Raw genomic sequence first — 119,751 nt, forward strand, 5'->3', positions numbered from 1 at the left:
ATTTAAAGGGCTCTTGAATAGTGTCGTTATTAATTAGCAGCCAAGTCAACTATATGTGCAAGAGTGCAATATGTATACAGAGTTTGCAGTATGTGTGCATAATGTGCAAGAGTGCAGAATATAATCATAGAGGAAGTTTATCAGTTGTTCACTGGTTATGCTGGTGGATATTTCACTGCAGCTGACGATTAATTGAACGTCCATTCAGAGACTGGCTTGGTTAATGAGAGAGACTGCCTAAGGGGAGAAGCTCTTGGCGTGTCTTGTGGTCTTGGTTCTGATTGCCATGAGTCTTCTCCTGGAGGGTACGGCTTGAAAGATGTGGTGAGCAGGGTGAGATGGGTCCTCAAAGATTTTGTACGCCCGTTTCCTGGTTCTGGTGATGTACAGTGTCTGGAGGGTAGGCAGGTTACTGCCGATTATTCACTCTGCTGAGTGGATGATGTGTTGCAGTCTGGCCTTGTCTCGTTCAGTGGCTGATCCAAACCAGGCTGTGATGGAGGAGGTGAGGATGGACTCAATGATTGCAGCGTAAAACTGGGCCATCGTGGTTATAACATGTTATTTTGGATCAGGCACGGACAGTTGTGAGAGTTCAGTCCGCATTAGCTCCGATAGAATAGTATTAAATGCAAAGCTAAAGTCCACAAACAGAATCCTAACATATGCCTCAGGGCACTCCAAGGGTCGGAGCAAGAAATGGACTCCAGTGTTCACTGCGTTGTCCACAGGTCTGTTGGTTCTGTAGCCAGACTATAGAGCAGGGGTGTCAAACTCCAGTCCTGGGGGGCCAGAGCCCTGTGTAGCTTAGTTCTTTCCCTGTTCCACCACAAATGATTCAGCTCAAGAGCTGTGTGGTAATTAGCACAAGGAGTTGAATCAGGTGTGTTAAACGAGGGGAAACCCAAAAATGTGCAGGACTCCGGCCCTCCAGGACTGGAGTTTGACACCTGTGCTATAGAGGGTCAAGCGATGGGTCTGTGATGGTTTTAAGGTATGACAGCACAAGTCTCTCAAAAGCCTTCATTACCACTGATGTGAGAGCCACCAGTCTGTAGTCACTGAGGCAAGAGACTCTGGGTTTCTTTGGAAAAGGTGTTATTGTGGATGATTTAAGACACAAAGATCCAGTGACTGGTTGAAAATATCTGTGAAGACAGGTGATGGTTGATCTGCACAGTGCTTCAGAGTGGCTGGGGAGACAGAGTCTGAACCAGGAGCTTTGCTTGTATTCTGGCTACTGAAGATCTTGTTTACATCTCTGTCGTTGATTCTCCTGGGGAGGTGGCTGGACGTGGGGGGGGGGGGTGAGCTGGGTGTAGTGTGGGCGAGGTGTGAAGGTACCCAGGTGTGAAGAAGGCCATTGAAAAGGTGAGGAGGGCTGTATGATGCGCGAATGTGGCTTTTCAAACCCACAGTAGAATTTGAACAGGTATTTGTCACCACTCCTGTAGGCTACATCTTTTGTTTTAGGAAGCTGCCTGAGTTCAGTTGTAAACCATGGTTCGTCATTATTATAGCTGACAACAGACTTTTTGGGAATGCGAGAGTCCTCGCAGAAGCTTATGTGCCATGTTACAGTGTCCGTGTATTCATCCACTCTGTTAGTAGCAAAACATTCCAGTCTGTCGAGTCAAAGCATGATTTTAATTGCTCTACTGCTCCACATGTTCAGTGTTTCACTCTAGTAACGACAGGTTTAGCAGTTTTCAGATTTTGTCTGTATGCTGGAATTAGATGAATTGTTGCATGGTCAGAGTTTCCTAGTGCAGCACCAGTCATTTTCTGTCATTAAAATGTGACGTCTTTTCAGTCACCTATTTATTTCTTTTGGCTTTTTCTTATTATTATCTATGTGTTCATTGTAATTGATTAATAAGATTATTTATTTTCATTATTATTTCTTTTTCACTTATCTTTGAAATGTGATTTTGACATTTTAATTTGATTGTATCCTTGTCTTTGTAAAGCACTTTGAATTGCCTTGTGCCTGAATTGTGCTATATAAATAAACATGCCTAAAATCTTTGACGATGACAATGTGCCCAGCCGGCTGTGAACTGTTCGTGCGCTTCAAGAGATTTGTAGTTTTTAAACTCTTTAAAAGTGTACGCACTAATGACAGAAACTAGGTGGTTGACTGTGTCCCCATTAGAAAGCCAAGGTAGCACATCGGGATCCCTTGTCCATGTGTTTGCTGGCATTTCATAAGGGTCGACGAGGACACCATAGACAGTGGCATACTCTCACTGTTCTTTGCTTTCTCCATCTTTGCATTTCTTGCAGTGTGAAGATCTGCGAGCTGTTTAATTTTAGTGACCACTCCTTTTCAGGATTATGTCGTATATGTTTAACATTAGTTCAAAGTGTGGAAGGGAAATTTTAAGTAATGGTAGGCCAGGGTTGGGAGGCATTGTGGGATTGTTCTTGTGTCTCAGGTTTTGTTGTTTTGGGGATGGTGCCGTGTGTCCTTGCCTCACAGCCACCTGCACGGAACCAGCTTTGCAGGCCACAGACCTTGGAGAACTGGGCTGAAGGGAACATTGCCGGGGGGAGAAAGGGGACCTGCAGGAAGCCTTGAAATGTAGCTGCTATACTATGCTAGATGCAGTTTGTTGTATGGTAGCATTTGAACACACAAGCAAGTTATGTACCCATAAGGGTTGTATATGTTTACGCTAAAGTCTTTATTTAGGTAATATAGGGTTGGGGTTTCCCTTACTGATAGCGTTGTGAGCCATGCCAGCCATGGACACCGAAGGTGTCACGATACGGGGCGGGCGAGCCGTGGAAACAGGAGACGTGCAGCCAGAACGTCAGGTAACCGGGATTTATTTACACAGACGGACAGGCACGGACATCTACGGACAGTACAACAATGACTGATCTGGGGATGACTGACTCTGACAAGGACTAAATACACTAAACAAGCTGAGGGAAACGAGCAACAGGTGAGATCCATCAGGGAAGAACACGAGGTAATGAGGGGGGCGTGGCACACATCGGGATCATACGGAGCAGGGTGTGACAGAAGGGGGGGGTTGCACCTTTTTGCTGGGTTGGGAGTGGAATTTCCCTAATCTTTAGGGTTTTTGCCCTCCTTCCTAGGCTGGATAGACAGGCTTATGTGTGGGACTCATAGGAGGCCTAGGCCTAACGAAGATTGGAAGCTGAACATCCTTGAAGTAGACCAATAGAGGTGGCGTATTATGTTTGTTGTATGTTCGAAACCTGGTTTGCAGATGTTTGGTAACCAATCAGGACTTAGAAGTCCATATAGGGGAATTCGTCTGCTGATTTCTGGGTGCGGGGTGCATTGCGCATTGTACCCAAGTGTGGCTGGAACACTATAGGATAGGACTTTATTGATCCCACAGTGGGGAAATTTGTGTGTTACCACAGCTCTAGACAGATAAAAAGAGTACAAGAGTAAAAAAAAAATAAAAATACAGAATAAGAATACAAGAAAAAAATAAAATAAATAACAATATAAAATAAGATAAACACTGAATACAGCAGTAGTGCCTATGTACACCCATACACAGTATGTAATATATGGATAGTGGGTTGTGGGAAAAAGTGCAAGTAATATAAATAACAACTATTTCACTACTAAAACAGTTGCATTTACCTCTATAAGGTGCGTTATGTATGAGGTGGTAAGTAGTGGTGACCGTAGAGGTAAGTATCTGGGTGACTCATGACATCATGATGTGTTATAGAGTCTAACTGCTGTCGGGATGAATGATCTGCGAAAGCGCTCCTTCCTGCAGCGAGGGTGTATCAGTCTCTGACTGAAGGAGCTGCTCAGCACACTCACAGTCTCATGCAGAGGGTGATGTGGGTTGTTCATGATGGATGTCAGCTTAGCTAGCATCCTCCTCTCACCCACCACCTCTACAGTCTCCAGAGGGCATCCCAGCACAGAGCTAGACTTCCGCACCAATTTGTCAATCCTGCTTCTGTCCCTATGCTGGATTGCTGAATAAAGAAGAAAACTTTGCCCATTACATGCGAGGTCTGGAGTTTGATTCAAGTGTGACAGAGTGAGAGTGATTATAGAGGATTATATAGTCATAGTTGTTTTGGTTAATTCTGAGTACCACAAAAGTTGACAAGTCCTATTTTGGCAAGAGCTAATCATAAGAGCTAATCCTAATAATTTTCATCCTTGCCGTTTAAATCACTCATGAATAGATGTTTTTGTGAGAAATTGGTTTGTTTTAAGCATTTTAAATTTAAATAAATACTGCAATACTCATTGAAGAAATACATCTTTTCCAATATTGTGCAGCCTACTTACTACTACGAGATATCTAACAACATACAATACAACATTCAACAGGGGGAAGTAAAGTGATATGTGGCAGATCAAAGTGCCAATTCGATGTGGGCAGTGATTAGCATGTGGAGAATGCTGCAGCAGTATTACAAAATCAGCAACTCTTTTAAAAATAATAGTGATATAAAAATATTATTTATTAATAAGTGTCAGGGTCAGCCCCTGCTGTTGTCACTCTGTGTCCCTTCCCCGTTTGGCCAGCAGGCATTGCTGGTCATCCCGTCCTTCATGTTTGTCTTTGAGTTTCCCTTGTTACCTGTCTAGTCATGTGGCTCAATGTGTTGAGCATGTGGTTGTCTGTGTACCCTTCTGTCCTGTGTTTGAATCCCACCTCCTCTGTTGTATTTTGCTCCCTAGTGTTTCATTTGAGTTTCTTTAGTTCTTGTATCTGATTTTGTAGTTGGTTTTGGTTTTGTTCCTTGTGCCCCTGATTGTGTCTTTACCTGTTTAATTCCCTAGTGTTGGTTTGTTTCCTTGGTTAGTTCTTAGTTTCCCTGTTTTTAGTTCCTTTGAGTTATTAGTTTCACCTGTGCCCTGTTTCCTTGGTCTTTGTTAATTAGTCTCACCTGTCCCGTGTTAGTCTCGTTACCCCTTAGTATTTTAGTTCCTGCTTTTGTTCAGTTCTCCAGTGGTTCATTGTAGTTTCTGTCTATGAGTGTGTTATTGCTTGTCTTGGTTAGTTTGCTTAGATCTGTGTCCTGGTTTCCCCCCCCCCTTCCTAGTTTTTGTTTTGTAATATTAAGTCTTTAATTATCCCCTTTAGTTTTGACCCCTCGTGGTCCTTTTGGTTTCATTGTGTTTATAGTGTTTTCTGTTTTATTTGAATAAATCCCCATCTGTCTCTGAGCCACAAGTGGGTCGTCCACCCCTTTTTGTGCCTGCACTATGCCTCGTTCCCGCACCCGAGCTGCCCGGTACCGTGACAAACTTTCTTGCGCGTAACTTTCTTACACGTAACATGCAGAAACACGAGCCGCCCGGTACCATGACAGAACGAACCACCCTCAAGGACGATCCTCAGGCTCCGGGACACCTGCCCCTCCTGAAGGTCTGGATGACGTCCAGGCTCGTGTGGAGCAGCTCCGTTCCCTTCAGGCCGTCTGGAAATGGCTATTCCTGACCCCTACAGTCCTCCGGTCACCATGGTTGTGCCAGGCCCTGATGGAGGCTGGCAACCAACTTCTCCAGCTCTCTCCTGCATCTCCAGAGGAGGAGGTGTGTAGGCTGGACAGTTTTTTTTTTTGACACCTGGTGGACAAAAACAAGTCTCCTCTGCCGCTCTGCCCGAGCCCTGCCCAGGGGAAGCGTCCACCACCACCGCCGCTCTGCCCGGGCCCTGCCCAGGGGAAGCCGATGCCGCCGCCGCCTCCACCGCTCTGCCCGAGCCCTGCCCAGGGGAAGCGTCCGCCACCACCGCCGCTCTGCCCGAGCCCTACCCAGGGGAAGCCGCAGCCGCCTCTGCCGCTCTGCCCGAGCCCTGCCCAGGGAAAGCCGCAGCCGCCGCCTCCGCAGCTCTGCCCGAGCCCTGCCCAGGGGAAGCCGATGCCGCCGCCGCCTCCACCGCTCTGCCTGAGCCCTGCCCAGGGGAAGCTGCAGCCGCCTCCGCAGCTCTGCCCGAGCCCTGCCCAGCGGAAGCCGCAGCCGCCGCCTCCGCAGCTCTGCCCGAGCCCTGCCCAGGGGAAGCCGCAGCCGCCGCCTCCGCAGCTCTGCCCGAGCCCTGCCCAGGGGAAGCGTCCGCCGCTCTGCCCGAGCCCTACCCAGGGGAAGCTGCAGCCGCCTCCGCAGCTCTGCCCGAGCCCTGCCCAGGGGAAGCCGCAGCCGCCGCCTCCGCAGCTCTGCCCGAGCCCTGCCCAGGGGAAGCGTCCGCCACCACCGCCGCTCTGCCCGAGCCCTACCCAGGGGAAGCTGCAGCCGCCTCCGCAGCTCTGCCCGAGCCCTGCCCAGGGGAAGCCGCAGCCGCCGCCTCCGCAGCTCTGCCCGAGCCCTGCCCAGGGGAAGCCGCAGCCGCCGCCTCCGCAGCTCTGCCCGAGCCCTGCCCAGGGGAAGCCGCAGCCGCCGCCTCCGCAGCTCTGCCCGAGCCCTGCCCAGGGGAAGCCGCAGCCGCCGCCTCCGCAGCTCTGCCCGAGCCCTGCCCAGGGGAAGCCGCAGCCGCCGCCTCCGCAGCTCTGCCCGAGCCCTGCCCAGGGGAAGCCGCAGCCGCCGCCTCCGCAGCTCTGCCCGAGCCCTGCCCAGGGGAAGCCGCAGCCGCCGCCTCCGCAGCTCTGCCCGAGCCCTGCCCAGGGGAAGCCGCAGCCGCCGCCTCCGCAGCTCTGCCCGAGCCCTGCCCAGGGGAAGCCGCAGCCGCCGCCTCCGCAGCTCTGCCCGAGCCCTGCCCAGGGGAAGCCGCAGCCGCCGCCTCCGCAGCTCTGCCCGAGCCCTGCCCAGGGGAAGCCGCAGCCGCCGCCTCCGCAGCTCTGCCCGAGCCCTGCCCAGGGGAAGCCGCAGCCGCTTCCGCCGCACTGCCCGAGCCCTGCCCAGGGGAAGCCGCAGCCGCCACTGCTCTGCCCGCACCGCCCGCGCTCGGCCCACAGGGGGCCATGCCTTTTGACTTTGCCCCTGGTTCTCTGCCCAAGGCCGTCCTGGCCCCAATCCCCAAATGTCAAACTACTACCTCCACCCAAGCGAACCTTGCATGGCGCTGGTGGAGGTCCAGCAGAGGGCCAGGCCGGTTCTGTCTCCCGAAAGGGGAGACGGGGACACACCAGGCGGACCAACCGCCCAGACGCAGTCCCTTTCTCATCACCCTCCAGTTCCTGTCCTGTTCCTTCCTCATCGCTCCCCAGTTCCCATCCTACAGACCCCTCCTCGTCATTCCCCAGTCCTGTAGTCCCTTCCTCGTCACCCTCAATTCCCAGTTCCAGTCCTGCAGTCACCTCATCGCCCTCCAGTCCTGCACTCCCTTCGTTGTCCCCTTCCAGTTCCCATCCTGCAGTCTCTTCCTCATCGCTTCCTGGTTCCTGTCCTGCAGTCCCTTCCTCGTCGTTCCCCAGTCCTGCAGTCCCGTCGTCGTCCTCCAGTCAGTCACAGAGCCCACAACCTACCCATCCTTTCCCTTTTCTGTTTCCTGGCCAGCTGCCCCAACAAGTCCCATTTCTGCCCTTCCCTTTCAGTTCGTCTGCCCCATTTCAGTCCCAGTGTCATGTCCCTGGTCCTGTCCCTCGCCCTGCTCCTTTTGTACCTTTCCCTTCCGGTTCCCCTACACCATTTTGTTTTCTGCCTCGTGCCCCTGGTCCTGTTCCTCAGTGTCCGCGTCCGTTTGTTCCTGGTCCCCCAGTTCTGCCCCCTACTGTGCTCCCTCGTCTAGTCTTCTTGTCCCAGCTCCTGGTGTCTGCCCTATCTGTTTTTGTTCCCCTCTTGTCTGAGCTCTTGATTCTGTCTGTCCAGTTCCTTGGTTTCGTTAGTGGGTTCCCTGTCTTGTTCTATGTCCTTGTCCTGTCCTCCCGTTCTCTGTGGCCCTGGCAGTGCCCTTGTGCGCGTCCGGTGTCTGCGCGTTAGGTGGGGGGTACTGTCAGGGTCAGCCCCTGCTGTTGTCACTCTGTGTCCCTTCCCTGTTTGGCCAGCAGGCATTGCTGGTCATCCCGTCCTTCATGTTTGTCTTTGAGTTTCCCCTGTTACCTGTCTAGTCACGTAGCTCAATGTGTTGCACATGTGGTTGTCCGTGTACACTTCTGTCCTGTGTTTGAATCCCACCTCCTCTGTTGTATTTTGCTCCCTAGTGTTTCATTTGAGTTTCTTTAGTTCTTGTATCTGATTTTGTAGTTGGTTTTGGTTTTGTTCCTTGTGCCCCTGATTGTGTCTTTACATGTTTAATTCCAGTGTTAGTTTCTGTTTCCTTGGTCAGTTCTTACTTTACCTGTTTTCAGTTCCTTTTGAGTTTATAACTTTTTTACGCGTAACTTTTTTACGCGTAACTTTTTTACGCGTAACTTTTTTACGCGTAACTTTTTTACGCGTAACTTTTTTACGCGTAACTTTTTTACGCGTAACTTTTTTACGCGTAACTTTTTTACGCGTAACTTTTTTACGCGTAACTTTTTTACGCGTAACTTTTTTACGCGTAACTTTTTTACGCGTAACTTTTTTACGCGTAACTTTTTTACGCGTAACTTTTTTACGCGTAACTTTTTTACGCGTAACTTTTTTACGCGTAACTTTTTTACGCGTAACTTTTTTACGCGTAACTTTTTTACGCGTAACTTTTTTACGCGTAACTTTTTTACGCGTAACTTTTTTACGCGTAACTTTTTTACGCGTAACTTTTTTACGCGTAACTTTTTTACGCGTAACTTTTTTACGCGTAACTTTTTTACGCGTAACTTTTTTACGCGTAACTTTTTTACGCGTAACTTTTTTACGCGTAACTTTTTTACGCGTAACTTTTTTACGCGTAACTTTTTTACGCGTAACTTTTTTACGCGTAACTTTTTTACGCGTAACTTTTTTACGCGTAACTTTTTTACGCGTAACTTTTTTACGCGTAACTTTTTTACGCGTAACTTTTTTACGCGTAACTTTTTTACGCGTAACTTTTTTACGCGTAACTTTTTTACGCGTAACTTTTTTACGCGTAACTTTTTTACGCGTAACTTTTTTACGCGTAACTTTTTTACGCGTAACTTTTTTACGCGTAACTTTTTTACGCGTAACTTTTTTACGCGTAACTTTTTTACGCGTAACTTTTTTACGCGTAACTTTTTTACGCGTAACTTTTTTACGCGTAACTTTTTTACGCGTAACTTTTTTACGCGTAACTTTTTTACGCGTAACTTTTTTACGCGTAACTTTTTTACGCGTAACTTTTTTACGCGTAACTTTTTTACGCGTAACTTTTTTACGCGTAACTTTTTTACGCGTAACTTTTTTACGCGTAACTTTTTTACGCGTAACTTTTTTACGCGTAACTTTTTTACGCGTAACTTTTTTACGCGTAACTTTTTTACGCGTAACTTTTTTACGCGTAACTTTTTTACGCGTAACTTTTTTACGCGTAACTTTTTTACGCGTAACTTTTTTACGCGTAACTTTTTTACGCGTAACTTTTTTACGCGTAACTTTTTTACGCGTAACTTTTTTACGCGTAACTTTTTTACGCGTAACTTTTTTACGCGTAACTTTTTTACGCGTAACTTTTTTACGCGTAACTTTTTTACGCGTAACTTTTTTACGCGTAACTTTTTTACGCGTAACTTTTTTACGCGTAACTTTTTTACGCGTAACTTTTTTACGCGTAACTTTTTTACGCGTAACTTTTTTACGCGTAACTTTTTTACGCGTAACTTTTTTACGCGTAACTTTTTTACGCGTAACTTTTTTACGCGTAACTTTTTTACGCGTAACTTTTTTACGCGTAACTTTTTTACGCGTAACTTTTTTACGCGTAACTTTTTTACGCGTAACTTTTTTACGCGTAACTTTTTTACGCGTAACTTTTTTACGCGTAACTTTTTTACGCGTAACTTTTTTACGCGTAACTTTTTTACGCGTAACTTTTTTACGCGTAACTTTTTTACGCGTAACTTTTTTACGCGTAACTTTTTTACGCGTAACTTTTTTACGCGTAACTTTTTTACGCGTAACTTTTACAGGCCGGAGGCGGCTGCGGCTTCCCCTGGGCAGGGCTCGGGCAGAGCGGCAGAGGAGACTTGGACGGCGGACGACCCACTTGCGGCTCAGAGACAGATGGGGATTTATTCAAATAAAACAGAAAACACTATAAACACAATGAAACCAAAAGGACCACGAGGGGTCAAAACTAAAGGGGGTTATTAAAGTGTCTACTTTTAAATAAAGCAATTTAAATGAAAAATAAATATTTTCAGTTTATGTAATCCATGTGAAACCAAGGAGAGGCACAGAATTTCTGTCGCACTTCATTATCTGCTAATGACCCGAGGCAGGGCACGCCCACAGCCATTGACACGGAAAACAGTCCGGGCAGCATGCGTACAAGGCCACGCCCCCCGGTTTAAAAACACATACAGTCTAATGGTGCGTTCGTTTTTCTCTCGGATCTCGGAAATTCTGAGTTGAGTGACATTATGGTGCGTTCGACTATTTCTCTCCAAGTCGGAACTCGGATGAAAACATCACGAAACGTCAAGAAAAACGTCGCTTCCCGTCGGAAACACGCCTTTTTCATGACGTTGAAGTCGGACAAGATTTGCCCCAAGAGCCTGTCACTTACCAGCCAATCAAAAAAAAAGAAAGGGCCTACACAATAGCCAATCAGAAAATAGTACTATTGTATCTGGGTAAAATACAACACAACAACCAATGAAAAGGCATCCTGTGGAATGTCACTCTTGCCTGTGTTCAAAACTTGACAGCCCTGGGGTAAGTTATTAAGTCTTATATAACTCTTATTCTGATAATAATAAACTAATATTAGTAAATATTTTCCTCACTTCAGCTAGCTTTTGTCAGCTTATGTGAAACATTGGCTTTCAATGCCATTTACATAGGTTAGTGTAGCATGTAGATAACTCTGCTAACATGCTGCCTTATGTAGCAAACATGTTGTTTCCTGGTGGCTAAGATAATGCCTTATGGAGTTTACAGATGTTTGTAAATGTTCTAATGTATTTCACCTCGTTTTGGATAGCTTTAGATTATGGTTGCTAATATATATTTGGCTCCGTTTTGGTTAGCCTATAATACTGCTATCGGTAATGTTATTTAGCACAAACATTTCGGGTGTAAATGTTTGAGATGCTAACATTTTTTTATTTATTTGTTTTTAGGAATGTGTCTGCATCACCCTTGCCTTCACCAGCACCTCACATCGGGACATGCATGCTAAATAAACCACAAACCAAGAAATATGTTTCTGTCCTCAAAGTATTTTCTTGTAGCACTTTCCTCTGTCCCATACCTGACTGAAAGTGGTAATTATACAGCTCATTATGCAGGTCTTTGTCTTCTCTGGTGTGAACTACAGCATTATTCATGAGCATTCCCACCTCCTCGCATATGGCCTTTCCAAACAAAAAGTGTCTTAGAAAATTTAAATGGATGTATTGTTTTCTGTAAATTAGTGAGTGAGATGATTGTCACATCATTTTGAAGTAAAACCTCTACAAGATCCAGGTCACAAAAGTCTTGTACACAAATGTCATGAATGTGTTTTGTGGTCTAATTTCAGTGACTTATTTTTTTGTTGTTTTCAAGAATCACGCATAACTGTTATTTTCTCCAATATAACGACTTGTACGTACATGCTGCTCATATATTATTGTAGCCCAGTTTCTGCTGAATACAATATTATCAGACTTTAGACATTTATATGTTTATAAGTAACTGAAAAATACACAAATGTCAGGACATGTCAGAATCTCTTCAGGGCTCCAAAACGCCTTCAGACTCCTAAGGGTTAAGCCCACAGTCTCCAGCACACCTTCTGCATGTTTAAAATGTTAAGTAATAGATGGTGTGAGTTACCGCCTGCTTGAAAAATCTGTCTTTTTGGGCATAATTACTTGTTTCTGACTCACCACGGCTACGTCTCCATTCATTTCAACCATATATTCTATTTTCCCTATTATTCTGAACACGAGGAGTGTGCTGATTGGACTATGGATGCAAATCTCATTCCTATGATGTTTGTCCACCAGGAAAGACAAATATAGCTCAAGACGGTTAGTATGGTACTGTAACTAGTTTTTTCCATCCTTCCATACACTCATCCTACTCAAGATCGTAGGTGGACCAGTAGAGGGGATGGGGCAGGGGACGCCTTGGATGGGATTCCAGTCTATCACAGGGCACAGACACACACTGGGCACAATTTCAGAGAAAATGATTCGGCCAAACCACAGGTCATTGGCCCTTGGAGGGAATCGGGGGGGAGGGGGGGACATACAAAGACATGCAGCTGGGACAGGAGGTAAAGTTACAACATTCCTGTGCACAGATTTGCACTGTGCAAGAATTATGTGTGAGTGTGATGCTTTATCGCCCCCCCCCCCCCCCAGCTCAATAATCACCATGTAGGGTTTGCGGGAACCAGGAGACCGGAAATGCCTAAAGTATGCTGTTTTGGGGGTCAAGTGGGCTTGGTTTAGGTCAACACCACTGAAATGCAGGAATAGGAAGAATAAATGAAACATAGTGTAAACAGTCACATCATGTGACTAGCCGACACGTCATGTGACTGGGCTCGGCCTGTCATGGGGATCCTTATGTAATGAAGCCAGACCCTAGGCAGGAAGTGGCTGGAGCCTATGACATGGACATGGGCAGCAGCTTCAAAGAAGAGCAGGGAAGGGAAGGAAAGCAGTCCTTGGGGGGGTGGGGAGGGGGTGAGGTGTAGAACGAGAGCGGGCTGTGAAAGGCAGCCATGGGTGTTGGCTTAGAGGGCTCACGATATGCTCTTGAATCTCCGGCCACAATGGGAAGACTTTCAAAGAGTAAAAAAAAACACCCACCCACCACCCCACAAATGCCTCCCCCCCCAAGAGGCCGAATTGACCTCACCCTGGGAAGCAGTCAGAGCGTGAGAAGGCAGGTCCCTGTCCCTCACTGTGCCAACCTGGCCACTGATTGGCTGCTGTGGCTCGATATACAGTGGCTGGCGCCCAATCAGACGCACAGCTGCTACCCTAAGACCCGGCCGACATGCATCTGTACCAAGTGGTCCTTGGCAGCTCTGGTGGAACACCTAGGTAATACGGAGTGGGACACCTAATTACATGGTGATGTCATTTCCTGTCAGTGCTCCTATGCTGCTTTATATTTACAGAAAGACATTGTCTATCCATCCATCGTCCAACAGTTTATCCATTCCAAGGTCTCAAGGATGAATGGACAGTGTCATTTTAAAAAAGACTTTCATTATAAACTGTTTCTGTCCTTTTAAACACTCATCATACTTTAACTTGCTAATAAATGCAATTCATGGGGCCTGGGTCTCATCTGTGATGCATCAGTTTAATTGCTTTTTTTGTTCTGTTTTGGCCCAAAGCGCTCAGTGTAACATTACAGGGACGTCTGAATCACCATGTACTTTACTAATGATGTCACGGCTGTGGCAATAAATACAAATACCAGTGAAGAAGCAGCACGTTTAATTAGGACCCTGATTCTCCTGAGCCTGGGGGCGGGGGGTCCAGAGTCATGTGACACGCTGGTTCGTTCCCACATGTATCCGTCACACCGTTGGGGTCACAGAGAAGCGGCTCATGGATGGAGTTTTACGGACATGTCCTGGAGGTCCGGTGTGGGTTCGCATACTGGCCTGAAATGCTTCCAAAACCACAACTGTGAACATTCAGTTTTCTGTCCCAGGGGAAAAAAAAGGATTGTTCCCGGCTTTCGGCGTTTATGGACCCAGGTTCAAGGTTGGACAAGACGTTGAAACTTGGGTCTTTATGTTGCATTTTTTTGGAAATTTGATTATGATCTGGAATGTGTTTATTAAACAAATGTTTGCAATATCCAAAAAGAACAGTGAAATCACACATCACAAATCCTGCTATCTAATCCCCAGTTCGGACCTGATTACATCCCCCCTGAGTTTTATAACAAACGAAAGTAAACAAATTCTTGGTCTCCCAGTACAAACAACATTTGTTTGCCGTGTGCTCAGCAGAGCTACTTGTAACACGGCCGCAAAACGAGGAGACGCATGCGGGCATCTGAACGGGCAGCCGTGTGCGGAGGAGCCCGATCCTTCTCAGCGGTGTCGTGCCTGCCAGTTGGAAAAAAATGGCCATTTAGACAAAAAAATCAAATCTTAAAACATTTCTCACAGCAAAAAGGCTGCCCCTGTATCCTGAGGCATCCACATGCAAGCAAGAATTAATGCAAACTAAGTCTATCATGGACCACTGCTGTCCCTGAGTCATTAAATGATACAATCCTAACACCACACTGTTCATCCCACTTCACAGTTTCTTCCAGGAGTTTGATGACAACCCCCCTGTCCCAGAGTCCCTGGGGGGGCAGCCATCAGTCCCTCGAGTGCCGGTCACTGGACTCCGATTGCTGCGAACACAGCAGCCTCTGGAACCCAGAATATATCGGCAAGCATCACAGGGTACTAATCAGGTGGCGGGGGCCGGACATCATGAACCTAACTGGTTCAGTGTGCTGCTGCTCTGTCTGGATCCCCCCCCCCCCAACCCCCCCCAACACGAACGGCTTCCAAGAAACGGCCCCTTTCCCATGTCTTCCTGACTGAAATATAATTAACCCTGTTTTGTGGAGATGCAGGTCAGTGACCTGGCACATTCCCGGGGGGGTAGGGGGGGTGACGGATGCATGATGGCTAGATCATGATGACACAGACTTGAAAGAAGGAGCTCAGAAGCGTCCAATGAACCCGAATCTGAACCCCTCAGATCGGCATACCCCCCCCCTCCCACAACTCACAGCCGTTAAACCCATCATACTCCCAAAACGGCCAGTGGTCATCATCCTGGATTGCTTTGTCCCTCTAGGGTGGAAACCAGGATCAAACCAAGTTGGGGGGGGGGGGGGGTTGATGAGCACCTCAAAAAGACACACAGTCTTGCTCCACACAACACTAAAATACCCCCGTCAGGCCCCATCGACCGCCGGGACAGAGTTAGGGGTGAGTCAACTCGAGATGGAAAACCCCAAATCACCCCCCCCCACAGCCTCCAGGCAGCCAGTCAGAGACCTGCTCAGCCAGGAAATGAGTGGCATTCCCCTACTGCCATAACCAAGGGCCAGACCAGCACACCTGAGGATTAGTCATGATGGCGGGGGCCATATCTCCTGACCTTATCTCCTGGCCCCCAAATCCAATAAATGACTAGAGTGATTCTTCCCCAGTGGGCCCTTGAGCAAGGCCCTTAACCTGCAATTGCTTTGTCCTGGGTGTGACGTTAATCTACATCCAGCCCTGTAAGGAGCTCCTCCAACTTACAGGGAAAAACTTGGGGGTTGGTGGCAGGACTGGCACTCACACTGGTCCATTTGGACTAGTGTGGTGCTGAGGTATCACCTGTCACATGGCTGCACTCAGGTTCTCATCCCTGAGCTGGTTTGTCGTGTGGTGGGTGCAACAACACACTATAATCAGTGCATACTCCTTACACACTGTAATCAGTGCATGCTCCTTACACACTGTAATCAGTGCATGCTCCTTACACACTGTAATCAGAGCATGCTCCTTACACACTGTAATCGGTGCATGCTCCTTACACACTGTAATCGGTGCATGCTCCTTACACACTGTAATCAGAGCATGCTCCTTACACACTGTAATCAGTGCATGCTCCTTACACACTGTAATCAGAGCATGCTCCTTACACACTGTAATCGGTGCATGCTCCTTACACACTGTAATCGGTGCATGCTCCTTACACACTGTAATCGGTGCATGCTCCTTGCACACTGTAATCAGTGCATGCTCCTTACACACTGTAATCAGTGCATGCTTCTTACACACTGTAATCAGTGCATGCTCCTTACACACTGTAATCAGTGCATGCTCCTCCCACTAAGGACACCCAAGGGTTCACTCTCAAAGGTATTACATGGTCACAGTCCAAGTGCACACTGTGCTCATCTCAGTGTGGTGGGGGCACGTGAGAAAACAAGAACTCTGCAGGCTGCAGACATGTGTAATTCTAGCCAGAGGCTGGGGACTGGCGGTAAACTTTACTGTACGTGTGCTTCTGAGCTCCCTGGTTAGGTGAAGAAATGCCCTCCACCCCTTAGGGAATTGGGAGGGGGTGGAAACAGCACAGCAAGGATAGAGGAAGGCTCCTTTGGAGATCAACATCACAGGGTTAATAACTTAATTGTCGTTCCACTCTGACTTTAATGCTAAGTGATTTACCACAGTCACATATAGATTTTTTTTCCCCAAGGGCGAAACTTTGGGCAACAGCTCTGCACAAAGGGGTGCACAGGGAAGGGAGGGACTCACCCTGTTCCAGACAGGCTCTCGGCCAGTATGACCCATTACACTGAAGTATGACCCATTACAGGCTAACGTGATGCCACCTGTCCATGTGCAGAACTGCCAGAGAGCAAAAAGCAGCTTTACGAATGAAAAAAAAAGTACAATACAAGGACAGACTGTGGCAGAGGACTGGACTTCAAAGTTGAGTCACATCGAGAAGGAAGGCCCAAGGAAAGCAGAATGTGCTGTCGCCCGACTGATCACGTGACACTTGGTCAGGTGACTGTTATCCCTCTCTGGGAAGTTCCTCCTCTTCTGCCAGAGGGTTTAGAGAGAAGAGGTTAAATACTTTGAAAGTACTTTTTGGCAAATGTAATAAAAATGGTAGCTTGGCTCCAAACACAGAACAGAGAGAACATGAATTTCACTTAAATAGAATGTAGACCAAACAGTATAAAATGTCATGAATAACTTTGAAAAGCCAACTGTTTCTACAAAAATTATATTCTGCGAGGCATGGCAGTGAATAGCAAAGGTACACAACTTTCAAAAAGCCTGTTTTGTTGTTAGAATGTGAATTTTATCTGGGGAAGCAGTTAATAAACACAGAGAGCGATGCAGCAGAAAGTCGAGACTGACTGTTATCCGAGAGACACCTTAGCCACCACGGCACGGTTTAACGTTTATGCATCTTTGCAGAAATGCAAGCTGGGATCTGGGACCGATCACGACACAAAAGGGTCCCCAGAGCCACTGCAGATCAAGGCCTCACTTTTTACGTCACCCACAATAACTACGCTTCAGGAAGATAAGCTTTCTGACCAGCTTCAGGTGTCTGCTGGCTTGCTGAGGACCCATCTGAACCATGCCATCTTCTAGACCCTGACCTGCCTGCATTTTCATTGACTCTCCCCCCCCCCCACCATTCTTCACTTACCACAGCAACAATATCACAATATTTCGCAAATATATTTTTAGGGAAGGTCACAGATTGTTTTGATTTCCTCTACTGTACTATTTCAGAACATTCCGGCCTTAAAATCAAGAATATAGCTCTTTTGACTCCGGAAATTATATTATAATGAAATTTAATAAATTCCTTCATTTGAAGGCTCCTAGCCAGATCATTTTGTTTGCTATGAATGGTTAGGGAGTCATTATTTACAAACAAAACATACTATATCTGAAGTGGCTTTTGTTAATAAATGATTTAATGTCTGCTTGCACTTAAAAGTATTTAACTCGTCTGGACTTGTGACCAGGGAGTTCCACAGCGTGACTGTGATGAGCAATAATATAATATGTTGGAAGCATTTTAGCCACAATTTTTGTTTGAATGGGGTTTTGAAATATATTTAAACATGTTACAGTAAATAACACTTTACTGATGCTTTCTCACAGACACCAAAGGGTCCTCCACCAAACAGACATTTTTGAGAGCTTCTTTTCGTAGGTTTAGTGAGGAAATAGTCAGGAATTACGTCTCTCACTCAGCCGTAGCAACAGTTTATCTGTGTATTTAATCTCGATCTGCTCTGTGTCACACGTCTCGTGTGATAAATTGCCACTTTAACAGCTTATCAGATATATCCATGTCAGTGTCTGAACACCGAGAGACACACCTGGACAACTTGAGCCACGTATGTGGCTGGTGAAATGGGTCGTGTTTCTTTTAGTAATGGAATAATCATATTACAGCGGCAGAGTGGTCCACAGCATCCGGCCTTTGTAACTATGCTAATAAAATGTCGACTGACGATTAAATTCTTCAAGATGAAAGTCAGTCAAAGTTCAAGTTCCATAATCTCAGTCTAAGTCTCCTAGGGACTGATTCCACTGAATCTGTGAGCAAATGAGAAACGCGGTGACATTTGTATCATCTGGCCTTAATTTGACATTTCCATCCCATATTCATCATGGGATGCACAGCAGGGCGCCCCCTGTAGGGGACATCAGCAAATGTCACATACTCTAAGGCCAATTTAGAGTTCCCTGGCTCACTTTATCTATAATCTGTGGACTGTTGGGAGAACTACAATGCCCAGACATACAAATTACTGTAATGCTAAGCCAACAATTCCACCACCCCTGACTCATCAGCACACCAGCAGGTAACAGGAGTATTGTGGGATGTTCCACTTAGTCTTCAGTCCAATATAAATATTTGATTTCCAATAAGTTTACTTCAGCTTATCGAAAGCCTGACAGAACCATTTAACCCAGATAAGAAGATTCCTCAGATGTTGTCCCACCACGTAGAGGGTTCAGTCCCCAGCCATAAACTGCGAAAGCCACTCAGGAGAAAAGAAAGAATGAATGCATTTCCCAGGGTTTTATTTTTATGTTGTCATCATTAATCCCTGAAATAACCACTCACAGATAAGTGTCTCGTGTTGTAAAGCCCATCACCATGGCGACTTGACCATACAGCCATCAATCAGTCAGACCCAACAGGAGTTAGTGATTTCAGACAGAGAGTGCTAAGGGGTTTCAATGTGTACAGAGACACCGACACACAAAAGGTGTGTCTTTCCAGAGAAAAAACACAGAAATCAAAACACAAACAGTCCCTCTGGACACACGGTCAGGTGCTGGAGCATAAGCAGCCCGAATGGCATAATGCCAAAGCCAACTAATCCTTACTGTAGCCCCACTAAAAAAAGAGGCCGTTCTGAACAGCTATAGTGTGGTGTCTTTCTCTGAAATCGGGTAAAACTGCACGTGTAAATCAGCAACATCTCCATTTCTGCACAAAAAAATTAATTTACATCAAAAGCAGGATGCTGGTTATAGTTTTACAAATCACAACCGAGGTAATACTTCACAGCTGTGGTGTATCAATCATTTTTCCGATCACAAAATACAAGCGGGCTGGGACTCTCGTGACCCACGGAGTAGCTGTCTGGTAGGAGTACTGGAGACAAGCTGTGGTCTGCTCAACTGACATCTGTGGGCTGGTGTTTAATGGAGAGGGTTTGGCTACTTTCACTGCGCTTGCTCTCTAGTTTCCATCCTTCTCCTCCTTCTTCTCCTGACCTCAGGTCACGGAGTTCTTTCAGTGGACAAATAAGGGCTCCAGCACAGGACCAAGATCCGGATTTTGCCCCCCCTCCCCATGATCTGTCCAGATTGTTCTGGTTTTCAACATACGAGCTGCAGCCAAACAACCCCCCCCACCCCCCCCCACCCCCCAGTGAGGCCAGCTAACGTCACCTTGACGGTGGAGGCTGCTCATCCAGGCTCGGCGACCTGCGTTTCGTCACGATCGCCACGTAAGGCGATCTGGACGGGAGCGTCGGCTGGGGGGGGGACAGGGGGTAATGACCGGAAAATCGAAAAGTGCCCAGGAAACATCTGTCATTCCCGAGAAGTAAAACCGTGGCCAAAACCTGACAGCCTGACATACGCACGCCGCTCCAAAGTGGGCAGACAGAGGGGCTTTAATGTCAGACTTCCTGCAGGATGTCCGCCCTTAACTCCAGGCAGAAGTGAGGACTATGATGTCATTAAATTCTGACGTCAACAATCTGGGTTCATTAAAGTGAGGTCACTGGCTTGGATAAGCTACATGTCTCCTCCAGGGGGCACTGTGACGCTAAAACAAGGCGGCGATGAGACACAATCCACATGAATGGAATGGGGAGACTCCCACATTCCCAGCACAAAGACGCCAGTCATGGATACAGATTATGTCCATACTAGAAAAATGGGATGAAAAATGGGCACCACCAGGCAAACTCAACTACCCAGCTGTTATTTATCACTCTGAAATGGGGAGGGGTTCACCATATCCACTATCGTCCTCCATGATGTTGATTTCGCCTACAGACACTGACCAGGCCGGAGCCTTTTGCAGCGAAAGATTTCCCTCATTAAAAGAAAAGTTGGATGACATATATAAAACACAGAAATAACTCAGGTCGAACCCAAAGCACATAAACATAAGCCATATGAGTAGAGGACTAGTTTCTCCGTGACCTGCAGTGCTGCTTTTGCGTTTTACACAGACCTCAGCCTATGAGTGGCAGTAACTATCACCTGACCTTATTGCAAATGACGGAGGACAGCTTACAAAGCATTTTGAACAAACATGGTCTGGACTCGCTGATGATAGTGCATGCTCTGACTTCACTCCTAATTTATTTCCTGCTTTTGTGTGACTCTGGTTTGAAATGTGTTCATTTCAATGCAAAAAAAAAAATCACATGAATTTGCACTGAGTGAGAAGCATGTGTCACACAGGAGTGTCACCCAGAGCCGGCGGCTCTCGTACGAGACGTAGGGGCATGACTGTGTGGGAGTGTAACCTGAGACACGTAGCTAAGGCCTACGCCAAAACGGACCAGAGAACCGAACGCGAAAAAGAGTCCGTTACCAAAAAACAAGGCTGAGTCATAGCTGGCGTTGCGCTGGGCCGGCCGCGTTTGCATGACTCGCAGTGAGCAGGCAGCGGTTCGCACCCGAGCTCCCGCCCTGGCCAACCATGGAGAAGCATAAGCGCTCCCCTGTAGACAGCTAGCCGTCCCAGAAGGCCCACAGCTGAACTCCAGCAGATGAGGGGGGGTCTTAGTAGCACTATTTACTCTCTCTGTCATTTGTTTACCATCCATCCTGTGGTGTGTAAACTACACGGGCACTTGAGAACATTTCACAGCAGACTCTGTCAGGCCCTGAACTGGGCCCAGGGCCACCCCTCGTTTAGGAAGCCCAATATGGAAGCAGCCGAGGCCACTTTCGGCCTTTGCTCGGCTCCTGGACGCCTCATGGAACACCTCCTGCAGGGTCACGGCCATGCAGCCATATAACTGAATCACTAGCGGAACGCTCGCCGAGTCTAGATTCAGCCAAGCTACAGGTATTAGTGTTTATTAATGCACTCAGATCAAATGGCTGCTAAATAACTTATTACAAATAATTTCACTCGACTCGTGATTTAAGAATAAACAACGTTATATAATGGAGAATATTTTAAGTCAGTTTGTGGAATTCACCTGCCGTGAAGAACAACCCAGAACACAGTGAAACGCGAACATGACACCAGCTTGCGCTGGCTGTTGAGCAGCGCCCTCTGGTGGTGAACTGAATGTAAACATATTAAAACACAGAACAATTTCAAATCTAAATTATTAACGTTAAAAATATATATGCATTTTTTGATTTTCAGTAGGACACAGAAGAAGAGTTAAGATGTAACAGGCCCTCTAAAGCTGTTTCACATTAACATTAGTGACACATGCATGATTATAGGAGGCTGACCAATCAGCACACAGCAAGAGCTCAGTGCTTAAGTGAAATCCAGGTCCCTTTACTTTAAATGGTGCTTTACAAACCCTGTCTGAGCTCATAGTGCCCCACCCCCCGACATGGATTAGGTGGTCATCCTAGTTTCCATGGACCTCTGACTGGGCACGTAACTTCATGACTTCATTTCTATGTGTGAAAAAGCTAAAAGTTTGTTGCTGTTGTGTGCGCATTGTTTTCTGTATCATTGTTTGCAATGTAAAGTGTCCTTGAGTGTGAGAAAGGTGCTATATAGGTAGAACTTATTATTATTATTATTTAAAACAAAATGCCAGGGTCTCTGGTCCCTTACCAGCTCTCTATAGAGGAGATGTGAGCTATAGCAGGCTACTTTCCCTAAACCATGGGTTACAGACTTGGTGTACATCTCTTTATTAATAACTGGGACCTATTCTGGGAATGACCTGACTTTTATATGTGGGATGGTCCCCATCCTGGTTGGGGACTATCATTTATGCAGATATTTTACCTGCTTGACTAAGAGCACCACCCAGACCTCAGCCTTGCCATATTAAACCAAGACTGTTCATTCTCCCACCTTTAGCTCATGTCTGGCTGTGACCCAGATGCTCCGTGACACGGCATCCCCTAAATCCAGCAGCTATGCAGAAACAGAGTTGAGCGAGCCTAGAAGGAATATAGGAAGTGTTATTAGACCAAGACTTAGACCGAAACGATCCACTGGGGGCTAATGTGTTAATACCAATTCCACTGATAAGATAAAATGAGCCACAACATAAAACCACCATAAAACGCTGAAAATTACTGAACGTTCCCTCTTTAGGAAATAATCTCCTGTCAATGAGCTGGTGCTGGACACTGGTGCAGACCTGTGTTTTTTAACTGAAACCCGACTCAGACCCACAGACACTATACCTCTTGTTGAAGCCTCACCTGATGGGTTTAGTTTCGTACAGAAACCACGTGACTCTGGGCGTGGAGGCAGCCTGGCGGGTATTTTTTACTCACTGTAAAAAACCGAACCCAAAATTATAGAAGATTTTACAACATTCTAAGCAATACTACTTCACAAGGTGTCTGACCTGCCCATTTATTAGTGCTGTAGTACTAATAGACCGGTCTCGAGACCAATTTTTTGTGGTCTCGACTCTATTTAGTCTCGGTCTTGTCTTGGTCTCGGACATAGGGGAAAACTGCACATCCTCACAGAACAGTATCATTATTTATTACGCGCCTCAATTCACATGCAACCAGTCAGATGCATCCATTTTAAAAACGTTACATTTTATACATTTTCTCAGCGGACACTGCCAGTGCGTCACAGTCCACACACATCATACACATCGCATCATAGCGACGTTGGCAAAGAAATGTCCGCAAAGTCCATAGCATAGTTATAATTCAAATAAATTAGGTATTTTACATTGATTAGAAAGCACGGTCTTGGAGGTGCAAGTCAATCTGGAGGCTCATTCTCTTCAATTCAAAGCAAAGGATCATTACATAGCTGTATTCATAACTTACCCGAGGCCTCTGTCCCTGGTATAAGAGACTTAATATGAACATCTTTCTGGTACATCCCATCTCTTTCCCTTGACAAGGTCTGATAAAATGGTTATAGGAGAGGATTGCTGAGAATATTATTTTCCATCAGGCCTTGTAACTATGACAAATCTGGGAAAATTTAAATGAGAGACATATGGACACATGGACAATATAATTGAAAAGATAACATGAATTTGATTTAACGAGTAATGACACTTTACAGCAATGCCTTTTTTCTCTACATTTGATCTGAGTAATGTGATGTCGATTCTAGCCCTAGTTTGTTTTTGGTCTTGGTCTTGGTCTCGACCAGTCTTGGTCTTGGTCTTGCCTTAGTGTGTCTTGGTCTTGGACTTGGTCTTGGTACCCTCAAGTCTCGGCAGTGTCTTGGTCTTGATACCCTCTGGTCTCGGCAATGTCTTGGTTTCGGTTTGACTACAACACTACCATTTACAGTATATTCTTACGGTATACCTGGAACATATACTTTGTTTCTGACTGAATTCGGGTAAATTCTTACTGACTTATTCATTAACTTAGACAATATCATAATACTTGGAGACTTCAATATACATTTGGACATAGAGACTGATGCTTTCAGCAAAAGTTTCCTATCCCTCCTGGACTATGATGAATGTTACCAACATGTAATGGGACCAACAGCATGTGCACAACCACAAACTAGACATGATTATCACTCGCAGAATTTATGTTCACCACGTATTTGTGTGTCCATTGAATAAGTCCTTCTCTGACCATTTTCTAATCACCTTTGTGATTCAGCCACCCTGTTCTTTCATTCTACCTTTCATTTCTTTGTCTTTTCTTTTCCCTGTTTTTGTATTATTCTGAGCTCTATTTTGATGAGCTAACGCAAAGCGTAAAGCACAAAGCGCAACTTACATTTATAGGCGGCGGATTACTATTACGATGGAGCTTCTGCCCTTTGCATTGCCCGGCAAGCCAGATCGCTTTTCGGCCGAGGAAACGAGGTGAAAAGGCATGAGCACGTCATTACTGGAGCAGCACCGTTCCACCTAAGCTTTTCGAGGTAAAGCAGGCGTGGGACGAGGTAACAGCGTGTGTCCCCATTGTCCGGCATCACCAGATCTTCTGCGCAGTGGCGAAAGAGGTATAATGATCTCAGTAGACGGGAAAGCCGCTGGGAAAAGGACACCTAATTATGCTTGTGAGTTTTTTTATTTTTATTTTGGGTGTGCAGTTCGCAAAATATAAATAAAAATGCAATCTTTGTTCAAACAGAACAACCTAGTTTCAAGGCGTTTTAATAAATAAAAGGCAATAGGGCTGATATTTTTCTACTCTTACAATTTAGATTCCTTACCAGGCTACAGACGATTCAGCTCTTCTGCCAGCTTATCCATCCTTGCCCGCGCTGCTGCTGCCGCAGCGCATGCAGTTCAGCATCACACTTTCCAAAGTCCTCTAATGTGTCCTTATTTATGTCCAACATACATCCATCATGCATGGCAATGTTACGCTATGCCACAAAGAATCCTGCCACCTTGTGAGGGCTGCATTTTCAGCAATCAAAATGTGCTCAACTTTGATAATAAACTCGAAAGGTTCTTTAATCATTTGTTCTTTATTTAATATTTAGCCGTAATGCTTTTCTTTTGGTGTTTCATTAAATTGTATGATTACGTGAAAGGATGTACTCTATAATAAAACAAATTTAGATTAAACAAAATAACAAAACACCTCAAGGGCATAACCTGCCCCGTAACAAACGTCTAAACTGCGCCGCTAAAATACCATTTAGCAATGCGCCACTGGCTTTAGAGGTGGTTTTTGCTGGTCGAAAGTGCAATGACATTGTGCTGCCTTAAGATAGCAACGCACCGACAATACACCCAGCCACTCCTATGAGCGGAAAGACGGTGGGAAACAATTTGCTGTTTTGACGTGCGTTGTGCTCTGTGCCAGTGGAAAATAGGGCTCTCTGTCTTAATTATGTTAAAATACATCACAAGACACCTTGGAGCAACTCTGTTGTAAACGGTGGTATATAAATTGAACTGAATGACTAACAAAGCAGTGACCATACAAGGAGTCACACAGACTGTCCACCAAGACATACATCCAGCCTGACCAAATGCATGAGTGTCGATGTCAGTGATCCACGTCAGGGGATGTCCACTTCAGGCAATTGAGCTCAACATTTTCCAAGAACCGGGAATGTTTCACCGGCCACAGACTTCGCTGCCAAGCTCGAGCGGTTTAACCTGTGGACAGATTTCACTCCTACGCTGCGGCGGTTTTTAACTAAACAGGAAGAGTCCGGTAAATCACAGGTTGACGGCATGACATGCTGCAAGGGCACAAGACCCAAAGCTAAAGAGGAACACGCCTTTGGGTTTAAAACTAACCCACCAAAATGTAACGGTTTCCTAACAGCCCCAGGCATATCGGACCAGCGCCAAGCCCAGCCATAAGAGCAGCAGATACAGCCTCACAGCAGAGACCCCGCCTCCAGGAAGCCGACCAGCACTGTGTTAGCCAGATACCACAGCACTCTCCCCCGTCATTTAAACCAAAGTGTAAAGTTTGTGTACTTGGACTTTGTGCCCCCAAATAAACATCAAAATGTTCTGGGTTGGTCCAGCTGTCATCAAGGTGATCACTGGCGTTTCCCCAGTTACGATTTTGTCAGACTTTGCAGGTGCCAAGGGCATTTCCAGTGCTAGGAAAGAGGAGGTTGCTGGGTCAAATGCCAGAAGAGCTCATCTTACATTATTTAGGCTTTTAAACGTAGCAAAACCCCCATCAATGGGGCAGACTTTGTCCACCGGAAAATGCCAGGCAGAGCCCAGGTACCATCTGGTGTAAAACCTTGAACTGGAAGTGTGAATTTTTTTAATCCACTTTAGCTCATCCAAATTTTGTCTTAAAACGAACTAGCATTTCTCGAAAATGTTAGAAAATTGCAATCTTCACCATCCTTTTGCCAGTTAAGAATTGCCCCCCCCACCCCAAGAAAAAAAGACCACGAAATTAATGGGCCGTGACACACAATAGCTAGGCATTTACATATTTTATTTCTTACAAATCTTTCACATTTACAAAACAAACTTTTTTTTAAAAAAAAACCTAGTCATCGGGCAACTACAAAGACAGATGTTTTTTTTTTTTTTAAAAAAAAAAAAAAAAAAAAAAAACATAACACATTAAAACACCATTAACAATCACATCAAGAAAGAGAGGGGAAAAGGCTGTACAACGTTATCAATGTCACAGAACAGACAAGACGCGTGCAGACACTCCTGCCACACGCTGGGAGAGGCTAATGACCAGCGCCCAAGGGGTTACACTCGAGCACCAGCAGTCACACTAAGTAGGGGACACAGTGACGTCCGTGAGGGGCATGTATAAATCTCTGGAGGGTGGGGGAAATTCGCCTTCTTAGGTACCTAAGGTGGGATTCCAAAGAGCAGGGGCAAATGGCATTTACCAACTTTGTCATTGTCCATTTGACTCTGAGTGGGGGGTGGGGCAGGGTGCCTTGCCCCTCCGGCCCACTCATCCTCATGCTGCTCCAGATAAGTCTACTGGGTCACCAGCCTAGTACTCCTGCAGGTTTCAGGGGAGACAAAATGAGAATTTAGGCATTGCTCAGCTGGGCTGTTTTCAGGTCACCGAGGCTGGAACTGGTGGCTTTATGCTTAAAATTGTCACTAACGCTTGGGGATAGTGCTTCACAAAGTGGGCCTAACATGTACTGCAACTGCCCTATCTAGCTGAAGCTCCTGAACCCGACCTGCTTTTGAAGGAGACTGACGATGGTTACGGGTCTGAAATGCTGCGTGTGACGTGCCAGCAACAGTCCGCCCGCCTGTGTGGTCCAGCTTCACAAACAGCCATCCATATGAAGGTCAGGACCACCTACTCATCCCCTTTAACAGGCGCCAATCCTCATCAAAAACTGACCTCTCAGATTAAACTGTGACGGGTCAAGACAAGGGAAGAGTTCCCTGAACCCTCAAAAAGGCTCCTTAGCACACCTCAGGGTCCCAGGAACTGGGGCTGCCTAGCTTGTTAGCTTTACGAATCTTGCTGTATTCTCGTAATTGGTCACGTGACCTTCATTATAACCAATAGAATTTGATTGCATAAATGCATATGAAGCTCAGCTAAAGCTGCCGTTTTGTGCAGAGTGTTAATGACTCTGCTATTCTGACAGGTAACAGGTTAATCAATCTGGATTCGTCATTACAGCAACAGCCTACAAGTGATAAGTAGGTACATTCTTCATTAACCCCCCCCCCCCCCCGAGGTTAAAATGTAAAACCAATATGTCAAATGTGTACAGTGGCATCAAGTCCCATTTGAACAGATTTTAAAAGATACTGGTGAATCCCATAGCCGCACGATAAACTTACAGGTCTTGGTTTTTTGTTCATCTTCAGGTCGATTCTACAACAGAATGGGAAACAGAAACGCTGTTTGTTAAGCTGCTCCGTGAGGGAGGAAAAAAAAACAAAACAAAAAAAAAAGACGGACGAAAGCAAGGCTTCCTGTCGGTTGCCATGGTGCCCACAAGCATTGGCACGGGCCACAGAACACACCGGCAAGTCTTTGGGTACTTAATGGAAGCCCCAGAGTGACAAGAAGATCTGCGTTTTTCCCCTACCCACATCTCCATAAACCATCGTGGCAAGAAGAGGAAGAGGAGGAGGAGAAGTGTGGGTAGAGGAAAAAAGCAGAGGCCCGCATCGTTGCTAATGGAAACCATGCCTCGGAAACGGACAACGGATCAGTAACTTGGAACGACCAGGGGTAAGCCTTTTGTCTTAAACGTTGTTCGTAATTCTGTAGAATTTTAACTTTAGGACAGTTAGTCTTCTACCGGGAATCAAATGTTCTCTCAAGGAGACAACAAGCAGTCACCTGGATCTGTATTAGTGAGGGCACAGTGAGGCTCAGAAAACCCACTATGGGCGGGGTCATGTGCTGTCAATCATTGACTGGTTCAAGGCCTTACTGGCTGCTTTGTTCACTCCCAATGAGTTCATCCAACCCGCAGCTGATGGCACTCCACAGTGCCATTCGGAAACTTGGCCACCACCCCCAATCTGTAGCCAACGCTTAAGAGAAAAGGCTGAGGGTCTGAGGCGCTGTACGCAGTCACGCGGGAGCGGCGAGCGGGGCATGGAACTATGCTAGGGAGGCGAAGGGCAGGGCAGATGGAGGCGATGGAGGAAGCCACATGACACAGCACGAGAATGGAATTCAAATTCAGAACTTACTCAAAGTCATAGTCAAAAATCGGGCTGATAGCAGAGTTAAGGGAAGGGGGGGAGGGGGAGTGGGGGGGGGGGGAAGAGATCAGCACAAATTAATACAACAGCCGCGGACGGCAACTGCAGCACTGTGACAAGGCTACGACACAAAGCACTACAAACGGCACACAGGACGGTCTCTGGATTCTCCTATGTGTGGATGTGTGTGTGTGTGTGTGTGTGTGTGTGTGTGTGTGTGTGTGTGTGTGTGTGTGTGTGTGTGTGCGCGCGCGCGCGCGCGCGCGCGTGAGGGATGTTAAGAGGTCAGCCACAGAAGGGCTCAATTAAGGAACACTATATAAAATTTGAAAACCACATTTAAATGGTGATGCAGAAATAAACTTCGCAAAACCGCTGAAAGGATTTCACAGGCGACACAGGCTGCTGTGAACATGGTGGAGATTTATTTTATTTCAGAAACTGGCTACAGACACCATGTCCTGAGAAGAACCTTCAGATCTCCCCCATCAGAACCAGGCACTTCTACACATTAAACAAGAAACGCTTGGGGTCTTATTTGGGAATGACACCAGTGAAATCATTATTTACTATTCTTTCTAATGTAATCACACCTGCCTTCTGAGAAATTCAGTGTCATTTACTTTCTGGCATTTTAAATGCAAATCCAGCCTTTTTTTTCTTCCAAATTGAAACAAAAATCAATTGTTCTCTGGCACATGGAGGGGGGGGGACTGGATGTTCGGGTTGGCAAAAATTAGAGAAGCTAGAGACCAGAGATAGGAGGTGGGAAGTACAAATGACTAGTCCACAGGTTTGTAGTACTTTGGCGGTAAGACACCCAAACAACTGCTGCCCCCTTATAAACTTACCCAAATCCACTATAAGGGAAAATAAAACAAGATCAACTGACGACAGAACAACAAAAAATTAATTCAACTACAGAACAAATTCTCAAACCCAAAAACTGGTTTGAAAGAACAGGAGAAAAAAACTGGAAGAATATAAACATCCAACATATCCAACCTGACCTATCAATCCTAGGTGGCAGGGTGGGGGCAGGATCAAGGCTGTGGAGAGGGGTACCTGTGCCGGTTCTTGTTTTTCCGTTTCTTGTGGCTGCCATGATGGCTCCCTGCAGAGGACGAGGCCGCCTTCTGCGGCTTGACACCCTGCATTGCTCCGTCCACATCCTCTGCATCCTCTTGGCTTGGCTCGTTCTCCTGGTTCTGAAAGTCTGGCGAGTTGTCACTCTCTGTCCCGCTCCCTGGCTCACCTGTGAAGGGGGGGGCGTGAAGTGGAGGTCAGTCGGCTGTCTGTGATCGAACCCCCCCCCCCAGACACACACACACGGGCAGCAGAACACTGACACTCACGCTTCTCTATAAGCTGATCCTGGATGCCCCCCAGAGCACTGACAGCCTGCAACATCAAAAAGAAGACAGGAGAGGTCTTTGGGAAACCTTAGGGACATACAAAATGGGCCACGCTTTAATTTGCGGTATGGCGACCAAATGAGCACAGCGGGCCCACCCACCGCCACAGAGGTGACGGAGGATTTGCTGAACAGCCGTTCGGCTTCCTTGAACTTGCGGTTCCTCCGATCATTCTTGCTGTTGGAGTTCCTAGGTGAGAGGAGACACAGCCAGCGTGAAACATGTTCGCTTTCAGCATGTTGCCCATACAAGTAAGCCTATTGACAGGAGCCTTACTTCTGGTTGGTGAGGTAGCGGTCCCATCCTCGGATGATGTTACCATACATCTGAGTGTCTTCCAGGTAACTTCCCTCAAAAGCATAGATCTGCCTCTCAAGGTTGGCGAGGGTCTCCTGTAATGAGCCAATAAACCGACGTGGTAGAGTAAGTGGCATGGAATCCCTCTCGGGCTGCTATTCAGTTTTCATACCGGTCAGATTCACACTGCGATTCTCTGCTGCACTGCCTTTGTACACGTAAAGCACTATACACCAACCTTTACTGCATAATATAAAGACGTCAGATATGTTTTAAATACGAGCTAAGAACTGACCATCAGGCACGGCATTTAGCTCGCTACCGCGAGAACAGCGCTAGGCCGCTGCGAGTCGTATTCGCACCGGTCTTTCCTAAAGACGGCATGCCGGGCGAGAGCTCCCTCGGGCCCCGTCGGCCGCGTCCCTGGCGCCTGCGCCGGAGACCTATTCACGAAGGCGCTCTACGCAGTTTTCTACTACACGGGAAATTGGCCCATAGACGCGAGGTTACGCTACTGACGCTTCCGCTGTGCTCGACGACACAGCCGCCGTTTCATCAGCGGAGGCCTCCAGCTCGCCCAAGCTAACATTCGCAAGCTACGGGCTATCGGCGGGTTTGCTACCGCAAGCTCCTGTTTCCTCTTCACCAGTTCCGTGAGCTCCCGACGCGTATCGGGAATCTGAGGTGGAGTAGCTTTGGTGTGCATCGCCATACTGGATGTAAAAAATGTAATAAAAAATTAACCGAGCAGACCGAGAACGCGCCTGCGAATGGAAAGTCCAGTGGCGTTCCAGCCGCTCACCACAAGGGGGTGATACATGACAAACGTCGGACGTCTATTGCGTCCCTTTGTTACGCAAGGAGGAAAGTAATTAAATATTCATTAGATCTTTCAACCAATAAGGACTGACGATATTCTGACTATTCTTTTAATATTTTGATATAATATTTATGCTCCGTTTGGCAAAATTAATATAACCAAACAGACAATGTCATTCATGAGACGCCTCCTGCTATGATATGTGATTTGAAAGGGGTGGATATTAGTAAACAGCCATCAAGAGCACAATTAAAATAAAATCGTAATTTATAACATTCTGAAGTTAATTATATTGGATGTTTGAGGTGGTGGATCGCACCTGTGAGGTGCCGGAGCGCAGACTGCTCTGAGCCAGAGGTCCAGTAGTTCAGCTGGACTTAGCCCTACCTGCATGTTACCTGAAGCTCCAGGATAATCTCGACGTTGTACTTAATTACCAATTTGGAAAAACAGATGAAATGATATCACAAATATTTCTGCATTATAAGTAGAATCAGTAAATGTGATGTTGCTTAAAATGCGTTATTGTTACTAAAGACAGATCCGTATGTATGACGTCATCGTGGTCTCTAATACTTTACAAATTAACCACTGGGTACGCCCAGTAAGAAATGACAGTACAATCACACACTATGGTCAATTTATTACAGAAGACCAGGGAGAATATTAATCATTATTGTTTTCTTCCCGTTATCTCGAGATCACGACTTCTTTTACTCGTGACCCCGAGATATTTTTCTTGTGACCCTGTCATAACAAAAGTTATCTCGACATCACGTCTTCTTTGTTTTTCTGATGTGGTGATATAGATGCCTGTCGTTCACTTGTGCGTGCCACAGCATGAGCACAGGAGAGTGAAGTCAAATAAACTTTCTATTTACTATTATTGATACTTAATTAATTCCCATGGGGCTCCGTAGGTGAGAGAGCTGGTGCCCATTGAGTTGGGGGTTAAAGGCCGTGATCAAAGACCTAATCTCAGGCACAGAAGCTTATCGGGGGGGGGGGGTTGCCGGTGAAAACCCATAGTCAGGAAAGGGAAAGAGAAATGTAGGCCTACTCATTTGTGTTGTGTTTCTTGGAAATATCAAAGTACATTACATATCCCAAGTAAATTTATATAAATTTAGAAGTAAAATTTTCAATAATCCGATTTCATTTTATTAAATATTTCAAAATTAAATATACAATGAAAACATTTTACTTGTGTCGTCATCTCTGCGCGTGCAAGGTCCACGATGAAGAGCTAGTGAGAGGAAAAATGAATGAGAAAATGAAGAAACGTTAACAAACGTCTTTTTTTTTACCAGGGCTGCTCTCTCCGGAAAACAGACTCAGGGCTGGCATTGATGGTGAGTTAGTATTGATTTTCGTTTGTGTTGTATGCTGTTTAAGGTTGAATTTTGCTCTTAGTCGGCTTTATTTAGCTTAACATGTCAGAAATATGGCAACTGCTGTCCGGTACGTGTAATCAAAAAGGTTGGGAATCCCTGGCTTAACCTACCGAACCACAGGCTGAACCCTATCTATGGCTTTGGAGAAAATCTGAGATTGGGAGGAGTGGGCACGATTTAATTTAAGCACCAAGGTCTGTTTATTGGGAGAGACAAATAAATTAAATAATCAGTCTTACTCAAAATGTATTGTTTCTGTCCATTACTTCTGTTAACTATCTAGTGGAGACGTAGTGAGTAGTAATCTTTAGACTACCTAGCAGTCTATGACTGTCCTCTCTATGGAACAAATGTTAGAATTCTTTAACAGCTCATTGTAACGCTTCCTTTAATTGGAAAATTCATTCAAAGCTTTAGTTGCCATATTTGTCCTCAAGTGACGAGCACTGATATGATAATTGTCCAGCGCTGACAGGAATGCTGCTGTTTCTGCTTGTGACGGCAGGGCGGGCAACTTTGGTCACCTGGCAGGAGTGAGATTTTCCGACTCTGGGCCTGAGTGCGACTTGGATGGACATATCTAGGAAAGCTGGTGGAAGAGGTGTTGGCATAACCAACAGGGAAGCTTTTCCCATCGTCTGGGTGGATCGCAGTTGCAGCGAGGGGGACACTTTGCTGTAAAAATGGTAATGAATGAAATGTAAAAGTTCAGCCGGCCTTGAGAACAGCCCTAACTAGACAGATGTTGATATAAATTTGGTATTATTATTGACAATTAAGCATTATTATATGTTTCATTTAAAGCAATATCAACCTGCAGGTGCTGTTTTTATTTTCTTAATATCTTTTGTATTTATTTTTTCTTTTTTTGCAATTTTGGTGTCATCCAGCAGGGGGCAGTATAAACTTATAAATAGTTATTCCTCGAGCCAACGCCTGCAGTTAGGAATGGTGGGCTTGTCCCAAAGGAAACCACTTTCTGAGATTCATTTTAATATGTCATCACCTTAAGCCCCCATAAACAGCTTTGGGCTATGCTGAAATGTCATCTGAGGCTGTCTTGAGTGTGGGCCTCGTATACCCCCCCCCCCCCCCATTCTTGTTAATTTGTCCACTGAAGCTGTTCAGTGGCCTTGTGGGTAGTGTCTTGGAGGGGTTCTTAGTTCCGAAAGATGTTTATCAGAGCCTACACGAGACGTGTCTGTTCTGCTTGTCGGTCACCACTCGAAGCTGGTCTGGGCTCTTGCCCCAGATTCCACTCTGTGTGTGTGTGTGTTTTGGGGGAAGGGTTCTCTGTTGGATCCTTCCCAGTTTTCTGTGATGGTGTCTGGATACACTCTGGGTTTCTGGGGTCTCTGGGCTTCCATTCCTCGATATTGGTACGAGTTGTTTTCCTGGTGTGTTGCACCTGCCAACGGCCCACTGGGGGTGCAGTCCCTTGACCTCCATGACTTATTTTTAGCAAATGATGCGCCGATTAAATCAGATTTGTTAATTATAGAGGAATCATGGCTTCCACACCCCTGACCACATAATGCCATGTCTTATGGCACATTGTATTACCTGGGCTTTTGGCTGCCAGCTTGCCTTGACTTCAGCTTCTGGGCCATACAGCCACTCTACCCACCTTGTTCCAAACAGGCTAAAGGGAAACGGGGAAAACATGTTTGAGGTTCATCTAAGGGAAGCTGGAAAGCATCATGCCAGATCTGTGAAAGGCTGTGAGGGGGTGGGAGGTGGAAATCGGTAATAACAGGGGTCTGATGGGTGATGTGGAGTGCAACATGCATGGCGTGTTCCAAGGGTCCGGCATCATCAAACGACCCTCTAGCAAGGAAACGGGAAAACGAGAAATGCCGGCCAGCGGATCTGCCTGGGAATGTCTAGCTGGCTGGGGGCGAGTGCAGGAAGGACCCCGGGACGCCCATGTATGGGGGGGTGTTGACCCATTCTCGCAGAGGAGAGAGCGAGGAGTAGCACTGTACAGTCTCTGGTATCAAGAGGAGTTTTACTAGCAACCTGTGGTGCTGCTGTTCGTGTGTCGGACTCTCCATGGACCTCACGCATGGCTCGCTGAGGGGCGGGCAGAAAAGTTCCCAACGGACCTAAAACTTTCAGAGGAGCTCAACCGGAGTGTGCTACGAGACACGGCCATGGTGCTGAACCTGAAACCGGCATCTTGGTGTATGGCAGCAGTCGATAGAGGTAGCTGCTAGCGAATTAGCTGCTAGCGAATTAGCTGCTAGCGAATATCTGATATTGGTTTGCTGCATTAGCAACTTTGACAGCTGCAGTCCCTTTATAACTCTGTTCAACATCCTGTTCCAGCAAAGCAGGTTGCCCTGCAATTTAGCCTGTGATTTAACGGGGAGCCCCAGACGTGTGGCCTCCCCATTGCCTCCCGGAGAGCCCCCATTTCTGCATGGGCAAGCCTTGCTGTCGTCTGCCGCGTGATGCCGATTACAGAATGCTGAAAAACATATCAATCAGGACCCAGGAGTCCCAAAGGCACAGAGGTTTCGCAATCGGCCAGAGAGGTTTGCTTCATCGCTGGGTCTCCTAATTAGATAAATGGAGTAGAGTCACCCAAAGGGTGGGTGGATGGGGGGGGGTTGCACTTGATTTCCCAATACCTCCTTGTTCCCAGGCCACTGAAGACATCCGTACACTTCTCTCTGGCATCTTTTCTTGAGCCTCTGCCCTGGCTAGAATGAACTAGAATCTAAGAACTTTCCAGGAACCTACTGCCCACCCAGACATCAAGGAAATGAACCAAAAGCGGCACGTAAAGGCAGACACCATTTTGGGCTGTTCTGAAATATTTTTTTGGTCAAAACTCACTTTCTGTTGGTTCTTTCATTGGCTCCCATTTGGTAAATGCAGGTTAAATGAATGTTAGCACATGTTTATCGTAGACAGTCAGAGGTTCAAAGCTTTGTTCCTCCCAACAGTACATGACTCTGTAGGCTTGGACAACGTACTGAACTTGTCAAGGTTTGTTAAGGATTACAAATGTGTAAAATTATGTAAATGTATGCAAGCTTTCTGGATGAGGAAGTCTTCTGTTCATCCAAAGGCTGTAGTTAATGTTTCGATATTGCGTTACCAGAGTTCTGGTGCCCCTCTGCAGCCCAGAAGTGAACTGTATGTAATGGCTTTTGTTGCACGTGTGCATCTGTGTGTGACTACGCTGCGGCCACCCCACACTTCCTGGGATTGGCTCACCGTGATCCTGGTGGGGTAAGTGGCAGGATGAATGAATAAATGGATGCATGGATGGATGTAGAGGGGCCTTGAGCTCAGGGAGGTGACTCAATGGGGTTGGACCTCTGTGCCTGTGATCGTGTCCCATCCTTGTCATATCTCCGTTGGACCCATCATCAAGACCCTTAATCCCCAGAAATGCTCCAGGGCATCAGATAAATGGCTTAATGAATAATGAAGTTTTCATGTTCTCCTCGCTAGGTTATCTCTGCATTCTCCAGGAAAGTTGGGAATCCCCAGAGGTGTGAGTGGTGTGTGTGTGCCCTGCGATGGGTTGGTGCCCCATCCCTGGTTATTCTCTGCTTTGCGTCCATAGCTTCCAGTATAGGCTACAGACCCCCGCACCCCTGAATAGCACAAGTGGGTATGGAAAATGGATGGGTGGATGGAAATTGTCTTCATTTGTGGATGGTGTGTGTGCCCTGCGATGGGTTGGTGCACCATCCTGGATAATTCAATGAATGAAAAAATAATAATAAAAAAGTCTGAGGCTTACAACAAAGGTAAAAACTCAATTACTCAATTCTCTTGCACAAATGAGTAATAGCAGATCAGGTGCAGTTTACGGGGGCTTTTCTCCGCAGCCTCTCCCCTCCAGGCATGTGACCCCGATTGACCCCATGACTTGAAGCAGATGGAGAAAGACGTGCTTCATCTCTGAGATGCATGACAAAACACAACAGGACACAATGAGCGTTTGAACAGACACGCTTCATTTGTGTGTTAACTGCATTTGAATGTTTATTAAAGTATACGGTACTGTCTTTTACTGCAATATATTTAACCATCCAGAGCGTTCACAGAAATAATGAGATTTATAATAATAATAATAATAATAACAATAATATTTCTAATTATTAACAAACTGAAGTTGACAGTTATGTGTCTCCATCCAAAACAATGCACATATATTATATGATGCTAGTATGTGGGTGTAAATAGGTCCAGAGAAAGCTTAAAATGTGATGATGATGATGATGATGATGATGATGATGGAGGATGAAGTTGAGGACGAAGATGGCAGCCATGGTGGTGATGATGGCAACAGCGCGGACAGCTATGCCAAACCCTGGGCTGTCCGGTCCTCTCCATCAGAGCCAACGATTTGCGGAAGCAGCCGTCGGATACGCAAGACAGGAAGTGTCCTGCCTCCGATATTTTTGTAATACCACGTAAAAATTCCCAAGAGGCCGTGCAATATCTCGGACCCTGTTGCAGACATACATGGGCTCTGAGCAGCAGCAGATGGCTTATAAAAAAACCAGAGGACTTTGATTATTGAGAAGTAACTGTTACATTACAATAGTGTCCCTCCTCTTTTGTCTGATTCGCTAAGCTGCAGGGCCTAACAACCATTGTGCACCAATCAGTACACATCTACACAGTCCTTTGTTCACCATGTACTTTCCAGAAAACATCATTTTCTCTTCTGAGCAATATTTCCTCTGAAATAAATGACCCAGCAATGGACATATTACCGGATTTGCTTGCTGCTGCTGTTTATCCTCTCTTGGTTTCAAGAAGATATGCAGAACAATACAGATATTAATGAGAAGTTGTGTATTTTTTTTCTCCAAACAAACCACAAATTAGTTCCAGTGCCTTTCTTCTGTCTCACCGTAAAATAGGAATAAAAGTCTTTAATGCTGTTTATTTCCCCCCGTATCAAATTGAAACGACTCTGTTCGCTGCTACATGCGGGGAAGGTGATGGTAGCCAGCACTGCGGAGAGTGATCAAGAGAAGATGAACGGTCAAAACCACACAAAGCTTCGGTCTGAACCTTGGGGTCTCTGAGGACCCCCCATCCTAATTTCCTGGGAGGGTCTCCCATCTCTCGGCCACCATCTGTCTGTCATTTAATGTACTCGGGAAAGGAGAAAAAGCAGGATAAACATAATTCGTGGGTCTAGTGACAGTGACGTCCCTGGTGGGGGAAGGCCATCTACCAATTGGGACAGAGCTCCATCACTGCCCGCCTTTACCTCTCCTTGCCAGCAGGTCCTCTGCTCTTTCCATTCATTTCCGATTCATTTGGTGTACGTGCAGGTGGGTGTGGCCTGGGGCCCCGCCCTCTCCTCGTTCCCCTCCCACTTGGCCCTGCCCACTGCAGAGCTATTTGACTCCGCCGGGTGTGAGGGTTGGAGCGGAGGTCACCCGGTCTTGGGGCTTCTTCCTCTTGCCCCCCCCCTTGCCTCCATCTTTGGCTTCCCGGCCACGGTTCTTGCCGTTCTCCTTGTTCTCTTTGTTCCGCTGCTCCTCCCTGCGCTCGTTCTTATTCTTCCCCCTGTCTGAACGGCGAGAGAACAGGGCCCCATGTTTACAGGAGTATGAACAGGAGTGTGTCGACGTGCTACCCTGAGGGCCGATTCTAAGGCCGCGATTCATACACAAGGGCCAACCTTATTAGTCACTGATATGTCACCGGTGAGTGACAGGGGAGGGGCCCAATCACCTTTTAGCTGGGGCCAGTACCCCTGTTGCCCCGCGCCTGTATACACCCCTGGTCACCCTGCCGCCAATAAATGAATGGGCTCGCAGTCAAAATTATAATGACACACTTGAAAAAACTGAATTCAGTCTGACTTGAAAAGCAGCATCACCGAATCACCATTAAAGGCTCTGTCTTGTTGTTAATATCTTACATTAAATGCCAGAAACTATATCGAGATATTGAGAGAGTTCTGGCCAACAAAGCCTGTCAGTTCACACTTTTTATATGTAAAATGACTGAATCCCTAAAGCTGGACACGAGATCCCAAGGAAACTGGATAGTGGGGGCAAAGTTCTGAAGCTGCGGGGTGATGGAAGACGAATTTGTACTTCCTTTAAACATGAAAATGCGCCACATGGACCCTCACTGTCTGTCAGCAGCAATATATAAGACTTTTTCATGTACACATTACCACTGAGGAAACATACACACAATTTATCAGTTTCTGACCTGCCTTGTGAGTATAATTGTATAAAAAGGTGCATGTTGCCAACCTGAATGACTATGGAGAGCAGAATCACGCCTGCCTGAAATTCACAGCATGCACATTACATCCATGCCACATAAATCCATTTCTTGTTTATGTCCACCTAAGTTTTTCCGGTGCTTTTGTGAGCATTGTATCACCCCCGCTGCGACACCTTCTTTTCACACGGTTTTGTGATGCGACGCGATGCGGGCTGGGCGAGCGACTCTCTCGCCACCTTGCCGGTGCCGGCTGCATGCGTGCCAGTCAGTAGCTTTCAGCTGCACCGCCAGCCCACTCACAGAGCCTGAACGCTCCCCGGGGTGTTTGTGCCGTAGGTGAGTTTGCGGCTTAATGCTCTTCGCGTCGCTAACATTAATGCTTTTCCGTTGTGCGAATAATTCCAAGTAGGCCTCTCATCTCGCGATCCTCAAACTCACTCCCTTCTCTCCCTCTCTCTCTCTGCCTCTCACGGCCCCCAGATAAATAAAGCAGAGCCTGGGTCCGGCTGCCAGCATGGCCTCCCTCCTCCCCCGTTTTGGGAACTGAGCTGTGTTTTTACATCATAACTACACGGCAGAAAAAACAACCATGGCGCAGCGAGAGCAGCCGGCAGGCAGAAGACATTTTTAAAACCCTGTTTATCTGAGCAAGACGGAGCCTAAGGTAACATCGGTCTCTGTATACATGGCAGACAAGCTGACCCAACACCTCCTGGACACCCTCTACTCTCCCAGTTACACCCCGGCTGCACCCCGACCCCCCCCCCCCCCCCCCCCCCCCAGCAGGTTTAGGGTAGGGAGGTAGGGGCTGAAAAGATGATGGAAAAATTGGGGAGGGAGAATCTGAGACGGTGCTTGAGGTTCAGGCCTTAGCCTCGTCTCGATTATGGGACGTGAGATACAGCACTTTGACAGCGCCTCATCTGTTCACATCCCACTGTGAGTTATGATTAACCCTCCCCACCCCCCCACCCCCCAAAAGTTTGTAACCCCTATTTATTCAGCTGTGGTGTTGCTGAGAGCATGCCCCCAACCACGAAGCTGATTGGTTGATGCTGTTTTCGGGCTAAAGATTCCCCTCATTGCTTCCCAGGCGCAGAGAGCCGCCCGCTTTCAGCTCCTGCCTTTTTTTACCCAGAAAAGCATCCAAAGGTTGAGAGCTTGTTTCTGTAATCCCCTGGAAGGGAAGGGTGCTTAGAAACCACTTGAGGACAACAGTTGGGCGTGAAGTTCTCTCATACAGCATTTATTTGACATTTATTACAATGTGCACGCAAGTTCATCTCGGCAATCATGCTAACAAGCTTTCAACAGCTTCGATACTCATTTGTGGTGTTTCTTTTCGACATTAGAGGCTTGCGCAGTTAAATACAGGGGACCTGGAGCTTTTAAAGAGGATCTTTCTTGTCTTGCGCAGTCATGACAGGAACCAAGACCATCAATTATGCAAAGAAAGTCATCGCTAACAATGTAGCTTCACTCATAATCAGAGCCCTAGCATTGGCGATCACAGCTCCTTCCTCAGTAATTGTACGTATCATTGCCTGAAATCATTTAGGATATCAGACCCGCCAAAGCTTAATGAGAGAACTCGTTAATGAGGGGGTCGCGTTCTTAGGGAATCACCTGAACTCCACTGATACAGTCACTCTGCCTGCGGAACAAAACAATGACGGTTTATTTTCAGACAGCAGTGTCCATCGGGGGGGCAGTCATGTGACCCCACAAACCATGTACCGCGATAAGGTCAAATGTATTAATCTACGGCACCTGGCAGCAAATTCCCCCTCCATGTGTGTGCATTCGTTATGTCATGAGGAACGAGGGAGGGGGTTCCAGCAATTAAAAGCAGAGCCCCCACAACCCAGTGAGTACAGAGACTCACATAAGTGTAAACCCCCCTCCCGTGTTTTGGCGAGGTTACGCTTCCCCGAGGCATGTTGTGCGGAGCAGAGCTAGAGCACCTGCCCCTGTGCTCATCTCACACGTGCACATGCACCTAAACGTTCTGAGCCCGTGCATCTGCGGGGATCTCTTTTTATGGCACTGTTTACGATATTTCATTGTTAATTATTCCGTTGAAGCCAGAGCTGAGATTCCACCCAGAAGCCAGAGTAAATCAGCCGCTCCAGCGCTGTCCAAGGCGGGGGCCCACTCCTCCCTCAGGAATTAAAGGCAACCCCCCCGCCCCCCCCAGAGTGAAACAACTTTGAGGAATGGGAGAGGCACCACGCTCGGTGCGCGAAATGTTCCAGAGCCCAGACGGGCCTCTTTTGGGCCACGGTTCCACTCATAAAAAAGCGAAGCCCCTGGAACGGATCGTGAGAGACCTGCCATGCAACCGCTGCTGTAACCGGGGCGACGGGCACGCGTTGCGTGTAAAGGCACCATAATGGGCCTCGCTGGCCCTTACTGCTTCGGATCAGGGCGTCGCAGGCTAATTAGCAGCCGGCTTTCACCAGGTTCAGGTCCGGCCTCTTAGGAGACAACCCAGTAACAACCCAAACTGGGGGGGATTCTGGGATTCTGGGAGGTGGCTGGTGTCCTCCATATTATTTTATTTTAAAAATTATTTTTCAGGGGGGGCTATGACTGGCTGAAGTGCCCACAAATAGGATGTGGCATCGTCTGTGACCCCCACTGTCATGCTACCTCGACTCACTCCTTTCCCAGAGGGACGTATGTGAAGAGGGAACTCCGTGGGTGGGCAGGCAGAGCCCCACACACAACTGCGCCGTCGGCAGGACCACTTACAGGGAATACAACCCCTGCAAACCCGCATGGTACATTCCACGAGTAGCTCCCACTTGACGGGTCCGATCTTCGGACAAAGCTGGGTGGGGGGGGGTTGGCTGTAAAAGCCAAAGCGGAAAATGTCTCCCCAGGATAAAAACAGCTGACCAAGTAGGAGACCTTGTGAAGTTAACATGGTCCAGATTTATCTTCTAATAACCTCTAAAATCCAGTTAGGCCGTAGCCAATAAAAAGGCCTTTAACCACTGCTTTTCTGGGAAGACCCAAATGTCTTTGCCCCTAAAACCATCAGAGGCTGACGTCTGTGCTTCTATGGAAGGAGATTTGAGCCTTTATGAGGAATCGGGTTAGAGACGGTGTAAATAAACGGCTTATCGATAACCAGTGCGTTTCTGGCCGTAGAGTAAAGCACGTGAGGTTATCCGGTGAAATGTGGGGGTCGTCTGCGGCAGAGCCGGACCTGCCACGCATGATGGATGCACGTGTGGGGGGGCCTTTAATGAACGTCCGCGTGTTTGAATGTACAACCTGCTGCGTCCTGAGCCTGAGCCTGTTTAGCTGAACCGCACGCCGCCCTCCACGACTTCTTGGTTCTTAATGTTAATTATTATTTGCCCTGCCCCCCCCCCCCACCTTACCTTCTTTGGTACAAGGTATCTTCTTTTGCGTCATGCACTTGCGCCTCTCTGTCTCGGGGGTGCAGGTGACTGGGGGGGCCGCGGGTGAGGCGGCAGTGTCCCGGACGCGGGTCTGGGTTCCCTTCTTGAATCCGCACGTCTTGTTCTTTTTCATGCAAGATCCCCAGTGGCCCCACTCACCCAGCTCGCATTGCGCTGTGGGGGGGGGGGGGGGAGGGCAGGGAGAAGGCGGGGGTTACCGCGCAGGCAAAGCACCCGAACTCCCAACTCCGAAAAAGTGTCGCCACAATGACATCTGGAGGACCCACCTTCCACACAATATTTTTGAGCTGAAATCATCCCTACATCTGGCCTGCACTGCATTTAACCACAAGAGAAGAATTTAGACATTTCGCCTTTATGGTTCGGGTGATTCCTATATATATGTATATGTGTATATGTATATATATATATATAAATATCAATATAAAACATTTTTAACCTCCGTTGGGGTTTGCCAAAGCATGGAGCAAGCTCTGGAAAAAGGACGGACGTAAAAGCTGTCCGAATAACCGGCTTGAGCGAGGGAGCGGACAGCGTCCACGGATCGTTCATTGAAGTCTCATGCATATTTATGACAGGCGACTATCAGGAAAAAAATCTAGAATTTCCGGGGCTGTCTCCATGTGCAGCTCACAAAAAAATAAAGTGAGGAACAATTGAAAAGAAGAATTAATTCAGAGTGGTGCTGGACATCTCACAGCCTGTACCCAGCTATGCTGTTTTGTTTTTCAGTGATTTCTGGGAAACAAAGCATTTAATAAACAATGAATGTTATGCTGTCTGGTTAATGTGTTGTAAATTCTTTTATACATTTACATTGAGGAGTTGTCATAAAGGTCCTATTCTGACAGGAAAAACTGAGCATAAAAAAAATCTGTGAAGAGATGAAGAGGTTTTATACTGTAGATTATGGATTTTTTTTTCTTTTTACAGATGTCATAGCTAGCCATCAGAGCGGAAGTCGGATGGGGAAGGGGGGGGGGGGTTACTCACCAATGCTTGCGCATTCTGTCGTCCCGTTGGTGGGGCTGAGGCCTTCGGGGCAGCTGAGGTAGCAGCGCCCCCTGTGTGAATATAAGCCCTCCTTACATTTTGTGCAAAAATTGCGGCTGAAACACGCCTCGCAGTTTTCAATCTTACACTCTGGAGGGAGAGAAATGGGAGAGAAGCAGAGACGTCAGCCCCCGGAAGGCCAGGGCGAGGAGCACACACAACCCCCGGAAGCCCAGGGCGAGGAGCACACAGCCCCCGCCGGGTTATTAATAGCTCTGCTAGTCGATCTTCTGGGGGCTCTGGTCAGACGAGCCTTTGCGAGGAGACGGGCATGACGCGGGCACGCGGCGAGCAGCCATGTCGATAATCCGAGGGTTTAACGGACTCTTTTATCCAAAGGCACTTAAAGGGGCCTGTCAGACTCCCAAATTCCCCTTTACAGTACTGTGCCAAAGTCTTAGGCAGCCAAAGAAAATGATGTCTAAATGATCTTCATGTTGGTGCAAAACTAAGATATTATATCTGTCAAAATCTGTCAGCTTAGCCATTTCAAACCCTCTTCTAAAGTCACCCCAGTATCTGCTGCAACTAGCACACTTCGTATAGCTGAAAAATACCATATTGACTTTAAAAAAAAAAAAACGTAATTAATTAATTTAATTCGGGTTTGGGTTGTGAAATTTAACAAACACATGGAATGGCCGGGGTGCCCCTGAGGAGAGGTTTGGGAACTGAAGCGGTGTTCATCTAGCCGTCCAACTAGATATCAGTAACTTTTTGGAGACAAGAAGAAATTCTTATTACTTTTTATTGTGTTACGGTCTGTTTACATATGTTCTAATGTTAAACTGTGTGTTCCTCTCCGCAAATATACACTCAATACCCAGCCCAGATAAATAGCTTTTGCTTTTGACCATATACGGCTTCACGATCTGCTGGGACTGGCGCTTCTAACCTTGTGGTGTCTGTTCCAGTTACTCAGCTGCCAGGTTACCTGTCCCAAGCCTCCATTTCAAGCAGATGCCAGACAAACACTCATGATTATCCTTTCGATTCATCTGCTGCAGTGTCATGGAGACGATGGCTGTCATGGAGACGTGAGACAGTGCTCTCTGAGTCTGCAGCTAAGGCCACCTGGGAAGCCATCGCCTCTCCCAGCCCCGGGATCGGAATTCCACTGCTCTCTCTACTTAAGTCTGTGTATTTAAAGCAGAAGTGGTCCTTATTCGACATCCATCCCCCAGCTTCTGGGAGCAATTTTAAAGCACTTAGCACTGTCAGTGATACGAAACGTCCCACCCACCAGGTGTGACGATAACGGAAGCCGGAGTTTCCATGGAAAAGCCTTGCGGACCGAACACGGGGACACATTCCCATAGACTTTGCTTTTACCACTTTGGTCATATGGACAGGTAAAAATATATAACGGAAAGCCAGATAACTTACTGTGCTTTTAAGGAATGCAAATATTTGTATAATATCCAAGTCATCTGCACAAAGAAGGGAGGATTCTTTAAAAAAAAAAATGTTTTCCTCCAGGCCAGAAAAGTTCTGGAAGTTCTTTTTGCCCCAGCAGAGACCTCCAGTTGCATCCCAGTGGTGGTGCCCCCCCCCCCCCGGCCCCCTTGTCTGCTGTGCGTGCCGGCCTCTCCTCTAACCCCTGCTCTCAATTACGCCATTAGGCCATCAATGGCAACATTTCACATCAGTAACGTCCGCAGAAAGCATTTTTACACTCAGCCGCTTTGAAATGTGCCCTTAACGCAGGACAAATGTTGCTAACAAGACCTGGTGGAGGTCCAGATGAGGGGGGGAATCTCGGAAGTTTTAAGTTAATTGGATAATGGCAGTGCCCGGCCACTGGTGGGCCGGGCCGGAGGCAAAAAGCCATAGAAACATGATTTCCAGAGTTGCCAACTTGGTGACAGCAGGTCGACGTGAACACGGACCCCAACTCCCGTTCTGGACTGCTTTTAAAATTAAATGAGAACTGTTGAACGCCACTTAAGTGCCCAGTAAAAAATCTCTGCTTTGAAGAGTTTCTTGGTGTTTGTCCTTTTTGAACTGTGTTCATCTGGTATTGATATATGATCTGGGCTTCTCTGTGGATCTGCTGTTCGATCCCTTGAAGGAACTGAAGGCTTGCTTGCTTCACTTGCCCAGTGGATTAACAGACAGCAGAAAAATCGATATGTTGCATAATACTTGCATACGCAGCCACAAAGCAAAGTGGCAGAACTGAGGCACATATAGCTGTATATCTATGCTGGTGTGGAGACCATGGATGTGAATAAGGTCCCGGTGGGGTGCAGAAGGAAGAGACCTGTTTGGGGGGAGGTTTGTGCCCCCCAGGACACCCCAGATGCCATCCCAGGAACGCCGGCCCCAAGTCAAATCACACTGCAGCAGAATATTAGAGGAAATACACTGCAGTGAAAATAAAAGCTACCCGCAATCTAATCCTGCAACAAAACTTAATGGTGACCCGCGGTTCTCCTCCATAATTGACTATCAAAACACGGCGGCATTGAAACTCGGATTTACAACCTCGGTTCCACGTCTGGCCCGTCCATCTTAGCGAGCTGTGACTTTCACACGCACGCGCTCGACCCCCACCCCCCCCACCCCCCGCGTAATCCTGGGGGAGGAAATAAATAAAAATAATGAGGGCGGGCATTCCTGCGGCCTGGTCCCCGATGCCGTCCCAGGATGAGCGAGGTGGGCCCGCCCTGGCCAAACGCAATCCCCACTCCCCACTCTGGTTCTGGCATGAAAGAGGTTCTTTTGAGGCCAAAACAGAAAAACAAAAAAATGCAGACAAACAACAGCGAGTTTGCAGTGTTTTTGTTTGGATTCCCCCCCCCCCCCCCCCCCAGTAAAAGGGAAACAGATCCTGGCTGGGCCGCTGGCAGCCGTGGCGTAGAGATGGGCCGGTGCCCCGTGTCCTAGGAAACCCAGGGCCGCCCTAAACCATCGCAGCTGTGGGGCAAGGGGAACTCTCAGTCCCCCCCGCCCACCCCGCCCCCATCTTTTTAGTCTAGAAAATGTCAAAAACGACAGACCCATCCCCCCACCCCCCCACCCCCCAAGGAGGCCTCCCCGTGGCACTGATGGTTTCCGTGGCGACGGCAGCGGCGGCTCTTACTGTTGCACTTGTTCATGTCGGGGTTGCGGACGCCGAAGTATCCGACGGGACAGGAGGCCAGGCACACGCCGATCTGCCGGATGTCGCTCCGCTCCAGCAGGATAAACAGCTTGGGCATGCATTTCAGGCAGCCATTGTACTCGGAGCACACCTCACAGCCCCTCGTGCAGGATGGCGGGACCTCCGTGCTTACTGAGGGGGGGGGAGGCATGGGAGAGAAGGGCTTGCAGCAGCACACCAAATTAACACCCCCCCCCCCCCCCCCAGAAACAAGCTGACATGCACATTGCAGAGCCTCAGCCACTGATGCCCATTGCAGGTTTACCCTGGTGATACCGGTCACCTTCCTCCATGTGGGCCCTGTAATCGCAAGGCTGGCACCATGACAGTGCAGACAGGCCCATCCAGGGGTGATTCTAGGATGTTTTTATGGTGTGGGGGCATAAGAGGGGCCAAAATTCATACAGAGGGGCAAGCCTTATCATTAGCCAATGATATGTTTTGAATCATTGAGTGACAGGGGTGAGGACCAATCAGCATTCAGCTGAGGCCACTGCCTCCATCGTTGGCCCCCTAACCCCCAATAGCTCCAGGGACTGGCTGTCCCTGCTCTTGCTCTAGATAAAAGCTGCTGCTAAATGTAACATAAATGAATTAACGGGGCCCACAAAATCAGAACCTTAAATCTGTACCAGCCAAGCAAGTGTTTGGAGAGAAAAAGTCTATCCACACAGACATTGAAATTTTGCTGGATTTAGGAACACCGTACAGTAGCAGGCATCAGGGCCATGCGACGGGCATGGAAGGTGGGACTTTCTTCCGTACTGCACACTTCCTGACGCACCCTAAACAGTGTGTCACCCTCTGGCTGACCCTCACTGACACGCAAGGCAGAAAACTGCTCTAAATGGGAAATAAGTGTGCAGACCGGACAGTGCTTAGCATGTTGTAACTGTAGCTATGAGGCCCCCAGGGGGAGAGTCTGTTGACTACACATTACACTCTGCTGTCACCCCATTCCTGCCGTGTGTTTTGTCTCAGTTCTGGCTCCATGGCGCCTCATGACCTGCTCCTCCCCCAATCACACGGCAGTCTCGGACCTCAGTGCTCTCTCCCCAAGGCCACGGCCAGCTCAGTGATGGTTTCTGGGTCCCCTGACTCAGACAGCCAGTGACTCTGTGGCTTTTTGTTCAGCTAACAAGTTGAACAGCTCTGGGAGCTGTTTGGTTGTACCCCCGTTGTATCGGTGACCGAGGACGGGAGACACCGGAGAAAGACGGAACCCGCAGCCTCTCCCCTACTGCCCGGGAGTGACGCACCACAGCTGGGAAGCCGGACTCATGAATCAATGACTTAATCGGCAAGTTGGACACCCCCCCCCCAGGAGGAGCACCGGCAGGATGAATGAACGTGCCGTTCGCTCCTCTTAGTGAAAATGAAAGCTCGTCAGCGGCGGGTCAAGGTTCTGGGCGTAAGCCGCTACCTTCAGCAAAACGGACCCATCTGTGTTATCCTGAGTCAGGGCACCGGCATTTCAGCATTCAGCCTGTTCCATGCTGGTTTACCTTGGATTTGTTGGTTAAACATGTGGGAGACCAGTTAATATCAGTACAGAAATCAGAAAAAGGCTCTGCTCAAGAAAGCATCAACCGTTTACCTCCTAATCTGCCGGCCTGTTTGTCCAGATTATTGTTAATGTTATTATCATTCATTGCAATGTACATGATGAACTGCAACTAAATGTATTGTTATCTGTTATTATTCTGATGTCTCTTCCTTTATCCGAGTCCAGGGGGCAGTCAGGCTCCCATAGTGCATCTGTGATGAGAGGAACGGCTAAAACGACAAGGGAAATGCAGCAGTCACCACTCCGTGGTGCGTTTGTATCATGGAAAGTGTTCTCTACGACTCGCTGCTGTGTCCTCAGTGCGATTATTATTCTCCCGAAGGGGATCACAGCTGAGTCATTTCAAAGATAAGTGCCTCACTCAAGTGTGCTATGACGTGTCTGTCCTACATCTCCTGATGCCCAAGACCTCAACCACTGTGCCACCTGCTGACCTCCATGAATAGTCAGCACCACGATGCCTCATGCCTCATCACAGTAACAGAATTTAATCTGGCTGGTGGGCAGTGGACAGCTGTCTGTAGTCTCCATGTTTCCACGGTGGTCACACATCATTCGACTACAGACTATTGGCTGCGGCTGAGACTGAATTTAATCTGATCTGGGAGTAATACTGTTTACAAGTTCAGTTCTTAGTCACACTCCACCCTGAGACTCTTAGCTGAGAGCTAAAAGGGTTGGGGAGACCTTAACACCATTTAGTTCCACCTTAAATTAAACCGACAGAACAAACAACAATCAAAAACAACAAACAACAACAAAACGACAAAGAGGTCTCACTGCTGTCTGACCTGGATGATGAGCGTTTGTCAGAATATGAACAGCACAGTGGTAGGATTACAGGGTACTCTGGATGGAAACCCTGTGCTGAAATGTTGAGGAACATAATGAATAGTGAGAGCTGGGTCAGAGCCTGGGCTCATGTGAACCTCAGTGCTGGGTCCGTCCAGCGGAGGCAGCCAGGGTTGGCTCAATCCGCCGAGAGCCATTCCACCCCCGCAGAGAACGGGAGCGCGAACTGATCCACAGCGCCACCCTCAGTCAGAGGTAGATTATCAGGGAAAGATGCATGTTTGCAAACAGATGGAGCGCCAGGTGATATTATAATAAAATAATAAACCGACAACGAGGGGGGTGAGTTTCGTGGAAGCAGAATGCCAAACTAAGTCAGCCGTCTCTGTTTACATCCCAACTTTATACAGCCGTAACCAGAAACAAGCAAATCTGCGTGTGCGATTGTTCTGCGTTTCAGAAACATGTTATTATTGTACTTACGAGGGAAAATTCAAGCGACCTTTAAATATTGACACAACGGAACTGATATAAACAGACGTTATTTAAAAGAAAGGACTGTTTAGGCTTTTATAAACATGGCCTTAAGCTCCCTTAAACAGGCGCTCGAAAGGCACATTGTAACAGGCAGGGCCAAACGGCGGGGGTGTCGCTTTCACTTTCGGGGAGTATTGCCCTCTTCTACTTTCCCTACTGTTTTAATGGGCCCATGTGTTGCCCCCATGAGACTCGAGAACTTCCTGCTACCGTGGAACCTGAAACCTTAGCAGCGCCCAGAATTTGATTGTGTATTTCAACCATTTCGGAAGCACATAAAAAAAACGAAAACAGTCCACCCCTAAGAGCGTCATGTAAGGACCAACAACTTTTGGGTGGCAAGTGCATTTTTCTCCAGTGAGGCCCCCGGCACTACCGTCCACTGCCTGCAGAGGGAGCCGTAGCACACACTACGCAAATCCCCAGTCCATGTTCTGCTAACAGGCACGCAGCGCAAAGACATGGAAAAACTCTCATTACTTTGAGATCGGAATCACATTTATCTCCTTTTGCCCAGGTAATCTCATACCACAAACAAGCCTGATGATTGCTTGTAAAATTTTCCTAGACCCGGTTGCAAGTGTCATCAATACTCGCCTGCTCACTAGAACAGAGCACTAACACACCAGCACATAAATGGGGGGATTTTCAACCTGCCGAAGTGAATCCAACGGGATCGTGGCACGACGCTTCTTAGCCCAGCTGCCGCTCTGCTGCCCGCTTCGAACGCGTTTCCTTTAACGTCTCTTTTTCGTGGTTTTTTTTCGACTCTGTGTGTCTTTCTTTAACTTGCCACGCGCAGGACGCTCAGCCTCATGCAGACGACCAGCCCCCGGGCTCCCAGACCCCAAGCCCCTCTCCCCGTATTCCGACAGCAAGAATTCATCTGGCTTTGGCCAAACTCTTTCATGGAAAAAGTATTATCAGGGACCGTGTCTATTTACAGCTCACGACATTACTAAACTCTCAACCCAGAATGGGTTTCCAGAATGGACCAGAACTCTCTGCAGGGCGGCAGCAAGGAGCGGGGAGGCTGTTCCTTAAGGAATCAGGCTTCAATGATAGTTGAGATCAACGTGGGACACAAGTACTGAAATACTCCTGCTGGGGAGTGGACCTGCGTTTATATGAAAGGAAGAGCTGCAGGTTTCACCGTGAGACCTGAAATGCACTAAACTCCTCGTGCCTATAAAAAGGGCTGAAGGTGAACGGCGAGACAGACGACTGGGACATTATGGCGGCCGGTAGGTCACCCGGAGGAAGGCAGGTAGCCGGAAGAAGCCTTCGGGGTGGAATCATGAAGCGAATCAGAGATGGCCACCTTCAAGAGGCCGTGGGAAATTTATGGCCCTTGGAGAGGACCGATGGGGGCTGGGGGGGTTCAGCGGCGGCGGCGGGATACTCACTGCGTCTGTGTCTCCTTCCTTTGGAGTCCTTGAGGCTGTCGCCGTAATCCACGAAGCTGAGGAAGACCACGGCTGCGAGCAGTCCAAGCTGCATAGTCACTGGCCAGCCGCGCGGGGCCCCCCCACACAGGTGAGTGCTGAGGCCGCCTGCAGCCGCCACCGCCGTCTCTCACTGCTGGCTGCGTCTGCGGCTGCCTTCTGCTACGAGTCCAGACACGCCTGCGGCGTGAGCCATAACCGGTGGTGGGGGGGGCCGATTGGGGGGGTGTAGGCGGAGCAGCGTGCGTTTGCCGGGGGGGGGGGGGGGGGGTTGGGGGGCGTCGGCGAGGGAGAGCACAGAAGAGTGGAGCCTGAGCAGAGCGCAGCCCCACTGTGGTTCAACCCATGAAGACTGTTGGCTCCATCGGGGGGAGGCGGGCGTGGGGGGGCAGGCTGAGCTTGCGTGCCTCTGTGGCCGCCGGGGAGGTGCGGGTGCTGGGTTTGATCCGGGGATGCTTCTGAGAGCTGGGGGGGGGGGGGGTTCAATAACAAGGAGAAGAAAGGATCTGGACTCGTCTGCCTGGCAATCCGTTTGTCACTGCTGAGACCTGCTGAAGAGAGATGGGGGGGGGGTCACAATCACAGGTCTTCCCAATATGAGTGCCGTTAAACCCCCTATCTGGGCGGATCAGCCAAGCGGAGTGGCTTTATATCATCACCCCCTGCTGCAAAACACATGAAGAAAGAGCAGGCTGGAGTCGGCACAGGTGGGGTTCACGACCCGGCAGGGAGTAACGGTGCGGGAAGGACGCCATAAGAAAGGCATCCCATTTATTGCCAGATTTTTCGAGAAAACCTGAGCAATTTTGTCAGTAGTTGCAGACCACTCTTCTGGTACATTCTGCAGAGACAGATATGATCCCTAAACTTTTTATTGGCCTGGGGATGCATGGACCCTAACCCTATCCCATCACCATTTTTCACTTGCGTGGCTTCGCTGTTTTCCGACACAATTTGGACTAACCGGGTCATGGGGCTGTGATTGAGGCAGAAGCCGCCCCCGTGACATCAGGGAAATGTCCCCCCGGGTGCTGTCCTTCCAGGCTGGGACCCGTGGAGGGGTGACACTGGGCAGGATTCTTATGAAAATGGCAGAAAATACACTCGACGGCATGGCGTCAGAGACTGGCGGGGGGGCGAGAACGGGGGGGCTGTCTTCATTACACAGGAGAGCAGTGACACCTGTGTGGGGGGCGGCCGTGTTCAAGGTGAATGTAGAACATGTGTGACTCCTACTCGCCGCACCCGGCTCGCGGGGGCTGCTTACGTTCCAGCAGCATGCACGCCGACGCCGCAGCGCCCCTGCCTAGAAAAATGCGACGGCGCCGTGCCACGGAAACTTGACATTGCCTCTGTCTGCATTTCTGACCAGTTTTGGGCGATATTCCAAAGAAAATGGCTAATAAAAGGGCGGGGGGGGGGGGCAGCTGCAAGGGGGCAGAATGAAAAGAAACATCTTAAGGCAATTAGTCTGTATATCGTTACACTGTAGATGAATCCATGTTAGCTGAGCAGAGAGAAATTCTGGGGGATAAACGCTCTTCTGTTAAAAAAGGACAGTCACTATAAAACATCATTAATTATTATGTGCTCACAAGATAATACGGCACTTACATAACCTCGAGGTAATACTAAAGTTTGTTATCTTGTTGGAAAACAAATGATTTTCAGTAGGTGTGTCCAATGTACGTGTGTACATACAGGTGTACACACGCATAAACAAATTCCACAACAGGCCAAACGAATATGCAAAATGACACTCATACGCAGACAGACACGCAGACACGCTTCAGGAGTCTTGCGTATTGCCTTTGGTCGCCGCGGCAACATCGCCGTAGCGCCGTGGCAGAACCGTGCTTGGAGGGTGAGGCTGGGGGATACGCCCCTGGCACCGGGCCGGGACCACGTCAGCCCATCCAGCACCACCTCTGCTGTCTATTGCCGCTCCCGGACCGCAGAAGTGAGCCCCTCGCTCATGGAGTCCGTCAAAGTGACACCTTCGCAGACAAAAGGCCACCAGCAGTTTACGTTATGTGTGCATGTGTGCTCGTGCATGCGTGTCTGTGTGTGCACGCATGTGCGTGCGGAGGATGGCCTTTGAAAATGGAGTTGTTCGTGACAGTCTGTGATTCCCCCCCCCCGGGGAAAGTAGACACAAATGGCCTCCTGTTACACTCCCCCCTCCCCCTCCCCACCCCCCAAGTTTGCTGCTGGCAAGAGCCAAGAGCCAGCACCCTGTCCTTGTTTGTGTGAAACCTGTCGGTTTAATTAATTAGGAGGCATATTTCAGCCGGGGAGAGCGCACCGATCCGGCAGGCCCGGCTAGGAGGGCTGCACAATCTCACGGCACCGTCGGCCACCTCCAGCGCCCTCACGGCCTGGACAACGTGGAGGAGGAGCACGGTGCCCCGGCTTTCTCTACGTCCCCTGGGCTCGGTGTGATGCCTGGCACTCCTTCGGTAGAAACCCCGTTTGCCCGGGTCCTTTCGATGCTCCGTTCAGTTGCTCGCAGGTGCATCGGCCCTGTAAGCGAGTCTCAGATTACACTCTGGGCGCCGGGACGACCGTGTCTCTGGTGACACCCCCCTCCCCCGCATCTCGCCCGTTAAATGCCTGCGGGCTCGGTGTCGTGTCTCCGCCGGTTGCCCTCATTCACCTGCCCCCGCAAGAGAACTCTCAAGATTAAGTTGCCCGCTTTGTACGTTTTACTCGATCCATCAATTATTCAGCCGGGCTGGTGAAAGTGAGCCACTGGGGTGAGAGAGGCCCCCTTTGGGATGGGGGGGTCAGGCAGGAGGCAAAGAGCCGCGTGCCAGTGATACACAGGCCAGGTCTGCTCTCTCCTCTTCCCTCCTGCATTCACTTCATCTATTCATTCCGTTTTCCGTGACGCGGAGAATAGTGGACCGAAAAAATGGCACCCGGGCCCTTGTCTCAATGGAAACAGACTTGAGTTCTTGCTGAATTCAACATCACCTTCCTCTCATAATTCTCAGACACACACAGAGCGTGCTGGGGGGGGCATTTAAACCAAGGAACCTGCCAAACACAACAATATAAAACAGTAATCGAGCAGTTTCCTACAAATCACATACACTGCTAGGCGTACAGTGGCTGCTTTCTGCGCTCCTCAAAGGACTTTGAACAAGGTGAACTTAATCTTTAAAGACAGATACACAAAAAGTCACTCAACAAGGTGCCCCATCTGCTCTAAGAGAAGCCATTTTCCCAGCTGCGTGAAGCAGCGTGTTAGCCGGGACATTAGCGGACAGCAGCCGTAAACAGGCCGTAAAGTCCACTGCCGGCAAACTGCGCGGGATGGCGGGAAGGGGGTCCGGCGTCACTCTGCAACGGGCTCCACCGACAGCACCTAGAGGTAGGGGGTGGAAAAATGGTCTGCGCACCTCCCTTTGGGCAAGACTATAAAAATAATATACAGTGCCACCTGCTTCTGCAGCTCCAAGAGGCTGACCGAAGGAAACTGCAATTTTTACCCATTAATGTCGCCGGGAGTTTTACCACTGGCAGGCCCCCCCACATACAGGGTAAGACCAGGATACATGCAGTTGCTGCCTCACACTGGCGCTGCAGGGTGTCTGTAAACACCATGTGAAAAAGTGTGTTTAAAATATACATCAACACACAGAGCACCAGGTTCCAAGGGTAGCCACCGGATTTTCGTCTCAGAGTCTTCAGGATATCAGGCCGAGCATTTAGGAGGCCCCTCAATAACCCCCCCCCCCCCAGCTCAGTAAGTAAATGGAGGGGTTGGGGGTCATGTGCGCGTGGGGCCAGTCAAAGCCCGTTTCTTTTATCCTTCTTTTTTCCCCTTGTTCTTCAGCTCTTATCTTTTTATCAGAGTCTTGCGCTCTTCGTCCTGCACCTAAGTTTACGGTGTGTGTGTGTGTGTGTGTGTGTGTGTGTGTGTGTGTGTGTGTGTGTGTGTGTGTGTGTGTGTGTGTGTGTGTGTGTGTGTGTGTGTGTGTGTGTGTGTGTGTGATGTGAGGGAGATCGGGGGGGTTCAGTATCTCTGGGACGCTCCACAGAGGTCTTAGCTGCTCCAGCCCAGCCCCTGACCCGGTGCCCGCTGGTGCCCCCTGTGTGCCACCACAGGGCCGGGCAAACGGCGACCTGGCGCCAGAGGGGCTGCCATTCTGGCGCCACAGTACCAGCACGGAAAAGCTCATGGGCCGGAACAGTGTGGGTCGGGCTCTCTGTGGCCGATGATGGCGGACACATGAGTCAAACCGCCATGAGTCACCATGGCTGGTGATGGAAGACTCACGAGTCAGAGCAGCGCCGATCGACCTCACCATAGCCGATCCATCGATGTGAATAATTCCTGGAGCCTCTCTAATTTTACTCTACTGCCTTCCCCCGACTCCACAGCTACAGCCAAAAGGGGAGAGATGCACAGTCCACCAGGAAGGGAGTGGCTGAGAGACCTCCAGAGCCGGAGAAACTGTCAAAACCTCTGTCGCTCATGTGGTCGGTATGACAGCGTGATTTCTGTGTACGTCTCTGCGGGAATATCTGTGGTGTATGAGGAATAATAAAGGACTACCAGCAGGACTGAAGGCACATCCGCTAATGCAATTTGGGCATCTCTGTTGCAGGAAAATAAGGGCTTTTAGCTCTTACGGCCTCTCGGATTTCAAAATTCCAAGCTGACAGGGTCTTGCAAAAGTAGATATGTGCGCATTTCATTTGTGTAGAGGACTGGTCTTCTGCCAACCTCGCTGCGTTTTGTTTTACTTCCTTACACTGGAAATCTGCCCCTTCCAACCACAAACTAAACGTTTAAATGGACACCTTAAATATGTAAAATAATATGGATAGTGTTTGTATAAATTCACAATCTGGGTCTACTGCTTAATGCCAGATCCTCTTTATAAAATGTAGCCCTACTAAATTTGTATTTTCATTTGATGAATTTACTTAGCACCCATTTACATACCAACTGGAAATAAATCCAAGAATCAATCTAATTATCTGATTCATTACACCATATAGTTTCATCACTTTTAATACAGTTACAGTTAAAACTACGGTGAGTCACCTCTTTCATAATACTGTAATAGTATTTGTTTCCAATTACATTTCAAACATTAATAAGGTATTGAGTATACTGATACTGTCATGTACGTATATTAATATTAAAGCATTAGCATCAATAATAAGAATTATTATTATTATTATTATTATTATTATTATTAATATCGATAATAATAATAATAATAATAATAATAATAACAATAGAATTATTATTGTGATCAAGGCCGTTGTTACTAGTGTGCTTCCTTTTCCACACGCCCTGTAACATGTTCATTCACCACACATTTATATAGGTGAAACGGCGACATGCCATCACCACCGTACTCGTCGACATATTGATTTCAATTAATTTAAATGGAAAAACAGTCCGACACTATGGGTAATATTTTCAGCAGAAAGCAAAAACTATTTACAATAAAAGCATGGAACGTCAAAAGAAGAACAGCATTAAGTATCAGGCAAAAAAAAAAAAAAACTTACACATCAAAAGTTCCACTCCACTAATTCACATTTTCAGTTAATTATAGTACTTTGATCTGCGCGTTAATCCGACACGCCAGGAAGCTGACTTTAGACATGCGTTATTGCAATGCACCCCTTCCTTGGCTATTGAAAAGTATTTTTTCTTGCATTTATTTTCTGTACTCGCTCACCTTGAGACAATTTGCTTTACAGGAAAAAAAAATCCGACAGATCCTACCTGCCCCGATTCCCGGACCTCAGGCACTGCCTTCCAGTGATACGACCAGGCTCCAATCTTTCTTTTTATAGGGGGAAAATCCGTTACTTGTAGGGTTTAAACGAACTCCTCCTACACGACACCTCCAAGTGAGATTAAGGAAAGTTGCCTTTATTTATTGCTAGCATTTGGTAAGTGGATTTTCTCGTCGATGTTTTTTCTTGTTGGGTAATGATCTTATAATCTGGTGCTATGTGTACTCCCGCATAGCAAAGCAAGAACGCATATTTATTGAAAATAATATTTAAAAGTTAACAAACAGTGGTTTAAAAAAAGAAAATTCAAATAACAAAGCATTTCATCACAATTATCTCTGTTTCTCGTAATCTACCAAGGCATTATTTAAATGGATATTCTCTCTGGTCATTTCAAAGCAATTTCCACATAAATCCACTCTAAAGTGCAGGAAAGCATCCAAGTCGAAGCAGTAAGTCACAGTCTCAGGAAGTTTGCATCCAGCCCCATGTAGTGCTGCCTCGGCGTGCGAAAGGTTGATCTGGACCCACCCCCTGAAAGTGAGAGAGGAAAATCCTGTGCCGGAGCTCAGGATTGCGGCTTCACGGTCCCCAGCCCTGCGTCCTCCGGCGCCCTTTATGATAGTGTCCGTCGCAAACGCACGGCCATAGAAATGGTGAGTCTTTGCGCCATGGTGACACTATCATTCCATCGTTCACCAGATTGTAGATCTATTCTTATCAGGGTGACTGATAAAGATTTGGGCTTCTTTAAAGCATACCATATTGCACCCCCCATCCCAGATCAATCCAATTCAGTCCCAAAGTTTTAGGGCCCCTTTCACACAGAGGCCCTCGGAATCGTCCCTCCCGCTCGCCCCTAATACCTATGTTATATAAATTTCAGCTGGTCGTTATAGATGGGGTATGCGAAGAGAAGCATTTGGGGCATTATATAGTAGGCTACATTTACAATATTACTGTATTATATATTACATATTTGCACACATAAATAGGTTATTAGGCTCCTGGAAAGCAGATGAAGCGTTTCGGTCCTCAAAGTTCCAGACGAACGGTGATACACTTCCAGAAACATCCAGAAGTCCGGTGACATTTGTGTGAACTGGTCGACGATGCTCCAAGCTTGCAGGCTGGCGTCATTTCGCGCAGGTATTTACAATAATTTAAATCAATAACGTCAGTATTCGGGAGAAGCCATTTAACATTTTTGTTTCTTTTTCCCGTTTAGGCTACCTCTTGTTGAAACGGCCGTCTCCCAAAAACGTCCCCACAATGCAAAAAGGTTTACGCATTTATTAAACTGAAATAGCGATTTTTCGATTTTAACACCAATCGACGATTAGGAAAAAAAAGTTATTTAGCCTATGTATGTGAATGCAAAGTATTGCATTTGATTTAAAAATAGGCTATAGGCCTATTAGAAATCATATATACATATACATATACATATACACACATTTATCTTGCTGTAGTATTATAAGAATTGAGATGTTGTTCGTATTGTTATTTACAATATAAAAAAAACACCCAATTTGCCAAAGGGCTTCTGTTGAAATATTAATTAGAGAGGGCACGGCTGGGATTCTGCTAAGCAAGAATTTAATGCGTTTCTTCATTGGACTGCGAGAAACTGCATTTGTTTTGCTAAAGGATAGCGGGTGAGGGACAGGGGAACCCAACACCAGAACAGCCTCGGGGGTCCTGTAGTCATTTCAGGCGGCCGATTATATGACCTTGACCAGGACAGGTCGAATGAGGTCGGGTGGCTGTGTTTTATTGCCTCTCACTGTGTTTGTCTTCTATTAGGATTAAAACGGCGGTGGGGGGGGGGGGGGGGGGGGGGGGTCCTTATCCTACAGCCCAAAAAAACAAAGTCATAAAGCATCGTCCCCCCGCCTTATAAATACTGCACGTGGCCTGTACCTACCTAGCCAATACTCTGATAAAACGGTGTTTCTGATAGGGCACAGACCGCTGGGCTTTCTATTGCCCCTTTGCTTGGGGATACTGTGCATAGTGGCGTGCGGTCTGGTAATAAAGACCAGGAAAGTTTATAATGAGTTTTGGCCCGCCAATCAGACTAAAAAAGATTCAGCATTGTTTACACCGGAGCTGGCCTCATATAAACCAATCTTGCATGACATGGAATCATGCTAAACGTGTTTCTTAGAGGCACAAAACCAAAAGAGACTCTTCTTATAAACCGCTGTTTACTAGCGGGCGATAGTTACGGCTCTCCGTTAATTTCCGATCCGGCTGTTCCGGGGTGTTTTTGTTTAGTGCGAAGTTTCTGGCCGTCGGCGGCGGGTTACCGGTTTTCCCAGCCAAACGAGGTGAAAGCTCCACGCAGAAACAATAAGCAAACAAATTATCAATGAACGAAAACTCCAGAATAAAAAGAAAGAAAAAAACTAAGGACGTGCCAAAATTTGCCGGCTGTAATTTCGCGAAATTCCTTGGGATGGTGGTTCACCGGTGCCTACAAGTGCAACGCTTTTAAAAATGAATTTAAAATGCATGGTTCGAATTACAAGCGCATGCTGTAAATGCAGACCCTTTAAGGGGTCGTTTCAGTCTGTGGGATTTAAGTGTGGATAGTAGGTGTCTGTAGCAATTGGTGTGTAATTCTTGTAAGGCGAAACATTTTAAGGGAGGGAGATTTCACACAGGCTACCTGCAAACCCAGGAGTGCTCGGGAAAAAAGTGAAGAACTCAATTTTAGTATGGAAAATGTTAGGAAAAGGGAACACCTTTGGTCTTGGATGTGAAATAACATATTTGCGGGGGGAAATTGATTGTACGGGCTCCGATGCTAAACAATTGGAGTGGGTAGACGAGTTTAACACGGATTTGAAGGTTTCGATTTCCTCCAAGTCCAACAGGGGGCCATAAACAGCAGTTGTTCTGGATTTTTCCGACCTGCGGTCCTATCAAGTCATGAACAGAAATCGGCCGGGGATCCCCATCCTTCCCCCGGCTTTTCCGCAGGGACTCTCTTCCGGTTTAAACCGCACCGCGCGAGGTGTATTTGCGTTGCTGACTTTCATTATTTGTTCTGGCACGTTCTATCCTTAACGCAAATAAGATTTCCGATTATGAGAAAGTGGTGCGGATAACTGCTCCAGTCCGATAAAGCAGGAAGGCAGGAAATAATTTGTTGTGTATTTATTACCACCTGCTGCTGACCTGAAATAGTTTATAGGAATTTAAATTGATAATTTACTAAAAAGTAGGGTTGTTTTTCGGGCCAAAGCGTTGTTTTACTTTGCATTAGCAGAATGTAAAACGGTTGACTTTTTTATTTTGTTTTATTTTTCATTTTGGTAATAAGGAATACTATGTTTTGGTTAGGGTAACTAGGTCGGTTTTCTGAGAAAAGCCGTTTTTAATCGCCGGTTTTCTCAGAAACAGTCCATCTTCTCTTCCGCCGAAGGAATGCGGGGGTGCCTTTCCAAAATATACCCCTGTCGCGCTTCAGTAACGATGCTGTGCAATGGGACTTGTCCCACCGGAGGCGCAGCCAAGAGACACAGAACCAGCACTGCCATTACACGGGCCGAGCCACACACCCGGTTCCGGCAGACCGCCACATGCACGACCATTGCGCTTAATTTCCACCTTAGACGCGGGAGCCGAAGTCTTCACGATACATTTGTTGCACAACTAGGGGTAAACTTTTTTTTTGTTTTGTAGTTTCTGAAGTCAACATTAATACTGCAAATACCTATTAATGACTACACTAATGATTACAACACATTTCAGCTTTTATTTATTTCCTCACAGTCAGGGCCGCCGACAGTTGTCGCTGGGTCGAAGGGGGGAGGGGAAAACTTACTAACCTTTAAATAATCTGCTGGGATAATTCGTCAAAAATACATATTTGTGAAAGCTTTATATAGTGTTTCTGAATGACATAAAAACTTCTTATTTTTTATATTCTTAAAATTACCTTGACATAGTAGTCGAAAAGCATTTTACTTTCCCTAAAACGCAAAAATGGTTCGGTCTGCCCTTCCACTGCCGGGCAAAATCAACTGTCTTTCCAAAAGCAGCGCCTTATGACGCAGGACAGCCGATTGTGCTGTATTTATTTTTCGAGCAGATTTTTTTGTATATGTGCCTGAGACGTTTGAGGTGATAAACCTGATTTAACATCTCACAGATTTCCAGTAGACCCAGTAAGTGGATTGTGCCGGTCAGACGGGAAAATCTGTAGCCCACTGAATCATGCGTTTGTGTATTATTTAATTATGGTTATTGATATGATTTGTTAAAATTAGGTTTTAGTTTGGAGTCAGTTCAGTTTGTATTTTTTTCATGTTCTGGTCTTATTTAAGGGAATTTCTAAGGGATTTTCAAGTAAAAAATGGAGCTTTGAAGTAAAGAAATAGTGACTTGAATTATATCGTGATAATTATCGGTCATTTGACATGGGGAAAAAAATCATGATAAAATATTTTACCATATCGCCCAGCTTAAGGCTGATATCAAAACTGATTTGTTTCATGTAACCTGCTGTGTATCTGTCATTAGACATTGCAGCATTAAGTAGAAAAATATAAAATTCTGGTCCATTTATCAGGAAGCGATCTTTTCCGGAAATTTCCCATATACCACTCCCGTGTACTTGACCAGCCAGAAAATACTTGTATGCATCTAAACTTTTATAAGCTTTAAAATGCTTGTTCCTTTACACATCCATATTTAGGTTTCGCCGTTTTATCGCATTTCTCTGTCTATGCTACATCCCAAAGATAGAGTCATCTACCAGTTAAACTTTAAAACATTTCTCCCGCCTAATTCTTTCTGGCCAATGAGGGCTGCTAGCGGTTAAATATAAGACCATGCTTTCGATATAAAGACCATGCTTAGTTGATTAATTGATAACCTTCCTTTTAGTATTTGCAGAAGTGCAGTGGTAATTATTTTCTTGTTCAAAGGGCCAAATCTTGCCTGAACGGTTCCATCGAACCAGTCTTTTAATCAAAAGCAAGTTTGCAAACAGTAGCATAGAATTACTACATGAGACTTGCTGATGTGTAATGAAAGAGTGAAACCATATATGCTTAAGAATTGTTTTTCTTCAGTCATTTAATCTGCTGAAAAAATGGCCTGAAATCAACCAGTTTTGAAGAAGAAGAATCTTCAGAAATAAGAAATATTTGGAAATCTAAGCAGCTCCAGCATGATAACCGCCCCCCCCCCAAGAAGGCAATTCTCCAGCAAAATTCTGCTAGTCCTCAAGCAAACTAGCACAACACCTTGGCACCCCCAGGTGTGTCGCTATTCCAATTTGTCATTTTTTTTTTTGGGGGGGGGCGAGGGTTGGAGATCATCTCATCCCCTGGCATAAGCGAGACACACAGCAGGCCTGCTTGCAGTTATTTTTGAAGATACTGGATGTTGAGCCCTGTGTCATATCCCTGATGCCTCTGATTTAAGGATAAGTTTGTCCCCATAAAAATTAAAAATTTTATTTAACATGATATTAAACAGATCTTATTCCTTGTATTTCAGTTAAAATTAGTACATATGCACATTATAAGATTTAACCCTAAAAAAATCATCCATACAGTATAAAGTGGTTTCAGGATAAATGAGGTGAGGACATAGGGGTTTGGCTTTGAATCTTTTTCTCATAAGGCAGTACCTGCCAGCCCCCCGCCTTTTGAAAAGCAGACTTGGTTATGAGGGATTAATCTTCTTTTAATGCAGTTTTGTATAAGAACAGCAAGGCTGATTTCCTGCCTCTGGTAGACTATTAACCAACGATAATGATTCTTTCAGAAGCCATATGAGGTAACATAAATCTGTCCTTTGCTGGTTTTCTTAAAGGATCTCACTGTTCCTTTGAGTTTTTTTTTCTTTTTTTTTTTGGGGGGGGGGGGCGTTAATAACCCATTATAGCCATAATCCACCCCCTAGGTTTTTAATCTGCCTCCCCAAGAAAGGGCTTGCCATCATACCACACACACACACACACACACACACAAACAAAAGGGGCGCCTTTAAAAAATGTATGTAGAAAGGACAGTTGTGGTTTTCTGTACCTATTGACTTTTCTTGTCAATGGTATTCCCACTGCTCGTGTGCAGCGATTTGAGATTATTGCAGAAACGACGCTGCTGGTTTTCTCTACATCCCTAAAGACGCACATTGCAATGGACCTGCACTCTACAGTAGCCTGGTAAGCAGGCCTGCCAGCTGTAAGCTTTACAACCAACCAGCTTGTCACCAGCGTGTGAGGCTGTGCGGGCCGTCATGGTGACAGGTGGCACCACTGCAGAGCTAGCAAGTGAAAAATGAAAGTTGTCACCACGTAGCGTCCCAAGCACTTCACCAAAACTTGGAAGTGGCTTTTTCCTCATCTGCGAGCAGCGAAAGGCTCGGGGGTGTTAGCAGTCCGTCGCATATGGTCCTAATCTATGAGGAAACACCTACATTTATAGCCAGGCAGCTCAGCATTACATGATGCTCAGCTTTTTGTGTAAATACGGGGAAAAGCCTCAGTTAGCGAAATGATTATCATGAGGTTTGTGCAATTTATTACATCCAGGGAGTCCCAGAAGCATCCAGCGCCACCACATTTTGCCTCGATCCCCGCTGTTGTAAGTTTATGTCTGTCTGGGTTGGGGACTGCTTGGCAGTGGGGTCATTTGAGGTCACTCAGATTTGACCGGATTCCGATCTTATGGTTTGACAGTAAAATCGAAGATGTGCGTGGTTCTTTATGTCTGGGAAATTAGCGGAACGAATAACATTTGGCACATTTTTGGTCCTGGAACAATGTGTTTTCACAATACGTCTGAAACCTAGCATAAGATGACAGCTGCTAGGGGAATTACAGGAGAATTACAGAGTAATTTATCATGCATAGAACGAACTGGAACTGACTTTGTAATTGTGCTAATTGTCTGATGTTTGATGTATTTAAAACCAATAAAAAATAATTTATTTCCTCTTTTTCCAAAGGGAAACACATGTAAGTCTTTGCTCCTCTTGTTTTCTCAATTGCTTGCCAGTTTTTTCAATAATTTTTTGTATTTTTCCCCCTAATGATATCATGCATCGGAACAATTGGCTGTTCCCTCCCTGTTCTCCGGAAATGTACTTATTTTCCCTGCAGTGTGTTTTAAGAACTTGGAACACTCAGGAAATGCACCGGTAATTAAGACCTAATAATCCTCGCAGTGGGGGGCAGGATTGTGACCCAAAGAGATGCATGTTAAAGCGCTCTGCCGACGTGAAGGGCAGCACCTGACTGGATGGATGTATGGCTTTGTGTCATCCAGTTCTGTGCTGGCTCTGTCCGCGGGGCGACGCAGAAGGTGTCCAGATTCTGCTGGATGTGGACGGCGCTACACAAGTGACAGTTATGGAAGCCAGATCCATTACCACGTGAAAGAAAAAGCGGCCATCTTTAAGGCATAATTACCTGTTTATTTGCATTCCGTTCCCCATCCAATACCGGCCCTTTTGATGCCGGGAAGAGAAATGGCTTTGACACCATGCGTAACGTACAGGCGTCCGGGTTCCATTCAGAGAGTCCAAATGGACCTCAAGAGTGGAGAATTTCTCCTCTGTGACAGCCTTATTATTTCTGCATTAGCGGAGAGTGGGACGGTCTACGGTAGGCTCACTGTCCCAGGATGACTTCTGCCGGCCCGGCAGACCAGTTGGGACATTGCTGTGGAGCCGCCAGCCGGCAGGCTGTCGTCGCTAATGGCTAATTTAGCCACGGGGACACATCCAGCCTGGGCCGCCGCCAGGTGTGGCGCTGCCAGAAACGCTCCCCGTGAGGCTCCTAAACGTGGGCCAGACAGCCTTCTCGCTGTCCCATATAAGACGCTTATGCATGCAAATGTTAGAAAATAGACTTTATTAAGGTCATAATTCCTGTCAGAGTCCATTGGCCAGCAGTAGTTAGGGTCTCTGCAGCGCGTCCCGCGAGAGGCTGTGGCGGGCTCGCTCTTTATGAGATTTGCAGCCTCTGTGAGTGCAGCCTGGGGATTAATGACGTTTAATGATAGGTTTATGACTCCAAAAGCAAGCCCTTCAGAGCAGCGGGACGCGCACGTCAGTATAAAATATAAGCACCTCCTTCAAATCCATCACGGGGAGGAAAACATAATATTAAGCAAGCAGCCAAAAGAAGACGGGGAGAGAAATGGCAGACATGCGTCAAAATAAAGCGTATTCCCCCTCCTGTACGAGGTAATGGCTAAACCATTTTATTTCTTAAAAAAGCAAATAAAAGGATGGGAAAGCAGTCGCTGTTGAAGGATCTGCTGAGGTTTTCTTCTCCCCGGGGTTCTGGTAGCGGTGCTGATGAGGGCTCGATCCAGGCCGGGCGGGTTAGTTCTGGGCTCATGCTAAATAAGGGCATGGTCATCTCACCGACACCTGAGCGATGATGTTGGACGATGATTTAAAACAAAAAGGTTGTGATGTCACACGTCTTGCCAGGCCAAAGGTGGCGGGGGTGGGAGGGGCTCTAGCCCACCTGACCCACGAGCACCGATTGTGATCACCGTGGCAACGCGCTTCCTTTTTCAGAGACAGACCCCAGTCAAGCTTTTTTTTATATATTGAAAACAATTTTTATAGCTGAAACTCCACAGCCTCTCTTAGTCTCCTTTTGGACTCGGAGAGGCTTAGAGAAGCAGCACTAAAAGCATTATTGATCTTTTTTATTGGGCATCCAGTCCTCACAAGCAGTTCTGTTTTTGCTTCTTTTCCAGATTCCAAGGTTCTGCATTCGCCTTTTGTACCGACACATGGCTGCCTTGCCCTGATCACACCTGTGATTCCTTCGGAGTGGCTACAGAACTTTAACCATTTCTGACAGAAAACACTGCATTGCTCTGGACAAAATCATCGAAACCCCCCCAGGCCCTCGGTGAGAAAGAAAATGGACATTTCTCCTACTTTCCACTTTCAATATGTACCCTGATAAATATGAAACCTAGTGCATGAGTCCAACACGAAGCTCCTGGCTTTTACATATGTTCATTTTTTAATCATGCAGAAATGTCTGGTTTCCTATTTCCCCTATATACACACACATACACACACACACACAACTTGGCCATGCTGCCTTTTTCGTGGTTTGCTAACTTGCATAAATAGATTCAATTGATATGTACATTGCTTTATGGATTTAGCATGCCATATTGTTCCAATAACCACGATCAAATAATCTCTGGTTTATTTTGGTTGCAATCACACACAACACAATGCTACACGGCCCAGATGTGAGAGCAGATATTTGAAATTAAGAGTCGGGGTTTTGGATTACAGAGGGATTCTTTCTTAACTCGTCTAAACAAATACCTTGTGGCTCGAGTCTCTGCCAAGAGGAGAAGATAATCTAGCGCAAGAATGCCTGTCATGGCCTCCTGTCCCCCTCCGAATTAATCGATATGTTTCCTCCTTGCCATGCTGTGCAGAAGCGGTACCCTGTGACTTTTAACATGAGTCTTTAGCCAGCCACAAATCAGGCTCTTCAGCTAGCCACACAGAAATAACCATGTTAGCTTTAAAGAAAAGCACTATTCCCATTGTGGAGTCATTTGAGCCCCAGTCAAAAATAAACCTTGTGCTCCCGCAATGGAGACCCATGTCTTGGAACTCTCCGGCGATTTTCCCTGACTGAGGGAGACGGGCTCCATTCGGGACTCGAAAAACGGCTGTTTTCTTGCTGGGGATGAGAAAAAAAAAGGATGGAGGAACCGGCCTGGCTTTGTTTGAAAAGGACGCGAGATTTATAATAGCAGAAGGCTTCCACATTAGCAGGAGCAACTGATCTGTCATAAACAGTTCGCCACTAGACAAACAACAGAGGGTCTCGCCGATTGGCCAGCTCGGACGGATGGACGCATATCTCTAGGCAATCAAAACACTGCAAAACAAAAAATCTGGCGCGGGATTTGGGTGATACAGAACATAAACTTCGGCCGGTGCCTGAGACGTATCGCAGAGGTCCACCTACCGAATATTTACCGACGGAGCCCAGGTTAAGCGTGAACAGACCTTAAGAGTTAAGCAAAAACTCCTTCTGAGTTCTAAACCAGTGACCTGCTAGGTATGAGATCGGTTTAAGGCCTGACTGCAATCCAGTTCCTTACACTTGGTCTTGTTTTTGTCCTTTTGTATCAGATTCTACAGTTGTGTTCGAAATATGAAAGGGCATAAGATGGAAAAGTGGGCAAGGTCTGACATTTACGAGGTAAGCTGCAGAGAGCTGAAACGCTACCCCACCCCCCCACCCCCCGACTCGAAGGGACAGATTTTGGGTTGGAGCTTTGGTGAGCCTCCTGCTGACAGGGAACGGTAGGCTGGGACATGGCCTCATGAGTGGGTCACGCTCCGTACAAAGGCTGCGGCATCCAGTGCATTACACTATTGCAGCAGGCTGCTTGTTCCAGGCTGAGCCAAATCTTACAAAACCCTTTGAAATGAGAGAAACAGGAAGGAGCTGGAGTTCTAGCTCAGAGTGGCAACTCAGTGCCTTTTCAAAGCAGGCCCATGATTGATGAGAAAGGAAATTATTTACAGAATCTGTAGGCATAAACAGGGATCAGGCCAGGGGCCCGTCTGCTTTCCTTCGCTGCATGACAACAGATCAAGAAAAAATAATTAAGGAATAATTAAGAAAAGACTGGAATTCACAGTGACAGTGAGATGACAGTTGAAAGTCAGTCAAAAGTTTTTTGTGAGCAATGGACATTTTTTGAAAATTATTGACAGAAAAAAAAATTCATTGGCAGTCCATCCAGCTTTGGATAATTAAATTGGAGAGGCCTGACATCACAGTAGTGGTGAAACCACTGGGAAACGTTACTGGGAACTTAGGTCTGTTTCCTAAAAGCGAGGTATCAAGATAGCAATAATATGATAATACATGCTGAATATCATTCAGCTTTCAAGCACCACAGCAAAGAAGAAAACAAGCAGCCTTGTTCGTCGTCAGGAAACAGCCAGCAGGTGTCATTAGCCCTTTGGTTCCTGGAACGAGCAAACAAACAAACAAACAAGCAAAGCAACACGTGGAAACAGTGTGACGTCAGTCTTTCAAACTGCACCCAGGGCCTGCCCAACAATATACAGTCACATTTTTGTTTTGATTCATTTTTTTAAAATCCCTCGCACGATGGGATGACGTCCCACCTTGACTCATCTCGCCCCCCCACTCCCCCCACCCCCCTCCCTGCACAGCACATCTCCGGAAAAAGAATAATGGAACAAACAGGGGGTGATGCAGACGCTGTAATCCCTGATAGCACAGACATTGTCTGTATGGGGGTTAGCTGATCACTGGTGCTCTGCAGCATTTGCAGAAACGTTAATCTTTTTTTTTTTCAACTACCCCTTCCCCCCCACCCCCCACCCTCAGCAGGAAAAGTGTAAGCATTACCTAATGTGGAGCTGGCCAGAGACCCGGTAGGTCTGGGGGAGATTCTGTGTGTCTGTCTGTGTGTGTGTTTGAAATTGGGAATGGGGGTGTTTGGATACACTCCATCTCAGATATTAACAGGGTGGGGGTACGCGGGGGTGGGATTGCTGAACACTGTTCGCATGATCTAGCAGAAAATAATAACAGAAGTATTCCTGCACCATGTGAGGAATCAGAAAACATTTCAAAATGCACCATATCCAAAGGGCATCAAGAAGAAGGCAGGCAGCCATTATTATTACAGGAATTACTTTTACAGCTACAGTGCATGTTTTTCCTCCTCTTGTTAATGTCAGATTATATTCCATTCACTTACTCAGCAGACATGTCTGTCCAAGGCGATGCATATGCAAGCAGGGGCAGACAACTCCTGGAGCAGTTAGAGAACGAGGGTCTGGCCTAGGAGCCTAATGGTGATATCACCTTGCAACCATGGGATTTGAGCACACCGACCTAATCTGCTGAGTCACACAGTGTACCCCCGCCCCCCCCATGCTGATATTTTTTTGCTTTTGTCCAAACTGATGCACAAGTGGCAAATAGCACATTACAAATATACATACTATCAAGGGATCAACTAGGCCTATAGCTTAAGGAATATATTTACAGCACATTTCATGGAAAGGATAAAATGATGAATTCATCATTCGCCACACAAAATGGAAATTCTACAGGCTTTAGCTGCCTTTGGTGGCCTGTGATTCGTCCCTCGCTTTGTTCCCGTCACAAAATGTTGAATTCGATCAAGGTGGATTCCCCTTTTTAATCTCCATGTGGCCTTTCAGCAGGGCAGATCAGGAAGGATTAGCTTCAGGCATTGAATCAGCACTAAGTCGCACCTGAGCAGCACTGCTGAAGGGCCCTGCCCCTCGGCCACTCCGCGACGATGCCGGTCCCAGATCAACCTGAAATCAATCACCATTTGGTTCTCGTTAGCCTTGTACTCGCCGGCGACTGAGAGGGATTGCGTAATCATAATTGTTTTGCTTCAACCTTTGAACATGTGTTCGATACACATGCTTTGGATATCTCCTAGGCTGTTTAAGCTGGTCTACAGCCGTTACCATGCATGCCTAGTCAGATGATATTATCATGTGGTTTTGTAACGCTATGGCTAATCTGCCAATTCACAGCCAAACGGGAAACAACATTAATCATTTTATGACTGGTGTAATTTGCAATCTTTGGTAACTGGTAGACCTTTTAATGAGCCAAAAGCAATCAAAACAAGACATATTACTTCTATTAGGTGGTCATGTCTGTATTTTTCTTCTTTCATATGGCCAGTACCGTTATTTTTAATGCACGGTCGGCTATGATTTTATGCACATTTTGTGGCCTGCAGTTCTTCAGCTAGCCATATAGAAATAATCCTATTAGCTTAAAAGCAAAACGCTGTTTGGAATCTGCACAAAAATTTCAGCAGAGCCAAGTCAAAAATAAATGCTATCCATCTGTGTACTGCTTGTAACAATGCTGGGCTGGGCTCTGCCGTGCTGTGCAAGGCCTGACTGTCATATAAAAAATGCAGTCAAGCTTTCTTGAAAAAGGTGTGTAATCTTCCACAGTCATCAGAAAAAGTGAATATAACTTGATGAGGATTTTTAAACTAAATGTTACCATGCATCGCAATGGTACATTACAGATACAGAAAAGTTTTACTTGACAGGAGAGGTTCAGAGCATTGCTATCTCTTAGCTTGGAGTCATCATGTCTCTCACCAATTTCAATGGCCTACCTCGAGGGTCACCTGGCGGTTCCCTTTCTGGGTTACCAAAAGACCCTCTTTATGGATCACCTTATGGTCCTCCCTGCGAGGTACTCTTTCCCAGACCAACCTTTGGTAGAGCGCAGAAACTCCACTGATTTATGAGAAGAGAAGCTCCTATTTTGACAGGAATTAAAGCAAGAAAACCTGCATGATTGTTTTCTGGCTGAAGTTTTCTCCCATGTGCATTAGTATGACTATACCGTGTTTCACCAGAGCCAGTATCAATCCCCTAAACCGCCAGGACTGTAAGAAGCAAGAAATGATGAGCAAAATGCCTACCATGAGCCAACAAAATAGATTTGTTCCAGAATGTGGTCTGATTATGGATAAATTACTATCATTTCAAATAATATGCCACAGGTTTTATTTAAACTAAACCTGCCTCACTCATTTTTTTGTAAGCTCACGGCTTGCTAAAATTCAGCAATGTATATAATTAATCATTCTGTCCATCCATTTTCCAAAACCGATTATCCTATTCAGGGTCGCGGGGGGGGTCCGGAGCCTATCCCGAAGGCTAGGGGCGCAAGGCAGGGAACAACCCAGGATGGGGCGCCAACCCTTTGCAGGGTTTAACTAACCATTCAAGTGAAGCAAGTACACACACATCATCCTTAGCCAGATAATACACTCTAAAAGGGAAGCCCTTTTGTAATGTGTTCCTGTAGCTCAGCAAATAGCGCATTGACCCAGGAATAGGAGGTTGTGGGTTTGAATCCCCGGGAGTACAAATAGGCTGCTTTGTTTAAGAGGTATAAATATTCCATTGGCTATGCAGATGGATGGAATCAGAGGTGTCACTTAGCTGTTTCTTAGCATGTAATAACACAGTCACACCTCTCCACACCAGCCTGTTGACATGGCCTTTAAAAGCATTGATTTACGTGGAGGGCCTTACAGCTCTGCTTTAGCTCCGGTGTGTGGGATGAACACGGGACAGATGAAACATGTATGCTTTGGGTCAGAACCCAGCTGGTGTCAATCTGGTGCAGCATTAATGTGGAGCAGTATCCACGGTGAATTCCAGATCGAGCGTTGGGCTGTGAAATATTACCATCTCCGGTGAAGACAATGGCATGTGCAGACATCCATGGGGACGGAGATGGAGGCCTGATATATGCACCAGAATTCACCAGCAAGCCAGCTGGATTTATTTACACAGTCCAGGCTAATTATACTCTGATGTTTCAAGCCTTAAAGGTATTTTCACCTGCATTCTACATGATAATTGCACGTCCCTGCTTATCTCTATTCTGTGATGGGTTAAGACAGTGTTTCACGACGTGGTCCTCAGAGCCCCTTAGACCGTCCACATTTTTGCTCCCGTGAAAAACATGCACTATTATCCAGGGGCCCCCGAGGACCAGGCTGGAAACACTGGGTTAAGAAACAGCACTATGGGCCATTTTCCAAATTAATAGTCTTCTATAGTATCTGATTCTGTTTAATTAGTCTCCTATGTCAGGAATATTTTGCAGCTCACATGTTGGCTTCTCTTCCAGAGACACAAAAATAAGAATTATTTAATAATCCTCTGTGAAATGTTCTTCGTTTTGATTCTCCACAGCAGGTCAATCGAGGTTGTCCAGTGACACCCTTAATAGCTCAGCGAAACCCAAATGCACATCTGAGAGCCATCACCTGCTTTTGGATGATGTGGCGAGGGTTCTGACAATAACCAGAGGCCTGGAGCACCTGACAACAACCGCCCCCCCCCCCCCCCCCCCCCCACTCCTCCCTAACTTTCGAGGACTTATTTTGAGGTTTTACAGTGAGGCAAGAAAACAAATTAAGTGAATAACTGAATAACAAAAAAATATGGGGATCTGAAACAGAGTAATCTGTTACTGTTTTATTATTAATAAGGATGTATCTTCACTTGAATATCCCTACAGACTGGGAGTGGGCACCTTTACTGGAAATCACATCACATGTCATGTGGGAGGGGGGGGGGGGGTTAGTCAATGCAGTATAACGCATCTGGTAGTATGACAATACTACTAGCAAAGCATGAATTTCCTTGACAAGCATCGATCTAGTCGACCCTGAAAGCTGGCAGATGCCTTATCGCCCTGAAATGTCTCCAAAGTCCCGTGTCCTTCATTTCCAATTTGGCAGGGAAAGTAGTGGGTTTAAGGTACCAACAGTGGTGGGCAAACTGCACAAGAAGCCGGACCGCTGCTCGTCATGTTCAGTTAAGCGTGTTTCTGGGTACTTATGAGAAGCTTACTTGTCGTCTAATTGAAACTTGTCGTTTCAATCATTCGGCCAGATCATAAAAACGCTGAGATGTGACTTCATAATAGATGTGCTGCTAGTGACTTTAAACAGCCTTTAATATACTAGTGTGCCTCACTAAAAATGACTTTCCACTTTCCTTCCCATCAGTGAAGCCTAGATACTCAGCTTTAATTCAGCAAAAGTATATCTGCAATTCTCATATTTAGCTAAAAGTTAATTACAGACAAGTATGCAGGCTTTTGGCTTCAAAGATGGAAGAGGCCTTTTTCAGGCAGGTGACCCAGCTTGGACAACAGCTGAGGGCGGTTCATTATGATGCATGGCCGCCTCACCATAATTTACATACTACTGCAGGCAGTAGTATGATTGGATGAGATTGCTGAAGTGGATTCTGGGCCGTCACCGCAATAGATGTATGTGAATTTCAAGAATGTTATAGGGAAGCTCTTTGAAGGCCTTCCCGGGGCTCTGAGCAAAGGATTGATCACACTGGAAGTCAGGACACTGGAGATCCCGACACGTGTTGGCCACATTGCTCCCAGTAGAGCGAAGCAGAACATATGTGGCATTTTCAGGCAGCTCAGCCAGACCCACCACACCACAGCCCTAGGCACCATGGGGTAACTGAAGTGGACCAGGTGGAGTGAGGCTCAGCAGGGTAGGTTGCTGGTGTGAATCCCATCCTTGGCAGAGTAATCATGTGTCTTTTAGGCCCAAGAGCAAAGCCCTTAACCCCATGAATAATCATTCATTCATTCAATATTCATTCATTCATTCTGAAATGCTCCAGGGGTGCTGGATAAATAGCTGACCCTGTGCTTGGACCCTCAGCTTCACTCTCACCTGTGTATTTATGTTTGTGTTCCTAAGGAATCCAGGGTGGGATATGTGAAAAGCAACATTCCAGTGTGTTTGTGCAAATCGTTAATAGATCTTTTTTCATGCATGTGTCTTCCCAGTGCCTCAATGGCGGTGTCACCCTGGGTCGCCTGCCGCCTTTGCCATCTTCTTTTATCCATCGGCTCTGTTTCTGCTCTTCAGATGTGCGGCCTCTCTTCAGCCATTTAAAACGGGCCCTGCGGCTCCCCACCACGAACAGAACGTACAGGCTGCCGTCTTGTACGCTCACACAGTGACCCTCCCACGGCTCGCTCAGGCAAAGATGTCCGCCCAGCACCGACTACGAAACGAGGCTAAAGAAGCGAAGGTGTTGCTTGTGAAATTCTGCGCTTTCAAACCCACTTTCACTTCCGAAAAAGACCAGCATGCCACAGGTGTCTCCACCAATGGCCCCCAGTCTCTCCTCAGTTGAATCAAGTACATGTGGTGAGGCTCGATGAAGACTTGGGGGTAAAAATATTACCCTCTCTTCTCGAAATAAATTGGTGTTGCTGAAGGGCGGGAGTTTCGGCCTGAGACTAATGTAAACCATGCAACTGTGCTATCTGGCAACAAGAACCATATGGAGGACTTCTCTTGGCTAACGGGCCAAGTCCGCCATCAACACGATGTGTAATATGAGTCACCTCAGTGCCATTAATGTACCGAGAATTAGCCGGACAGTGGTACTGCTCAGCGGCAGGACGTGTTTACACGGAAGAGTCACCAGGTAAGACAGTGCAGCTGCTTGGATGATTTTATGTTTAGCTCCATGTGTTATGACGTCGGGCCTTTTGGGAGGGACATGGACGGAGGAGGGCTAGCTGTTTTCCATTTTTATTGATGGACAAGAGCCCCTGGAAACCTGTTGCCACAGCTTGACTTGGATTCGTATAACACGCAGCGAAACAGGTAGCTGCAAACGTTTCTCAGCATGTCAAGGGTGAAACACACCCCAGTGATATAATGGCGATGACCCTAATGGCAAAGCTAGTAGTTAAAAGTGCATTTTACTGATGCTCTCAATAATATGCTAAAAATATCTGACTGAAAGGTCTGCAGGAAATTGGTATTGTGTTCGCGGTGATAATCGTCGGGAAGAATAATCGTCATCACATCGATAATCTTTCCCTTGGGAAGGCCGAAGATTCGCACAGACAGATATCCTAGAGAATGGATGCCAAGAGTGCACATCGAACACAGGATACAAAAATAATAACCTTTTAAATTACAATACAATACAATAACAGTTTCTTGAATCAGTGTCAATGTGGCCAAAGTTCAATAGCCCGATGTGGCTTCATCTCGAAGACGTGACTGTGACGATGTTAAGGGCACCTTGGTGAGGACAGCTGTCCTGCAGGAGTGGACCGAGAAAGAAGCTGAAGTAAAACCCATGGTCTGGGGGTGCATCTATGTGTGGGTGGCGGGGGGCAGTTAAATAATTTGCTGCCCTCATTTCACCGATACTGCACACAAAAGCAAAAGAGAGCGAGAGAGAGGCACTTTAAGGTAAAGCAGCAGAACCTGCAGCTTTGCCATAAACCTGCAAAAATGCTTGGCTTAAGCAGCGAGAGGATGATCTATATTAGCCGACGAAACATAAAACAAGATGCTTTGGGGGGAGGCTGGCAAGGGCTCGAGGGGAGTCAGGTATCGGCACCGTTTCATTGATCATAACCAGACACACAGCAGCGCTGCCCATCCGTCACTCCCGAGTCCCGACTGCTTGCCGCCTTCCAAGCGCCCTTTCATTTTTTAATCCCTCGGAAAAGGAATTCCCAGGTTACAGATCCGCTCGGCGTATCGCTCAGTCATCCGGAAGGAATATGAAGAAATATATATTTTAAATATAAGTCCTATTTGGGTGTGTGTGCATAAAATGCTATGCATTTACATGGCATAGTCATGATAACAAATCCTCTGTATAACAATTCATCTCCAGAGGATAAAAAACACTTTTCATAACCATAATTCCTATGGTTGGAGCTCGGTTCAGCATACAGACCACGCTTCGCAGCTTGCTGGTGAAGTATATCGTGTCTCAGGTACTTATTTGAATTAAAAAGTGATCCATATTCCTCACAAGGAAGCTGTAAATCTGAGGCCTCCCACGGAGTTCACACCGCCAGCGCCGGCCGGCTCCCAGTGGTGCCGGCGAGCGAAACGTCACGCCCATGGGACTTATCATCAGAAGAGCCCCGGAAGCCCCATGCCGGGCAGAGTGGAGTTGGGGACACAGAGCGTGCACATTGCGTGTGAGATGCTCACCATACTATAGATGTTTTTGAGCGCCTGTTTTTGAAGATCAGATGGGGGGGTGGAATCTTAACTCTTGTCAGGTGTGTCGGAAGACAGGCCTGGTCTGATAAATATTTATAGAGCAAGACTGATGTTGCACGGAAACATGAATGCCAGAATGGAGAGAAGGACTGCAGGAGCACAGAGGCAAGATATACTTGTGGGCCATCTTAAACATGCCTCTCGTAAATGTTGTCAAGCCTGCCGTATTCATGATGCCTCCCTGTTCTCTTTTAAAGTTGCTCTTTAAAACGTGATTGTGGATGGTGGTTTTGATACAAAGGTACTGTGATTTACTACCCCCTTGTGATCAACCCAGCGTTGGATGTTTAACGTGCCAGGGAGCTGAAATTGTCCGAAGTGAACTTTTGGCTGTCAGAGATAAACCGACAGTCCATCTGTTACCACGAGGACCCTGAATTAAACTGATTAGAGGAAGTAGTTAATCTGGGGGAAAAAAACTGTGTAACATTGTTGGAGGCCGACACAGAAATCAATGATCAGTCCACATTCAAGGGAGAAATGTTCTCAATGTTTTTGTAGCTGTTTCTGCCATTAAAAAGTCACACAGATTTACATTTGAGAGAGTATGAGCACACAACTTGTATATGTGGGATATTGGCCACCGTGCTGAATTCCACGGCAGGATCTTTCACTTAAATATGTCGAGGCGTTGAAGCATGTGCGTGCAGCACTCGTCGTCTGTGTTGTTTTAAGGACAACCAAGGCTATTTCCTGTCACATGTCACTCGTGTCTCGAACGTCTCTGTTACACTGGGCTGCAGTTGTCTCTGGCACAGATGGCCGCCATAAAGGAGTTGGTGGCTAAATTGAGTTTGACTTGTGTTTTTTGGCTGGGCGGGGCTTCGGATCTGGGATGGAGAGCAGCCAATTAAAGGCGTGCAGAAACATCATTTATGCCATCCCATAATGAAAGCTATTGGGAACAAATGATTCCGTATCTACGTGAATTGCCCCCACTGAAGCATAATGGCTATTACTTTTGTCACTTTCCATGTCTGTTTCTGCTGCCTTTTAATTTTTACTTGCAGGCCTTCAAAAGTCTACTTAGCAAATTGTAACCATGCTTTAGCACTAAAACTAACAGAAGAACAACCAAGCAAGTAAGTCGGCACATCCATTTATTATCCGGCAACGATATATCATACTTGTCCATGCGACTCTGCCTTTCCAAACACCGGCTTACGGAAGGCAGTTTTAAGCAAACATTTTGAGTCAACGTGTTTGCGGTGGATGTTTTTTGGAACGTTTTAGTGAGACACCGGGAAAAAACAGACATTTTGGGGTAATATGGAAATGCCTTTCTGCAATTGCTAAACCAATCCTTCAGGATGACAAATAGCCTGAGTGAAGCTACTGATATGGAGGCTTACCCTAGCCCAGACTGCTATGTTTGTGGTGGCTAAATGGAAAGTTATATTCAGTTTTATTTATATAGCACATTTTCACAATATTACATTGTGCTTCACATAAGGGCTGCCAACTCTCACGCGTCTGGTGTGACACTCAAGCTTTCAAACTCACGCTCACGCAAGAAATCTTCCGACAAATCTATATTATTCCATTATAAACCTAAAATTAGTTAGATTAAAAGCATTGAGGTAGTTTGCAGACTATTTACTATTTACAAGATAATAAAACTGTTCCATACATGTAAATGCGTATGTGTGTGTAGACTTATCTCAAATTGAAAACCTCACTCCAGCCAGCTGACCAAAGTTGTCAAACCTGTTACATTGTCCGTGCCCGATGCTCCCATATAGCAAATCAGAGGCGACAGTGGAAAGGAAAAACTCCCTAGCAGGAAGAAAAAACTATTATAGTCCTAAGGTACATTACTGACACAAGATAGCGTACCGTAGTTGAGCTGGTGGGATTTAACATTGATTATTGTAGGGATGCTGACTCAGACTCAGTCTGGACTCAGATTTCAGGGTTCTGGGTTGAGGGAATCGTTTGTTTGGGCTTTATGCTCTGACACTGCCTGGACTGTGCTGTTTTTCACTCACCTATGAGTCTGATGCCAGAAATGGAGAGAGTGAGGGGACCAATGACGTATATTTACTAGACATGATAGGCAGCTATTGGCCAATGGGCATAGAGCGTGACACGCTTGGAGAAGTTGCTCCATCCATTGGTTGTATTTAAAACAATATAAAAGTGACACACAATTTTTTGCAATTTTCATACAAATGAGACCACTTATAGCTAGAATTATTAGCTTATATCTAGAATATGATTTAGAAGTCACTGGACATTAGTTTTGAAAAATAACCAAAACAAGGAACTACATCAATATAAATGCACGCGCACACACACACACATAATAATGATGTGTGGATCGGCGCTGATGCCATTCCAATCCACATATGTACGCTTAAATCATTGCATTTTCAATCACACGTTACCAATATTTCTTAGTGGGAGACATGTAAGTGTTATGATCTGGTAACATATTACACTGAATTAGGCTGGATTTAAATGAATACACATTTATTTAAAGTAAAAGTACTTGTCTAATTAGTAAAATTAAAATGGCAACAGGTATTTCCACAACAGCCTGAACACAAGCTGATATCTTTAATCCCTTAAAACTAAAATTCTGAATGTCACTGCAACTTCCTGAAGAAACGTTTTAAAAGCTAAAACACAATGTTTGACTGCTGCATAAAATAAATAGGTAATAAAAGATAAAAGGATTCAGCAGTACAAACTAAGGCTCGTCGGATCTTTACTAGCAACAAAAATATTAAGCAATCAGATTGTAGAGAAGCTGGGTCCAAGCAGCAAGAGGAGGCGGGACCAAGATATCTGATTGGTTGGTCCTACCTCATCTACAGTCTGATCTCTCTACAGTATACCAGTCATTTTTCCTTCTGCCCTCAGAAAATTTCTGTGTAAGTAAAATTCCCATGAGCTAAAGAAAGACTGACATATTGTGGCTATTCCATTATGTCGCCGCAACTTTCGGAATAAAGTTATGAATACTGACACTATGATGCATATGACATACCCAGCACTTGACTCATCATGGTTAACTATTTCACTATTTCAAAATATTTTTAAAACATTAAACACACAATCACAGCTGTCATTTCAGCTATGCTGCGGTATGGCAGTATATTAAAGCTTCACATTGTATGGGAACTACAATGGGGAATAACCAGTATACCGGATGAACGGGCATACCGCCCAGCGCTATTCCGAAGATGTATATTTGCAAGGGAATATCACATGCCTGTCAATATAAAAATATACAGCGATCAGTAAACACCCTAACTGGTGGAAGGTTATATCACTGGAGCAGAAGCCATGCCTGTTTCTCCAGCCAATAGCTGCACGGTGTAAAGGATTGCTTCAACTTCTGCAATATGGTGGTCAAATCGTTGCATTTGCAGTCATGTGACAGCAAGTGTAGTAGGGTGCAATACCAAACTGGTCTCTTCACATCCCGCCTTACCACTCCGACTTCTATGGCACGTTACCGAGACCCGTCGCCATATTGAAGTGTGTCTCAAAGCAGATGAGTAAGGGGGAGTGGTCCACTATGCCCTCATGAAGTGAGTCAGCAGCAATGAAGGGTCATGCAACTCCACTACTATTCCCATATCCCACAATGCTTTGCACACAGAAAACAAAACAGCAGGAAAAAATACTGAGTTTGAGATATTATCATATAAATATAAGAATGCAGTTACATATTAAAATAGAATAAGAAAACATGTAGGTTCATTGATATGAGAGCTGTCTGATAACAGGCCTGCACAGCATTGCCTTAGAGGACTGGATGGGGAGACAGCAACTGCAGTCACCAAACATGAAAGAATTAAGGAAAAAAGCCCTGTGCACCAGCAATTTCATAACCTAGAGTGCATACACATGCGAATGCAGCTGTGTGATTGGGATTTTAAAATAAAAATTGTGTGCGCTTCTGCTTTATCACACTTACACATACTACTTCAAACTAGACAACACTATGGTGTCCAAGAGCTGAAAGTCTCATCAAAGAGAAGGGAAGGAAATTCCCGACACATCGCAGTGCTGAGTGATCAAGGAAACAGGTTTAGAGTGAATTCAAAGACTTCTGTCATTACTTTTAGGTCGGGAAAGGCCATCAGAATTATTTTGTGGCATATTTTTGAGGGTTGGGACAGCACCTTTGTGGTACTGAGAATGTCTGACACGTTTAAAAGCTATTCACGGGCACGTGAACATGGTTACAGTCATGACACCGTGAGACCAACAGGTCTGTCGCATGAAATGTGGTGCAGAGAATCACACAGCGCTGGTTTCTGTGTTGGACTACTGGAGCCTTATGGGTACAATCCAGCCATCTATCCATCTTCTAACCATTTATCCTGGACAGGGTCACGGGGACAGCAGAGGACACAAGGCTGGGGTACATGCACTCACAAGTACTCACACACACGGTTGTGAATATTGGGCTGTGTGAAGAAACTGGAGATCCTGGAGGAGACCCATGAAAATAGTGAAAGCAGGGGCGTAGTTAGAGATGAATATATGGGAGGCTGAGTCTTTACCGGGGGGCAGGGGGGGTTGGGGTGTGTGTGGCAAACATATATAATATAAAAAGTTATTCATGACTTAAGCCAATAAACACACATTTATTTGGGGGCCTAAAGAACATTTTAGTCCCCCTGAAATAGGCCTAACGACGCCCCTGAGCAAAAGCATGCAAACTCTCAATGCTGGGGTTGACAAGCATGAAATGAAGACACGAAGGTGAAAATTTGGAAAAAATAAAATACTAAATAAGTAGAACAATACAATAAAAAGTTGTTTTTTCTTTTATTTCAAGCAAGGATCAACAGATTACGTAAAAAAGTTAAGTTGCAATTCTGTTACTTATTATGCATGATAACTGAATTATTACTGAGTTTACATATTAATTATACTGCTAATATAAAACATGAAAAGCAAATATCAGCTTTAACGTAAACCGTAACTCAAAATCAGGGTGTAATTGTTACAAAACATACAACTTGGCTTTATTTGCCCCGATGAGACATTTTGCATCTTCTGAGTGATGCAGACTCTCTGATGGGAAGCATTAAATTGGATACAGGTATCTTTCTGTTTTGCAAATCCAGACTGAGGTCACAATGCACTTTCTCGATTCCAGCATGGGCTGCTCAACGTCGCTTCTGTCGAATGTCCACAAGCCTCATGGCATTCGATCAGAAGTAACATTGACTTATCCGATCTGTCTCCCTTTCTAAACAGGATCCTCTGCTTTTAGCAATGATATGAATCTTATTTGCAGATTTTTTTCACAGGCACCAAGATTTGAGAGAACAAAAAAAAAAAAAAACAGATTTTGTTGTAATAGTTCCTAAATGTATTTTAACTGGCTGCGAGTCTTCAGCACAACACGGTGCTTAATGTTCCAGGATGTCTGGGGGCCCATGATTGATGTGACATCGAGACTTCCAGGTCCGCACTGTTTTATATGACCGTGGGAAACAAAACTGCGTTTTTTTTTCCTCTCCGCCACGATGCTCTGGGGCCAAATCCAGCTGTGTGACAAATGGCTAATAGGTGGAAAGGAACTAAATTTGAAATTTAATGTGAGAATAAATGGCGGAAATTTAAATATAGAGGACGCACGCACAGGAATATTTACCTAGAGAATTAAAATGAAATGCATTCATAAATGGGGTTCAGGAGGGTGGCTTTTTTACCGAAATCAGAAACAAAGCAGAAAATGGCATCAAGACTCCAGTCTCCAGTATGTCTGCTTTGGATTCTGATTCAGCACTGCTTAACGGACAGACACATGGCTGATGTACACACAGAGGTTCAGACATGCCCGTCAACCCACTCTTTCCTGAGTACTGTCCTCTGTCTTCCAGGAAAAAGGCACCGTCCTCCAGAACCAGGCCACAGCCCAGACGTTTTCATTTTCTGTGCAGATGAAATTCGGCTTTTTGGGAATTCCGTAATGAAATGTTCTTTTAGATGCCGACCCATGGAAACCATCATTGTCCTTTAGCGTTTCGGTTACTTGCTGTGTTGTCGGACTGCGGTGGATCAAGTGCCTGTCGCTACCATTGAGCTACTAATGTGCAAAAAAAAACACATTTTGCAGGGGCAGAACGACCTTTCGTTCATCTGCAACGTGTTCGGTCCACCTTTGAGCTCCATCCATCATGGATGACCTCACTGCGAAGCGTTGCGGCAGCTGCCAGGCTTTTCTTCATTTCTTGAGGTGTACTTGGGCTGGGGCTCCTCAGTGTTGGCCCCAGTGTAGCACTTGGTAGCGAGTGTTGGATGGGAGTTCAAGTCAGTTTGAATTACTGCTGCAGACCCGCATCTGCCCTTCTGCCCTCTTTAATTTGAGGCTGCTTGCAGAAAAACTCTTGCAGATGCACACGTTGGAAGGCTGCTGACCGTATTGTCGCAGAGTTTGCCAAAGTGTCTTCAAACTGTTCTCTTTCCAAGGATCTCTTTTCTTAAAGGGCCTCAGTTCAGATAGTACAAGCAGCAGAAGACGTCGGCCTCATCAATATATCAACCAAAAATATGCAAATAGATACGATATCCAAGAACTTCACACTTTTTATTATTATTATTATCTTTTTGATCGGGTGAAATCTGGCCTTGTGTTTTTCTTTCCAAAAAAAATGTTGTGAACCTTAGCGGGAGTGGAAGAAAGGCTGATTAATTAAGGCACCTCAGCTCATGCCTCAATCACCCGCGTGGCTGCAGAATACATTAAAATCAACTCCGCTGTCTAGTTCCAGTCTGAACAACTTTGACATCACATCCTTCCAGAAGAGGTCCTTCTCTGCCATTTTAGGCTTTTCACACCCTCCTAACCCCCCACCCCCACCCCAATCCAATCTTCAGTCGTATGTTTTTCACATTTTGGGGGCATTAAGTTCAGATCTCGCCAGTCAGGGCAGTGCTAATTCACTCGTCAGGCTGACCCCCCCCATCTTGATCTCCATATGCCTCACTGAATGAGTTATTTTGCTGTTTTCACTTCCAACCAACACAACTTAAGTCTTCACCCCGGTTTTTATGGGAGCACTTCATGGTCGTGATGGCTGCTAAGGCAGGGGACAGAGTTCAGCACTATATTACAAAATGCTTTTATTGATTGTTCCTTTTAGCTAATTGGATTGTTTTGACACTTTTCGGTTTTCTTCACACTTTGTATATGTTTCACATTTACCTTTATGATGCAATATCCAAGTGGAAACCCAAGGACCATGACAGACAGTCTCAGCATTAATAAGAGGGTTCATAATAAGAAGTTTTCAGCTACCCCCCGCATTAAACTGTTCTGCTTCACATTGATTGATAACAAGACTGTCCAATAGCATGACCACAAGACATCTGTCCGTCACTCAGGAAGCACCCGCCCCATCGTGATGGGGTGCTGTGATTGGTGGATGCGCTGGAGGGAACACAGGCTGTTTATTCAGCATTTAGTTGGACCTAGGCAGGACCAAATTTCACATGATATCGTCATTTTTATTCAATGTAATTATTACATAGTGCTATTAATACTGATTTAACAAACCGGCATCATTTGCTTATGACTGCACATTAAGCTGTCGGGAAGTTCACTCATCCATCCCATTTCAAGAACCACATATCCAGGACACAGTGAATCTGGAATCTGTCCCAGCATGCACCAGGCACAGGGTAATGCTGCAGGTTGAGGGGCAGAGGGCCGCCTCCGGGGGTTGTTGGAGGTGCGGGACAGCAGGTTAACCAAACACAAGGACTCGATTACAGACAGTGCAAAATGGGGACGAGGCCCCTTTAGCAGAGCCAAACCAAAACACTGCGAACGCTAACTAGTAAGACCTTAAACTGAAATAAACACAGTGACCAAAAGAAAAACAATCAACCCTGGAGCTTAGTAACCAGCCTTCCTAAACACTTCTCCCATGTCTCTTCCAGCACTCCCAGATGACCCCTTTTAATCTCTACTGACTAAGTTAGCCGATGGGGAACAGGGGAGCCTGTGGGTGTGGGGGCTGCTGATCAGTCACTCTGGAAACGCACCATGGAGATCACCCAAAGCCAAGCCGTTGCCATGCCTCCCGCTTGCTCTCAGTATGGTATGCCGTAACTGGAATGCCAGTCCAACAAAATGAGTTATAGATGAAGAATGCAACTACACTTAATTGAAGACATGCCATTGTCAGCCTTCAATATTCAAGGAAAATGTTTTCGTTGACTACGTGTTCTGTTTTCCTGTGGTTCTGGTTCTAGTTTCTTCTGCATGACTTCCTTTCAAGTGCTCAGGATGTAGAATCTGTGCCCCGGATGCTCACACTATTCTGCTTTGTGGTACCATCCTCATGACCCAAAGAGTCTCAACCTTAACCCTAACCCTAACCTTATGTCCTGAGTACCGATTCTTTCCAGGTAACTGTTTGCAAATATTGCCGTCCTAGGTTAAGTCAGGAGAAATGTCTTCATTTTGCAAAAAAGTCTGGTTGAAACACAGTGTCGTGTTCATAATGCCAAGGTGGTTCTTTCTGTCAGAGAGGGATAAGGGACTTCTTCCAAACTGTCATGTAGTTTAAGGTCTTCACATTGATACTTTCCTCATGTGTTGTGGTGGGTATCAGTGGGTCCTGACAGTTTAAGTCTAGATTAACGAATGGCTGAAGGGATCAAATTCCAAAGTTTCTGTCCAAATAGATTCGTGCCCAAGAGAAGCCCAATATTTTAGAATATTTCTGTGATCCCTTCACAGGCCACAAAATCTGGCACATACATGAAAAACTTGGCAGGCAGCAGTTAGGGTTAAATTTGTTTTTGTTTAACGTATTTCTGTGCTGATGGATGTCTTATTGTCGGAGCTCCTTCAGAGCATTTTTCGGAATCGAACTGCACCTGGGATCATTTGTATCCCCAGCCGAGCAGCGCTGCCAGCCTAAGCGAGAAATAATCAACCGTATTCTGCAGAAGGAGCAGAAAATAATTCCAGCATTTTTGTGATTTTTCTGGTTCTGTAACTCGTCTAAGAAAAGTCTGCGCTAGTCATGACCAATAGGTCATGACTGTTTTGTCTTTAGCAAGTTTTTTGATTCATGGACATGGCTTGTCTGAAGCTTGTTAGGTAAGCATGTGTCTGGAGTAGGCTTGTAGACTACATGAACATATGGAAATCCATGGAATTATATGTGATGATATAGTTCTCCATCATTCCCGGTTATCTTTGTGTCATGTAGCTCTCCCAAGGTGATTTTCACAAGGTAAGGTCAAGTGTGAATGTGCTACAAGTGTAAACAGAAAATCCTCCTTGCACCGTCTCCCCTAATGGTATTATTGAGTCCACATCTTCTGTAGCAGAGCAGAAGTCTCTGTAGGGTCCGGATACAGTTGGGAGTGAACAGGTAGCCACTTTCTGCTGTGACACTTTGTGAAGACTGTCCCGGTCCTTATTTTCCACACAATGATCAAAATATTTGTCGATGAGCTACTCTGAGATCATTTAGGTTTGTTCTGGAAAAAACAAACACAAAGTTACTTATCTGTGGTCTTGACAACAGTCAAGTCAGTATACAGCGTAGGGCACTAGCACAGAGGTTTATGTGAAAAACGTACCACTAGGTCAACCCTCGAAGGTGTTTTCAGGGATAAGAACCAATCTGGAGAGCCACAGAGGTGTTTTTCCCCATGAGAACACAATCCCCCCCCCCCCCCCTTCTTCTTACTGTAAATGATGCTACGTTGATGCGGCATGCGTGTTGACCCTGCGTCAGCCGCTCGGATGTGGTCACACCATGCATTCTCATCATTATTGCTAAATTATGCTTTTATTGTAGCTTTTATAAAGCTTTACAAAATCAGCTCCACATGCTAATTTTATTGGTGGTGTTCCCATGGTTTTGAGTGCATACTTCCCCTGGTTTCATCATGCTTTCCGTTAATTTAGTTAATTTAGTTAGCATTTCTAGCGATAAACATTACATGGTCTCATCATGTAATACCATGGCGATAATTGGAAGTGTTGTGTCTCGCAAACGCCCTTGTAACAACTGCACTTTTTATTGCACTACCGTAAATAATTTTACTATTGCATGCGATGTGTTTGGGGCAAACGTGACAGAAGCTGCTGAGGGGAGAGGCAGAAAGTGATGGAGGGGTCTGGCCTGAGGTGGGGGTGAGGGGAGGGTTGTTTACAAGCTTTCCACAGTATGTTTTATGTGTTGCCCATTGACTTTTATCTATTCTGGAACCTTCTTCATCCTGTCTCTCCACATGCAAGAGGCTTCCTCATAAACATCGGAGCATGCGTGAGCCGTTAGCGTTATTTTCGCTCTCGGGGGGGTGGGGGGGGGAGAGCCACGTCTGACCCGCGGATGGCTTGGCAGGATGAGCGGCTCCATGTGTGGCATGGCGTGCCGCCAGCGGATATCGTTCGCCATCCCAATTTTCTTAATACACGTGAGCCCAATTAGCAGGCCCATCTAGCCTGGGCCCTGAGCTCCCCTCAGATGGTAAGGCTGCCCCATCCAGTCCTGGTCAGATTCACCCTCCGGGGGCAGTCGAGGACCGGGAGTCATCATCCGCCAGGCCACATGTGAGCAAGCCGCACACACAGAGCCAGGCCTCGCGGACGATGACGCCAGAACCATGGTGGGCGGCCTCATGAAGCCGTTGACCCCCCACATTAAAAAGCAGCTTCTGTCTGTATTCCACACCCCCACCCCCATTCGCCCAACCTGGGCCCCCACTTTAACCAGTCAAAGTACAAAAAAAAGACAAAAACTATGAAGATGGGATATCTCAGCCAAGCACTTATTATCAAAGAGTTATTAATACAGCTTCCCAAGAAAACATCAAAGGGACTGAGGAAGTTGTTAAAGTAACTGTTATGTGAGATAATTTAGTAGTTTAATGTGGGGTCAAGACAAACTTTTTCCTAAACAGTATCATGAAGTTTCATGGCTTTTGCTCTTGTAGTCCAAAGACCTGCAGATAGCATCCCATCCAGGGTGTAACCCTGGGTACCCTGCCACCCTGACCAGAAGATCGATGGATGGAATCTTGTGAAGGTAGATTCTACAGTGCAGAAGGAAGGATTGGCACTGAGAATCATTATCATTCGGTCTCAGAGTGTTTTCTTTCTAACTGCCTAAACAACGAAGTAGTTTTGCTATCATATCAGATGACAAATTAGCGGCAAATGTATATCGCATTTAGTGAAGTAACAGTCACATGACTGCATGTACCAGTGACACGGTGAGATGATAAGTCGTCAGCAGGCCAGCTCTTCTGGAAAACTCCGATGGAATACTCCGGTAATGAACAAACAGTGAGGAATCTCCACTGTTCAAAAGCATGGCAATGTTCCTGGAAGAGAAGATTGGACAGGCTAAATGTCAGGGCGGTTTCTGAGTTTTATTTCATTCTTTAAACAGGATTTAGACATGAAAACCTAAAACAAATTCTCATAAAACTAACATTAAAAAAAAAACATATCTGTCTAATAAAAGCTAACGATTTCATCCAGCAGAGAGCAATGAATCACGCAGAGCTGTAACCCTCCTGGGACATGTCTTCAGATCAGCAATTCACTTACCACTCCATGCTGCCCCTCATGACCGGACGGCCCTATCAATAGCTGTCAGATCCATCACCCTGTATGTTTAAGTCTTTTATTTATTTTCTTATGTACGTATTTTTTCGCTTTGGAAAGACACCTGCTGATGGAATAAATGAAAAAAGTCCGCTATCTTACGCAACAGCCTCCCTCGCAGACTGGAAACAGGCAATAAAAGGGGAAAAAAATAGAAAAGAGGGGAAAAAAAACAACTTTGGTTTTCAATGACTTTTAACGGGCAATCCCCCATGTCGGGACTGGGAGAAGACCGTTGCGTGCGTTCGTGAAAGTGCTTTTAATTACAGAAGCTGCTAGTGACTCCAAGCTTGAACAGCTACCAAGCGCTACAGCTCAGAGCTCAGAGAGGGCCAGAGGCACGGGAGGAGTCTGGGTCACAGCTCGAACCGGCAGCCGGGGACCGGGTCAGGGGCTGCATGGGGGTCCTATGTGCGGGTGCGCGTCTCACCCACGAATCCAAACAGTTATTGAGGAGGGTAAAAAATGATTGGAGAGACTTGGATTGTTATGAGATCGAATGGCATGTGGCGGAAGCAGATCTTTCTGATTATCCTCAAATGTTTGAAAGTACGGTACTTACCTGGCCTCACAGTAGAAGCTCAAGGTAGTGGGGGGGGGGGGTGCCATCTGTTCACTACCCCAAGACAGCCTAGGGCAAGGGTGGCAAACCTGGTCCATGGAGAGCCACTGTGGGTGCAGGTCTTTGGGATGGCCTCTCAATCAGCCAATAGTAAAGCAGTGGTTCTCAACTCCAGTCCTGGGGACCTTCTGTTATTGGATGACTGAGAGGCTGTCCCAAAGACCCGCACCCACAGCGGCTCTCCATGGATCAGGTTCGCCACCCCTGGCCTAGGGTCTCAGCTCCCGTGACCAAAAAAGCCATCCCAGGCTGGCGTCCGAAATTATTCCAGTCCATTGATTGCCAGTGCCTGACGCCTTGCTTTGAACCAGAGAGCCGGCTGCTGTTCCCCTGCATGATGGAGAACCGTTTTTACTTCCCTGTTTGGTATCTATCAAATGCTTTTGATCAAAGCCAACCTAAAACTGGACCTTGATTTAATATGCACGTTGCTCTCTAGAACCAGGCCTGGAAACATTTTTTACTTAACTTTACTCAATCGAGTGCCAGCTGAAGGACGTACCGAAATAAATTGGTACCTTTTGAAAGCAGTTACTATGGACCTTTCCAGCAGAATAATACCCAAAATGGAGAGTGAGCCTCGGGCCTCTTGACTTGCTGACGTGTTCTGGACAGCGTGCTCTTGTTTCATGTTCATGAGTTATCAAAGGAACCAGACCTGCTCTCTTCTAATCACCCAGCCACGGAGCTGATATCAAGCTGGAGTTAGATTCACTCTGGGCCACTTCAGGACCGCCCAAATCAGGCCTTAGGAAGCTGGGGGCGGGTGGGGGGGGGGGGCAGTTCTTTGCACTTGCTCAGATTAATGGATTCACAGTATAGACCAGGAGAAGGGAATCTTATCAGAAAGGGCTGTTGTGTGCGTTGATTTTTACTGGAACTTCAGTAGAATACTAATTCGAGGACTGATTTACTGAAGAGTTTTCACACCTGGTGTGAAGAGCTGACGTAGAGGTTATCCCAAAAACATACATACACACTGGCGTTTTGAGGATAAGATTGGCCAACCCTGGTATAGAGGTAAATGGCCCATTACTGATTATGATATTGCCATCCCTATGGATGTTATCTCCATGAAATAATTTCTCCATGTAGACCTGAAAGCATTGTGCTCATAATTTTTCCATCTAAACCTGGACAAACAGAGTCAAACAATTTACTTCACCTTAAACAGTGAAGTGCCTCTTCATTTGGTTGCCTGGCGAAGCATGTTGAGTACAGGAAACATCATTCATGCTTGTGGGGGGGGGGTGGTGACATGTCAACAGATGGTTTCCAATCAGAGATTTGAAGCGCCCCATGGACCCCTTGGCAATGCAGTGATTGGCCGGCCAAGCCGAGAGGAACCCGGGGCCATTAGGGCTGTTTATTTCACGGGGAAACTCTGAAGCGTGCGAGTCGGCCCGCTACGCACGCAGGCCTTTGAAGTCTGCACCAGTGCATGGTCTGCACATTGGACAGTTATCAGCACGCCATTAAGATGCCGTTAATACTCAGTATCTCATTAAGAGCTCATTCCCATGCGTGAGTACCGGCCCGAACGCTCATCACCAAAGCTCTGCTAGTCCACGCTAACCGATGCCTAGCAGGGTGCCGGGGGGTGGGCGGCCCACGAAGGTGACAGCTTACTGGGATGCGTTCTGATCGGCAGGCCTTGCTCATGCTAACCAGCCCCGATTATTCACCATTGCTTCATAACCCTCCATTCTAAGGACCAAGATCTTCATTCATGTCTCAGTTATTATTTTCTTGTTTCTGTTTTGTTACTGTTACTCATTACCCTGTATAACACAGGGAAGATCAGGCCTTTTTTGTCTCAGTATGCATCTCAACTTCAAATCCAGGAAATTAGCTTGTGACTTAACTTTCTACATGCAGGTTTACCAGCCTGTCCTGTTTGACCACTGCAGATAATGCAAAATGTGGTTGCATGTCTGGTATTCAGTCAACCTAATTGCTCTTATGTTATACCCCTCCATGTCTCTCTTCATTGGCTCCTGTAGGCACTGGCATCAAGTTCAAGGCCTTGGTGCTTGGTCTTGAGATCCATTAATCCTTAAGACCTACGTCCCATCTTGCCTTCTTCAGTCAGCAGACCTGTGCTACTCTGAAATCCCTCCACCATGTGAGAAGACATTTCTCATGTATGGTTCCCCGATGGTGGAATGAGCTGCTGAACCATTTCCAGTCGTCAGACTCCCTTCTCCACCTTCAAGAAATGCTTCAAGACCCATTTGTTCAAGGAAGCCCTCTACTAGCTGTATGTTACCCGAGTGTTGCACTTTATCTACTGATCTGATCAGTTGTTTTATTAGGTTCTTGCTTAGTTGGAAAGATGTACAGCTCTGACTCTGATAGCACTTACATTTGTACCTGGGCATTCATTGGAAGCTCAGCCTAGCTGCTCTTACGCCAAGTCGACTCCTTGACAGCCTTTTGTTTGCAATGTGCTGCTTGTCTCACTTCTGAGTCGCTTTGGACAAACATCTCAGCTAAATATGTCATGTAGATGTAGTAAATGTCTCAGTCTCCATTGCTCTTTCTGTCACCACACTTGCAAGAAATCTGCCAATGCTAGCTATGGATGTCTTCAGCAAAACACAGCTTTATTGAAAATCTCTTTTAAGCCTTTTTTTCATTAACAGAGTGTTCCCATTTTAATGTTACCTACACGTTGGACTGATTTTTATTTCAAACTACATTACATCAATACATACTGCTTTTGGTCAGCTAAAACTACTACAAAGATTTATGAATTATTATTAGTAATAAAATAAATACAAATATTATAATAAAAATTACATCATGACAGATTACGCTATTCTACCATAGTCATAATTTTTAAATTTTGCAGTATTTTTCAAACATTTTTCTTCTGACATTGTGACTCTTCGGAAACTACTATTCAGGAAGAGGCATTAAAAAAATATTAGAACCATAAAGTGCTTTGTATTTCAGTCTATTAGCCAAAATTTAACAACTGGAAAAAACGGGACTGTTTTCATCCATAAAATCACAAATACCTTCACCTCAAATTGATATATAAAAAAGACATTAAGGGTGTTTTTGAATGAACAGCCTGTTCCTTGGCTCTCAGGTAGTTTTTCTTTTAGGCTAAAAGAAACGCAGGTGTATACTGACACTGTCACAGGCGTCGGGGGGTGGGGGGGAAGGAATCCACTAGTCCCAAACATTTCAGTCACCTTGAAAGAGCATGTTGTGGAAGGCTTAATGGGCAATATAGAATGCAAAGGTCAGAAGGTTGGAGTAAGGTCAAAGGGTCCCGACTTGGGAAGGATGACCACCCTACTTCATAACCGTGTAACACATCCTCAGTACTTCACATGAGCTTCTTTGGATTCAAACTTCTGCTAGATAATAAGAATGGTATTTTTCACTGGGCATGTGTGAGAGAGTATTAGCATGCAAGGCATCAGTGTTGTTGCTTTATAGACCAGCAAATGTACCCTCTGGGTTGGCAAAGCTGTCTTTGTTGGGGGGTGGGGGGGGGGGTATACCTAATACTTGGGTCTCCTAAACAGAAGTACTGCACCTCGAATGAGCAAACAAGAGGATATGTTCCTTCAGATGCCAGGGTCAGTAGGGAGATGGAACCATCACGTGACCCTGTAATGTTCTGACCCACCCCCTTCCCCAGCCAGAGATAAAAAGACGAGTCCACTCTTTCCATTGTTTCAAGCAATTTTGAAGGTGAATCCTCTGCACATTGGGACAGGGAGGTGGCAGGGAGGAGGTAGTCGGTGGAGAACTCAGAGGAACAGCATTCCAGGAGCCTCCATGTCTGCCCTCAGCCTCCTGTACCTTTGGCAGACCTTCCGTGGGAAGTTCCTCACGGGGGAAGCTTGGGACACCTTGTGAGAAAACATTTACACCACTCCCTTTTCTCAGTCCATTTGCTGTTATAATCAGAAGACGAAACCTGCAGTCTAGCCACATTGTTCTGGGCAAATCTCAGTACCACATGGCCAGAGGACACCAGACAAAGCAACCAGATAATAAAGTTCCAGACGAAGAGCTGGAATGTTGGTCACCCATGAATTATCAGTGTAAAAAAATCCCCCTGCTTTTCGTGCTTCTTTTTCATAAAATTTCCTATACGTTTCTATATTCGTGTCCTCTTAAGGGCAATTTACTTACATGCATTCATTAAGGAATGTTCTTTAACTGGAAACTGGAGAGATTTTGTATCAAGGCACACTTGGACCGACAGAAAAAATTCTACTTTTCTGTTTTTTCCAGTTTTATCCCTGCCAAAATACAGGCTTTCTGAAAACGCAATTTCATGCCTTGAAAATTGACACAGTTTAGCTTCTAGCTGGTTGAATGTTACAGGTAAACTTTACCTGTCATTTTCAGTATGTCACTCTCAAATTTGACCGCAAAGGTTAGAAAGTTGTGGCCCATGCTTAAACCTTCCACATCAAGGATATGTTTTACAGTAGAAGGTAAACGGCATTTAGCTGAGCTATCAATGAAAGTCTGCTGCCTGCTTCTCAAAGAGTTACCAGCTTGAGGTTAATTAATGTCCCATAGATCTTTGTTCCTCACAGACAGGCTTGTCAAACAGAAATCAAAGATTACTGTGAATCAACGTTAAAGCTGGGAGGTAAATTAAAAAGTCTTAGTATTCAGGCCGTATCAAGGGGCCGATGCCCTTAATCTGATGACAGGAGACGAATGAATGAACGCTGTTTTGTGAATTTTTGTTCTTGTATTTGACATTTCTTCTGGAGGAAACATCTGCAGCAGCTTCCACCTTCCGGAGAAATTTATTTTCATTTACATTTCAAGCCACAAGAAAATGCAGAAGGTGTTTTTCAGGGCAAGAAAAGAAGAGGGCCACTCATCCCTGTGTGCTAAACACGCGACAAATCCAAAGAGCCGTGAAACAGCCAAGTCTGGAGAGCCACATCGAGCTCCGTACGGAAAGACACTCCCCAAATGGCTCTGTGAAGCAGCGTCACTGTGGGACGAGGTCGTCTCACCGGCTTCTTTTACAATCCTGAGCTTTACTTCACAATATGAAGCAGCAGAAACAATTATGCGACACAACCTTGGTTTAAGTGTCTTACCATTTTGTGGAGTAGGATCAAAGGTAAATCCAGTAAACATTCAAGTAAATAAAGTATCTCTAGTTTATTTGCCCCACTAATTTTCAAGTCCTTCCAGGGGAATTCTTAGCCTTAAGTGGGAGACACACTCCCACTTAGTAAACTAAGAAGGCCCACTTACTGGATTTAAATGGGCCTCCAGACCTCTTGTATGGGTTGCAGCTACTCTCTCTAATGTGCAATAAATATTCTTTAAGTTTACATTTAATTTAGTTTTCTCCTTATTCCTCGTCCCTGTGGTCACTCTGTTTTCAGCAACAAAAAAAAACAAAAAACACTCAACAACTTAGAGCGCCTTCGAATGGTACGTTTCCCGTCAATAATGTGTTTATAAATGGTAGCATCCTCTGAACACGGCTGTAGATAACCCTATCGGATGTACCTGGTTAGTGAACATATCTGACAACTTGTTAGTATTGGAGAAACTGGTGAAAAATAATCCAAAATAAACACTCAAAAGAAAAAAAAAAAAAAGTTAAGCTTCTTTTTTTTGAGAGAGAGAACCAGGAACAGATGTCTGATTTGGCGGAAGAATCGAAACCATCTGAAACAACTCTCATAGTCAAACTCCAATAAATATACCTTTCAACACATCCAGTGTTTGTTGAACAAATAATGAAGGGAGAAGAAACAGGTATTTTTTCGACATTACCTGTTGTAAAGCATCAGTGGATGGCTTCTCAGGAGACACTGATGAAGCGATCGTAACGATAAAATGCCGCTTGATGCCATGTCTAATTACTGTCCTGCCATATTTTGGACCCTATCATACGATCCAGCTCCCTCAGCGAGATGGAAAACATTTGTGCGTATCGTTTTAATGTTGTACTTGCAATGATTATTGATTGCACAGCTGTTACTCAGGACATTGTAATTAAGCATTGGTAAAACTGAATTCCGATTTGGTGACTTTTAGACAATCCACGACTAAGGAGCTTTTTGACTGGTTTAAATTTTTGTTCCCTCCATGCAGATTAATATGCAAAAATTGCTAATTATAACCCAATAATGAATAAAAACATGTTAACAAATTGTTGAGAGGTGGGGAAAGTTACTCGTTTTGTACAATCTTTTGTTATGGGGTTCCAGCAACAGACAATAAAACTCCAGTCCCATAATTTCCCAGGACCTTCAAGGGGAATCCTTGGGAAAAAGTCTGCTGGAAGCGGCCCTGTTTTCCCGAGAAGGCAGATGAAACGCATTTCTGCTTAACTCGCAGAGACAATGCACCGGAAGTCAGAGCGTGATGCATTTCTGGCCAAGACACTTAATGCGACTAAGTCACATTTTCATCTATGTTTTCTTTTAAATCGAAGCTCCCCGAGATGGATATCATTACTTTGATGTTGCGAGAAATGAACAAAGAACTTTTATAATTAGATAACTCCAATCAAACTCCCCTTCGGGTTTGATGTCTGATTAGCCACACATCTCCTGCTAGACCAACCGCATGTTATGACAATGCGATATTGCATTGCTGCGGTCCCCCCTGTTAAATTATGGAGTTAAGACCTTCATGTTTTCTGAACTTAACTCTCCAAGGCGGTAACGAGACATGCTCACTCACACCCTTACCGGATGTGGGAGAAAAAAACACACACTTTCATAAAAACTGGGCAACAGATCAAGGTTTTGTGAGCAGATTTCACCAGTCCAGTCAATGCAGTTGCAGCTTAGATTTTTCTGACTTTATTCCTATTTTTCCGTGTATTTCTCCCTGCGTTTTGGCTCAGTATGATTGCCCTTCTTCCCATCCCGTTTTTTTAGCCTTCTGTTCCCTGTCCCAACTCTCCTCTTGCGCCTTCGGGCGAGAGTGGGAGTTAGGGGTTACATGCTTTTCAAAAACCAAACTAAATTACTAACATTTTTGCACTAAAATTGAATTATTCTATCAGCTCTTATTTACTCTGCCGAACTATTCATCCTTTGTGCATGTCTAAAAGGTTTGAGTATTGCTTACTACATTGTAGCTAATCCCCTTCATTTTAAATTTGACTGTTCAGCGATTTTGCAGATTTACCCACCAATATGTTCCATTTTTTTTGTAAACAATCCACAGAAATTCTGGGAAAAGGATATTCCGGTTTGGCTATAAATTCAGCTGTTAATCTGAATTTTTCTCCTGTGCTCGTTTGTCTGTGTCTGCAAATTTCATGATTATATATTTTTTTGTCTTATATTGGCACCGCTATGTTGACGATCCAGCATCATCGTGGCGTGACCGCGGTGCAGTGTCTGAGTGCCTCAGTCGTTTAGCCATGTCACAACAAACGCGGGCAGCGCCTACGTCTCAGAAAAAAAAAACAAAAAAAAACGCCAAATCATCCCTTCGCCAGTTGACGGGCCATCCACCCACTTTGTTTTAACTGGCCCAGGTCACACTCTACCGGTAAGGAATGGGATGCCGTCTCCCGCATGTTTATTCATGCGTGGCCCCCTTCTCCAGCCTAATTCCTCTTTATGAAACATCCCGATCCGATTTCGAAACCTGTTCTGGCGGAGAGAGGAAGTGCCTTATCACCATCCAGCAAAAGCCGCTGCTAAACTGGAGTGCAGGAACAGGAACAAGCAGAGAGGAAAGACAGCACACAGATGCGAGATTGTGTATCAATAAACTTGTCAGACTGTCAGATTATTTTCTTCACCCTGATCGTGGCTATAAAATGGGGGTGTTGTGGGGGTGGGGGTTGGTAGTTAAATTAGCCCGTAAGTTGTAAGTGTGTGCATAGAGGGTGGAAGAAAGATCGTGTTCATTCACATTTAACCTCTCCGGTTTTCGCTCTGTCCTGAACCGGCGCTTTGAACGCCTCGCATCCTGGGTGCTGGGACTCTGTACGAACAATAGGCGAGAAAGAATTATACAAATCACATCTGCCGGAATCAAGCGAGGGGACATCTGGGGGAATTGAAATGTGCTTGTAATTAATCCATCATCGTTTTGTAAACACCATGTGTCAGAATCCCTTTGTGCCGTTAACGCTCCGAAAAACGGTGACACACACACACACACACACACTAAAGTGTTCTCATGAAGTAAAGAGATTTAAAGAGAGAGGTTTGTCATTGATATTCAGGCACAAAGCAGAATGATGAGTCAGTTACTGTCTGTCAGTGTTCTCCAGAGACTTGCCTGCTGCTCAGAAGTCTAAGTACTTTAACTGGCCAAATTAGTGTTTAACTAACTTCGGCGTGATTTAAACATAACTCTGTTTAAAATGGATCGGGCCTGTTTCCCACTGCCAAGGTCGAATTATTGAATTATTATTCAAACTCTTTTAGTGAACTGCAACAATTGCCTGCATTAACAGGAAATGGACAACAGAACAGGCATGATATACCCCCCCCCCCCACACACACACACACACACACCAAGGGAGGGGCGTCTCAGTTACCACACCGAGTTTTAATGTCAGTTCAGGTGCTGGTGAAGCTCTCTCCAGCCCAAACATTGAGTTCATCCTACAGACTAAACCATCAAGAGACACGTCCATCTCAGCTAGTGCTACATATTTAAATACTTGGCAGAAAAAAATATATTAGAAAGCATGTTTTTTCTCAAAGTGTTAAGGAGTTCCATGGCCTTTAAGGAAAATACTGCTGCACTTATTCGCTATAGTATGAACTAACGGAAGGTTTGGACTGCAGAACTGCCACATCATATAGAGCCCTATTATTCAAATCACGGCCCTCGAGGTCTGAGCACTGCTGGTTTTCCAGCCTTCCTTTACCCGTCAGTCAGGTGTGAAGCCTTTGACCAATCAGAATCAGTAATTATTAAACTAACTACCTGGGAAAACTGAAAACAAGGCCTGGATTTGGAATCGAGGTCCAGATTTAAGAACCCTGATATAGACAGTAATGAACATTGAACATCCAGAATTTCTTGCAATGTTTTATAGTGGCAATCGACAGATTTTCCCTGTCAAAGTTTTTTATAGATATACACAGGCACTTTGATCAGAATTTGTAATGGTGTTTATGGTGATCTGGTTCTATGGAATGGGCCTGATTTTCACAGCCCGGGGGAAAAACCATTTGCTTATCAGTAAGCCACGCAGATGGAGCAGAAATATTTGTGATGCAATGAGGTGGGAGTGGAAGTTGTGCCGGAGTTAGAAAAACCAGCACTAGTCCTTGACCAATAGGGAAGCAGGGGAAGTGCCTAGAGGCGACATCCCCATCCCCTGACCAATAGGGAAGCTGCTTCCATAACCCCTCCCAAGGTGAACAATTAACGCATCAGTATCACATTAACTAGTTTTAAACTCTAATGAAGAAAATTTTTATCAAAGCAGTGTATAATGTATGTACAGAAGTTCACTGTTTAACTGTGGTTCAGTGCATAAGAATGTGGTTATGATCAGAAGGTTGCTGGTTCAAATCATTGGATCAGTAGACTGATTTCACTTTCAGGACTCTAAGCAATATCCTTAACCAAAAATCACTCCAAGTACTGCCTGACACCTGCTTCCAAACAATACGTTGGTTTGGATAAAAGCTACAGGTGATTATGTAATCTTCTGTATGCATTTTTGTTTTCTTCTTATGTTTTGTCAGCCATGGTGGGAGGTCAGTCACCATTGCCCTCACCTACAATCAGTGACACATGTCTCCCTCTGAGCCACATTGCTGACTCCATGTCAGCTTGGAGCAGCCTTTCATTTGGATCGGAGTCCTCGGAAGTCTCCGGAAGGCTTAACCCCCATTCTGAATGTGAAGTACTCTATGTACATCATAGGACTCTTCAGGAGGTGAGCGGGGGACAGAGCTGCACCTCTGTGGCCTGTGTGGTGCAAAGGTGGGCGGGGCTAGCGGCATCCAGATGCCACACCCATGGCAGACAGACTCACATTTCCACTCGGGGGAGGGGTCAGTGAGCCCTGCCCTGACTTTGCCCTCCCAAATTCAACCCAGCTGTCTCAGATCCTCTATTATTGTTTTTAAAGAAGCCAGCACTCCATTCAATGTTATTTCTACTACTCTAATATACTGCAAACGTGCCCTCGCCTTCCAAAAATAGACTGTTGAGTGTCTCCCCTTATTCGGGGGCGGGAAGGGGGAGAAAAAGTTCCTATGGCATCTAAATAATGGTACGTGTTGGTGGTCTGCTCAGGTTAAACCGTAAAGTCCTTAATGCCCTCTCTGACTGTCTCCATTAAAGACACTTCCTCCATGGACCCATAAACTAATTGACAGCTATAAAACTTAGATTTATTTCACATTATTACAAGGTGTAGGGAGTGTTATAGAGCTCTCGAAGGAGCCCTAAATACCTGAGCCTAGAATGTGTAAGATGATAGCAGTGTGTGCGTGTGTGTGAGCGCGTGTGCGTGAGAGAGAGAATGTGTGGTACAGCATAACGTAGGTTATGTGTTCTCAGAAACTAAACTAGAGAGGATTTTGTATGGAGTTAACACTCCATTTGACCTCAGGTCCAGGATGAAATCAACCAAGAATTCGAGAGACCGAAACGTTGACTGGCCACTACTCTTCAGCTGGGAATTTCAGCATGTATGGGAGTACCTTGAGGAGTGACGTGTGACCGGGTGTTTCCTCCTCCCAGCCACAGACACAGAAGACGTCATTCAGCAGTTAACCCTGGTGGGAGACGATCGTCTGCTTCAGACCATTATCAGTTTATATGGTTTTGAGTTATCGTACTCTGGTGACCTGTTCATTGACAAATGTGGTCCTCTTCAGCTTGATGCTAAATTAAAAAATAAAAAAAAAAAAAACAGGAAAAATCAGAGAGATCATATTTTCCAGTGGGTAGTGAAAGCCAGGTATGTAGAAGCACTTTAAGTACTGAGAGAAACCCAAATGATACAGATGTACCAATTGGAAAGCTTTTGAAAATTGTAGTGTACTTCACTTTACTTTACATTACTTCACATTACTCATGACCTGGTGTCTGTGAAAAGTACCCCTTGTGAAAAAGCCCCCACTAAGTAACATTTGTGGCTCAGAGCCACTCTCCATCTGCGGGACTTGCATGGAATTTCTTGGGGCCGTGTGACATGGATGTTTGTAAACTGACTGTGGTACCCAACCGTGGAAATACCATGTGGCAAACGAAAAAAATCGGACAAACGGATGAGCCAGCGGGCACTTATGAACAAAGAGTGTAATTATGGCTTGATATAGCCACTTAATATTTGTCTCTGCTATGAAAAACAACCAGAGCTTTCGTGGACAGGACACAGATCTCCGGAGATGTTTCAAAACGGCTGTCAAAGAGTAGTACTTTGGTCGAAAGTTAAGAAATGTTCTTTCAACCTTTTGACATGTGTACTATACTCACCTGAGCACCTGCAACATAAACAAGGGTCTGGTTTTGCACCTTGGGTTGCAAGTGAGGAAAGCAGTCTGTTTATTACAAAGGCAGATTCCCGCAGCTTGTCTGGCTTTGAGCTCTGTCCAAAACCTGCCTTTGTTAAAATGTGTTGTGTATTAACGATGTAAATGAGGTACTGATTTATATCTGTTTTGCATGAGATTTTTCGTGAACATGTTGAAGAAAAGTCATATTTGGCTTGAGCTTCCAACCCCTGCAAACGAAACGTACGCTTTCAAAAACAAATATCGGGACCAGAATGTAAACCATACTTTTTTAAGAAGAAAAAAATCACATGCGGAATTGAAACTGGAAAAGATGCATGCAACAAACTGTTTTTGTAATAATTCAGACCCCTTTTTGGGGTCTCTACATATAGATTCTTAAATTATGATCGTTTGCGTTCGTTTCTCATATTACCATATAGGTCATGCTATTTGTCTAGTAGGCACCAACCATCTTCTACAGAGAGTAACAAGTTTGACAGTTTGAGTAAAAATGATCTGGCCCTTCAGAAGAAATATCTTCGCAGGAAAGCCATGACAAGTTAGGGCTGCATCACCTGGAAGTAGAGGTGTTGGTGAGAAAGCCTGTGGATGGAGGTCTTCTCCAGCAGTGGCTGTTAGGGCTCGGTGCCACTTGGAGAGAGCTTGGGGCGAGACTGGCGTCAGACATGTGCTGTGAGGATGAGCTGTTCCTTGGCCTCCCAACCAAAAATGAAAAAATAACAATATATTTGAGGCCATAGTAACCAACATTTGGCTGGAAAACCAGCTTGACTGTCATATTTGTATCTGATGTTCAGCAACATGCCAGGGATTGTAGTGATTGTACAGGATTGCAGAAGTAATGGCACTTGGAACCAGAATCCTGGTACCAGAAAATCAGCCTTCACAATCAAATCTGGCAGCACAGTATGATCCCAAGATGGCGCGCACAAAACAAAGGGCACCACTGGATGGTGCCACTTTTGTCGTTTCGGGGATAGACAAGGGATGTGGCCAAAGATCGGACTCTAAGAATGAGGTAAATTCCAGTACAAGGATATTTACAGCGGTTAACATGACGACAAACAAGAAAACCACACACAAGATTTGACAAAACTAAAAAAATGACAGTAAATATGTGCAAAGGTTTTTTTTAATTATTATTCTTGCTCTTCAGAAATCGTTTCCATGAAGTGTCTTGCCTGGATGTTGGCTGTCGTCAGAGTCAAGAACAGAGAGCAAACAAAGGCAAATGTTAAGAGGGACGGCAGAGTGTGGTCTACGAGTGGTCTGCGAGTGGTCTGCGAGTACAGGAACGTGACTAAACAAGATGGCCAGGAGACAAAACCAGCCTGTGCTCCAGACGAAGAATTCCTGGGGTTTAAGGTATAGTTCACAAACCCTGTTACCCCGGTCAATTTAAATATTTTGGTGTGTTTCAACTGCTTCTTAATTTTTCACAGTGCTCGCCCCCTGCGTGACGTGTTCCAGATGTGTCAGATGGGGGGTGGGGGGGCGGGAGAAGGAACGGAACTAGCAGTGGACACCTCAAGCATGCCACTCGGGAAGGATGGGGGCTCATCACACACAATCTGGTGAGACTGGGGGGGGGGGGGGACAAGATGTGAAAAGATCAGGAGTGGATGCGGGAAGAAAATCAACAGTGAGAAAGCCAAGAGAGAAAGATTGGTATCAAAATAGCTAGTTTCTGGGAAAAGTTTCTCTTTAACTTAACATTAGAAGACTTTCAGTGTATGGATGTGAGTTAATTTCCCCATGCTTCATCTCAAACACACTTTTTTTGTGAGTCCCTAATGATTAAGCACAGTTTCTCTCTCAGGACACACACTTATCCTCAGGATAAAAAAAAAAAAAAAACATGGAAAAAAAATACACGGAATCAACCAGAAAACCAGACAAGAAGGAGCAAGAACAGGAAACGTGTAAACGCAGGGCAGTAAGCATGAACGACGGCGCGAGAGAAGCGGTGGCACGTGTGACCAACCAAGAAATCTGACGAGATGCCAGTGGTTCTAGTGAGCGCCCAGAGCAAGCAGTGTGCGTGTCCACAGGCATCTGCTGCTATTAAAATAATTCCTGATTCACTAACAGGGACATATGATCACTTTTCCAGAGTACAGTAGCTTAGGGAATAGAATAAAATTTTTGACAAACTTCCAAGTGTCCAGGGGTGGGTAATTATTAGCGAAAATTAGCAAGTTTATAGACAGGGAGACCAACGTTAAGATTCATAGATAGAACCTTTGGAATTAGCGAAGCACTTAGCGTTAGCATCAGACACGGCTGTGGTGCGCAGGATGGTGGACACTGTAGTTTCGAATGTCCAAATGTTCTTTTTCTGTGGTTGGGTAATTTGTAGACATCAAGTATTTTGTGGGAATTGTAAATATTTGAAAGAAATAAATCCCACCCCCCCCCCCCCCAAAAAAAAAACAAAACAAAATGGAAATCAGAAAACCATTCTTACAGCCACAAAGTGTCAGGACAAAAGAGGGAAAAGCATAATCACTGCCCATACAAACGTTTCCATATCGGGACGATTTGTGGTTGACACTAACGCAGAACAGAGTTTTACGTTTTCTCTAGTTATTTTCCTGCCTGGGAATGATTCCTGCTCGTTCACTGCTGAAATCAAAAGGTATTCTCTTTCAGACAATACTTTTTGCTTAAGGGTAAAAAGTTGGTGGCACCTTGGACATAACAGCTGGACATATTTCTCCCAACAGAAAGGCAGCACAGTAATGTTACTGATGCCCCATTACCGGAGTTGGGTAATTCAGGTCCAAAGAATAAAAGTCCAGACCAGGATTTTGTTTCAACCAACCAGTTGAGCACACTGTGACTGTTACTCTTTATGCTCAACTGGTTGGTTGAAATAAAATCTTGGTCTGGACTTTAACTCTATGTACCTGAATTAATCAACTCTGCCCATTACAGAAGAACACCCCCCCCCCCCCCCCCAAAGACACTAGAACATCGATGTGTGTTCTATGGTGGCTATGCAGAGAACGAAAAATAAACATATCAAAAATGGGCCAGTAAACAGAAAAGGCCCCATTTCGTTGAAACGATCCATGTTCCATTTGCAGAAGTATGAGTACAGATACATTGAAATGATTCTTTTCATGTATCCCATCCTGCTCTCCTTTGAATATACACACACAGAAATATGGAGGTGAGAGTGAAGCTTAGGGGCCAAGTGCAGGGGTCAGGCCATTTATCCAATGCCCCTGGTGCATTTTGGAGGGGTTAAGGGCCTAATCTGCATGGTTACCTTCCCATTACAGGCACACACTGCCCTCCACACTGCCCCTAGTGGGAGGAAAAGGTGTGTGATATTCATGGTGGTACTTGGGTCAGATTTGGAGGACAGGGGAGAATTAAAGATGTCCAGAAGGTCACCAGGTGCATCAGGATTGTGCAGGGAAAGGAGGATAGCTAATGAGGCTGTCAGAGGCGGGGTGTCCCCGTCTGATCCGCACGCACGGCACTCTGACTGATGCGAATGACCCCGGCAACCCCGAGGGTAATTTATGGCAGGGTGTAGCAAGGCAAGGCGCCATCGCGGGGGCCAGAGCGGCAGAGATGACTGGCAAGCCGAACGGCACCGTTGGTCGGCCCCGGTCCATTCGTCTTCAGAGCATGAAGGAATCTCAGCGTAATTTACAGGTTCCTAACGGCCGGCCGGCCTGCAAACGGTGGGGGGGGAATATTGTAGTTGGCTAAGGCTGCCACCGCTGCGGTGGATGATGCCAAGATGGCGGCCAATGGCAGAGGATAGATTCAGGTCATGTTCGAAAGAATGCGTTAAACAACAAACAATGTTTTTTTTTTTTTCAGACGTTAAAAGTTGGAGGGGCTTGTTTCAGGAGCCCTAAATTTGGAAGGTAGAAGCGATGGCTCAGGGGCTGCAAAGAAGATTCATGCACTCTGCTTCTAGACGGGCATGAGGAACGCTGTCAAGATGCAGCCATTTCTGCTCCTCTGTGCAGGAGAAGTTTAAGAAAATAGACGAGCGTTCTGGTGTCGTACGCGCAGTGGGCTGTGAAGCTGACGGGCAGTTAAAGCTAGCTTTTACAGCTGCAGGTTGTGTCAGATTTACTACTTAATGGATGTTCTTCAAGGATCTGCACCTCATAACCCCAGTGCCCCCCCCCCCCCACTCCTCTGAACCCTTCCCAAACCACGCGGTGACCCACCTCGAGGCGGCCACTGGGCCGATCCCAGTCCGTGGGTGTCACTGTTGCCAGCTCACTCGCCACGCAAAAGAGAAAACAGGTATCAGCCTAAAGGAATGCAAACCCCTTCCACCACCCCCCCCCCCCCCCTACCAAAAGGCTGCTCCTAATATCCTTTGTCCATGTGCCCCTAGGCTCCCAGCAGAACGTTTCCATCCCAACATTACACTGACAGGCCTTCTCGAGTGCCACAAAATACCTCGATACATTAAGTCTTTTCCCTAAATACAGGAATCTGGTGAAAACGAGTGAAGAAACAAACATGACTGATTTTTGAAAAAGATGTCTTTTTGCAAACGCAGCAGTAAAACAAGGGGGCTCGGAGACAGTAATGAGAAAGGCGGGGACCGGCCGCCGTGGTGGGCGGAGGAAGCGAGCCGACGGCTGGCAGATCGCGGAGGAGCGTAGAGATGGCCGCCGCGTATCAGCGAGCGCGAGCCGCGCGCACAGGGCTCCCCGCCCCGAAGGCGCTCTGTAAACGGTGCCGCTTGATTGGGTGCCGATGTCAGGATCTCACCCTGCATAATGCATCCTGCTGTTTCACATGTCAGTTTCACAGCTTTCCACTATGCCTTTTCTTGCTGGGGGGTGGTATTAAATCATGTTCCTCTTTGTGGGGGGGGGGGGGAGGTGGTGGGGGGGGGGAGATGGAGCCCCCCCACCACCATGGGAAACCGTAATCCACACACAATGGGACTGGCGCTAGCGCTGCACTTCACACCTCGCCACATTCCAGCAGCACCAGGTTTAATTCCTCCGGGAGATGAGGGGCTGACCGGCCTCTATTCCCACTCCCCTGGAGGAAAATCCCATCCCTAGCCTCCTTCCTGCTGTCTCCATTGTAATTGGCTGAGACCTGAATGGTTGTCCTGGGCTTTGTCCCCACACCCCCTCCCCCCCCATGGTTAATGATATTGGACTGGTCTGCCTGTTTAATACCTTTTTTTAATTTGGTCTCCCATCTGAAGATCTCCTGAGAACGGCGACACAAATATGAATTTTAATAATGTAACGTGGCCGTTTCTCCCAACAGCACACCAGACCTTCTAAAGAAAAGCAAACCCCTGTTTGCCACTTGGAAGAACCAGTCTGTGTGAACGGGCCGGAACCACATCGGGCTGTCTGGCCCTGCGGCACCGTCCCCTATCCCCCTCAAACTGTACGGAAACCCTGCTGGAAGATGGTTCCAATTTCAGAGAGTGTAGGAACTTGTGGGACAGGCAGTGATTGTTTTCACATACTTGTGGACACAACTCAGAAAAACTGAAACATGCCAACAGATTGTTTATGATGCCCCCCCCCCCCCCCTTTGGAGAATCATGAAGCAGCTTCTATTCACTGTACAGGCCTGGCGTTGCATTTAAAAAAAAAAAAATTAAACCAACCACCAGGAGTTATGAAATTCTTCAGCAGTGAGGAGCAAACATGATTTACAATGAAGGCGCTTCTGTTTGTTTCACAAAGCATACACTGGATTCACTGCATCCTGTCTCATTACATCTTGATCTTTTACAGTGTTTATCCTGTGTTGGTGCACTGTATGGCCTGTATGATTACAGTGTGGAAAACAGCTCTGTTCCCTATGAGAAATGCCAGAGTACTTGTTGATGGTAAGGGGACATATGTAGAAAAGATTTGTGTTCGTAGGGAAAACTGACAATATGTTTTCTAATCAGGGTGCTTCATAATTTTAGCGTCAGCTGATGAACATGCTCAACCCAAAGATGACACTCTAAGAGAGCCCACAGGATTCAGTTATAAATTCTTAGTGTAATTATGATTGAATTTTAAGAGTATGACCGGGGGGGGTATATTCATTTCACAACATTTTTCACCAATATATCATACAGAAAAGGAAGTGAACAGTCTTTAGTAATCAAAGATGCATTCTCCATGATTATCTGCTGTCAGCTGCTCATTGTAACGGTTCAGTTGATGGTCTTTCAATTCAAGGCTGATTTATGTCGTCACTGGTGCCCAGATATTCCCAGTAGCTGTACGCGATGTAAATTACCATGCTAATGCTAACTCGCTAATGTTAATTTAACATTAACAAATGTTAACATGCAATTAACATGCAATTGTCACTGAGAAGCTCAGCCTAACCTAGCTACCCCCAGTGGCACTGGCTGCTCACGCAGGGCGCTTTAACCTGGATGCTGCTGGCACCAGGACAGGCCTGCCATGGGTCTCTTTGCATTCTGGGTATTTAAGAGGACAGGAGCTTATCCAATGTGTCCCTCAGAGGATAGCTGACTCCTATGCGGCCTGCATTTCCAACAACTCCTATGTGGCCTGCATTTCCAACAACACCCAATTGCTGCGACCTTATGTTAACACACACCGTGCCTGAGCTTGGAAAAAAAAGAAACGTTTTGTGACAGTTTTTGAGGACAAGAAGAAAAAAAAAAAGCAGAACAATTATTTAAGTAAACGTTGGCCATGTTGTTCAAACACACAGTAGGCCTTCGGCCTCTCGTAAAAAGAGGAATTCTGTCCTGGATTCCTAACCCCCCCCCCCCCCCCACCAACACACACCACGACACACAAAGGTTTCCGTGCTCACAGCAGTATGTGCACATCTGGACGACTCAGAAACAAAGACAGGGTTAGATGGAGATGTGTGACAGAGGGGCTCCTGGCTGTCGAGGGTCTCACACTTTCGGTGCCGCTGGAGTGGAACCAACAAGGTCGATAATAAATAGTGTTATTTAATCAGCTGGGAAGGCAGGGTACTTGAGCCCGGGAGGGCAAAAAAAAACAGCTTAAAAAAAAAAAACAACGAATGAGAGATTGTTTGCTTCTATCATTTTGCGGCCATTTCAGCCAGGGTCATTAAATGAATATGTTTGCTTTTTTTGTGGTGGTGGGAAGGTGCACAGCCAAATCGTGGGGGCGGGGGGGAGAGGGAGGGCTGAGGGTAGTGACAGGGATAGGTAAACATGTCTTTAAACAACACTAAGGAGCAGCCGTTAAAACCAGGGCTGTGTTATCGCATGGAACTGGGGTCGCTGCAGGTTAGATAGAGAATCCTGAGTCAGGAGACAGACTGTGCGCTTTTGTCCTTTAAAGGCAGAAGCTAAAGCGTGGAGAAGCTGCCGCAGCTGCTCCTGAAGGCACTGAGCGGGGAACAGGCTACGCAGCAGCATCCGGAGTCATGAATCTTCTTCCTCCTCATCACCTAACATACTTCATCCCCATCATTCACTCTCCCCATCCCATCCCGGGAAAATAACCTTAATTTCTCCCATAGACTAGGAAAAAACTGCCCATATTTTGCATCTTGTTCTTTCATCATGATGACCCGGGCCTCAAATGTCACAGAGGGTCGAGTGCTGAGGGTGTTTCGGTCACCATTACTTCCAAACATGGATTCACTGCATCGGAATGCTTCGTTATTGTGAGGTTGTCGCACTGGAGACCATCAGTTCGTCAGCAGAGCAGGAGAGAATAGGAAAATGTCTGTTTCGTTGACTTCTGGATGTCCATAAGGAAGGCTTCATGGGCAGCCATTTCCCCTAATGGTCCAATGTTTCTTTGCTGACTGGCACACACAGCTGGCACACGACTGCCAACATGTGAATGCTTAAATTGTACATTAATGAGCATCTCAATGTACAGAGAAGACAGTCCACTTTTTACAAGTTACATTCAATAAATGGTAGTCAAATGCCGTTGGGGAGGATGGAAAAAAAAATCCTGAAAAAATTTCATTTTACAATACCTACCTTCATAACAACTTTCATTAGTCCAAAAATCAAGGTGAATTAAGATGTGGTCCATCTGAGCAAATATGTATATGAGTTCGCTTATATGAGTTTGAAGCATAGAGAGAAAAATCTAATGACGGATGAGAAAGACTAAAATAGCTTCTTTTGGGGAATAACAAATGCAAAAATTGGTGCTAATTACAAAGATCCTCTTGATGAGACTGCACTTCCGCATTCCTCGACATTCAGGTGCCACTTTTCACCTCCCAGTCTGCACGTTTTCCAGTTTTCCCTCCATTCCACCAGTCCTGTTCCAAGAGACCCAGCCTGGATCTTCCTGCCAGGTCTTGCAGAGGACAGTGTGAAGAGACGGCCGCTTGCTCTTCCGGAGCAGAGACAATCACATCGGGTTCCAGTTAGGATGGGATCCCCTGAGCATCATTTCTCCCAGTGTTGCTGACAGCGCTGATGTGCCAGACACTGCTTAATGCAACGTACTCTTCACGTAAACCACAAGAGACACTATCAGCTACACAAACAGGAGTGTGTCAGATCACCATACCTCCAGTGTACTCTGAAAGCGAGATGGACCTTTTCCCATCCAACACCCTCTGTTGAGCAATTTCATTCCCCTAGGGCAAAAAAAAAAAAATGCTGAACAGACCTCTTCAGAGAGCGACTCTGCATTTAGAGGAAGATGAAACACAAATGGGGGGGTGTCATCGCCTCTTTAAAAAAAAAACATCCAACCCCTCACACCAGGACATGTAGAGTGGCGGAGCCGTCGATGTCAGTCTGCGGTTTTGGTCTTTCTCTCTGTTTGTCCTAATGGGCTTGAATTTCATGACAGCTTATTCTCTCGTCCTTCGCAAGCTAACCGAATGAAAACGTCAAGCCACAAGTTAGAAACCACAACAGAAACTGGAGGGAAGGAAGCCAAACACGGGACACTTCATTGGGCTTTAATGTAAAACCAAATAAAACTGCTGAAATCTGAACTGCTACCATGCGATACTGGGTCTGAACAAAGTCAGGTCTGCAGGATTCCTCCCTACTTCATTTTATATGGCCGTCCCACACAAGATAAAAAAAAATGTTAAAGTGAAAGACAAACTATTTCATCTGTAAATGAGATGAAGATAAGTTCCCCTGTGATGGGATAGTGCCTAATCCCGGGTTATTCCCTTCCGAAACTGGCTCTGGACAACAGCAGGGCTAAATTGGACAACGGCATACAGATAATGGATGGCTGAATGGAAGAAAATAAGTTTGATTGAGCTTCTGAAACACTTTCATATCATCTTGTGCTGAACAAGTGCATCATGCCACAAATGAACGAAATATGGTCTGCAAAGGTCCATGGATGTGTGTTGGATCCCCTGGATGACTGCTTGCTCTGTCCTGTCCTGTTTTGCATTAGGCGCTACTATCACAGAACTACCTCATCTTAGGGGAGTTCCTGTGCCTTCTCTGCCTACCTGTACATATCCCTGCATACAAGACCAAGGAGACAGAGTACAGAGAGGAAGAAAAAAAATCCACCAAGCAAGACTGCTGGCCCGCTGGTAGGAATTCAGAACAAAGCAGTCCAAATTTTTCTCATTTTACTCTCTCGGTGCATCCCGCTGCGGTTTGCAATGTTTTCCATCTTCCCTTCATCGTCGCAGCCTAATGAACCTTGACAAATGCTGCTGTAGGTTTCAATGTCATTTCTATCCATCAAGAACCAACAAGAATTTCACCTCCCCTGCCCTCCAAGCCCGAAGCTTTTAGTCAGCAGCAGCAGGGAGCACTAAAGCATTAGGGGGCATGTAGCCTGCTGGCTAAGGGCGCGGCCCTGTGAAAGTCTGCTGATTCAACTCAAAGATGTAAAGGAGGTGCTGGGCTACCCTTCAGAGGGCTGCTTTCCAAGGATTCATTAACTGAAAAAGTATGTAGGTGTATGAAGCGGACTGCAGAGAAGTTTCAGATATATCATATTGGGATAAAGCAGTGCTTCCCAATCTGGTCCTCTGGGGCCCATAGTCAGTCCACGTTTACCTCCCCCAGAGCAAAATTGCCGATTGTCTTGTAGGGAGCAAAAACACAGACTGTTGGTCCCCTGGCACAACATTGGGAAACACTGGGATAAAGGTATCTGCCAGACAACAGAACAAAACCAGGCCTGAGATCCTCCAGGCTTCCTCAGCAGGATTTCTGTGCTTTGCCTTATGTACCTATGCTGTACCTTCGGCTCCGTTCATCAACCATATGCGTATCTAAAGTACTCAGATTAGCCAGTCACCTCATTGAGCCCTCATGGGCAGTCAGGTTTGAAGCCCTGGTTCTCCCTCAATGAGGCCCCTCTGGATAGTCTGGGTCTTACAGAGTCCCCTGCATGCAGTTGGGTTTAAAACCTCAGATCCTACTGAGCGCCCCGCAAGACGGATGCTTTCAAAGCCTGGATCTTACAGCAGCTTGAGAGCACATTCCTTCCTCACCCCGGCCCCCCTGTGGTGGAACGAGCGACTAACAGCTGTCAAGGCTGTCGAGTCATCATCTGTTTTCCACCACCAAGCATTAACCTCTGAAGACTATATCAGAGCACCTAGAATCACTTAAAGCACCACATATTTCGGACAAGTGCTGTGTGTTTGTGCCAAAGGTTTCCTTGTTACCACTAAGCATTAGCGTCCAATTGCTGATTCATGCTGCAATACTTCGTATGTTGCTGCTCTGATGAGGACTGTTACAGTTCTATGTTAACCAGAACAAACAGGACACCTGCTGCCTTTGGATAGTCTCCAGACTGCAGGTGCTCTTGTTCAAGAAATCAGCGAAGCAGCCTCAAGGTTATGGGGGGGCACTTGGGGAAGCACCAACAGCAGCTCTACTAAAGTCACAGACCTGCTCATACCTACTTCAAGTCCTGTTTTTTTGTACTCCTTTACAATGGCATAGGAGACAAATTGAGACTGTGGGGAGCAGAACTTAATAATTTAAATACACTGCTCAGTTTAGTGGGGGGATTAATTAAGCCAAATGAAATATTGGGGCATCCCCGTTACCCTGCTGCTAGTTGTCCGAGGGACATCTTGAATCTCAGGTAATCTACTCGACTCAGACCTTTCCAGAGTGCTCAGATCAACCTGTAATGTGAACCTGGCCTCTGAACAGTGACCCTCTCATAACAGCAGTAACAGTGTCCGGCATGGCATAGCCAAGAGTGAAACACGATGGAATTTACGCTATGTGTTAAATACGCAAATGACACACGTTGTAGACTGACCGGCCCATCCCGGTATTCTTGCTTCAAGACACGCAGCCGTGCTTTCAGCCTGACTCCTCCATGTGAGTCACATGGAAGACAGATGGCATTTCGAGGGTTACAGCACATTGGACGATGAATCTCTTTTTATATCAGACATCTGGACGGCCCTGGCGTGGATGGGCTGTGTTCCTTCGCACTCTGTATTTATTTTTCAGTCTCTGACACATACATAAGTGTCATCACAATCCTGCCCCCTTCCTGGCAGGGGATGGAGCAGCACAGAAAAACACAGGGATTAATACAAGGAACGCTGCTACCCAACCAATAGCACGTCGGCTCCATGTCAGCCCTCGCTCTCACTTAATCAATTAAAGGAAAAGGTTTATCTTTCCGTTAAGCCTTGTGTAGGAGTATCCTGGAGATGTTCCATCCTTTAGAGGTGGGGGGGGGGCTCTCTCTGCCCTCTTTCTTCAGCTAAGTGCTGGACAGTGGCCCAGTGCTCAATGTGTGGCCAAAGAAAGAGGAAGAACGTGTTAGCAAATTGTGATGGGAACTGTGGTGAGCATTTGTGGAGAGCTGGACACAGCTCTGAGGCTCGCGGGCAGAGGTGTCCCTTTGAAGCCCTTCTGCACATGGCGAAGGTAGGAAAGCTGCACTTGGGAGTTGCCGTTCCAAACACTTACATTTAGTGATACTTCTTGAGATCCACCAGTCTACCAGAAGCTGGCCCTCTTTCCAGGCTTTTCAGTCATGTTGGTTAAGGACAAAGGTCAGATCCTGAAGGGCCACTGACGGCACTACAGCTTCATCTATCTGGGGAGAGGGAAGGAGGCTTTAGCACTTCCACTCTGCTGTGGCGCTGCCACCCACCGGGAGAATGTGTGTGCAGGCTGGGCCCGAGTGGAGGAATCAGTGGGATCGTGTCGCAAGAGACAATTAACGACATTGAACAACACAGCCATGGTTTTGTGTTACTGATGGAATTTAGCCCTCTGGGAGAAATTGGTGGGGATCCCTGGGCTATAACATGCTCATAAAATGCACCCGCATTGCCTAAGCGGAGTTCGAGAAACATAATAATTAATTAAGGCATAGGTTATCACTTTAATTTGATGGATAATATTTATTTTGAAAATCTGCCTAAATATACGTAAGTCATATTAGGTTTGTGTAAGCACCTATAGTCAAACATGGACAAGGAAAAGAGTCTAAGGTTAAGAGCTCAAGAGTTAATATCCAGAGAGAAACTGCTAAAGTAGCAATTAATTGTCTACAATGAATGTTTCAAAAACTTCTCTCAAGAGCAAGTATCTGGCTGGGCTGGGGCAACGTCAAATATTAAGCCCATTCATTCTCATATGCCTAATTACTGATAACATAAAGCTGACTTGTGTTTTGTCTCTTAGTCCAGACCTTGACAACTGAGCCCACACCTCACTGAAGTGCTTCCCAAGAGCCGACACAAGTTTTTCTCTCCTGCGTGTTTCCCAATATGGAACAAAACACTGTCTTTTGTTGTCTTTCTTTGACATCGTTTGGTTAAACATGTCTCCACTCCTGCCTTCGATAATGTCCTTCATCTCCCCTCCTCACTTCAGCGACATCCTGAGCCGTCCTACCCAAGGCAGGTCTTTACGATAGGCAACAGGTTAAACTGCAACTTGCTTGAGACGAAAGCTGTAACGTGAATGGAATAGCCAAACTACAGCACACTGTTTTTACTGGTCGTGCCATGACAAGCAGAACTCTCTGACCTGAGGCAGAACCTCTAAATTAGTGGTTCCCATGGTCCGCGGCCAATATTCCAGCGGGTCGCAGAACGCTGGAGTTTTGTGTAGGGGTTGGTTAATTTACAAAAATAAACTATATTTCTACACATTTTTTACAACCCATCATGTGTGCATTCTGTTTGAAAAAATTTAAACAGTTAAACATTGGAAATTGCTGATCAATCCGCGTGCACTGGGCACATAATCAGAAAATGGGTTTGAAACCCCCTAGAATTTTTTTTGTTACTGTTCAGGCACACAGCCAGGTAGTAAAATTATGAGTTTGAACCCCATTGAAAATGTGCTCCAGTCCCCAGTCGGCAAAATCACCCCCCCCGGATCGACTAAGGGAGATCTAACAGTTGTCGGAATTTTTGTACAATGTAAAGCAGTTCCAAGACATCAAAAGGTTAGGACCCCATACTCTACATCAGTAGGTAAGGCAGCAGGAAGTGAGGAAATCACTTTGTTCCTTTCCTTTCTGGGGTGGGGGGGCGATGGGCTGAACCAGCGCATGTCATTCATTATGCAGAATGCAGAGAATCCACCGTCTGCTTTGATACTGCGCTGATGTTCCCTTTCATGCTATTGTTGCAGTGTACTGGGGGCCTGTTTTGTTCCCACTGCGGCCCACACACTGCATCCCCTGGCCCCTCCGGACAGCCCCGGTGCTGCCCCCCCCCCCCCACCAAAGCACGCGGCTGTTTATTGTAAGTAGCGCAAAGCTAACAAATTAGGGATGATTACCATCATCGCAAAGGCATTTTTACAAAAGGTCACATGTGTTGTGCATCCTGTCCTGGGTCCTCACAGATGCGGTGAAAGGCTGGCTCACCCTCAGCTCATCCAACCCCGCCCCTGAGCCTTTGGCTGTTTGTTCACGAGAAGGGTTATGGGCCTCGTCTTAAGCCTCTTGTTTGGAGACGAAATCCGCAACTGAAGAGGTCTGCACTCGTCTGCTAGCTTAGTTGTTTTGAGTGCGGCCATTTTGGACTGGGCAACAGGTTAAAACTTAATCCCCAGTGAACTTGCTGCTGTCTTCACAAAATCTTTAGTGATGCGGGGGGCAGGAACTGGTTCTGTGTGGGACTGGGGAGGTCTGCTTCAGGCAAAGTAAAAGATATTCTACATTTGATGAGGAGAAAATGGTGCATTTAGGACAGGTTGCTTCTCAACAATTGGTAATATCAGGGTCATGCTATCATTGTAGCAGGTATGTATTGGCACCACGTCCTGCCCAAGAACCTTTGACACGATGCCAGATGATGGTGCTGGCAAGCAGTTCCTCTAATGTGTTGGGAGATGGATTTGGGATCCAGGACAGTTCAACACTGTACTCTGGGGGATAGGAGGTGTATTTGTGTCCGATGGCTTTGGGTGCAACTGCTCACAGATGCAGGTTGGAACGGCTGCTGCTTCCCTTCAGATTAGCTTCACTTTCTGAGAAATACAAACTGAATATATTTACTTTCTTGTCATATTCCCTGGTTTCTGTAATAATAATTTAACAAAAAAAAAACCTCCAGTTATCAAGGACAAACCACAACACATAAGTTCAGCAAGGTCCTTGTCCATCTGTAGCACATGATGTCTCACAAAAGAATGTGATATTATTCCTTTAAAAAATTTTAAATAAAAAAAAGTTTAATTACAAAAATAGATCAGGGTAGAAAAATGCTCCGGATGAAGATAAACGGCTTGAAAAGCCCACCCAAAATATTAGGTTTATTCTTCCTTTATTTCCTTACATACACATTCATACTTCTATTAATATTCTTCCTTAAACATACTATTATATTCAGAATCATCCACCCATCCAACCTCCTGGACAAGGTCACAGTGGGGTTTGCACCCATAAAATCGGAGGTGCTGCCCACTCTGCCACTATACACACTACGTGCAATTTGATATCCAAGATGGATGGATAGACAGGATATTAAAAATGTATAAGATCTGAATTCCTCCGTCAGCATGATGTGGCACCAGACAGCCTAATAATCAACATTAATTAAAAGAGCATGTTATCCAAACACCCCAGTGATGAGCTAGCCAGAAGATAATATAGAGATTTATCAGGTGCGAAATACGAAGAACAAAATAAACAGATGACAAAACACGCTAATAACTATATCCCATCAAACACAGGCAATAACTCCATCTGGCATGGTTAGCAACAGCTTTCATGTGTTCTGGCTATTTTTTTCTTAGTTTTTCTTCAGGACGAGTGTAACAGAAGGAAGGGGGAAGAAATCCTCACATTCTCCATCCCCACCCCCCCATTTCTTCCATCAGTGCCAAGTTTACTTAGTCTAAGACTGACAATAATCTTTCTGCACAAATGAGGCGCAAAGAACTGCAGGGCTACACAGCTGTGGATGAACTGAGGGGGGGCCTGAACTGGGCAGAGCCCCCAAGCTGGGGGAGAAGAGCAGAAGGTGGAATACCAGGTCAGGGGACCCCTGAGTAGCAGAGAAGAAGAGAAGAAGATGGGCAGGGAAGGAGGCCTCCTTCGAAGTCCGCCTGAAACCTCCTCGCTCTGTGCCATTCACAAGGCCAACTCAGAAAGCGTACTGTGGCATCCAGGCTACAGTGTGGCTCGTGGGGGTCACTTTACCAACCTGACAGTGCGAGACGAGCACCTCCAATGGAGGCTGAAGAGACATTAGCTTGACAATCAGCTCGAAACTTTGAAGAAAGGGACGGATCAATGCTACCTTAAAAACTATGCGAATGGAAAACTTGATTGAAATTGTGTTGCTTTAAAGTAAGAGAGAATTAAACATGACGCTTGAAATCCATTGGAGACTTATTTAGCTACTGTATAAGTCAAATGTAGGAATTAATTCCGTGTTACGCAGTTAGCCTTCCTTAATTTTGTCTTTCATGTTCATTTGATCAAACTATCATTGGTCTATTTTCATCCTTACGCAGTTTGTCAATTTCGGTAAACCAACACTGGTCTGTTTCCCTCCTTGTTCAACCTATTCAGTGTCTACTACAAACTACCAGAAGTCTGTTCCTTCTTGGTTCACACCGTCATGCCTACTTGATCAAACCAACGTTGGTCTGTTGCCAGTCTTGTTAGGGTCGTGACGTCCACTCGGTTAGACCTGCACTGGTCTGCTTCCACCCACGTTCAATTCATCATATCCATCCGGGCAAACCAGTCTCTTTCCATCCTCACGGCTACCTTTTAGCCCATAGCAATCTCTGCATCTGGTATTTGTCTTGAGATGAAGTGCAGCTTAAATGTTTTCAATGGAAAGAAAATGTTTATAATTCCTGCCACAACATATTAAACTGTAGCCGAATAACAGCAAGGAGGTAATCGGCTAATTGCATTGTTTATTACGAATCGTTTCGCTTTTTGGGCACTGTGGGTTTACTGCTAACTTTAATTTTCTGCCACTGTGGACACTTTGGGCATTTCTTAGCAAAGGCAGGGGTGGGGGGCTATTTAACACTTCTGTTATTTTGAATTTCAGTTTACTTTAGGATACATCTTTTTTGATAATGCTTTATACGAACTGCATCTTCATAATGCATTCATAGAACACACAGTACACCTTCATAATACATTCATACAACATTTATAAGCAGCATGCAAATATATCTTGACATCCTAGCATACTTTAACAACTTTAAGATACATTAAGAACAACCATTATATGACAATAACAAACACTATAATCATTTAATGTTTGTTATTAATGTAAAGCTCTTAAGGTATTTCAAGGTGTACTTCCATGCTGCTTATGAATGTTTTATGAATGCATTATGAAGGTGCACTGAATGTTCTACAAATACATTATAAAGGCATTATGAAGGTGCAGTTAATATAAAGCATTACTGATTTTTTAAATATTAAACTGAGTGTAACAAAGCTCTTCCCATGTGGTTTGTGATAGGTACTCTCTGCACAGTCTGGGGGGGGGGGTCATGAGCCACCAATAGGCTGCTTTGAAACCTGGGGCTCAGCTGTACATTCAAAAGAATGGATCCATCCTGGGCCATCTGTGGGTATCAGACCCTGACTGATCAGGTTTTTATATACATATCCACCCAAGGACTGCACAGCCTTGGTCAGAACAAAAGAGATTCAAGAACTTACTTTGCAAGAACCTCTCGTCAACAGCTCACCATATGGTGAGACAATCCAGAAGAAGTGGAAAAAATTAGAAAGACAGGGGAAAGATTGAAGACCTCGAGCCGAAGAAGTGTTAAAAGCTATGTGAGAGGTGGCCCCCATGGAATTCAAGGGGAATGAAAGAGGAATATTTCTAATAAGGTACCGACTGGCGACTGCCGCCAGCCACTTGACAGTCCAATCAGGTCGCTCTTGGGGAGATGAATGGCAGGCCTTGCAGGTCTATCAACTTGAATGTATCACTTCGACTGCTAGTTTTGCCCCTGGCGGGAGGTTCAGCCTTCTGTATCAGAGGCGTGGGAGCAAGTACCTGCCCACAAGAGGCCTGAGATGACTCTTCAGCAGAGCCTGCCGTGAGGTAGCGATGAAAACAAAGAGCTCTACAGAGCTCTGCGGAAAAAAAACAACCCTCCTCAGTTAGTCATCATTCAAGTGTTCTTCACGCTAGCCTTTAGGTGCATTTCAATACAGGACTGCTTTATAAATCTGCAGTTTATTACAACTGTTTTCAGCCTGTTGCTGACTCCATGTGGGAGCAGAAAGAAACCCCGTTAACCTGCTGCGACAGAGGAATTGTCACGTGAAAACCTTGCGAGAAGTCATTCCCATCGCAAATGAATGTCAGCAACTCAGTCAAGCCGTCGATCCCTATGACACATAACCCCACAGCTTTTATCTGCTGTAGAATAGTCGAGTTCTCCAAACCAAGCCCAGAAACAACATCGGACTGACAGAACCGTGGTCTATAATTTATCCAGAGTAAGAACTGCATCAATTTATTTGTTTTGTACCAGGCTCAAAAGGGGACTTTGAAACACTGATTGTGACCCAGAAATCTTTTCAGCGCAGCAATTGCGACTGGCTCACAAATGGCACTTTTGGCACTGATTAAGACATGCGAGTAAAATCATGCTAAATAACAGTTCAACCGTAATTTCATCATTTCCCCTGTTTTGAATAAGTGGAACAGACTCAAAGTAAAGTCACTGTCTGACAATGCTTACTCGCCCTTTTTCCTGTCAAACGCTCTCTGTGTTCGATGGTAAAAAGAAGGACGAACCCCAAAAGAGAATAAAACAATAGCTGAAAATAATTTAAGACATTATTTTAATCATTCTTTTTCTCTTCTGAGGTCCTAACAAGACTCTGGCTTTTGCTAGGAATTTAAATCAATTTTGAAAAAATATGTAACTGCAGACAGTTTGACCTGACAACTTATTTATTTATTTATTTAGTGCCGTGCTGTCGGTTCCAGTTTTGCTCAAGTGAGAACCGACTCAACATTCCTGGGCCTGGCCAGCGCTATTGTTGCCGGGTTGGCCTGGGCATTGGCAGACACTCCGCCGGCGACTGCGGCGGCAAGCGACTGGATCCATGGCTTGAAACCAACGCGCTACAATCAACAGGCAAAAAGTTACTCTGGTCCACTGCTTTTTCTAGTATAGTGCAACACTGAGTAGACACTTAAAATTTCTTCATTTTTAATTTAAGGCAATACTGACTGTTCCGTTATTGAAAACTAAAACTCTGGCTGTCCCACTACCAGACCGGAAATATGTTCCACAAGAGCAGTCACCAAGAAGCTGCCTTTCTGTGACAGACTAAGAGTGTCCTCTACACCTTTCTGTCTCCCTATTACACACGCTGCCAAGAGACAGGAAGTCAAGCAGAACACACGGCAGGCTACCAAAAAGCCCTAATCCTGCAAGCATTTTCATCTCTTTGTGCTTTTATCATTCCGCTTTAATAACTGTGCAACCTAAATGCAACCAGATAGAAATGCACAAATTTGCATCGATATTCAACAGGAGAAAATTTTCAATCATTTCAATCAATAGTGGACTTTTGATGAAATGCAATTGTTGCTTGCATTTGATTGAGGACATGAACATGCTTAAGGACTATTAATTAGAATTCCTTGTCTGAACTTTAAATAGAGGAGGCATTTCAAAAATTCTTAACCAAAGGCTTTCTTTCTTTTTTACTGGCTGAGCTCCACAAAATATGTATGGCCCTCCGTGGTCTGTCATATTTGCTGGATATAACTTTAATCTGTCGCTGCCTGTTTCCCATTGGCTGCGTCAGCTTCCTTGATGCCATTAGCCACGCATTCCGGATGGTCTCCACGCGGATTGCCGGCGCACACATTACACAAACACGGCCGCCTTGCACCCGCAGCTCATGAAAGGAGACCTCTCCAGTTTAATTAAAGCGGGGGAGTTCTCACTCTCCCCAAAACCTCTGGGGTCAAAATGCTGCCCACAAAAGCATTAAGTCACATCGGCTTCGAGCAGCACATGCTACATGTTACACAACTAAATCATCTCTGTGTCTCCATTTGACTGCTATTTCTAATGCAGTAAATCAGAATTGCATCTCAAGCAGGAGATAAATGACATTGTTTTGGGCAAAGCTGAAATGTAAGCCATAATATCAGGTATTATGTCTGATTAGACTGAAGAGTAGACTTCTGCACGAGACCCCTTGACTTGACTTGCTCCTGCGCTCTCATGCCCTCTTGTGGCAAAACCAGCAAACTTGTCATGCAATGGTCTACAGCCAAATACACGGAGACAACAACCATACTCTGATGAATCTGTCATTTACCCATAAATTCATCCCTAATATCTGCTTTACATTTTAGGGGGAAAAGCAGTGTATTTCACTCATATGCAAATTAACCTTACCCAGAATGCCTTCTTCTTTAAGGCTTGTGAGCGGACAAATGGGTACTTTTTGTTGTGTCCCATATTATGTTTTTTAATGTGTTCTGGTTAAGGGCAATCTAACAAGACAACGTTTTTCATGGGCAAAGAAACCACAACCATCATAGTGTTAAACACTATTCATACTTTAACTTGCGATATAATTATCTGCAAATTTCTATTTGCATTTCCGTTTTAAATCTACTCTTTATCCATACGTCTAGCTACTTATTTAGTCTACAGTCTTGGCTATTTACATGTTACTTTGAATTGAATATTTTGGAGTGATTCATCTCAATGCAGCAGAGTCAGCAGTAAGTTTGTTGACTGTCTAACCAGCCACAAAACAAGACAAGAGCAGGGTCAAGTGTACACTACTGAGTAAAGGGGAAAAAAAGTTCAAAGGTTTTACCAGTTCCATATGGCCATCTTCTGTGTTTAAATAGATCTGTGTGCACTGCTTTCCAAAATGCCTTGTCTTACTCTGTTAACAGAATGCTTTACTACCAGCATCGACCTTAGCATGGCGCCAAATAGAACTGAAAACAGATACATGACAAAGCGAGTGATGTCAGTGAGAGCGGGACGGGACAAAGGCACGGAGCAACGTCGATGGAGCAGCTCGCAGGCCTGCTAATGGCAGACAGAAGAACACACACCTCACAGATATACCCTCTCAGCACCCCCCCTCCCCCCCATCCCATCCCATTTCTGATTAATTACATTTTGCACATTTCTAACTTCCCTTCTTGATATATTATATTTTTTCTAGACTTGGGTGGTATTAGGGGAAAACGGTGTAGCACAGTATGGGGGCTGGGGGGCAAGAGCGTAACTTTGGCTGGAATATTGGGGGGGTTGAGGTCTCCACCCATTACAGGGGACACATGATTATTGGGGGGGGGGGGTTGTATTAGCTGGTTTTAATTTATTATGGGGCAACAACCCCCCCATCCCCCCCATAATTTACACCCATGGTGGGTGGGGGGGGGGGGTCCACCATGATAAAAATTGCTTGGATAATAGTATCGTGGGGCCCCCATGCACGTTTGGCGAATACTGGAGTATGTGCAGATCTTATGACAGTATGAAAAATTAGATAGTGGCCAAGCCTAATATTCCACAAATATAAATGCCAATGGCAAGCTCAATAGTAATGCTAAAAATTAAACTGAGTGCTTCAGATAACTGTGAGGTTAAATAAATGACCTCATTTGCAGTGCAGCTGGTGTCTCCAAAGTGCACGCAGTGTGGATGTCTGTGCACTGCGGCGCACTGGCATGCCATCCGGGGTGGCCCCTGCC

The 119,751-nt window shown here is 45.9% G+C and overlaps 2 protein-coding genes and 4 long non-coding RNA genes across 10 annotated transcripts; 3 read left to right on the forward strand and 3 right to left on the reverse strand.

The window, feature by feature from the left end:
* Nucleotides 1-12,872: 12,872 nt before the first annotated feature.
* Nucleotides 12,873-24,555, reverse strand: LOC140592486 (uncharacterized). The gene is made up of 4 exons (XR_011992790.1): nt 24,406-24,555; nt 22,449-22,522; nt 22,093-22,181; nt 12,873-14,066 (listed from the first exon to the last, which is right to left on the reverse strand). It is a non-coding gene; the product is annotated as an uncharacterized lncRNA (long non-coding RNA).
* A 1,545-nt stretch (nt 24,556-26,100) lies between these two features.
* meaf6 (MYST/Esa1-associated factor 6) lies at nt 26,101-30,882 on the reverse strand. 3 transcript variants are annotated; one of them, XM_023821265.2, is made up of 8 exons: nt 30,674-30,882; nt 30,031-30,146; nt 29,856-29,943; nt 29,695-29,740; nt 29,405-29,594; nt 28,328-28,351; nt 27,461-27,494; nt 26,101-26,651 (listed from the first exon to the last, which is right to left on the reverse strand). In XM_023821265.2, exons 1-8 carry the CDS (start codon nt 30,761-30,763, stop codon nt 26,643-26,645), a joined length of 597 nt encoding a protein of 198 aa, XP_023677033.1. In that variant the 5' UTR covers nt 30,764-30,882; the 3' UTR covers nt 26,101-26,642. The 3 variants fall into 3 exon arrangements, with proteins under 3 accessions (XP_023677033.1, XP_023677037.1, XP_023677036.1); XM_023821269.2 differs by lacking the exon at nt 30,674-30,882 and adding an exon at nt 30,347-30,643; XM_023821268.2 differs by lacking the exon at nt 28,328-28,351.
* Nucleotides 30,883-31,854: 972 nt separating this feature from the next.
* LOC111848887 (uncharacterized) lies at nt 31,855-33,275 on the forward strand. Its single transcript, XR_002839414.2, has 3 exons — nt 31,855-31,921; nt 32,182-32,223; nt 32,771-33,275. It is a non-coding gene; the product is annotated as an uncharacterized lncRNA (long non-coding RNA).
* A 2,969-nt stretch (nt 33,276-36,244) lies between these two features.
* rspo1 (R-spondin 1) lies at nt 36,245-50,714 on the reverse strand. The gene is made up of 5 exons (XM_023821240.2): nt 50,425-50,714; nt 46,063-46,254; nt 42,918-43,067; nt 41,883-42,077; nt 36,245-37,819 (listed from the first exon to the last, which is right to left on the reverse strand). The coding sequence occupies exons 1-5, from the start codon at nt 50,516-50,518 to the stop codon at nt 37,644-37,646; spliced, it is 807 nt and encodes a 268-aa protein (XP_023677008.1). The 5' UTR covers nt 50,519-50,714; the 3' UTR covers nt 36,245-37,643.
* Nucleotides 50,715-60,286: 9,572 nt separating this feature from the next.
* On the forward strand, nt 60,287-90,212 carry LOC111848859 (uncharacterized). The gene is made up of 4 exons (XR_002839407.2): nt 60,287-60,410; nt 64,974-65,131; nt 66,391-66,460; nt 89,158-90,212. It is a non-coding gene; the product is annotated as an uncharacterized lncRNA (long non-coding RNA).
* LOC140592591 (uncharacterized) lies at nt 67,638-75,455 on the forward strand. Of its 3 annotated transcripts, none has more exons than XR_011992940.1 (2): nt 67,638-67,674; nt 72,659-75,455. It is a non-coding gene; the product is annotated as an uncharacterized lncRNA (long non-coding RNA). The 3 variants fall into 3 exon arrangements; XR_011992939.1 differs by lacking the exon at nt 67,638-67,674 and adding an exon at nt 71,719-72,357; XR_011992941.1 differs by lacking the exon at nt 67,638-67,674 and adding an exon at nt 71,719-72,357 and having other exon boundaries at nt 72,741-75,455.
* Nucleotides 90,213-119,751: the final 29,539 nt, after the last annotated feature.

This window comes from Paramormyrops kingsleyae, chromosome 9 (assembly GCF_048594095.1).
Source record: "Paramormyrops kingsleyae isolate MSU_618 chromosome 9, PKINGS_0.4, whole genome shotgun sequence".
NCBI classification, from domain to species: Eukaryota; Metazoa; Chordata; class Actinopteri; order Osteoglossiformes; family Mormyridae; genus Paramormyrops; species Paramormyrops kingsleyae.

Coding starts and splice junctions, on each gene's coding strand:
- meaf6 (XM_023821265.2), bottom strand. CDS start 30,763: ATGGCGATGCACACCAAAGCTACTCCACCTCAGATTCCCGATACGCGT. Junction 30,147..30,673: donor AGAGGAAACAGGAGCTTGCG/GTAGCAAACCCG, acceptor GGCTCATTACAG/GAGACCCTCGCCAACCTTGA. Junction 29,595..29,694: donor GGATCAGCTTATAGAGAAGC/GTGAGTGTCAGT, acceptor CCCCCTTCACAG/GTGAGCCAGGGAGCGGGACA.
- rspo1 (XM_023821240.2), bottom strand. CDS start 50,518: ATGCAGCTTGGACTGCTCGCAGCCGTGGTCTTCCTCAGCTTCGTGGAT. Junction 46,255..50,424: donor AGGAAGGAGACACAGACGCA/GTGAGTATCCCG, acceptor CCCCCCCCTCAG/TAAGCACGGAGGTCCCGCCA. Junction 43,068..46,062: donor CGACATGAACAAGTGCAACA/GTAAGAGCCGCC, acceptor CTCTCCCTCCAG/AGTGTAAGATTGAAAACTGC.